At 39.9% G+C, this 144,179-nt stretch overlaps 3 protein-coding genes, 1 non-coding gene and 1 pseudogene across 7 annotated transcripts in view; 1 reads left to right on the top strand and 4 right to left on the bottom strand.

The window, feature by feature from the left end:
- Positions 1-8,199, bottom strand: part of PYDC5 (pyrin domain containing 5) — a 9,079-nt gene extending 880 nt beyond the window's left edge. Inside the window, 1 exon segment of the mRNA XM_032151533.1 lies at positions 8,117-8,199. Coding sequence (XP_032007424.1) covers positions 8,117-8,199 — 83 coding nt within the window.
- A 732-nt stretch (positions 8,200-8,931) lies between these two features.
- On the top strand, positions 8,932-49,928 carry LOC116469242 (gamma-interferon-inducible protein 16). 3 transcript variants are annotated; one of them, XM_032154052.2, is made up of 11 exons: positions 8,932-9,187; positions 13,970-14,254; positions 15,183-15,298; positions 15,849-16,016; positions 17,507-17,911; positions 19,613-19,801; positions 31,486-31,653; positions 44,255-44,422; positions 46,526-46,945; positions 48,344-48,535; positions 49,593-49,928. In XM_032154052.2, the coding sequence occupies exons 2-11, from the start codon at positions 13,978-13,980 to the stop codon at positions 49,671-49,673; spliced, it is 2,184 nt and encodes a 727-aa protein (XP_032009943.1). In that variant the 5' UTR covers positions 8,932-9,187; positions 13,970-13,977; the 3' UTR covers positions 49,674-49,928. The 3 variants fall into 3 exon arrangements, with proteins under 3 accessions (XP_032009943.1, XP_032009944.1, XP_032009945.1); XM_032154053.2 differs by lacking the exon at positions 44,255-44,422; XM_032154054.2 differs by lacking the exons at positions 44,255-44,422; positions 46,526-46,945; positions 48,344-48,535; positions 49,593-49,928 and adding an exon at positions 44,131-44,214 and having other exon boundaries at positions 8,951-9,187.
- Positions 49,929-57,859: 7,931 nt separating this feature from the next.
- On the bottom strand, positions 57,860-131,848 carry AIM2 (absent in melanoma 2). Of its 2 annotated transcripts, XM_032154049.2 has the most exons (9): positions 131,827-131,848; positions 120,321-120,382; positions 119,037-119,179; positions 72,178-72,669; positions 68,578-68,859; positions 63,922-64,055; positions 61,264-61,683; positions 58,861-59,049; positions 57,860-58,095 (listed from the first exon to the last, which is right to left on the bottom strand). In XM_032154049.2, the coding sequence occupies exons 5-9, from the start codon at positions 68,837-68,839 to the stop codon at positions 58,060-58,062; spliced, it is 1,041 nt and encodes a 346-aa protein (XP_032009940.1). In that variant the 5' UTR covers positions 68,840-68,859; positions 72,178-72,669; positions 119,037-119,179; positions 120,321-120,382; positions 131,827-131,848; the 3' UTR covers positions 57,860-58,059. The 2 variants fall into 2 exon arrangements, with proteins under 2 accessions (XP_032009940.1, XP_032009942.1); XM_032154051.2 differs by lacking the exons at positions 72,178-72,669; positions 119,037-119,179; positions 120,321-120,382; positions 131,827-131,848 and adding an exon at positions 69,997-70,106.
- Positions 77,243-77,875, bottom strand: LOC116469240 (cell cycle checkpoint protein RAD1-like; annotated as a pseudogene).
- A 6,858-nt stretch (positions 131,849-138,706) lies between the features above and the next one.
- TRNAR-UCU (transfer RNA arginine (anticodon UCU)) lies at positions 138,707-138,780 on the bottom strand. Its single transcript has one exon. It is a non-coding gene; the product is annotated as a tRNA-Arg (tRNA).
- Positions 138,781-144,179: the final 5,399 nt, after the last annotated feature.

Below are 144,179 nucleotides of genomic sequence, written 5' to 3'. Positions count from 1 at the left end.
GCTTGGCTCGTGGGGGTGGATCCCTCATGAATGGCTCAGTGCCATCCCCTGGTTGATGACTGAGTTCTCCTCTGAGTCACATAGATCTGATTATTTAAAGTGTGTAGCACATTGAAGACCTAATGTGACTAGTAACCCATTAGAAGAAAACAGGATAATGTCAATACGCTGAGGTAGGGGAAGGTGTCCTAAGCACAAAAGGTACAAGTCAGGAAGGAAAAGTTTATTAAATTTGATTGCATGTAAACTCTAAATTTCTTTATAAAAAAGAAAAAATAAACATAATACTTCCAAATCCTGAAAGAAAACATAGGGAATGTATATAATTCAGCATGTGTGTAGAACTACATATTGTCCCATTTGTACAGCCCATGTGAAAAATGGACAATAGATATGAATAACCACATTACTCAAATGCCCAACACAACAGGTGCTCAAAATTACCAGTATTTAGTAATTTTACTTTAAAAGTAGCAGCCAATATGGTAGAGAACTTGAGCCAAGAACAAGAAAGGATGTTTATGAGCTGAAGATAACCAACTGTGACTTTTAGGGGAGGCTCCCATTGATAGAGACAATGTTAATGAATTCTGAGTTATTACTTTTAATATGAACTTATTTTTTCCTATAGACAGATGATAGCTAGAGAAACTCTACTTATACATGTAGAATTCATAAGCGAAAATTGAAAGTATTTATAAAGTATTATAAGGAACATTTTCAAAATAAGGAACACATTTCAAATACTTAAAATGATTAAACCACCTGAACGCCCCTGTCTTCCCAGTGAAAGAAAAGAAGGAAACTTGCATTTCCTGAGCATCTATTATATGCTAAACACAGTCAACTCAGCATGTTTCCTACTTATCTATAAGAATGCAACCCTCCTACATCCCTATTACGTGCTAACATTCACATATCAATAACAATTTATATATAAGAAAATTAAGACAGCTTTTATCACATAAATATAAAATTTGCATTTTACTCCATGATCTGTTTACTTAAAACACATTTTAAAGTATTTGCTATAGGGTAAAAGGTATATGCAAAGAAAATGCAGACAATTGATTTGGTGGCTTCATGACCCAGGGGTGTACACACTGTAGCTGAGAAGTATGGTCCTGTACCATGCATAACAGCTGACACTGGATAGCACCTTACTGTGTACAAAGTGCTTTCACATGGATCCCGGAAGACAGAAAGAAAAGAAAATGTTGAGGGAGCATATAATCATCTCTGAATGGGGATGGTAATTCCTATCTCCGGGTTGTAAATACACAGTATGGTATGCCTGATACAAAACAGTCGGCATTTATTATAGTCTCCCATTGTTACATTTTAAATTAGGTGGCATGAGCTACCTGGAACCAAACAGCTAGTAAAAGACAGTACAAATTACTGAATTCAAGGCTTCTGAATCCAGGAGCTCTGCTTTTTCTTATGCCAACTTCCTGCTTATCATACAGAGTATGGAATGATTCCCTGTTTAAAAAAATTAACACTTTGGGAGGCCAAGGCGGGCGGATCACAAGGCCAGGAGATCGAGACTACGGTGAAACCCTGTCTCTACTAAAAATACAAAAAATTATCCGGGCCTGGTGGCGGGCGCCTGTAGTCCCAGCTACTCGGAGAGGCTGAGGCAGGAGAACGGCGTGAACCCGGGAGGCGGAGCTTGCAGTGAGCCGAGATTGCGCCACTGCACTCCAGCCTGGGCGACAGAGCAAGATTCCGTCTCAAAAAAAGAAAAAAGAAAAAAAAACTAGTGTTATTTGCTTCGAAAACACCAACCCTCAGATATATAGTAGTGTTATAATTGAAGCATTAGCAATTATTTTCTTTGTCAAATCATTTATTTCTTTTCAACTAGAATATTGGCAAAGCTTGCTCCTTCCCTGTTCAGATTTCTGCTTAATTGTTTTTTTCTAAGCTCATCCTTCAATGAACACATGCTGCAAAACAGCACCTGATACCATTACTATTACCTCATACCATTTATATTTCTTCATAGCACTTATCTGCTTGTGATATATAAGCATTATATTATATATGACATTATAGTATAAATGCTGTTGCTATTTGTTTATTCTTTAATGGCCAGCCTGCTGAAATAGAAGTGCCTTGTGGTCAAGGATTTGTGTGCTGTTTATTGCTGTACTTCTACCACCTAGAGTAGTAGGTCCTCAATAAACATTTGTTAAATAAACATATGTTGAATCAACTGTCTAGGCATCCCATCTAAGACTTCAGCCCTGGGAATCTCTACTTCCTAGGCTGTATTCATCCATATGGCTTGATTACTCAAGAGCCAGAGTTACCTGAGAATGCACAGAGCAAATGTCCTCACTGCACATTCTTGAAGAGGGATGTTCAAGCCAGAAATAGCATAGATAAAAAGCAGAATTGTAATCAAACCATATTTATCTACTTGTAGAATAATTTCAAAAGAGAGCAAAGTTAAGAAGGCTTTTAAAAATCCAAGGCATTATGCCAAATATATGACATATATATAATAAAAGTGGAAAATTTGGAAACTTCCATCTCTGGTGGGATTAATCCAACTTCCTATGGTTCCACTATGCAAGTTACCCTAGCTTCTAAGGAGGGAGTAAAACATGGTATATTGCAGGGAAACTTCGAGTAATTGAATTTGTGTGAACTTTCAGACTAAGCTGATAGAAAAACACATGGTTTATTTTAATGTTTCTGCTATTAGTTATTTTTTCACGATAATTTAAGTGGTGAATCCAATATCTATTTTGACAATAGATGTATTTTTATTCTGGCTATGTCATAATATTCTGCAATTACAAAATCACATAACACTTAAATTACTGCCGTAAAGCTAAGAAGAAATAACTTGCCATATTCCAAATTCCTAAAGGAGCTCGATCTCTGTTCCCTAAGTAATCCCTTCTCTGTTTTGCTCTTTTGTGATTCTTAGGCTGGAATCATGTTTTGGCTCTATCAGCCTAAGGAGCAGTTAGCCACCTGTCACTGAGTTAGGGAACAAAAAGACCAAGGCCATAGGTATTTGCACCATAAACTTCTCCTATCTTGTATGTCCATAATTCGGTATTATTATTATTATTATTTGAGACAGAGTCTCGCTCTGTTGCCCAGGCTGGAGTGCAGTGGCATGAGTTCGGCTCACCGCAAGCTCCGCCTCTCAGGTTCACGCCATTCTCCTGCCTCAGCCTCCCGAGTAGCTGGGACTACAGGCGCCCGCCACCACACCCGGCTAATTTTTTGTATTTTTAGTAGAAACAGGGTTTCACTGTGTTAGCCAGGATGGTCTCGATCTCCTGACCTTGTGATCCGCCCGCCTCAGCCTCCCAAAGTGCTGGGATTATAGGCGTGAGCCACCACGCTCGGCCAAATCTGTATTATTTTGCATCTCTGACACTCATGACTTGATACCTTAAACATTCAAACATATAGAAACACTTATTTGTGTGAACAGCAGTTTTTTTCCTTGAACCAAAGATTGTCAACCCTTAATCTAAAACATAAAAGGAAATAAAACTCAAACACCACTTCTCCATTACTTGTAAATTTTATTTCTCTCTTCTTAATATATTAATACCCAAGTTTGAGCCAAAATATTAAGGATGGATGTGGTGGCTTATGCCTGTAATCCCAGCACTTTGGGAGGCTGAGGTAGGTAGATTGTTTGAGCTCAGGAGTTCGAGATCAGCCTGGGCAACCTGGCAAGACCTTATCTCCAAATGAAAAAAAAAGGTTAAGAAATCTAAATTTCAATTAATTTTGCCCTTATTGCCAAGTAAATCTGAGTAAATTATAGATGTTAGTAATTTAGGGTTAAGAATTCCCAAAACCAGCCGGGCACCGTGGCTCATGCCTCTAATCCCAGCACTTTGGGAGGCCGAGGTGGGCGGATCACTTGAGGTCAGGAGTTTGAGACCAGCCTGGCCAACATGGTGAAACCTTGTCTCTACTGAAAATACAAAAATTAGCCAGACTTGATGGTGTATGCCTGTAATTCTGGCTACTTAGGAGGCTGAAGCAAGAGAATCACTTGAACCTGGGAGGCAGAGGTTGCAGCGAGCCGAGATCGTGCCATCGCAACAGAGCAAGACTCCGTCTCAAAAGAAAAAAAAATTCCCAAAACCAGATGTTTAGGGTGGGGAGTTCATCACTGACAACAGTAGAGAATCTCATCTTCAATTTTAGAGATAAATTATATCAAGGGAAATTTTGACAGCCAAAATGAAGTCCTGAAATTAAACAGAGTAAAGAAATTATCAATCTAGTAAAGATCCTCAAAGAATGCTTTCTGGAGAATAGTTTTAGATAAAATAAGCAAAGACTGAAGATAGCAGAGATAAAGCCAGAGAAGTAGAAACTATCAATGTTTTTACTCCCTTCAAAAATAATGTTGAAACTTAGTACCCAATGCAACAGTGTTGGGAGCTTGGGCCAAATGGGAGGTATTTAGATCATGAGAATTTCACTCACATAAATAGACTGATTAATGCCACTGTAACAGGGGGCTTGTAGGGGGTGAGTTCGCCCCATTTGTCATGTGAGGACACAGCAAGAAGGCCTCACCAGATACTGATGCCTTGACCTTGGACTTCCACCTGAAGTACTGTGAGAAATACATTTCTGTTCTGTATAAAATACCCAGTCTATAGTATTCCATTACAGCAGCACTAAATGGACTAAGACAGTGAGAAAGTATGCATGTCCATTACAAGGAGGGTCAGAGAACAGGAGTTTTCATGAACCAGAAACTTCTTTCACTCATATTTTCTCCATGAGACATGCAATAAACATGAGATGAATGATGCCAACTCTGGCTGTGTACAGTATATCATGACTGGTTCACATCACTCCCGAGGTTTCCATATGCATTCACTCTCCTCTCCTACCTCAACACTGAGTCTCTTTTATTCCACTCCAAAGTAAAGAGGTCGTCCCTAGAACTACAGAAGCTTTCTGCCAACAGAGTTGTCTGGAGTTTATGGCATTAGGTTTGGGCAACAGGAAAAGTAAAATACAAAACTGCAATATAGAAACTACAAAATTTCAAGGAAGGACTGGCTGAGAGAAGCATTCAGGTTGGAGGAGAAGGAATGGCATTGTTGTGAAAACGTGTTCTGGGAACTGACCTTAAAATGAATTGTAGGAGGCTGCAGTCCCACTGGAAAATGCATACTGGCGCCAAGACAACTGCTGCTTCCAGGAATGTCCTCCCCCTCCTTAGCAATGTGGAACAGATTGAAGGAAACTGAAACAATCCATTTAAGCAGGAAGTAAATAGTTTAAGAGAGCAACCAGATGGCCTAAGGCACTATCAGTATAGCTATCCCCACCCCTCAGCCGGCCACCAGCTTTTCCTTCCTCTTTTCTTCTCACTGTCTGAAAGACTAATCAGGCATACATTGCGGAGGTGGAGATCTGCCTTCTCTTGTTCCCGCTTAAGACTGCCTCCTATGTAAGTTTCTCCTGTCTAGATCTTTGACTACCAACCAGCCTGGAGTGGTCTGCCTCTTCTTTGGTCTGAGCTTGCCTTGTGCTTATATAGGGTGGTTCTTAGTCCAGCACGGTGTTTTCCCAATAGCCACCCTACTATTTAACTACATTCACCCTTGGTGCAAGTGCCAAAAAAAAAAAAAAAAGAAAGACCAAGGCGATAGGTATTTGCACCATAAACTTCTCCCATCTTTTATGTCCATAATTCTGTGTTATTCTGCATTTCTGACACTTATCTCAGTTTGTCTATAGAATTGAATTGGCCTTTAACCCTATCATATAATAATATACTTTAATTTTAATCACAAAATACATATGTTAAGTAGAACACAATCTAGGAAATACAAGATAATACAGAAAAAAAAAATGGATGCAGTGGGGAAAAGGAAACAGCACAAAACCAAGTGTGACGAAAGAGATAAACTTTGACTTCTAATTTCAACTGAGAATCAGTGGACAAAACATCAAAGCCAATATCTGAAATTCATGGTTTCATTCACGTGAGAGTTGGAGAGACAAATGTTAGTATTCCAAAAAAGAAAATAATTCGGTTTAGGCTTTGGGAAAATCAGATTCTGTGTTTTAACAGCAAACGTCCAGCCCCAGCAGGAAGCATGAGAACCCAAAGAATGCCCTTGTGTTAATATTGTTAAGTGGAGAATCTGTAAAGAGAAAATGAAGAAAATGACATTCGCACAAGCCTAAAAGGACATGGATGGTTTGCTAAAGAATAAAATATGTGTAGAAATTAGTAAATCAAGGAAGTAATTTTGCTTAGCAGTCAAGTGCATGGGCTTTGGAATAAGGTAGATCTGGTTTGAATCTGGCTCCAACACTAACTAGTCACCTAGTTTTTGGAAGATAGCTTCAATTATTGCTACACACTGGATTATGTTACCTAAATTCATATGATGAAGCCATAACCTCCCAATGTGATGATATTTGAAAACGAGACCTTTGGTGGGTAGTTTATGAGGGTGGGGTCCTCATAATGTGATTAGTACCCTTATAAGAAGAGGTATCAGAGAGTGCTCTCTCTCTCTCTCACCACTAGGTGAGGACCCCGCATAAATATGCCTATCTGCAAGCCAGGAAGAGGGCTCATACCAGGAACCAAATTGGCCATCCTTGATCTTGGAATCCTCAGCATCCAGAAGACCCAAGTCAACTAAGATAGTAGTCTTCTCTAAAAAGGGGAAACTTTGATGTATAGAGTTGATTTGAGAAACAAGTGAACAATGCATATGCCACAGTCTATTGCATCATGAAAAACCAGTATAGGTCTTTTTGTTCTTAGCAAGGTAAAGACATTTGCAATACTGACAGGAGAAATGTCACCTACAAATACGCCAAAGTGTGAAGTGACATAAATGTTTCTGCACAACTAAAACTTTGGTATATGTGGAACAGTATGGAAAATGAAGCCAGAAAGGTAAAATACTAAGCTGCTTTTTGTCATAAAGAGAGAAATGGAACCCTCATTGTTAAAAAATAGGTACATAAATAGTACATAATTTATACATGTGTATATATATTCACACATTTTTTGCTTTATCAGGAATCTTTTTTTTTTTTTTTTTTTTTTGAGCGGATCGTCAGTGGCGCGATCTCGGCTCACTGCAAGCTCCGCCTCCCGGGTTCACGCCATTCTCCTGCCTCAGCCTCTCGAGTAGCTGGGACTACAGGCGCCCGCCACCACGCCCGGCTAATTTTTTGTATTTTTAGTAGAGACGGGGTTTCACCGTGGTCTCGATCTCCTGACCTCGTGATCCGCCCGCCTCGGCCTCCCAAAGTGCTGGGATTACAAGCGTGAGCCACAGCGCCCGGCCTTTATCAGGAATTTTTGTATATTCTACTAATGACTTTTCTGTATGATAGCACAAATTACAATTGTTGGCCACTGCCACAAAGTGGGGGAAAATGCACATTTTTAAGCATTTCTTGGCTTCATCTGTGAAAATTTCATCTTTGCAGTATGAATTATGGAGCATTGCCCTGAATTGCCCTTATAGGTGACAGCAGTTTGTGTGTTGTATGCTGGAGTCCCAAATGAGGACATTACTGCATATAAAATGATTATAAGTAAAAGGCAGAAAATGTTTTGAATGGTCATAACTTCCAAGGGTCCTCTACCCTTTGACCTCTGGATTGGGGTTCCCAATGACTGCCCTAATATCCTTCTCTACCTACTGCCTTAAGGCCAACTCAATGTATCCACGTAAAGAGTACCCTAAAGCCAGTAAAAGATCATCACGAACATCCAGAGGTGTTTATGGCCATCATTCCAGATCCTCTTTGCTTTTTCTTGACTTACTCCTTCTTTGATAAAGTTATTCATATGGTTTCAAATCCAGAATTCGGCTATTCACTTCATGGCCCTAGTTTGGATTAAAACAATCAGCTTTCTTTTGCTCTGTAGATGGCCTTGGATAGTACATATTAACTGTCTATGGGGCCCCTTTTCCACTCATGACCACATCCTGCTTGCAGATCTGCTGCTGCGTTAACACCACATCATCTGCTAGTTGATACCATTTATTTGACATCCTGGGGTTACAGCACTCTAAAGAGAAAAATGCACTGCTGAACAAAGGATTAAACAGGCTCCTCACACTACCAGACTTTCAGTGCATTTTCCAGGATTTTCAAGGCTTCGATGCTGTCATGTTGAGAGTCCACTATCCACTTGTGTTTATCCATGAATAATGCAGAAAACGTGAGCAATCATGAATCTAATCATTGAGGTAAAGTAACCTAGTCATAGTCAAGAGGACAGCTAGTGTTAAACTCCTTCGTATAAATTTGAGGAAGGATTTACATATTCATAATGACTTTCTGATCTGGAAAGCCCAGGTTTGTCAGTTATTAATAATTGGATGAATAATTCAGGTAGTATTTAAACAAATAGCGATTTCATAGCAGACATTTCCCCATCCAGGTGATGCAGTAAAGTATTGGTAGCAATAGATGCTCCTACCAAGATCTCCTCCTGCCACTGCCACTCTGTGCACAGGAAAGGAGGGAGAAGAAGCCATGTGGCTTCTCTTATATTTGAGCATCATTTAAGGGAATATAAGTCTCTAATGACTCACATGTAAGTCTGCTGGCTAAGAAAGTTCTAATGTTGGAACTCCTTTCAGCTATTGAATTTTGTAAAAAAAAAAAACTTATTTATTTGTGTTTATATACATTTATGAGATAAAAGTGTAATTTCGTTACGTGGATATATGGCATATTGGTGAAGTCAGAGATTTCAGTGTACACATCACCCGAAAAATGTTCACTATACCCATTAAAGTAATTTCTCATCCCCCATTTCCCCTCACCACATGCTCCAGCCCTTGCCAGCAGGAAACTGTTCATTGTCTCTGACTAACAGAAACGAAACCTAAAAACACTGGTGGGAGGAGTCTCCACATTGCTTCCTACTCCATTTTCTCTGGGGCAATAGCAGAATAGGAGCAAGCCAGCACTAGTAAGCTAACTAAGTGACTCAACCGAGGCCTTTTTTCCTTGTTATCTTTGCAGACACTTCATTTTCTTAGCATTTCTGGAGATTACAACATACTGCGGTTCCGTTTCTGGGAACTTTACTGATTTATCTTCTCCCTCACACAAAATAAGCATTGATTCCTGCATTTCTGAAGATCTCAAGATCTGGACTACTGTTGAAAAGACTTCTAGTGAGGTGAGTACTGTTGCTGATTTTGTAAATATGATCTTGTTCCTTCCTGGAAGTCCCCAGAATCACAAGGGGACAATCAGTATTGGTTATTCAGGGTCGTGGGATGATGGGAGTAGAGCTGAGTATTCAAAAAAGTGAAAACTGTTGCTTGATATGAATCCTTCATTTACTTAGGAAGATAACAGGCATCTTCTATTCCATCACAACTGAGGACTGAGCAAGAGAAAATGCATTTTGACCGTTGCAGATTTTAAAATTAATTATCTGAGTGTGTATTGGCGTAAGTTGGTACTTAGAAGAGGGCTTCTGTTATTTTGGCTGGAAGAAGTGTTGGAAACTCGGTAGCTATGGTGGGTTCTCAAGATAGTGACATGAAGCCGGGCGCGGTGGCTCAAGCCTGTAATCCCAGCACTTTGGGAGGCAGAGGCGGGCGGATCACGAGGTCAGGAGATCGAGACCATCCTGGCTAACACGGTGAAACCCCGTCTCTACTAAAAACACAAAAAATTAGCCGGGCGTGTTGGCGGGCGCCTGTATTCCCAGCTACTCGGGAGGCTGAGGCAGGAGAATGGCGTGAACCCAGGTGGTGGAGGTTGCGGTGAGCCGAGATCGCGCCACTGCACTCCAGCCTGGGGGACAGAGAAAGACTCCGTCTCAAAAAAAAAAAAAAAAAAAGATAGTGACATGAAAAAAGTATCATGAAAGAATATTAAGTAAAAAACATATCTGAGCATAGAGACGTATTACATGGCATCGTCCCAATTTTACAAAACATAAGAACAAATGTACACATAGAGTAGAAAATTTTTTTCGGTTTCACAAACACAGTTATTCAAGTTCATGGTGTCTTAATATTTTCATAAGTATGTTGATCTTTTACTTTAGCTCCATTCTACACCGGGTGCTAGGGGCAGAATTTCAATCATTTTGGAATTACTCTCTGCCTTCCTGAAAGTTAATGATTTTTTTTTTCCTTGTGGCAAGGTACAGGGGAGTGGAGGGGAAGGCAATTAGGAAAAGGTTACTATTGTTTACTTTTCAAATTTTTAAAAGATGTTTTCTATAGCCTGGTACAATATTTCATGTGTGCTTAAATGGAATGTGAGATTCTTAAATGTTGATTTCAGAATTTTATTAGATAAATGTTGTTACTTACGTTGTTCAAATTTATTATATCATTACAGATTTTTTTACCTTGTTCATTTAGTAATTGAAACATAAACTGAAACATCCTATTGTAAAGTTTGATTTTTTGGCCAGGCACAGAGGTTCATGCCTGTAATCCTAGTACTTTGAGAGACCAAGGCGAGCCGATCACTTGAGGTCAGGAGTTCCAGACCAGCCTGGCCAGCATGACGAAACCCCGTTTCTATTAAAAATACAATAATTAGCCGGGTATGGTCGTGTGTGCCGGTAATCCCAGCTACTCAGGAGACTGAGGCAGGAGAATTGCTTGAACCGGGAGGCAGAGGTTGCAGTGAGCCGAGATTGTGCCACTACACTCCAGCCTGGGCGACAGAGCAAGACTCTGTCTCAAAAAAAAAAAAAAATTTTTTTTTCCTTGTAGTGCTCTCACAATCACATACATATTATGTGTATATATAATATACATTCACACACAAATATATGTATATATAATCATGTATACAAACAGGTACACACATAGAAATATATGTGTGTAGTGATGTCTGTGCATGTGTGTATATGAAGAGAAATATATACTAATTATAGTGCCATGAAGCACTATAAAATAATATCATTAGATAAATTCATAACTAAAACTGTTATAATTTTCTAGGAGTTGAACCTTTTATCATTATGTGGTATCTGAAGTTACTTTTGGGCTTAAGGTATATTTAAAGTTACACAAACATAGATAAACTGGCTTTCTTTAGTTATTCTTTGCAAGATAATTTTTAACAATTTTTTTCACCTTTTGTTAACAACATATACGTAGATTTCTTAAACGAAATTTGATGAAAGTTGTCACTTAACAGGTCAGACCTTTTAGGTATATGCTGGTAATTAACAATCTGCTGTCTTTACTTCAATTTATGACACTTCTATATCATCTCACTAAGACAATTGCTTTAGTGAATTGTCATGTTCTTTTTCTTCCCTCCCTTTACTACGCTGTTATAATTTCTGTTTCTCTTATCTTTGATCAGGGCTTTCTTTTTAAGGCATTAGGAACACCTAAAAAAGTTTATTTTTCACTCTTCTTATCTTTTGGCTGTCAGAATTTTTAATTTTATTCATTGTTTTCTTATTAAATATTATTTTCAATAGATGTTTTCTTGTGGTATGAGTCTTTTTGTCTTGCAAAAAGACTGAGGCCCTGAGTATCACAAAATAATTTTTGAGACTCTTCTATTTAAATATCATTTTGCCTAAATTAAAACTCTAAATGTAAAATTATATTTTCCCTTAAGACATGATGAAAGCACCTCTTCTGTGCTGTGGAGCTAGATATATTTTGAAGTTAAGAATCTGGAGGCTTCAGTAAGGCTATTTAGTGTATATATTCTAAATAGTGTCTTACTAGAAACTCCATTGGGATATAAATAATTACTCCAAAATCAAAAGCACTAATATTGCAAAACAAAACGTGAATGTTCACATTTCAGTGAAATAAAGATTATACATAGCCTACTGTCATCCCAAATCTGGTTTTATTTTGCAAATAAATTGTGCTGTCACACTTGTTGAAAACAAGTGCTCAGTGCCACAAAGAAAAACCAGCACTTAAACAGGAAATTTCTCAGCAAAGCATATTTGCTTCTACAGAAGGGTGCTGCCTGCGTCAGTCACAACGTACAGTCTAAGCTGACCGGATTGGCTACTGCTTTAAATTGTATAGGGCTAATTAGGCGGGAAGGAAGAGACTGTCCCTTACCAATTAGGCGGGAAAGCATGTCTGGGGCGGCAAAAGAGGGAAGGGTTGTTTACAGAACAGGAAAGTTTGAAGACGAACTTATTGTTTCTAGCACACTCACAAAATAAGTCAAAACTTTCCATTGAAAATTTTTTTTTGGTTTTGCAATTGATATGGAACTTTGGACCAGCATTATATAAAAATAACTCCATCGTCCTGCTTCAGGCAGTTTTGATATAGAGATTCACTTTCAGTTTGATTCTTGAATCTTTGTAGGTGATCTATTCCTCATTACCGAAGGCTTACAGAGTATTTTTGTTTATTATATTCTTAAGTTTCACTATAAAGTGTTTTTGTATAGATTTTCCCTTCATTCTCTGGACCTTTTCAATCCAAGAATGCTCATGTTCTCGTAAGAAGGCAGCAATTTTTTTTTTGACAGAGTCTCACTCTGTCCCCCAAGCTGGAGTGCAGTGGCACGATCTCCACTCACTGCAACCTCCATCTCCTGGGTTCAAGCGATTCTCCTGCCTCAGCCTCCCAAGTAGCTGGGACTGCAGGCGCTTCCCACCACACCTGGCTAATTTTTTGTATTTTTAGTGGAAACGAGGTCTCACCGTGTTAGCCGGGATGCTTTTGATCTCCGGACCTCGTGATCCGACCGCCTCGGCCTCCCAACATGCTGGGATTACAGGCGTGAGCCACCACGCCCGGCCCAATTCATAGCCCCTGAAATTTAGATATCTTGGGTATACACAAAGACGTCATTCCTAAAATTAAAAAATTCATTAAGTTAACATTTTTGTAATCCATACCTTGCACTGTCATCATCGAAGCGTACAGGTGTTAAGAGGTCAAGAGGAGTGACACTCTGTCCATAAGGGGACTCTGAAATCTACCAGGAGACAAAGCCTCAATTGAGTCTTAAGGTTGTATGGGAAGTAGTCAAAGAAAGAAATGTGGAAATGGCTTTCCAGGCAATAAGAAGGAACTAGCAAAGTCATGAGGCATGAAGACACAAGGTGTCTGGCATCTTTGTGAAGCATCGATACAAGGAATACAAAAGTACTAGAAGTAAAAAAGATGCAGCTTATTCAACACTTTCTGAGACAGTATAGGACGCAAGGAATTTTTGGAAAGGAAAAAGAGAAATATTGAAGGATTTCAGTGGAATATAAATGTGGCTTATTGAGAGAAAACTGGTTGTGTGAAAAGAAATAATTAGACAAATCAAGTCTGAAAGAAGAAAAATAAAACAACCAATAAAATCATTTCAGTGAATAAATACTGTGATGCAGCACTAGAAAGCATGCGGATATTCAGCAAAGTGATGGTTTTATGGGTACAGAGAACAGAAGCCATGGTCTAGCACCAAAGAAGGGAGGATGCTAATGAGAGCCAACCAGGGAAGAGTCAAGCAGAATAGGGTCGGTGCCCCAGCATGAAACTGTAGCACCGTAGCAGAAAGTTATTCATATAAGGTGGGAGGCTGCAGCCCATTTACACCTAGGCCACTCCAGTCATACTGAGTGTGGGAAGATTTAAGAAACAACAGGCAGGATTTGGGGGATAGGCTTCAGCCCCAGTAAAGGATAAGAAGAGGAACTCTAAGGGCTTTGACACTGCAGAGCTCATACTCTTAACACTGAGACAATTGCTTGCTCTCAGACTTCCCTCTAACAACTGGACCCAACTCAACTATTCTCATTCAATGGGAATAATTTCTTAAGACATTCCTAACACAGCAGTTCTTCACTCAATTTCTACAGTAACACATTTGGTCGTTAAGTCCTTCTTTATCACACATATTCATGAACAACTCTTTCATATGGGCCACTCACTCACACAGGCATACATCTTTTGAATTGTCTGTATACATGTGTAACACTGTATACCATTTTCTCTTGTAGGCTCACTTATGTCTGTAAAGATGGAAAAAAAATACAAGAACATCGTTCTACTAAAAGGATTAGAGGTCATCAATGATTATCATTTTAGAACGGTTAAGTCTTTGCTGAGCAAGGATTTAAAACTTAATCCAAAAATGAGGGAAGAGTATGACAAAATTCAGATTGCTGACTTGATGGAAGAAAAGTTCCAAGGTGATGCTGGTTTGGGCAAACTAATAGAAATTTTCAAAAATATACCAGCACTTGAAAACCTGGCTGAAACTCTTAAAAAAGAAAAGTTAAAAGGTAATTGGGAAGAGGGAACACCCACTCCCTGCAACCATCCCCAAACCCTCCCCAACATTGATTAGAGCCCCACCTCGGCCATACTTGAGTTGTGTTTTCCCCAGTTTGTGACTCAACAGCTGAGACAATGTTGGTACTTCAGAGGCCAACAAGTTGACAAGTTAGTGCATTCCATTACTAGTGTAGATTGATGTATTTCAGAGCGTATATTTGGGATCAGTGAAAGAACAAAAGTGAGAGGGAGTTGAAGGGGGACTGAGACTTCCAGTACATTAGAAAGATTATATAATAATAAAATCGTAAAAATTATTGCTTAAATTCAAGATATGTACATTTAACCAATTAATGTATCTCTTCTATTGAGACTATTTAACATATCACTACCCTTTATAATTTAAAAAAATGCAATATTTAAATGTGAGCCTGCCTCTCAGAAGTGTGATCTCCCCTGTTGTTATATCAAGTTAAAAAAAAGGATTTAAAAAAGTCTTAAGTCCAAAATCAGTATATCCTTCCTAATGGAAACCTTTGGCTGGTTTCTATAATTTGAATAGCTTACCTGGGGAATGTGACCTAGCAGTCTGCGTCATGAAAACATTAGTTTTTAAAACGAAATGATCAGAGAACCGCATTGGGAAAGGGTTAACTGAAGCACATAGAGTTCAGAGAACAGGAAGCATGTGCTCAGTGCACAGGGGAGGAGTGAGGAAAGCGCTGAGGAGCATGAGTCAGTTCTTGATCCTGTCTTGTGACTGCTGGTCTCTTGAGGCCAGGCTGGGCTAATGCAGTAGAGGTAGACTAAAGCACAGCTGAACCCTCAAGCAGGAACTGAGAGCAAATTGTATTGAAACTGCTTCAGTTGTCGGAGATCGTTTATATGTCTTCCTTTTTTCTGCATTGGTTGTGAATAAAATTGAATCTATTCCAGCAAAAGGATCAGCCTCATCAAGAAAGATGAAGAAGGCAGTGGATGCTGCTTCACCTGCACCCTCCACAAGCAGCACTGTCAAAACTGAAGGAGCAGAGGCAACTCCTGGAGCTCAGGTAAGCTTCAGGAAGAGGAGCAGGCTTCAAGTCTCACAGAGGAAGCTCTGCTACGGCTCTTCCACTCAATCTCTCCAGTAGGCAGTTATTTCTTCATGTTTCCCATCAAGTTTCAGATTTAGCAAATTGTATGATAATTGATCATCTTATTAATGATCAAAGCAATGCACCAATCACATGAGTAAACATAATGTAAATATATATAACATAAATGTGATACCTTCATTCTAGTAGAGTGGAGTGTCAACGTGAGAATCAGGTAAGTAAATACTTTGTCCATGTGTATAAAAACCTAGTTTTTCTAATCCCAAGTCAGCACGTCCCATAACAGAAATAATTAGAGAAATAATGTGTAGAACATTCTCGTCTTTCTTCGTTTAATGAAACCATCTATGCCCATCTCTTACAACTGGCCAGAGATGGGCAGCAACCTCTCAAGTTTCCAAGAAACATCTTCTTAGGACTAATAAAACTACTATCCAATAATGAAAATATGCTCTACTTCATTTGGCACTGAAAACGAATAACAGGAAAATCAAACCACTTGCAGAAAAGAAAAAAACCAACCAAAGAAAAGGCTGGACCCAAAAGGAGTAAAGTGTCCGAGGAGCAGACTCAGCCTCCCTGTCCTGCAGGAGCCGGCGTGTCCACAGCCATGGGCCGTTCCCCATCTCCCAGGACCTCATCGTCAGCTCCACCCAACACTTCCTCAACTGAGGTACACTCTTCCTGGTCCCATTTTGCTTTGTTTTTTTCAACCCAAAGTAAAGGACTGATTTCACCTGTTACTTAAAAATTGCATCGATAATTTGCTAGTTAATCAAATGTACGTATTGAGAAACCACTACATTTTGATCTTTTGCTTCCACAGGGATACCTGATGAACTTGACATTATCTCTGACTGCAGGAAGTTTTCTGTTCTGTGTTGTTTGGGGAAGGGAGAGAGAGCTATGGAGTACAGAACTGTCAGCTGTGGGCTCACTGTCTACTGCTACCATGTCCTTCATACCTCTTCCCTTGGTTCACTGTAGTATTCCATGTCAGACCTCTCCAGCACCTGCTAGTTTGTGAATGAGGTTATCCATAACCTCAGCTCTTTTTCTTATAGATTAAACAACCTCCCCTGCATTAAAAGTGTTCTATTGCAATTCAAGGAGACTGAGATGTTAAAGAGAAAAGATGTTAAAGAAAACCCACTCTGAGCCCCAGGTTTCTGTTAGCATGCTACCTGCTAGAGCCCTGACACTGAGAAAGGCTATGGTGGTGGGAATGACACTCTGTAGAGTGTCTCCAGCCTGAACCGACTGAGATGATGGCATTCTGAGGGGTTTATCCTGCATGTGTTCTCACCTGCTGTAAGCTAACTGAATCTTGGGTAGGAACACTATGAGATGTGCTCTTAAAATTGCCCTGTCTACACTGGTGATAACTGAACACTCTTTGTGTCTATAGATGGTGGTGGGCACCATTTTTCATTTTAAATGTCATTTAACTTTGTCTATTTTTAGGCTCTGGCACTTTAAGCTGCTAAGAGAAATAGTATAAGAAATTATTTCATTCTAAAATTTATTTATTTATTTATTTATTTATTGTTGTTGTTGTTGTTGAGACAGAGTCTCTCTCTGTCACCCAGGTTGAAGTGCCACGGCATAATCTTGGCTCACTGCAGCCTCCACCTCCCGGGTTCAAGTGATTCTCCTGCCTCAGCCTCCCAGGTAGCTGGGATTACAAGCGCCTGCCACTACACTCAGCTAATTTTTGTACTTTTAGTAGTGCCAGGGTTTCACCATGTTGGCCAGGCTGGTCTCGAACTCCTGACCTCAGGTGATCCACCCATCTCGGCCTTCCAAAGTGCTGAGATTACAGGTGCGAGCCACCGCGCCTGGCCCTAAAATTTATTGTTACTTCATGACACTGGCTTTCAGTATCCACTAGTCTTATGTTGCTCTTATGCTTTATTTCTTAAGGATGATTCTGTTTACAGAAAGGTCGTCTTTTCACTATATGGTCTCCTCTGTTACTTCATCTTGCTATTATACCAGTTTAAGATATCTTCTGCCCTGGCTAGCAATCCCTTTCTATCCTGACTCCAGCTCTAAACATCTGTGCAAGTTTTGGGGCCCTGTGTTATACTGAGGTCACTGAATAGCAGTTCTGTATTTCTCAATTAGACATTTTTCTCTGTTCTCCTGTGCTATCATACACAGAACCCGACAACAGTGGCCAGAAGAAGTGTTCTCCAAAAAGGTCCATTGATAGTGAAGGTACTGAGTACAACAAAGCCATTTGAATATGAGACCCCAGAAATGGAGAAAAAAATAATGTTTCATGCTACAGTGGCTACACAGACACAGTTCTTCCATGTGAAGGTTTTAAACACCAGCCTGAAGGAGAAATTCAATGGAAAGAAAATGATCATGATATCAGATTATTTGGAATATGATAGTCTCCTAGAGGTCAACGAAAAATCTACTGTATCTGAAGCTGGTCCTGACCAAACGTTTGAGGTTCCAAATAGAATCATCAGCAGAGCAAAGGAAACTCTGAGGATTGATATTCTTCACAAACAAGCTTCAGGAAATATTGTATATGGGGTATTTATGCTACATAAGGTAAGTCCTCAAAGTTGTTTTGTTTCATTTTTCCATCAGCACCTGAAATTAAAAGCCTTGATGTGTGAGATGAAGCTTTGCCTATAAACTGGATATTAGAATCCAGGACTCTGAAGACTAATGACAGGTGGATAAAGACTTCTCTGAAGATAAGACTGGGATTAGGGGACCTGTTAATGTTTCTTTCCCATGTTCTCCTTCCCAGAGCTTTAAACTTTAGTCTTTACAGTAATGTGCACTGAGAAACCTTAAGACTTTATCAGTTGTTATTATCTATGCTAAGCAGTCAAGGACAGTGTGAGGTCTACATCCATACACATATAATATTAGGTTTATCCCTTTGATTATTATCTCTACTGTCATAAAAATCACATTATTTTTATTTTGAATGAAGTATTGTCCTCTGAGGCTTGAGTTCTGGTAGTGACAGTCAGAATAAGAAATAAATTGACTACTCATGGCTGGAAAACAAATACATAAAGTAAGTAGGACAATGTTCTGACCAAATGAAACGAATTCATCATAAAGAAATGGAACAATTGGGAAATATGAATTTGGATGATACTTGGAAAATCAGGTAATCTAAATATGTCATTTATATATAAATAACCAAAACAAATAGAGCACAGAGTGCTTTTCCTGATATGTTCCTGTCCAAATTCATGAAACCAGTTAGCATGAGACATTCATCCTCCAAAAAAAGCATCTATCCTCTGCTATTGATTCAAGCAATTTCTTATCTGATCAGTAGTTCACTACCCATTATATTTGTTTCCTAGAACAACTAATTTAACCTGCGTTACTTTCTGTACACACTATTTTTTTTTTTTTTTGAGATGGAGTCTCACTCTGTCACCCAGGTTGGAGTGCAGTGGCATGATCTCGGCTCACTGCAACCTTCGCCTCCTGGGTTCAAGCAATTCTCCTGCCTCAGCCTCCTGAGTAGCTGGGACTACAGGTGTGTGCCACCACGCCTGGCTAATTTTTTGTATTTTTAGTAGAGACGGGGTTTCACTATGTTAGCCAGGCCAGGATGGTCTCGGTCTCCTGACCTCGTGATCTGCCCACCTTGGCCTCCTAAAGTGCTGGGATTACAGGCATGAGCCACTGCGCACGGCCTATATACACACTCTTAAAGAGATGATTCTTACAAACCCAATTCTAGGATGATGAGTAATGAGCAAAAAGCTGGAATGTTTGAGCTCAAGGACTTGGTTTCAGGAGGGGGTACAAATATTGGAAGAGAGTCAGTAAATGCAGAAGGTAGAAAAAGTAATTAGAGAGTTACTAGAAGCCTGCTTTTTCTTACAGATTCCTCATAATGCACTGAATAAATAGTCATAGCAGATATCCATTCTTTTTGCATAGGGCCAGAGACCCAGAAAGGCTATCAGAGATTTCAGCTTCCTCTGTATCAAGGTGCTTTGGGAAGCATAGCTGCCCTGGAGGTGAAAGCAGTAGAAATTTGGAAGAAAACTGATTGTTCTAGAACTGTCATAGAAATACCTCAGATATGAAAGACTTAAACAAAAAGGATATTGAGGGAGGGCTTTCTGCAAATATCTGGCCTAAGATATATGCATATCTGTACTAGGAGTTGCTGTCCTGCATCTTGTTTAACTTTCTTACAAGGGACTTTAGCCTATATGTGGTTCTTACTAATTACATTCTCAGGAACAGAATATTAATTTTCTGTTACAGAAAACAGTAAATCAGAAGACCACAATCTATGAAATTCAGGATGATAGAGGAACAATGGATGTAGTGGGGACAGGACAATGTCACAATATCCCCTGTGAAGAAGGAGATAAGCTCCAACTTTTCTGCTTTCGACTTAGAAAAAAGAACCAGATGTCAAAACTGATTTCAGAAATGCATAGTTTTATCCAGGTAAGAATTAAATAGGCAAATATTAGTTTTCCAAAGTGGAAATGATTTGCTTTAAGTTTTGGCAAAAACAAATGTGTAGGTTTTTTTTACAGAGTTCAGCAGGAAACATGAGAAAACAGATGTTCTCTTTGTACTCACATTTACTTTTTTTAATTATTTTTTTTCTGGATGGAATGATATGATACAATTTTAAAAAGAAAGAAATCTGAACTTTATTGAAAAAATTAAACTCTGAATTTTATATAAACTTCTAAGTGATTGTAGGGTTGGGATTTAAAATTACATGTTCTCCATTTGTGAATTAGAAAATGTCGTGTGTGTATGTGTGTGTGTGTGAGATACTTTCTAGTTTGTAACATTAAAATACACATATGTGTGTATTTAGTCATCCATAAAAATACCTAATTTGAAAATTAAAATTATTTGCAGTGATCAAAATTATGTCCCACTGACAAAGTTTTATACAAAGGAAGCTCTCCAATTTGTTAATTTGAATTCAAATATTCACCTGTTAAGTTTCCTTACAGTACATGATTTTACACTGTTGCCGTTTTGAATGTTTTTAATTATTTTTTATTTCAGTAGGTTTTTGGGAAACAGGTGGTGCTTCGTTACAGGAATAAGTTCTTTAGTGGTGATTTCTGACATTTTGATGCACTCATCGTCCAAGCAGTGTACACTGTACCCAGTGTGTAGTATTTTATCCCTCACCCCCCTCCCACTCTTTCCCCTGAGTCCCCAAAGTCCATTGTATCATTCTTATGCCTTTGTGTCTTCATAGCTTACCTCCCATTTATGAATGAGAACATACAATGTTTGTTTTTTCCATTCCTGAGTTACTTCACTTAGAATAATGCTCTCCAATTCCATCCAGGTTGCTGTGAATGCCATTATTTTGTTCCTTTTTATGGATGAGTAATAGTATTCCACGGTGTATACGTACCCCATTTCTTTATCCATTTGTTTACTGATGGGCTTTTGGGCTGGTTCCATATTTTTGCAATTGTGAATTGTGCTGCTGTAAACATGCATGTGCAATGATCTTTTTTGTATACTGACTACTTTTCGTCTTGGTAGATACCCAGTAGTGGGATTGCTGGATCAAATGGTAGATCTGCTTTTTAGTTCTTTAAGGAATCTATACACTGTTTACTATAGTGGTTCTACTAGTTTACATTCCCACCAGCGGTGTAGAAGTGTTCCTTTTTCACCACATCGATGCCAGTGTCTATTTTTTAAATTTTTTTGATTATGGCCATTCTTGCACGAGTAATGTGACATCATTTTGTGGTTTTGATTTGCAGTTCCCTGATCATTAGTGATGTTGAGCGTTTTTCCTTATGCTTGTTGGCCATTTACATATCTTCTTTTGAGAATTGTCTGTTCATGTCCTTAGCCCACTTTTTGATGGGATTATTTGTATTTGAAATGCTTGTTCCCGGTGCCGTAAAGAAATAGCATTTGAATATAAATTTAATTTTTTCAGCAAGGCCATTTTTATACTTTTTGTAGACAGGGCACACTTGCCAGCAGTTTTGCCACAAGAGTACACCGAACAAAGGAGACAGGCTCATTTATAATCTGACGCGTCCACCCTACTGCTGCATTCGGTTTCTGTTGGCTGGGACAGGACCTCACGTTCTGTATTTGTCCCTATTTGCTAGCAACTTAGAACTTTTTAAAAGAGGGAAAGGCAGAGGAGAACAAAGGAAGGAGGAGGTAACTTGTGGAATGTTGAGAAAGGTAAAAACACCTTTAAATAAGGAAGAGGAACAGGCTATGACCTCATGCTTGTTTGGATCAGTATAAGCATGTTAGGGCAAATATTTAGGCTAAATTGTGGGAGCTAAGAACATAAAGTATATTGATTTTTTATTATGGCTAGCAGATATTTAAGAATGTTTGTACAGGTCTTTGAATAAATTTTGCTTTTAAGAGAAGTTACTATTTCTGATTAGATGCGGAGGAAAGTTTTTGAAGAAGAACCTCCACTTTTTACAATTTCCCCTCTTATTTCATAATTCTTTAAACTTGTTTAATATGTTTTGACTTAATTTTTTTTGTCCTTTTAAGAGAAGTAATTTTTCAGAATTGGGTGGAGGAGAATTAGGAGTTAACTCTGCAAGAGTGGCAGAGATAAGTTTTTGTGTAAAATTTCAAAGGCAGGGAATAATATAACAGCCTACAAGAATAAGTACACCAATAACGAGCAAACGAGGTGAGAATTGAAGTTAAATTTTTTTTTATCCACTGAACCAATGTTTTATTATTTTAGAAAAAGAGTTATTTATTTTAGAATTTTTGGCAAGTTTATCTGATAGGGCTGTTAATCCTTGTAGCACTTTTGTTATAGTTCTATCAGGGGCAGTATTATTAGGAATAAAGGTATAACATCAAGTTTTAATTATGACACAAACATCTTCTTTTTTTGCTAATATTATATTTAAAGCTATTTTATTTTTCTAGACCATCTGGCTGGTAGGTCCTAATTGCTTAGCTTTCTCTTTAATGGCGTCCTCAGTGTAATTTATGACTCGTTGCTGATTATAGTAGATATAGTTTATTTAGTCTACTTAAAAAAAAATTTATAGTTACTTACCAGACCAACATGGATTTAAATTCTGCAGCTATTTGATTTTGTGCTTTAAACTTATTTGGCACTTCTCATAGGACCTTAATAGCATTTATGTAAACCTAAGGATTAAAGAACTCATGAGGAGTTTCCTTTGGCCTGCAGTGTCTTGTTTTTACCTTTTTTTTTTTTTTTCGGTTGGTGAAATGCCAGGGTGAAGGGGATAGCCAATTGGATTAGAGCATAAGTACTGCTCCAGTTATTTGGCAGAGTGTCTAATAAAAGTCCTCTACAGTATCACCATATGTTTGCTTGGGGATGGAATATAAATTTAATTTTTTCAGCAAGTCCATAAGCGTGGACTGATAGGCAAGCTCTTGGAAGGGCTTGAGCTCCTTGCATCCTTTTATGCTTCTAAGGAACACCAAATTTTCCTCTTGCCCTGACAGGCACAAAGTAAACTTGGCATTCAGAGGTGGAAGCCGGATTGCCCGCTGGGGCGGACCCCCAGAGTATTGAATTTCAGGAAATAGCAGATAGAGAGCTGGGCATGATGGATTATACTAAACCGTGGGATTTTGCAAGAGAGCCACCATACGTCCATTTCTAGTCAATGAGGAGACCATCCGAGTGGAAAGGGGATAATCTGGACCTCTGGCCTACCATGCATACAAGCATGATAATCATTTTTATTTAAAGTGCGAAGGGAATATTTAATTAATTAAATGAATATTTAATTCATTCCAGCCAGGCATTTGCATCTTGATATTTTGTCTTGATGGCTAAGGTCTGTCTTAGATCTCTTATTTGTACAATAAACAACCTAGTTTTATTATTAGATGTAGGAGCAACTGGTGTGGGATCTGGAACTGAGGCTACTGAAGAAGGGGAAGATGGGGGAATAATGCATATTTTAAAAACAACTAGGGGGTCTTTTTCATTATGTCAATCCCCATACCATCGAAGCGACTAAGGGCAGGTCTAGAGTTAGTTAAGGTGGAGGTGGTGATAAAGAGAAGGACAGGGTTACATTGATAAGGGCTGACAGTTAGAAGGGGTAGTCCTTTTAGTGAAATAGATGAAGGGTTTTAGATCTGCACAAACCTTTTTCGTGGAAGTCTAACTTTGCTCTTGAGTAGTTTAAAGGATGTAGTCCCATTTACTACAAGGTTGCCAGGTTGTAGGAGCAGAAAATCGATGCCTTGGCTGCAGGTGATCACAAAGATGAGTGCTATGGGTAACTGTCAATTAGAGGGCCGGGACACAAATATTTGTGTGAAAAGGCTAGCTGTCGTTAATCTTTTTTTATTTCCACAAAGTATGAGAAAACAAGCATTAAAGACAATGGTCTAAGGTGAGTTAGACTTAGTTATATTTATAACAAAGGAGCTAATAACAAAAGAAAAAATATATAAAAGATATATTAAAATGAAGCTTGCTTTAACTTCAACTTAGTAGGGCTTAATCTTAGTACAGTAACCCATAATTCTAACGAAGAAGATGTTTTCTTGACTCAAATATGATGTGTCCATTCTTTCTCGGCTGTGCGGAAGGCAGTCTTAGTGGTTAACATATAAAATAGGGTCCTTCCCAGGCTCGAGGGTTTTTTTTTTTTTTTATCTTTTAACAAGAACATGGTTTTCAGGCTGGTGCTGGTGTACTGGAAATTCTAGGGGTGGTAACTGTGCTAAGAGACTTTTAGTTCTGAGGGAAAAGAAAGTGGAAAATAAGTATATAATTTTTGTTGCATATCCTGGGGCTTGAGGCCCCACGGTGACGCCTCCCGCTCCGTTCCTGCTCAGCGCCGCCCAAGGGACGCTGCGGCCCTGCCCCCTCTTGAAGTCTTGGACTTCTTGTGGCCTTCACCGCCGCCCCTGCATGCTATGGCCTTGGGGATGAGGGGCGTTGTGACTTACCTGGCCATCCTTGGGACTTAAAAAAAATAAACACCATTTTATATTTGACTATTTTTTGTATAATTTTATACTAAATAAGTTAAATTTTACCTTTATATTAATGTGCTATTAATGTTAAATTTAATTTTAATAAAATATTGTAGACATCATTTATCCAATTTTAATGTCTGACCATAAAGTAAAACTTCTATAGACTCATTTTAACTTTTTATATATTTTTTTCTTGCTGATTTGTTTGAGTTCCTCATAGATTGTGGATACTAGTCCTTTGTCAGATGCATAGTCTGTGAATATTTTCTCCCACTCTGTGGGTTGTCTGTTTACTGATTGTTTCCCTTGTGGTGCAGAAGCTTTTTAGCTTAATTAAGTCCCATCTATTCATCTTTGTTTTTGTTGCATTTGCTTTTGGGTTCTTAGTCCTGAAGTCTTTGCCTAAGCCACTGTCTAGAAGGGTTTTTCCGATGTTATCTTCTAGAATCTTTATGGTTTCTGGTCTTAGATTTAAGTTCTTGATCCATCTTGAGTTGATTTTTGTATAAGGTGAGAGATGAGGATCCAGTTTCATTCTTCTACCTGTAGCTTGCCAATTATCCCAACACCATTTGTTGAATAGGGTGTCCTTTCCCCACTTTATGTTTTTGTTTGCTTTGTCAAAGATCAGCTGGCTGTAAGTATTTGGGTTTATTTTTGGTTCTCTATTCTGTTCCATTGGTCTATATGCCTATTTTTATACCCAGAACCATGCTATTTTGGTGACTATGGCCTTATAGTATAGTTTGAAGTCAGATAATATGATGCTTCCTGATTTCTTCCTTTTGTTCTTTTTCCTTAGTTTTGCTTTGTCTATGTGGACTATTTTTTGGTTCCATATGAATTTTAGGATTTTCTTTTTCTAGTTCTGTGAAGAATGATGGTGGTATTTGGATGGGAATTGCATTGAATTTGTAGATTGCTTTTGGCAGTATGGTCATTTTCTTTATTTCTTTTTTTTTTTTTTTTTTTTTTTTTAGACGAAGTCTCGCTCTTGTCCCCCAGGCTGGAGTGCAATGGCGTGATCTCGGCTCACTGCAACCTCCGTCTCCCGGGTTCAAGCGATTCTCCTGCCTCAGCCTCTCGAGTAGCTGGGATTACAGGCGCTTGCCACCATGCCTGGCTAATTTTTGTATCTTTAGTAGAGATGGGATTTCACCATGTTGGCCGGGCTGGTCTCAAACTCCTGACCTCAAGGAAGCCACCGCGCCCGGCCAATATGGTCATTTTCACAATATTGATTCTACCCATCCCCGAGCATAGGATGTGTTTCCATTTGTTTGCGTCATCTACGATTTCTTTCAGCAGTGTTTTTAGTTTTCCTCGAGAGGTCTTTCACCTCCTTGGTTAGGTATATTACTAAGTGTTTTATTTATTTTATTATTTGCAGCTATTGTGAAAGTGGTTGAGTCCTTGATTTCATTCTTAGCTTGGTTGCTGGTGGTGTATAGCAGAGCTACTGATTTTCATGCTTTAATTTTGTATCCTGAATCTTTGCTTGAAACTTTGCTGAATTCATTTACCAATCCTAGGAGCTTTTTGAATGAGTCTTCGGGGTTTTCTAGGTATACAATCATATCATCAGCAAACAGCGACAGTTTGACTTCCTCTTTACCGATTTGGATTTCCTTTGCTTCTTTTGTCTGATTGCTCTGGCTAGGACTTCAGTACTATGTTGAATAGAAGTGGTGAGAGTAGGCATCCTTGTCTTGTTCCAGTGCTTAGGGGGAATGCTTTCAATTTTTCCCTGTCCAGTATAATGTTGGCTGTGGGTTTGTCATAGATGGCTTTTATTACCTTAAGGTATATCACTTCTATGCCAATATTGCTGAGGGTTTTAATCATAAAGTGCTGCTGGATTTTGTCCAATGCTTTTTTTTTTCGCATCCACTTAGATGATCCGGTGATTTTTGTTTTTAATTTTATTCGTGTGGTATATCACATTTATTGACTTGTGTGTGTTAAACCATCCCTGCGTCCCTGGTATGAAACCAACTTGATCATGGTGCATTATCTTGACATGCTGTTGGATTCTGTTAGCTAGTATTTTGTTGAAGATTTTTGCATCTATGTTCATCAGGGATATTGGTCTGTAGTTATTTTGTTGTTGTTGTTATGTCCTTTCCTAGTTTTGGTATTAGGGTGATACTGGCTTCATAGAATGATTTAGGGAAGATTCTCTCTTTCTCTATCTTGTGAAATAATGTCAGTAGGATTGGTACCAACTCTTCTTTGAATGTCTGATAGAACTTAGCTGTGATTCCATCTGGTCCTGGGCTTTTCTTTATTGGAAATTATTTTTTATTACCATTTCAATATCACTGCTTATTATCACTGTGTTCAGAGTTTCTATATCTTCCTGGTTTTAACCCAGGAGGTTGTATATTTTCAGGTTTTCTACTTTATACGCATAAAGATGTTCATAGTTGCATTGAATGATCTTTTGTATTTGTGTGATATCACTTGTAATATTTATCATTTTGTTTTTAATTGAACTTATTTTGACCTTCTGTCTTCTTTTCTTTGTTAATTTCGCTAACGGTCTATCAATTTTATTTATTTTTTCAAAGAACCAGCTTTATGTTTCATTTATCTTTTGTGTTGTTCTTTGTCACAATTTCATTTAGTTCTGCTTTGATCTTTGTTATTTCTTTTCTTCTGCCGCATTCGTGTTTGGTTTGTTCTTGTTTCTCTGGTTCCTTGAGGTGTGACCCTAGATTATCTATTTGTACTCTTTCAGACATTTTGATGTAGGCATTTAATGCTATGAACTTTCTTCTTAGCATCACCTTTGTTGTATCTCAGAGGTTTTATAGGTTGTGTCTCTATTATCATTCATTTCAAAGAATTTTTTAGTTTCCATTTCGATTTCATTATTGACTCAATGATCATACGGGAGCAGATTATTTAATTTCCATGTATTTGCATGGTTTTAAGGTTCCTTACAGTTGAGTTCCAATTTTATTCCATTGTAGTCTGAGACAGTACTTGATATAATTTCATTTTTTTTTTAATTTTTGAGACTTGTTTTGTGGCCTATTATATGGCCTATCTTGGAGAATGTTCCATGTGGTGATGAAAAGAATGTATATTCTGCAGTTGTTGGGTAGAATGTTCTGTAAATATCTGTTAAGTCCATTTGTTGTAGGGTATAGTTTAATTCCAAAAATTTTTGTTTGTTGACTTTCTGTCTTGATGACCTGTCTAGTGCTTTCGGTGGAGTATTGAAGTCAACCAGTATTATTGTGTTGCCATCTGTCTTATTTCTTAGGTTCAGTAGTAATTGTTTTATAAATTTGGGAGCTCCAGTGTTAGGATTGTGACATTTTCCTATTGGACTAGTTCTTTTAGCATTATATAATGTCCCTTTTTGTCTTTTTAACTGCTGTTGCTTTAAAGTTTGTTTTGTCTGACGTAAGAATAGCTACTCCTGCTCCCTTTTGGTGTCCATTTGCATAGAATATCTTTTTCTACCCCTTTACCTTATGTTTATATGAAACCTTATGTTTATGTGAGGCCTTATGTGTTAGGTGAGTCTCTTAAAGACGGTAGACACTTGGTTGGTGAATTCTTATTCACTTTGTTGTTCTGTATGTTTTAAGTGGAGCATTTTGGCCATTTACATTCAATGTTAGTATTGAGATGTGAGGTACTGTTTTATTCATCATGCCATTTGCTGCCTAAATACCTTACTTTTTTTATTACTGTGTTATTGTTTTGTAAGTCCTATGAGATTTATACTTTAAATGTTTTATGTTCTATTTTGGTGTATTTCAAGGATTCATTTCAAGATTTAGAGCTCTTTTTAGCAGTTCTCGTAATGCTGGCTTGGTAGTGGCTAATTCTCTCAGCATTTGTTGTCTGAAAGAGACTTGATCTTTCATTTATGAAGCTTAGTTTCACTGGATACACATTCTTGGCTGATAATTGTTTTGTTTAAGGAGGCTAAAGATAGTACTCCAAACCTTTCTAACTTATAGGATTTCTGTTGAGAAAGCTGCTTTTAACCTGATAGGTTCCTTTATAAATTACCTGATACTTGGCTTCACAGCTCTTAAGATTCTTTTCTTTGTCTTGACTTTAGATAGCCTGGTGACTATGTGCCTAGGCAATGATCTTTTTGCAGTGTATTTCCCGGGTGTTCTTTGAGCTTCTTGTATTTGGATGTCTAGATCTCTAGGAAAGCCAGGGAAGTTTTCCTCAATTAATCCCTCAAATATGTTTTTCAAACCTTTAGATTTCTCTTCTTCCTCGGGAACACCAGTTATTCTTAGGTTTGGTTGTTTAACATAATCCCAAACTTCTTGGAGGCTTTGTTCATTTTTTGTTTTTTTTTTTTTTTTTGAGACGCACTTTAGCTCTTGTTGCCCAGGCTGGAGTGCAATGGGGCGATCTCGGAACACTGCAACCTCCACTTCCCAGGTTCAAGCAATTCTCCTGGCTTAGCCTCCCAAGTAGCTGGGATTACAGGTGCCTGCCACCACGCCCAGCTAATTTTTTGTATTTTTAGTAGAGACAGGGTTTCACTATGTTGGCGAGGCTGATCTCAAACTCCTGACCTCAGGTGATCCACCTGCCTCAGCCTCCCAGAGTGCTGGGATTACAGGCATTAGCCACCATGCCCGGCAGCTTTGTTCATTTTTAATTCATTTTTCTTCATCTTTGTCAGATTGAGTTAATTCACAAGGCTTGTCTTCAAGCTCTGAAGTTCTTTCTTCTTTACTTGTTTGATTCTAAGACTTTCCAGTGTGTTTTGCATTTCTCCAAGTGTGTCCTTCGTTTCCAGAAGTTGTGATTTTTTTTTTATGCTCTCTATTTTTTTGGAGATTTTTCCATCCATATCCTGTAACATTTTTAAAATTTCTTTAAATTGGTATTCACCTTTCTCTGGTGCCTCCTTGGGTAGTTTAATAATCCACCTTCTGAATTCTTTTCTGGCAATTCAGAGATTTCTTCTTGGGTTGAATCCATTGCTGGTAAGGTAGTTTGATATTTTGGGGGTGTTAAATCACCTTGTTTTGACATATTACCAAAATTGTTTTTCTTCTTCCTTCTCATTTGGGTATACTATGTCAGAGGAAACATCTGGGACTCAAGGGCTGCTGTTAGGATTTTTTTGTCCCACAGGGTGTTCCCTTGATGTGGTGCTCTCCCCATTCTCCAAAGAATGGGGCTTCCTGAGAGCTGAACTACAGTGATTGTCACCACCCAGCAGAGCTACTGTGCTCCAGGCTCCAGGCTGGTACTGGGTAGTGTCTGCAAAGAGTCCTGTGATGTGGTTCGTCTTCAGGTCTCTCATCCATGGATGTCAGTACCTGCTCCAGTGGAGGTGGCAGGGCAGTGAAATGGACTCCGTGAGGGTCCTTGGTTTTAATTTTGTTTACTGGGATAATTTTGTGTTGATTGTCCTCCAGCCAGGAGGTGGAGCTTTTAAGAGAGCATCAGCTGCAATAGTATAGGGAGGATACAAGCTTGCCCTAGGGTCACTTGAAATAAGATTTGAGTTTCTCAGGTGGTGGGTGGGGGCCACAGAGCTCCCAAGAGATTATGTCCTTTGTCTTCTGGCTACCAGGGCAGGTAGAGAAAGACCATCAGGTGCGGGCAGGGTTAGGTGTGTCTGGGCTCAGATTCCCTTTGGACAGGGAAAGCTGATGCTGCTGTGGGGGATGGGGTGTGATTCTCAGGCCAGTGGAGGTATATTCCCAAGGGAATTATGGCTGCCTCTGCTGTGTCATGCAGGTTGCCAGGCAAGTTGGGGAAAGCTGGCAGTTACAGGCCTCATCCAGTTCCCACACAGCCTGAAAGGCCAGTCTCACTCCCACCATGCGCCCACCAACAGCACTGAGTTTATTTCCAGGCAGCAAGTGGGCAGAGCTGAGAACTTGCTACCACCCTCCCTGCTGAGAAAGTAAGCAGGGCTTTCAGAGTTCAAGCCTCCCTGCTTGCTGTGGCTTCTGTGCTGGTGTCTGCACTCCCAGATCACCCCTTCCCCTGGGTTCTGTCCAGGAAATTTTGTGTTCAGTCGAAACTTCAGCTGGAAGTTTTCTTCTTCCTGTGGTGTTTCCCCAATTCCACTGGCAGCCCCCCTGAAGGACCTTTGTGAGACAAAGTCAGAAATGGCTTCCCTGGGGACTGAGAGAGCCCACAGGGCTCTTCCCGCTGCTTCCTCTGCCCCTGTATCTCGCTCAGCTCTCTAAATTCACCTCAGCTCCAGGTAAGGTCAAATCCTTCACTTGTGATCCAGACCTTCAGGTTCCCCAGTAAGGATGTATGTTCAGGGGTGGATGATCCCCTTTCACACTTTCACACTTTGGGCACTCAACAGATTTTCGGCTGTCTCCTGGAGCCTGCAGCAGCAATCCGCTTTTTTTCAAACTTGCCATTTTGAATATTCTACTCACATTTAAATAGAAAAGCCTATTAAGATATATTAGGAGAATGACATTCCCCATAGGCTTCAAAAGGATATAAAACTCGTGGTAAATAATAAAATATTTGAAGAAATTAGGAGGGTGGGGAACCAGTATAATGCAGTGGCCAAAAGCAAGGGCTATGGAGTAGGACAGACTTGGTCTACATCTGGCCCATTAGTTTCCTTATACTGGGAAAAATAGCTTAAATATATCTCATAAGATTGGTTTAAAAACTAAATGAGATAATGGAAAAACATTTCTTATTCCATTGCCTTGCACATTATGGGAAATCAATGTGCAGTAGGTCCTATCGCTCTTAGCAAGATAAAGACAAACATTGGAAAGATTTCTAGGGAGAGAAAATGTCACATGCAAATGATAAAGTGTGAAACAGCATAGTGAGTTCTGTATAACATTAGTATATGTAGAAAGGTATGGGAAAATGATGCAAGACAGGTAGAAAGCAGCCCTCCAACAAGCTGGCTTTTGTCATAAAGACAGAAATAGAGTCTCCAGTGTAAAAACATCAGTAAGTACATACTGAAAGATTTTAGAAAGAAGAGTACTTGATCATTTCACATTTTAGCAAAAAAATATTCTGACAATTGCCTGGAGGGATACAGTAGAGAGAGACCATGTTTGGAAGTAATGAGACCTATTAGAATCTAATAAGGGATGGTATTCTCACAAATGAAAAGATGTTGTGCTTCCTCTAATATTGAAAACCATTAAACAGAAAATGAATACTTTCAGATAAAGAAAAAAACAAACCCGAGAAACAATGACCCCAAGAGCATGAAGCAACCCCAGGAACAGAGTCAGCTTCCAAATCCTTCAGACGCCGGCACAACCTCCTCTGAGAGCCATCTTTGGACGCCTCAGATGCCACCAACAACTCCATCCAGCAGTTTCTTCACCAAGGTACAATTTCCTGGGTCCCGTGCCTCATGTCTCCCCACCATAATTTACAGGGATCATTAGACTGTCGAAAGAGCTACTGCTGTAATCTCTGTATGTACAATCTTGGTATGAAATTATGCCACTCAATCATTTATTGAGTTCATACAGTGAGATAGCACCACATCATAATCTTTACTATCTAAAAGGCATTCATTTATATAATGATTTCTAACTTTAAAAGGATTACTATCTTGTATTGCTCCATTTGCAGAGAGGGTAAGAGAGAGTGGCCAGACAAGCAGAGATGAAGACAAGAATGCGTTCAGATCCTACATTCCAGTTTCTTTTACCCCTTTCCCCTTTGCTTATTAGTAATATTTCTGATTTTATTTTCATAGTTCCAAGTTCCTACCCCCGTTACATATTTTGACACATGCTATTTTTTGATGGGTATCTGTTTCTCTTATATCATCACTGGTGAGAATCTCCTCAAATTTTACATGCCAACTTAAATTTTTTCCTCTGGCAAGTTCTCGCCGATACAAGATAGTGGAACTGATGAGTCCTCCCATTCTTTGCTTTCACAGGGTCTCCTGCCAATGAGATTAAATTACTAATATCATAGAAGTGAACAGAGAGACTTACTTTATAATGTGTTCCCCATACTTCCTTGATCTGAGATTATCCTTAACAGGGTCAGCATAGCTCAGGTTATATCTGTGGACAAGAACAAACCTACAAATTCAGGCTAAAACATGGAACAACAATGACAATAATTATATTTCTACTTTTTGAGCACTTAACTAGATGTTGGTTCTTATGTGTTGTTCCTGATGTACATTATTTAATTCTTTCTTCATAACCATTAGGAGGATGCTAATTCTGCTCCAATTCACAGAGAAGAAAATAGAGGTACACAAAGGTTAAAAATGTCCCTCAAGCTTTCAAAGAAAGTCAGAGTCATGATTCATTTTCAGTCTTATTTAAACCTAAAATGTGAAAAATTAATGATTATATATGGCTCTATATTAGGAGTTTACATATGCCATGTCAGTAATTTACTTATTAGTTGCATAACAGTTACATAGCCCACGCTTTGCAAACCTTCTGATAACAAATGTGGTGGCCAGTGGTGATCAGAAAACCACTCTCCAGAAGTAGAATCCTTTCAATCGCCTCTCTAACAGAGTGCATTTTCTATATTAAATATCTGAATGACAGAAGTGATAGAACTATGGAAATTAAACTAATATTAATAACAAAAAAAGTTAAAAAATAGTGAAAATGAAGTTATACTTCCTTGTATGGCTTTCCTTGGTAACGAGTATTTTAAAAAAATCACTTACTTGGTAATGCCAAGGTAAGTTCTTGAATATTTCTAAATACATTTGAGAACCTTGAAGGATTCTAGCTGGCTGATGTAGACTACAAAACAGCAGAATTCTGCATCTGGAATTGTGGATTTTAAAGAATCTTTCTAGCAAAGTGATGATCAAAACATCTAAAGCAACATAAGGCTGGGTTTCCCGGAGCCTGAAGAGCTCCAGGAAAGAGAAAGAGTCATTTAATCAAATAAAATTTATGTGATTAAATTTCTGACTATTAATTAAGTGAGAAATCATTCATTGAGACCCTACTAGTCTCTGTGTCTTTTGATATTTACAAGGTATGCATTCATGAAGTGCTTCCTGACTCCAGAGGATTACTGTCTTTTGTTGATCCAGGTGTGGAGAGAGATTGTGGAGAAGTAGCCAGATGGAGGAAGATGAATACAAGAATATGTTCATTATCTTTATCCAATTACCTTTCATCCTTTCACTTTGTTCATGATCACATTCCAGGTTTTATTTTAAACTATCCATGGTCTTTTCCAAATCAGAAGCTTTGACATATAGATTGCTTCCTTTGCTGGGACCACTTTCTCCAGTCTCTTCTCTAACCCAACTCTCCACAGGACCCGGCCTAAATCCCTTCCTAGGGCAAGTCCTCACTGGCATCCACGTTTCAGATTCGATGAGATCCTCCCGTAGTTGGTTCTCTCTGGTCCTCCCTTTGTGAGCTTTCCTAGCTCCCTTTACTTTTCCTAATAGCATTTAAACAACTGAAGTGTGGGAGTAATTTTCTCCTTTTCTATACCATAAGCTCAGGTGGTAGGTAGCATCTACCCCAGAGGAACAGAATACAAGAGGGGAAAAAGTCAGTTCATGCTATGTGCATCAATTCTCATTCCAGATTACCTTTTGCTCAGCAGTGATATGACCCTTGTAGTCACCTGCACTGAGAGTTCAGAAGCCTGTACCTGTGGTGAAGGGGCAGGAAACTTGGAGGAAAAGCAAAAGGATTAAATCATTATTTTTTACAGTTGTTTCTTACCCAAGCCCCAAGCTGTATTCTGACCCAGCGGCAGATGCCTCCAGCCACCATGTACACATCCTGGAAGAGAAGCTTCCTATATTTAAGGATTCTCTATTTTGATTTATTTTTTGGTTTGTTTTCATTGTTGTAATTTTTAGTTAGCTTCAAAAAGCTCTATTTCCCTCCATAGTTTATGCAGGTGTTATTTGAAGAACAGAACCTGTGCCTTTTTGCCATCTTGGCACAGGTGGCTATGGAAGGAGCCCTTGCTCAGTCATTGCAACCTAAGATCCATTTTCTTTGTGCCTTTTCAATAACTTAAGTGGCATCTCCAAACAACTATGTTTTTATCACTCATATTTCTTTGAAAGGATTATGTGAGAATTTCTAAGTCCCACCTGCTAAAATATGAATCACAACCCTTGCTACAGCTGTACAAATGATTATGCTGTATGTGAACTTCCATGGAGCACAGGAATCCCAGGAGGATTGTATGCCTTCATGGCCTCATGCCCCTAAACACACCATGCAGCCATTTATTCTTGAGTGTCCACCATCGTCTGTAAATACAGTGACTGTCTAACTGCTTTCCTGGTGACTCCCCAGATGAGCATAGTCTTGTTCCACTGATCATAGGGTTTCCCAAAGATTTTCTCTATGGTATTCGTTCTATATTCATTGAGATTTAAAACAAGCAGCCTATTCTTATCATTGATTTTTTTTTTCTGTTCTGTACCCCTAAAGCAAGAAACACAAATTGACATGAATCAGAAGCAGGGATGGGAGGGGAGATAATTACTCTGAGAAAAAAAATTACATAGTGATTTAAAATATTATTCAACCAAAGATTATATTTTTCTCATCTAAATTCTACTCTTGTTATGGGACTGTTTTACTTAAATGAATTTAAGAAGATAATACTCCAAGGTGTTCTTGTCAATAAGTGGCAGAAATGAATAGAGAAGTTTCTTTAATAAAAAGCTTCCCGTACCAACTCGATCTAGGGTTTCTGTCAACAAGGTAAACAGAATATGAGACAGCAGTTAATCAGAGCACACATACAAATCCCTGCAGAGACAGTGTAATAACAGTAACATAAATCGTATTTCTACTTTTTAAGCACTTACTAGGTGCTGGTTTTAAAACCTGTATTCTCTAGGTATATTATTGCATTCTTTCCTCATAACAGTCATGATTGATGCTATTCTCAGCCTCATTTTACATAAGAGACAACCAAGATAAATACAGTTTTAAAATATTCCTCAAAATTCACAAAGACAGTGAGTGTGCTAAATGTAAATTATGTGCACTTTATGTACTTTTTCTTATTCATTCTTCCTTACATCACCCAGATGATGTCATTGTTAGTCACATTTCACATTTCTAAACACCAGGGATCTTAGAGGTTAAAACTTTACTCAAGCTAATAATGATTTTTAGTGTTAGAGCCAAGATTCAAATCCAGCCTTAATGAACTCTAAAGCTTGAGCATTTAATGGTCACATATTGCTTCCAAAGTCAGAATATAGATGTTGAACTGTCTCATATGTTTACATATATTTAAAATTAGACATTGTTTTTGTTTGGGTTTGTTTTCATAATCTAGTTTCGGCAAGGCTCCTAATGAAAAATTAGGTGCTGTAAGTCTCTGTACCATCCTATGTTTTACATTGCCATGTTAAGACCCCTGTGTTCATCTGCACCCAATAATCAGTGCTTTATCTTCAGTGTAAGTCAAAAAAAAAACTAGATGACAATTTTCCAGGCTAGTGTCTCATCTAGGTGCCAACTGCACTGTGACCACACTGTTTTCTAATCACTCGTCCATGTGTACCAGTTGAAGACAGGCCTCCCACATACAGAGTTCTCAATTTTTCATGTTGTTTTGTTGTTGTTATTGTCTGTTTGACTGGTAAATTCCAAAATTTATATTCCCCTGTATACTTTCTAAGAGTTTTATATGTCATATAGAGCTACCTATCATGCCTGTTTGCCATCTTGCTTCAGGTGGATAGACAGAGGCTGTGCCTAGTAAAGTCATTTTCGGCTCTGATCTTCTCTGCTATTTCAAGGACAAAATTGGACATCTCAGGACAGTCAGTTCTCTGATGCATAATGACTTGAAAGAAAATTAGTGACAGTTTCAAAGTTCCCAATTGCCTAAATATGTGATACAGCAATTTCTGCAGCCATAGGAATAATTATGCTATGCCTAAAGACCCTAGGACAGGGATTCTAGAAAGAGGCACATGTCTCCATAGCCGCCGATGCTTAATAACACAATGCATTACTTCTGCTTTGGTGACCAGCCCAAAGGTTGTCTCACCACTCACTCCAAGATTCAGCAGCTGAGCAGGAAAGCCTTGTCCTTTCTCATCATGGTTTCTCCCAAAGATTTTGTGTATGATTCGGGTTCATTGTGCTTTTGGATTCAAAACCTGAAGAAGACAGAAGCATGACCTTTAGTCACGACTCCTCTAAAGCATAGATCACATAGTGGCCTGAATCATGATCGGGTATGGTAGCGGTGATTAATTACTATGAGAAAAACAATCAGCTACTATATTAAAATATTACTCAACCAAATCTATGATTTTAGGCATCCAAATTCTGCTGAAATAATGAGAATATTTGTTTCAACTTATTTTGAAAAGAAAATTACTCAAGACAGTTTTATCAATGATATTAGGCTGCCACATTATAGAAGAGAATAAAGGGGCTTTTTTGGTAATCTTCCTATACCTCCTCAATCAGGAGCTCTCTACAACTGGGTCAACATAAAGCATTTATCTTTAAATAGGGCAGACATTTAAAAAAAAAACCTGCACAGAACATAAAATAACAATGAAAATATTTTTCTGCTTACTGAGCATTTATTGGATGCTGGTCTGTAAAAATTGTGTTCATCACAAAAATATGTCATATATTCGTCATTGTATCTCCATAAAGATATAATTTTTATCTCATTTCACATATGAGAATCAGGAGTTACAAAGAGGTTAAAAATACCATTCAGGCTAATAAAAATAATTAGTGTTAGAGTAAGGATTCATATCAAGCTTTAGTCAACTAAAAATCTTTGGTAACTATGCAAATATGCTTCTTCCAATATGCGACAGTATATATTAAAATTTCTGCAATATATCCATAAATATTCATATACATAGTGTTGAATTTTGCATTTGTTTTCATAATCCAGATGCTACAAGCCAGAATAAGGTGCATAAGGGGCCTATAGGCTTGAGTGTTTGAAGCCATAATCAACAAGCAGGTTTTATAGCCCCTTTTTCAATCTATTTAAGGACCAGATAAATACATTTTATAGATGGATCTCTATATTAGAGATGGGTCTCACTCTGCCGCCCAGGTTGGAGTGCAGTGGTGCAGTCACAGCTCACTGCAGCCTCAAACACCTGAGATCAAGGGATCCTCCTGCCTCAGTCTCTCAAGTAGCTGGGACTCAAGGTACACACTACCAGGCCTGGCTAATTTTTAAAAATATTTTGTAGAGACGAGGTCTCGCTATATTGCCCAGGCTGATCTTGAACTCTTGGCCTCAAGTGATCCTCCTGCCTCAGCCTCCTGAGTTCCTGGGGTTACATGTGCATGCCACTGCACCCAGCTTAAATGTCTTAAAGTCTTTCATTATTGACATTAGAGGGAGTCACACATTGTTTTCCAGACACTCTCTATCCTTAATTTAACAAGATATAAAAAGGCAGGTGCTGGGAATGCCCTAGTGGAATTTGGACTGACCCTGATTACTGTTGGGAATCCTGAAGGATTCTGAATATCTGATGCCCACCACAAGACCAACAGAATCCTGCCCCTGGAACTGTGCTTTCAGGGAATGCTTCCAGCAAAGGGAGGATCAGTATGCCCAAACAACCAACACATGAGTTTCCTGGAACCTGAAGTGCAAATTACAGGAGTCAGTTTGTGTGTTTGCTTGATGAGAATAGCTTCTATCACTTTGGTTAATGTTGTTCTGAAATTTGCTGCCCTTATAAACTGGGAGGGTTATTTAACAAAAATAACCTCAATGGAGGGGCTTAACCAGGTTGGCCTAGATGGGTTTTCGCAGAAATAGAGCCAGGACCAAATCACACACCAATAAAATTTCAACTAATAGGATGAAGGCTGTAACACTGGTTTGTGGGTGTACAGTTGAAGGAGTTAGGATATCTAAATTTACACTCTTCTTCCATAGAATATACCAGAGAGATGATAGTGAGAACAGAATAAAAGGAAAAATAAGAAAACCAAACTTACATAGATATAGACATGGATATATTAGGTTTTTGTTTGTTTATTTGAGATGGAGTCTTGCTGTCACCCAAGATGGAGTGCAGTGGCATAATCTCGGCTCGCTGCAACCTGTGCCTCTCGGATTCAAGTGATTCTCCTGCCTCAGCCTCCCAAGTAGCTGGGACTACAGGTGTGCACCACCATGCCAGGCTAAGTTTTGTATTTTTAGCAGAGACAGGGTTTCACCATGTTGGCCAGGCTGGCCTTGAACTCCTCACCTCAGGCAATCCTCCTGCCTTGGCCTCCCAAAGTGTTGGGATTACAGGCGTGAGCCACTGCGCCTGGCCGGGTTGTATCTCATTCTGAAAACCACAATACAGAAAAAACTCAATCTTTTCCTGAGAACATGGAGGCCAGAATCACCCCAATTGATGACTTCAATAGAGTAAAGTCTTCTCAAGACTTGAAACTGCATCTGCAAACTTCTGGCTTCAGAAAACCTCCAGGAGTGAGCCATCCTCAGACTTCACAGAAAATTACATAAACCCCATCCAGCCATTTCTTAGCCAAATCACTAGCTTACTGTTATCATTCTTTGTGCCTCTTCAAAGGTGTATTTGCATTGTATAATGCAATGGGAATCATTGCTGAAGAGGTACAAATTAGTACAAACATTTTGAAAACCAATTTGATGCTATCTTAAAACTGAAAACACGCATACTTTACCAATGCTGCAGGTCCAACTGGGCATATGAATACATAAAACGTGTACAAATAGTCACAGCAGCATCACGTGAACTGGAAAAATCTTAGAAGAACCCATGACCTACCTCAAGAGAATGGGTAAATTAGGGAACATGATGTTGAATTGAAATTAAATAAGCTGCAGATGCATGCATCACAGATGCATATGAGGCATATAATAATTGGAAAAAGCAAATCACAGTAAATTTTAAATAGTATAATAACATTTTTGTAAGCTCCGAAACTAATAAAACTAAATATCATATTCCTTGAGAATAAATGCCTTGTGTGGCAAAAGTTATTTTTAGAACTATTCATCATGATTCAAGACTGTCCTTACCTCTGGGAGCTAAAGCTGGTAGAGGATGGGTTCAGAGAGAAGCATGTTGGTAACATTTTCTTTCTTAAATTGTTTGAATGTTTTCATAGCTACTCATGCTACCAAGTATGTAGTTTTAAACGCTGAATAAAAAAATTTATGTTCTAAATTTAGAAATATACTCCTTTCGATAAGATTCCATTACTACATGTGGCATACTTAAATAGAGAAACATTTTTAATAAAACGATTTTCATCTCACCTTGATCTGGGGTATCCATCAACAGAGTGAACATAAAGCATGGAAAATGTGTGCATCAGGCAGAAATTCAAATCCTGCACAGGCCATTATTAACAATGGCAATAATTATATTTTTGCTTGTTGGGCGTTTTCTAGGGTCTAGGCTGTAAACTTATTAGCTATGTATATTATGTAAGTTATTCTTCATTACAACCCCATAAATATGATATTGTTAGTCTCAATTCATACATGAGAACGCTAGCATTCATAGTTTTGGAATAATGTTTCTTCCAGTGTGAGAGACAACTTCTAAAAGTGTCTCTAGTGTATGTATATGTACACTAACATTTCAGAATAGACAGTGTCAGGCTTGGGTTTGTTTAACAGCCTGAACTCTGCAGCCTTTCAGTGATGGAGGTGGTGCACCAGAGTGGTCAGAGGCTGTTCTCATCAGACAGCCACAGCACCGCAGCAGGCTCCTGCAGCCCTCTCACCAACCACTTTTTCAGCAAATGGTGAAATAGAATTATATTAGTGAAAGCCAGAAGTGAGAAAACCAATGACAAATGGACATCACATGTAAATGGTTAGAAATGGGTTTTCACTATTATAATTAATGGTAGTCAAAGTATATGATTTTGCAGACACTCTCTGTCCTGACTTGAACAAAGTATAAGAAGCCAGCTACTGGGAATCCCCCAGATGGAACCTGGAACCTCTGTGATTACGATTGAGAATCTTGACGATCTCAGTTTGCCTCATATAGACCGCAAGGGCAACATAATCCTGCCTCTGGAACTGTAGCTTCGAGAGAATCCTTGCAGCAAAGATCAGTTTGCTGAATAAAAAGATGGAGAGGTTGGTGTACTAGAGCCTGAAGAGCAGATAACTGTTACCTGTATGTGTACTCATTTGATGAGACAGTGAGACAGGTTTACTTATAAATACTCCTCAGTTTGGCTGATTTTACTCTGAGTCATGCTCCCCTCATCACCAGGAAGGGTTATCTACCAAAAAATGACACTAAGAGGTGTGCTTTAACTAAGTGGTCTCACATCAGCATAGAACACAGATAGATCCAAGAATCTAAGACCAGTGAAAGAAACTTCAGTCATCTGAGTCTTGACCGTTTCAGACCGAAGACTATAATACTGGTCCTGTGTATGCTGAAATGTGGGCTGAGGAAACTAAAGTTATGTCAGTATCCAGAGACATTAGCAGAGGGAAGAGCCTATAAAAAGGGGGATTTTGAAAAAATCATATATGGAACCCGTACCTACTCGTTAATAGTTCAGACCCATTTTTTTGTCTTCTACTTCAAAGACATAAATGAATATCCCTGGAAAATTCTGATTTCTCATACATACTGGCTTAAAAGGGACATGTGACATTTTCTTAGGTCCAACCCTTCTAAATAAGCAACGTGTCCATTTCTGTAGCCATAGGAGTTATTCTGCTGCACCTAAACCTTCCTTAGCTTAGGAATCTCAGCCAGGATCATATGTCTTCTACCTCTGGTACAGCCATTTTCCCTCTGGTGTCCAGCCAGACCCATAGGAGGCAAAACCTGTCTGACTATCCTCTATATGATCCAGTAGCTCTGCAGGAAAGCTTTATTCTTACTGATGATAGGTTCTTTCACAAATTTTGTGTGTGATATGGATTATTCCTGGTTTTGATTGGAAACCCAAAGCATAACAATTTTATATTTGATATGTTCTGCCATGTCTCCCTTAAAGTAAACAACACAAAATGATGTGAAGTATGAATAGGAATAATTGCTATTTTTTCCTGAATAATAATCCCCCCAGCATTACTATACCAATGTGTTCATCCTCTACATTCCAGTTTCTTTGCAAGCCTTTCTCTTTTGCTCTCTTACCCTACATCAGAGTTTAGTTTCAGTATCCATGCTCTTAACCACATCAGGGGTTTGGATACTTCCTTTGATGTCAGATTTTTCCATCTCAGTTCTGTTCTCAAATATCTTCAACCACAAGGTACCAGTCTAATCTATTCCTTGAGCAAGTTCTCACTAATACCCTCCTCCCAGAATAGATCATATTTTCTCACTGTTTGCCTTCATAGGTACCTTTCTATTTCTTTAGAGCATTGATCATAGCTAAAATAAACCTATGACTTTCTTCCCTACTCAGCAATAAATGTAGGTTATAGATAACTTTTCCTAGGGGAAGACAACACAGGGGTGGGGAAGTGAGTTTACACTTGTGTGTATCAACTCTTATCCCAGCTTGCCTTTTGTTCTGCCCTGATATCACCCCCTGTATTACTTACAATCCAGTGCTATGGGCCTATACCCAAGGCAAATGGGCAGGAAAGGTATGGGCAGGGAAATACTGACCCATGGCAACTTGAGGGATAGGAAAAACTTAAGATTTACATTACTATTCTCCAGTGTCTTTTCTCGCCCAAGCCCCAAGCTGCCCCCGGCCCAGGTTGCAGACCCGAGCACCATCCACACATGTCAGTTGAGGACAGGCTTTCTACATGTGGGTTTTCTCAATTTTTTAGACAGTCATTTTTTGGGTTATTAATTTCAAGAATTCGTATTTCCCCCTATATAGTCTTTCCTGGTTCTTCTTGGGCAGAGCTAGCTGCTTGTAACTGTTGCCATCTTGGGATTTGCCATCAAGGCCACAGGTAAAGCCCATGTGTAGTCATGAAAATCTCAGGCCCACTGTGTCTCTGTTGCTGCAATGACATACATAGACATCATAAGACAACTACTCTGTCCATGCATACTAGCTTGGAAGTGACACTTTTTAAGACCTTGCCTGCCTAAATATGCAGCACAATCATTTCTACTTGCATAGGAATCATTCTGCTGCTCTGAAAGCACAAGATCCAAGGCAGACTCATCCACCTAAACACACCATGTAGTCATTTCTTCTCTGGGATCCAGCCATCTTCACAGAAGGCCTGCAAAAATGGTGTCTGACCAATCAGTCTGTGATTCACAATGCAAGCTGGGAATCCTTGCTCTTATACATCACAGCTTCTCCCAAGTAGTTTTTCTATAATAGAGTTTTTTTTTTTTTACTTGTTAATTCAAAGCCAGAAACAGACTATTACCTTTGATTTATGCTGCTACGTATCCTGAAGTAAACAGCACAGAAGGGCCTAATTTACGAACGGGGTAGGGTGGAGAAGGATTTCCTCTGAGGGAAAACAATGCTTGCACTTTAAAATATTCAAACAAAGATTATAATTTCATCATCCAAACTGGGCTATTGTGATGACAGTTTAAGATTTCACTTATTTTTAAAAGATAATACCTCAAGACAATCTTGTCAATAAAATTACATTGCTACACATGGCAGATCTGAATAGAGGGGCTTCTCTCATATTATGCTTCCTATATTACCTCCATACAAGGTTTCTATCAACAAGGGCATCATAAAGCATGAAATATCTGTTCACCAGAGCAGACATGCAAACCCCTAATAGATCGTGGAAAAATAATAGCAACGAAGATTTATTTATTGAGCATTTACTGAGCTCTGGACTCTAAAACCCATTCTTTGTGCACATTACCTAAATTATTCTTCATAACATCATACAAAAATGCTATGGCTAGTCCCATCTCACATGTGAGAAAACTGAGGTGCAAAGAAATCTTCCTCAGGGTCACACAGATAGTATTGGAGTCAGGATTCAAATGCAGCCTTATTGAACTTAAAATGTTAACATTTAAAATGTGAACAATTTAATGAGCATAGACTGAATCCACAGTAGGTGTGCAAATGTTAAAATGTCTGCAGTTTATTTTGAATCAATTTTGAATATACAGTGTTTTGCTTGGGGTTTATTTCCATAGCCCAGATGCTCAGTGGTGGTCAGAGACTGTTCTAATGAAGAAGCTGTTCTCCGTGTGAGCTCACTACAAGCAATTCTTTTGTGTACATCTCTGTCAACAATTGCCACTTAAAAATTAGGTTACTGAATGGCAAAAGTGCTAAAATTATGTGCCAAATTGGCCAAATAGGGTGAATATTTTTTGGACTTCCATTGGTTTAATTAAAGGTAGTCAAAGTATGTGATTTTAGAGATATTCTCCAATCTTACTTGAAAAATGTATAAAAATGTAGCTAATGGGAATGCTTTAGGTGGAATATTAAATTGTTCTGAATACAGCTAAAAACCCGAAAGATTATGATTGCCTGATCCACACTGTAGTGATCATAGAACCTTGCCTGAGGAATTGTGAATTTGAGAGAATCTTCTTATTATGGCTATGATCAGAGCTCCCTAAAGGATGGAGATCTGGGTTTCTTGTATGCTGAAGAGCACTTGAGAGAGACTGGTTTGTGTATCTAATTGATGAGAAAGGCCTAGTTAATAAATGTCCATAAATGTAGCCAACTTTATTTAAGCCATGCTGCCCCCAAAATAGCCCTAAGAGTTGTACCTGACCAAATAACTTAGTCCAGTTTTACAGGACGTGAAGACTGAGTATTCCATCCCCAAACAATGCAATTTCAGTTATCTGAGTTTTTAATCCTGACTGGGATGAGAGAAGGCTGAGTGATAGAAGTATCTGAATATGTGCTATTATTTCTCCTGCAACTCAGGGAAAAAAAGAGAAACTGGCAAAGTGAACATCCTATTTAAAAAAGAAAAAAGGAAAAGATGTGTTTCATCTGATCTTGAAAAACATTAACTAGAAAAAAAGAACAAACATCTATTTTCCTTTAGAAAAGTGAAGACACAATCACCAAAATGAATGATGTCATGAGGATGCAGATACTGAAGGAAGAGAGTCATTTTCCAGGATCGTTCAGGACCAGCATAGGCCCAGCTGAGAGCTATCCCCACACTCCTCAGATGCCTCCATCAACACCAAGCAGCAGTTTGTTAACCACGGTACAAGTTTCCTCTTCCCAATACATTCCGCTCTCTACAATATAATGACAGGGATTAACACAACCTTGAAAGCACTTCTCACCAATCTCCTACTACATACAATGCTTTAATTTAACCAAATCAGTCATTTATTTATCAAGTGTATATTTTAAGGTCCTATCCAAAATTAAAATTCTGTTATTATCATCTCTATTCCATAGCAGGTATAATTAGATGTTTGTTTAATTTTATTTTTCTTTTGGCTTACATTTTTGTTTTCCCCTCAATACACCATGAAAATCATACTTTAAAGTAGAACAAGGTGGGAAAAAACAGAGCCGCCCGTAACACTGTCACTCATTTTTTCTCTTTCATTTATTATAACTCACAATATCTTTAAAAATTTATGAAAAGAAGGTACATAAGCAAAAATAATTAACTTTTAACTATCAGAAATCTGTATCTAATGCCACATTTCAGTATATGGTCTTTCTGATTTTATACCTTTCATTATGTATATACAAAGAGTCTTATTTTCTCTCAGAGTAAATCACATTCACATATTTTTCCATAACCCATGTTTTTTATTAATATATCTTGAACTGCCATTCAATCATACAATATAGATTTAAATTATTTTATTGTACTAGAAAAATTGCACAGTTATTCCATACATTATAAAAATGATCATTTTTTATTTGGCTTTATGTTGTTTCCAGTATTCTGTGTATTTACAACGAACATAATAAGATCACGTGTCTCTCAGATCTTCTTTCATTGCCCTCACAGTAGCTTTATAATTATTTCATTACGTTCTGTGCACCTTGTGTAAGGGTACTGATGTCATGGCTATTGTGAGGTGATTTGATACTGATTAACTTCATTGGGAATGGGTTTCCTAATGTTATGGAAAATTGGCCACATTGATGAGTTCATTAGAGTTAAGTCCATCGGAGTTAAAGCCATCACTCACAGGTGGCCGATATCATCTTCCAGGTCGGGTCACATTGCTGGCTGTGGAGGCAGCCGTCCTGCCTCCATGTTCTGGTCTCTAAGACTCCCTTGATCCCTTCTTGCCTCCATACTTCCTCTTCCAGATCAGCAGCCCCTCCAATTCAAAGTGCTCTCCTACAACTCAGAAAAAGTGCAGGCCAGTGCGGAGACAGGAGGTTAAAGAAAAGTCCCCTCCCGCCTAATTTTCCAAGTCCATGACTCTTTTTAGTTCCTGCCATTATTCAGATTGGAGAGCCTCTAACCTGGGCCCCTTCAGATTAGGGAAGTTTGTGGAGTCTTCCAGTGGCTGCCTTAATGATGTTTTTGCAACATAGTGCTGCTTCATTAGAAAGGGCTTTGCGATTTGGTTCTTTAAAATGCCCCTATCTACTAGAATGAATTCCAACTGAAATCTCGTGAAATCTGAGGTTTGTGGTTGAGACTATTCCTTACTCTGAATGCTAGTAATATAATTTTTTTCTCTATTTTTATTTTACTTGGTCACTGTCATATTAGGCAGGAGGGAGCTTTTCTTTAACCTCCTGTCTCCACAGTGGCCTGCACTATTTCTGAGTTGTAGGAGGGCACTTTGAATTGGAGGGGCTGCTGATCTGGAAGAGGAAGTATGGAGGCAAGAAGGGATCAAGGGAGTCCTAGAGACCAGAACATGGAGGCAGGACAGCTGCCTCCACGGACCAGCAGTGCTCAATATGACCTGACCTGGGTAGAAAGGAGTAAAATTGAGATTCTTTTAAAATCTCATCTCTTTGGGGAGTCACTTCGTGGCAGCTTTGCCTTTACCCTCTGCTTCCCCATACCTTGATAGAAAGAAAAGGCATACCTTGATAGGGGATATGCCTTTTCTTTATGGGTTAATTCTGATTAAAAAAGAAATATTCTTCCTTCCACTCTCATAAAACAATGAAGATAATAAAATTACTCCTTACATCTTTTTCATTCCTTCCGTTACCTAAATCATACTATCTCAGTGATCTTTGACTAGTTTTCCCTACTTTACCCAGTTAAGGTGATACTTGAGGACCAACACTAAGACTGAGATGACTCTCACTAGAGAGTGACCCTGTATTTCCTGTTTTAATTGTGCCTATGTTTTGGTCTCTACCTTCTAAGTTGAAACCAAGACTGAAGACTGAACCTGAAGAAGTTTCCATAGAAGACAGTGCCCAGAGTGACTTCAAAAAAGTGATGGTGCTGAACGTAACAGAATCATTTGTATATAAGCCCGAAGAGCAGAAGAAAATGTTTCATGCCACAGTGGCAACTGAGAATGAAGTCTTCCGAGTGAAGGTTTTTAATACTGACCTAAAGGAGAAGTTCACCCCAAAGAAGATCATTGCCATATCAAATTATGTTTGCCGCGATGGGTTCCTGGAGGTATATCCTTCCACACTTGTGGCTGATGTGAATGCTGACCGAAAGATGGAGATCCCACAAAGATTGATTAGAAGTGCCAATACAACTCCTAAAATCAATCAGCTTTGCTCACAAACTAAAGGAAGTTTTGTGAATGGGGTGTTTGAGGTACATAAGGTAAGCCCACACCATTGTTTTATAAAATTTCTCCTGCAACTGGAGTTTGGTCAACTTACTGGACACAGAAAATCAACCCCTTCACCCCCGCCCCCAGCACTAGAGATAATTGAATAGAGTTCATTTCAGGATATGGGGTACGTTATATCGTAACATTCCTCTTCTTAAGGTATCACCATGCAAGTTATTCAGACAGTCACCAGGAAACTTGGCATTTTATTAGCTATGATGATCTATTCAGAGCCACCCTTGTCCAGGACAGTGCAGAGTTTATATCAACACACATGTCCTTAGAATTTTGTTTCTTTGAGTTCTTCTCCATCTGTATCAATGACAACTTAATTTAATTGTGAATAAAATAGTTGCCCTCCCAAGCCTGAATCCTGATTGTGACAACCAGAGTAAGAAATAAAATAGACTACTCTGCTTTAGAATGCAGCTATGTCTAACAATTAGCTAGAATTCTGATCATTTCGACTCCAAAGTTTCTTGCCTCTTCTCCTTCATTAATTCATCAGGAGATTGTAGAGCAACTGACTTCTGCATTAAATAATAAGAGAAATATGAAAGCAAAAAGACTAGAAAAGTCACATAGCTTAACTGCTCAATTTATAAATGGGGCAATAAAACGAAAAAAAAAGTTTGGTGAATTCTTAGGCTTACAGTGTGCCTTTCAGTCTCAACACATCACGTAAATATTATGCTTAGCTGATTTAACTTCTTGTTTGAAGTACTGTTTCATACTCCATTATATATGTCTTCTCGGGTGGCTTACTTTTAATTGTGCCGTTTTCTGTAGACTCTGTTTAAATGACTGTACATATATATGTGGTTGTAAAATTAATGAATAAAGTAATGAGTTACAAACCAGAACAATGTGACCAGATGGATGATCTAGATTTGCGATCTGGGCAGTTTGGGGAAGAGTGACTATATGGAGAAGAAAGAAGTAGTTACATATTGAAATAACAGTCTACTTAATGAGGACTCGGAACATTCTTTCTCAGACTTATAAAGTGCCATAAAAAGCCTCTATTATCTGCTCTTGGGCAGGTGTGAAAGAAACCTACCAAATTAATCAGATTTTTCTGTATCCAGGCTCCTTAAAAAATCCCAGCTATGCTGATGTGGAAACAGGAAGAATTAGGAAAGTAATCAATTTTTTTTCCTAGAAAAAAATCCGGCAGATAAAGAACTTCAACAAAAGAGGCTCATGGGAGGATCTGAAAGGCAGGATTCAAAGACCAAGTATCTTAAGCTATTTGGTACCTGTATTCAGGACCTACAGCTCTATTTACTGTATCAAAGACAAAAGTTTCCAGAAACACCCTGTATTTCTCATAGATTTGAAAATTATTGATCCAGTTTCAGAAGATAAGTGTTAATTTTCTTTTGCAGAAAAATGTAAGGGGTGAATTCACTTATTATGAAATACAAGATAATACAGGGAAGATGGAAGTGGTGGTGTATGGACGACTGACCACAATCAACTGTGAGGAAGGAGATAAATTGAAACTCACCTGCTTTGAATTGGCACCGAAGAGTGGGAATACCGGGGAGTTAAGATCTGTAACTCATAGTCACATCAAGGTTGGAACTTTATGGGAATATCATTTTTCCAAAGTGGCAAATCGTTTTGTTTATACTTTAAGACGACTAGACTGCTACTATTACAGAGAGTCTAGCAAGTGGAAAAGGAACAAAGCCTTGCACTTTACTGGGTGTAAACTTCCCATCATTGTTTTTAAAGAGGGATACTTGTATTCATAATAAAAAACATTAGAGACTTTCAAAGGCTATGATACCTAAGTTAAATAAGAAAGAATTGGTTGCTTTTACCACAGTGTGGAGATAATTTAATAAGAATTTGGGTTTGGTTAAGGCACATTTGTTTCAGCTGCTGGCTCTGTGATTTTCTAGTTGATTAAAGACTTACACTAGGAAACTCAGGTTCATCATTTGTGAAATGGGAGAAATATTGTCTACTATAGAGGGTCATCAACTTAGCTCACAGCAGCCCTAAATTACCAAGAATGCATCTGAGCAAATCAGATCACAAAGGTACCTGCCTTTAGTGAGATGCATACACTGGTTTACATCAGACGGAGGTAGCTGGGTCTACAGAACAAAGTCCATGCTTTTTGGAACACTAACAAAGGCTAATATTGGAAGGCAAACAGTTCAAAACAAAGGCTGACATATTCAGGCACACACATGCTCTCAGATTGCTCCAGTTCTTGGGACCATCAGTCAAACATTCCAAGCCTTCTTTGATAGCAGTTGCACCAGGAATACCTTTTGTACTCTCCTCCTTCCTTTCTGCCCAATGAAAACCTTCTCCTCAACTCTTGTCATTGGGTGCACCAGCTCCTTTCTCTCTCCTGTTGTTCCCTGACATCTCCTGCTCTTTCACTTGCACTCATGCTAAGTAGGAGTGAATATCTCACTTCACGGTCCAAATTAAACAGAGAGGCATGACTCAAAGGTCAAGAATTTATTAAAGGAGATAGATGAGAGTGAGAAAAGAATCATTTAGAAAGGAATAGGGGAAGAGATACGGTGCATGGGGAGGAGATACAGTGTGATTGAAGGGAGAAATGTGGGATCACCAGCATCTCAACTGGTCTTTCTCTCTTTCTCCTTCAAGGTCATCAAGACCAGGAAAAACAAGAAAGACACACTCAATCCTGATTCAAGTATGGAAACTTCAGCAGACTTTTTCTTCTAAAATCTGGATGTCATTGACGATAATGTTTATGGAGATAAGGTCTAAGTGCCTAAAAAATGTACATATACCTGGTTGAAATACAACACTATACATACACACCACCATATATACCAGCTGTTAATCCTATGGAATGGGGTATTGGGAGTGCTTTTTTAATTCTTTATTGTTTTTTTTTTTATAAAATGGCATATTTTGCATCTATAACTTCTATAATTTGAAAAAAATAAATAAACATTATCTTTTTTGTGAAAGGAATTCTTTCCTGGCAGTCACTTTAATCCATCCATGAGTTGCATAAAAGCAAATAGTTTGTGGTCTGCAAATCAGGGTGGGGCACACAGGCCTCAAGCAATATTTGGATTTATACTTTGGGTGTGATCTTTACTGGGTAAAGCCCTGGTCAAGAATGAACAGGCTGTGTTCTGCTGAAAGAAACCAGGCTGAAGGGGTAGGTAAGCGTGAAATCCAGTTTGTGGTTCAGTTGCCAAGTGCTGTGTTAGTGTTTTAGCCCACAGCAGTAGGTATCTTTTCAGAATTGGTCTCCTGGAGGGGGCATAATTGGGTAATTTTTCTGCCAAATGGGGCACCTTCTGGTGATGTGCATGAAGGCACTTGTCTGTGTTAGAGGAATATCTGGGCCTGCCTGATGTGAAATAACTGGTTTTATGCATTTCCTCAAACACCAACTGCTCTTCAGGCACTTTCAAACCATATTTCCTGTTCTCGCAATCCACTATAGTGATCTGATCCATTAGAAAGCTGCCCTAGGAAAAGCTACATTAGGCAAACACTGAAGATAATTAATTTTATTTAGAATAGAATAGCAGAAAGTATCTAAAACTAAAATTTAGCTAACTTTATTATATATTTGGTACCTGGTACTTTGCAATTATTTTGTGACAATCTTCATATTAGTTCTAGAAGGTTGATTGTTTTCTCCTCTTTACTCACCCTATAATATGTGACAAACACGGAATAGAAAGGCAAAGTCACTTTCTTAATGACCCTTAGGTGGTAAATTAGAGAGCTTGATTTAGAACCCAGGCTGTTGTTCTCGTTTGGGGTGTGTACCTTAGGAGAGGGTTGTGGGGATGTGGTGGAAGCTGTGCAGGATGGAATGGGGAAGTCTACTGTTGCAGGAATTTTCCTTTGTTCGGCTAAACATGGGAGTCCTTATCATGGGGCCATGAAAAGTTAGGTTCGCAGACAATTTGAAGCGTGAGGAGGGCACAGTTTATTGGGTGAAAAGGAAAAGAGGGAACCGGTCCTTCTGCAAAGCCAGACTCCCTGCTGTTGTGCTTCCCACCTCACAGTTTGAATTTCAGGTTCCACCCAGGAAGAGGAGGGGCCGGGCTCTTCCCCACTGCAAATGGCGCAAACTTCTGTGGCTTCACCCCAGTGCACACTCCTCCCAGTGTGCAGGCTGGAGTTTCTCTGGGGACCCCTTCCCACCTGGCTGTCTCATTGCCCCCTCTAAAGAAATGCATCTAACTGCCATTAGAATAAGGACAAGGACAAAGACCGATCTTAATTGCTACCTGCTGACAGGGGGTGCTGTTTTGGCAAAACAGCAGTCAAAGTCCCTCAGAGGCCTATTTAAGGGTTCCCAGCAGAATGGGCCATTGTCTGCCTCTCCAGCTGCATGACTGTTTGGAGTTTGATGGCCTGAAGGCAAGAAGAGACAAATTGTGTTATTAGAAAACATGTATCTAAACAGGGGGAGGGGTAAGGACAGCTCAAAAATCCTGAGGCCTTTTATCAGTTTGCACAAGGAGAGGGAGGCCAAAAGCCCACCTGGTAAAAAAAAAAAAAAAAAAAAAAAAAAGGCCGGGCGCGGTGGCTCACGCTTGTAATCCCCAGCATTTTGGGAGGCCGAGGCGGGCGGATCACAAGGTCAGGAGATCGAGACCATCCTGGCTAACATGGTGAAACCCCATCTCTACTAAAAATACAAAAAATTAGCCGGGCGTGGTGGCAGGCGCCTGTAGTCCCAGCTACTCGGAGAGGCTGAGGCAGGAGAATGGCGTGAACCCGGGAGGCGGAGCTTGCAGTGAGCCGAGATTGCGCCACTGCACTCCAGCCTGGGTGACAGAGTGAGACTCCGTCTGAAAAAAAAAAAAAAAAAAAAAAAACTTTACCCTTTAGTCGGCATGTTGGGCTTCTGGGTTCCCTTCCCCTGAGCCCAATCCTAAGCTGACCAGTTTCAGGTTGGGGAAATTAACTCTTCCCAGTTTGAAGGATGCATCTGACGGGAGTGTCCCGTAGTACGGAGACACAATTGCCTATCAGTGAAGAGAGAACTGAGAGGGAGAAAGGAAAATGAAAGATGTTTTTTCAAAGGAGTCCCAAAGGTTCAGGATGCTTTCGAAAGGGGTACAGATTGAAAATGAATGGTTGCTCATCTAGAAAGGGGAGCAGGCATCCCTGGTTCCCATCTCTTCCTAGCAGATACCTGGGGTAAGTGAGGGAGAGAAGGAAGAGCATCCTCTTTCCCTCTTCCATCCTCGCATCCCCAAGTCCCAGCAACCTTGGCAGGCACCACCATGGGTGGTAAAGCGGCTTGTACTCATGAAGCAGGGGGGCCTAGGGGACAGGAATTATCTGCTCTACTCATGTACGCCCTATCTCCCCTGCTGTCAATAGCCTTGATTCCCTAGACCTCATTTATGAATTGAGTTTGGGACAAAATGTGTCTTGAAGGATGTTGCATGGACTCCTTATCATAAGCCAAATGCTAAACTGAAGCTGTGAAATTGAGTCCTCCTCCAACAAGGAAGAGAGAAAGATGTCTTGTGACACACCTAGATAACTGGTGGCTATAGTTATGCTTGCTAGGATTTGGGTGCATGGTGCTTGGCTTTGGTTAGCTCCCTTGGTGTTACCTTCCCAAAGAGGAAACCTTCGAGTGATGGTCATCCTATTTATTCCCATCACCTGGCAGGATTTTGCAGGATTATTGCTCAGAACTAGGATGCTGATGGAGATTTTTACATTACCCATACCTTTTGTTCTTTCTGAGCTGTAGCTGGAGCTTGCTGGTTGGTTCACAGGAACAAGCAAGGTTCCATCTAAACTGTAGGCAAAAACTTAAAAACAACTAATGAGTTTAGAATTTAATGGCAAATGTATGATAAGTTTTGAAACACAATTTCTTTCTCTCCAGTCCTCATTTTTGGAAAAAATAAACAAAAACATAAATCATGATAGGACTGAGTTGTTTGCAAAATAGATTGTAGTCTTACACTTGGTCTGATTATTTGCATAAAGTGCAAGAAGAATAATTATTTCTACATAGGCCTTTTGGATCAGTTTTGATGGAACTCTGTTTCACAAGGAGTCTCAGATAAGACCTTTTAAAACCAAGCCCAGTCATGGGTTTGTATCCTCAAATGCCTGTGAGTGGAGTGATTCTCTTTTCTTAAGGTCCCAAGATAAACTTGGAGTTCTTGGACCTGTTAGAAAGTGACATTCTTAGGCTGGGCACAGTGGCTCATGCCTCTAGACCCGCATTTTGGGAGGCCAAGGCCGGCAGATCACATGAGGTAAGGAGTTCGAGACCAGCCTGGCCAACATGGTGAAACTCCATCTCTACTAAACATACAAAAACTAGCCAGGCATGGTGGTGCATGCCTGTAGTCCCAGCTACTTGGGAGGCTAAGGCAGGAGAATTGCTTGAACCTGGGAGGCGGAGGTTGCAGCGAGCCAAGATCATGCCACTGCACTCCAGCCTAGGTGACACAGCAAGATTCTGTCTCAAAAAAAAAAAAAAAAAACAAAAAGGAGTGTGGGATGAAGCTGGCCTCCTTGACCTGGGGAGAGACTCCATGGGCCCATGGCAGTAAACACAGCCAGCCACCTGGGGCGCCTTGGGCTGTATATCCCAGCCCCAGCAGGGAGGGGAGGGTGGTGAGGAGCCACTGCTCACCGGTTCATCTGGAAAAAGGAAGTAAAAGGCCATGGACACTGAGGTCGACCGTCCCAACCCCTGGAAGCGACGGGGGTAGGGGCACAATTTCCCCTACCCTCAGAAGTCTGAGGATGAAAAGCTCAGAAAGGAGAGGGAAAAAGATTCCTTGGTTTGCATCTCACTCACCAATTCTCAAGCCCCACTTTGGGCATCAAAAATGTTGTGGGACTTTTCCTTAGTTCAGCTGAAGACAGGGGTCCTTATCACATGGCCATGAAAAATTAGGCTCACAGACAACATGAAGTATGAGGAGGGCAGGGTTTTTTGGGTGAAAAGGAAAAGAGGGAAAGAGGGATGGTCCACAAAGCCAGAGTCCCTGCTAGTGCACTTCCCGCCTCACAGTTTGAATTCCAAGTTCCATCCAGGAAGAGGAGGGGCCAGGCTTCTGTCCACTGCAAATGTCGCAAACTTCTGTGGCTCCACTCCAGTGCACACTCTGCCCAGTGTGCAAGCTGGAGTTTCTCTGGGGACCCCTTCCCATCTGGCTCTCTCACTACTATGAAGGTCCAAAGCTATCTATGCCCAATAAGGAAAAGAGACGTTAAAGTTTACCATCGTGGTCTGCCGTCAAAGAGTGAAATAATAAAAACGTACTGTTTTGCACTACCTTTCTGCTTATGTGTCTTTCATTATCGTAGGCTTAGATGCCAATTAGACATTTTTATATTTTTTTGCCCAATGCTATTCTAGTATGTATACACACACACACACCAAACACACACATATATATATCTGTGTATGTATATGTGTTTAAGATTATTTTGCTCATTTTGGGAAACCAGATTCTGAAGAAACTTCAGATGCTACAGAAGCCAGTTTTCTCATCTGTGAGAATACTGAAGTTCAGAGAGATTGAGTGAAGTGGTCAAAATCACAGTATCACTCAGCTGGTTAGGAACAGATGCCATCCTAAGATGTTATAGACTGCTAAAACTGCCTCTAAATTCAAATTTGACTTAATGAACACTAAGAAAAAGGACTGTTTTATACACAGATGATGTTTGTATTCTCAGCTAGTCTAATATTTCATATTCATATCACTTGATGTAAGCTTTCTGTAATTGCCTATTCTTGAGTATCCTGGATGATGGTGGTTTGGAGTTAGTGTCATTCAGGTGGGCTGCTACATCTCTGCCTTTGCTTGCTTTCCTTAACATCATGCTGATTCCCCTTTGAACTGTACTTCCTAAGGACAATCTATCTTTAAATGAAATAAGAAAAAAATTACTCTCTGCTCAAAAGAATTTGCCTCTTCAATTTTATTTTCACTTCAATAGCTTCATCCTCTAATGCCTTGACCGCACTGTGTCTTATATTTTTCCACCTTACCACATATCAGAGCTTCTCCATGGGACTCAAATCAAGTAGATGAGAAGCTGGAGCTTCCCCTAGATCTGTAGTGTGTAGACCAGAGAGGACAGAACAGCTCACAGAGATGCTAATCTGTCCTCATAAACATTTTACAGACCAGTTTGTATCAAGTGGTTTTAAGGTATGCAATAGCACCAAAGCCAACATTTTAGGTTAAATACCTACATGTGGAATTACTGGGTCAAATAATATGAACATAATTACTAGTAATGTTGCCAAACTGATGTTTCAACTAACACTTCTGAGGACATTTTCCTTAATCATATCATCATCACATTCACAAATCCTGGACATTATTAACCTAACAGATAAGGAATATTCATTGTTTTAAAGTCCCTGTTTTCTTTCCTGTGGGTCTCCTTAAAAAGTTTCATCTGGCCGGGCACGGTGGCTCATGCCTGTAATCCCAGCACTTTGGGAGGCCGAGGTGGGTGGATCACGAGGTCAGGAGATCGAGACCAGCCTGACCAACATGGTGAAACCCCGTCTCTACTAAAAATAGAAAAATTAGCTGGGCATGGTGGCACACGCCTGTAATCCCAGCTACTCGGGAGGCTGAGGCAGGAGAATTGCTTGAACCTGGGAAGCAGAGGTTGCAGTGAGCCGAGATCACACCACTGCACTCCAGCCTGGTGACGGAATGAGACTCCATCTCAAAAAAAAAAAAAAAGTTTCATCTTTCTTATTTATTATAAAAGCAATAAGTATTTATTCCAGAGAAATAAAAAGACAACAGAATATCAAAAACATCCATAATTCTATCTTCCAACCTGATGCATGTTTTCCATGTTTATCATGGCATAATCTACAAACAAACACACTTATTTCTGTGAATTTTTACAAATGCATGTAGTTATGAAACTACCACAAAAGTTAAGATAGAGAATAGTTTCATCATAACAAAAATTTCTTGCCTGCTGCTTTGTTGCTGGCCTTCCTCTCAACTCCAAGCTCCTAGAAACCACTGATCTAGTCTTTACTATACTTTTGCCCTTTATGGAATGTCATAAAATGAAATTAAAATGTATGTAGAATTTTGAGTCTGGCTTCTTTCACTTAGAGTAAAGATCTATCCATGTAGATGTGGGTGTCAGTAGTTATTCCTTTTTATTGCTGAGTACAATTCAGTTATGTGGATCTACCAAAGTTTGTTTATTCATTTTTCAGGGGAGGGATAATCGAGTTTTTTACACTTTTGCATAATTACAAATAAACTTTCATGAATATTTACATGCAGATTTTTGTGTGAACATACATAATTATTTCAAGTGGATAAAAAAACTTAGAGCAAGCTTGCTGTGTCATGTGGTAAGCATATGTTTAAATTTATAAGAAATTTCCAAACTCTTTTCTAATGTGACTTTTCATTCCCACCAGCAATAAGTAAGAGTTTCAATTGCTCTGTATCCTTCTAAGACCTTAGCATTGTAGGTGCATATTAAGTTTTTAAAAATGGACAAACTCTTTTGCATAAAGGTTATACCATTTGACATTCCCACCAGCAGTGCACGACAGTTTCAGTTTTTCCAAATCTTTGTCAGCACTTGGTATGGGTAATCTATTTTAATTTTAGCTGTTCTAATAAATGTATAATGGTATCTCACTGCAGTTTTAGTTTCCATTTCCTTAAAGATGAATTATGTTGAGTGTATTTTTATGTGCTTATTTGACATCCATGTATCATCTTTTTCCCATTTTAAACATTTAATTGGTTGTTCTGCAATTATTGAATTTTGAGTGTTCTTTATAAATTCTGAATACAGGATCTTTTTGTTTTTTGGGACAGAGTCTTACTCTGTCACCCAGGCTGGAGTGCAATGGCGTGATCTCAGCTCACTGCAACCTCCGCCTCCCAGGTTCAAGTGATTCTCCTGCCTCAGCCTCCCCAGTAGCTGGGATTACAGGCGCCCACCACTACACCTGGCTACTTTATTTTTTTTTTTTTATTTTAGTAGAGACGGGGTTTCACCATGTTGGCCAGGCTGGTCTCAAACTCCTGACCTCAGGTGATCCACCCACCTCGGCCTCCCAAAGTGTTGGGATTATAGGCGTGAGCCACCATGCCTGGCCTGGATACAGGGTCTTCAGCAGCTGTGTGACTAACAAATATTAAGCCCCAATCTATGGTTTGCCTTTCAATGCTCTTAATGGTACCTTTTGAAGAACAGAAGTTCTTCATTTTGATGAAGTTCAAATTATTAAGCATTTATGTTATGTAGATTGTGCTTTTGGTGTGATATCTAAATCTTTAATCTTTACCTAGACCAAGATCACACAGATTTTCTCCCATGTTTTCTTCTAGAAGTTTTATGGTTTTTAGATGTTTATGAAAAGCCAATGATCTGTTTGGAGTTTATTTTTGTACAAAGAGTGAGGAATGGCTCAGATTCATTTTTTAAGTATGGATATCTAATTGTTGTTGTAGTTTTATTTTTAGTCTTTTCTCCATTGAACTGTGTTTGTACTTTTGTAGAAAATCAATAGACTGTAAATGTGCAAGCCTTGTTTTGGCTCTCTAGTTTTCCATTGGGCTTTATGCTTATTCTTTCTCCAATAACACAAAATTGTGTTATTATTTCTATACTTTTTAAAATATTTCTAAATCATCGCCCTATGGGACAAAATATACATCTTTAATTATTCAGTATCTACTTTCAAATAATACTGCGCTGCTTCACATGTTGTACAGGATCTTCTAACAGTGTACTCCTAATTCTTCCCTCTTGTATTTTGTGCAAGTGTTGTAATATAGTTTACTTTCAAATTTGTATAAACATATAATACATTGATAAAGTATTTTTGCTTGAGACAAGGGATTGACAAACTAAATGAGATAGTGGGACTGTAATGAATGAGAAACAGATGTTTATTGTGATCATCTGTTGATATTCTGAATTTGTTTATCCAGCAATTATCCTATCCTAATTTGGTGGAGAGAGGAGCCTGTGAACTGCAGCTCTCAGGTAACTTACAATCTGATTGAAGAGGCTGTATCACGTATTCTTCAATTAAATACTGCTTAGACCAGCTGGCTTGAATTGGTCCTTTTTATTTCTCTATGTTTTTTTTTTTGGCCTTAATAACCTGGATGGAGGAAAAAAACATGCAATGTAAGATGCAGTCGATGAGTAGCCCCTCCTCTGTTTGCAGTCACTATGGCCTTCTGAAGTGTATATCATCTTCTCATAAAATTATTTTGTTCCCATCCTTCTAATACATTGGTCTGTCTTGGATCATACTCCTGAAGCGAATATCTGACCTGAGAAATACACTCCCACTTAGCAAGGTCACATATGCATATTTCTCAAATCTTGGCCTCCACTCTTACAGAGACAGCAGGCAGTGCAACCGACACTGAGACCTGGGGAAGAGCACCAAGTAGGGGCAGAACATGGGTAGGAGGGTTTGGTGGAAGGTCAAGAGTAGGGGTTTACATGGACTCAACTGCACTGGACTATGGTAGGTGCAGGCGTGGTGGGACTGGCTAGGGAAATGTGTCCTCAAAGTATTTATTGTCTGTCTACTTTCAAAGACACTAGTGAGAATGAATTTTCCAACTCTGGGCAAGCTTTCTGCTTTAGACTTGTCGTATAAACGAGGAGCTCTTTGTTGGGCTCTGTGTGCACAACAGTATGCGCCTCTGCCTTGAAAAGCCCATGTTCTCTTAACTGTGTATCTAGAATACATGTTTTCTAAGAGGGAGGTTCCTCAGTTCTGTGAGATGAACATGTACTAAATATCAATGTCTTCCATTCCTTATCCTGTTCAATGGCTCCAGTCCAGCCTTCTGATAGAAAACAAAAAATACCACCCCCTTGGAGAGTTGACTTTGTTCCATGCAGTTCCCACCTTTATGGTGCTATGAACTCCAGATGTCAGCTGTAGTTTTTCTCCATTTTTTGACAGTGTGAAGAATGTAAGTCGAACCTTATCTCCTTCCTTACATTTCATTGCGTCCTCGTTTCTAACCACCAGTACTTCCATTTTCCCAGTGTTGTCACTTAGGTCAAATAATACGTTTTTCTTCTTTTCTGTTACCTGTAAAAGAAAGTCAACACCCAGCCTCTGATAATCTGATTAAGGAATGCCACATCAGTCACACATCAGACATGCCAGAAGAAGGCTCTAAAAAGAAATACAGTTGATTCTTGAACAACACAGATTTTACCTGTGCAGGTCCATTTATACGGGAATTTTCCTTTGTCTCTGCCACCCCAAGATGGCAAGACCAACCCTCCTCTTCTTCCTTCCTCCTCAGTCTACTTAACATCAAGACAATTAGGATGAAGAACTTTATGATGATCTACTTCCACTTAATGAATAGTCAGTATTTTTTTTTATAATTTTATTAATAACATTTTTCTCTAGCTTACTTTTTAATAATATAGTATATAATATGTATAACACAAAAATATGTGTTAAGTGACTTTTTATGTTGTCTGTAAGGCTTCTGGTCAAGAGTAGGCTATTAAGTAGTTAAGTTTTTGGGGAGTCAAAAATTATTTGCAGATTTTCAACTGCTCGGGGTCAGCAGCCCTAATCCCTACATTGTTCAAGGGACAACTTGAAAAAAAGTTTCTGCTTTGAAACTAGCAGGTATATATCTAATAGATGTTAGCAAGTTCACACAGAGGAGGCAGACGTGTCTTACTTAGAACATGTTGTCTCCTATGCCCATCTTTCCAGTCCCAAACTCCCTTCCTTTAGGAGGAGGCCAGGGTGGTCCACAGAAGCAACAACTGCTGGATAGAGAAGATGGAACTTCTCCAGGGCCAGTAGCCAGATTAGTCAGGGGAAAAAAGAAGACCCTGGGGTTGGAAGAGAGCTATTTATTTTATTTTTTTATTTTTTGAAACGGAGTTTCACTTTTTCACCCAGGCTGGAGTGCGATGGCACAATCTTGGCTCACTGCAACCTCCACCCCCCTGGGTTTCTCCTGCCTCAGCCTCCCGAATAGCTGGGATTATAGGTGCCCGCCAATACACCCGGCTAATTTTTGTATTTTTACTAGAGGTAGGTTTTGCCATGTTGGCCAGGATGATCTGGAACTCCTCAATTCAGGTGATCCATGCGCCTTGGCCTCCCAAAGTGCTAGGATTACAGGCATGAGCTGCCGCGCCCAGCCTGAAGAGAGCTATTTAAAACAACAAGTCCAGGAGAGACATGAGGTAATGATGCAAGACCCAGTCTGGTAAGTAATCAAAGACAAGAAATAATTCACAATCAAGTCTAGATCAAAAGGGAACAGGAGGTTGGTCAGTTATCTAGGAGACTGATCGTATTTAAGGTTTAATTTTATGTACTAAATCAATATATATTAGTGGATAGCTGGCCAGATTGAAAGCTGAAAACCGGGATGAAGAACATGACCTTCCTATCCAAGGTCATTTTACGCTTGAGTTTTCCAGGAGGACTGGAGAGTCTTCCTATCAATTCCTTCTGAAACTAACCCACGGCAGCAGAGGTTATTCTGAGGCTCTGAATGCAGGGGCAGCAGGTTCCCTCTCTATGGTTCTTTAGGTGCTGCCCTAGACCAGAAAAAGTCATCCTACAAGGCTAGTTCCCTGAGGCTCAGAATTATAATACTTTATTATTCCTCACTTCTAATAAGTCTCCTCGAGGAGCGCCTCTGCCCCGCGGCCCCATCTGGGAAGCGAGGAGCGCCTCTGCCCGGCCTCTGTGCAACCTTCCAAGTGTGAAGTGACAGCCTTGTGTGTGATCTTTTCTGTCTTCCCCAAGTTTGCATTTTCGACATTAAAGTTTACTTTTTAATTAAAAAAAAAAAAGTCTCCTCAAGCTAACTCTTTTTTCTGTTCATTTAATCACAGTTTTTTAATCCTGCCTTGCATATTGGTTTTTCAGGTCAATTAATCTGGTTTTTACTCAACTACACTTATTTTGCATTCACAACAATAGTCACTTAATCACAATAGTCGCTTAAAATAAAGATAATATGTACAAAGTACAAAAATAATGCAGAGATAAAAATTATGTGAATGAACTAATTCCTTTTTCAGAGGCTACTGGGATAAGAATAAGTTGAAATAGGATAGTGACATTTTTGACAATAAAAACAATTTTTGAGTTTTTGTAGGAATTTTGGCATGTTAACTCTGCAGCTCTTTAGAACTTTGTATTTTTTAATTTTGTCTGTATAGAAAGACATTAAAACCATTTCTAAAGTCTCTTTAAGATCAGATGGGAAATACATTATTCTTACTAATCAATATGAAATTAGATATGAAAACTTACCTTCTGGACTACAAACAAACCATTCACAACTGTTCCGAGGGGCTGAGTTTGAAGCGTGTTGATCTTCGGGGTTTCACCAGCTTTTCTGATAATGTTCAGCGGGACATTAACCTTTTGGTCAGATTCAGCATCTAACACACGTGAGGTGCTATTTACCTCTAAGAAACCACTGTGCCGATAATATCTTGATATTATAATTATTCTCTTTGGAATGAATTTATCTTTTAGCAGTGTATTAAAAACTTTTACAAAGAAGAATTCTTTTTCTGTAGCCACTGTAGCATGAAACATCTCTTGCTTGCCTTCTTGGGTCTCAAACGTGAAGGGCTTCATTGCTTTCAGTACCATAACTGGCAAACAGCCTTTCTGAAACCCTTCTCTGATAGATTCCTGCTGGGCCACCATCTGTTTCTGTTCAGGCTGAAGACAAGAGAAGAAAGATATCAGCTGTGAGTCAAAAAGGTACTACTGAGAGGACCTTACTTCGCCCACAGTGCTAAACCTCAGAAAGCCAGCAGAAGATAGGTGGAATCAAGGGAAGAGATATAGAGGGGATAAGAAGAGTGTTGAGGCCTAGAATGGTCTAGATAGAACAGAGAGTGCAGAAGGAAGATTTCAACTCCTGTATTCAGATAAGATGGTGTAACACGTTTTGGAGGTAGGATCCCTGAAACCAAATCCTTGCTTTGCCATGTGCTATATATAAGGACTTCCTCAGATTTCTGAAATACTGCTAAGCCTTGGGGTAAGTCTGATAAATCTGATTCCATCTTCTATCGATTCCATTCGGGCATAATGTGTCCTTGTTTCTCTATCCAATACTGTCCTAAACGTTCATTTTACTCTGGTATAAAAGTGAGGGAGCTCAGTGACCAGCACAGGGCTCCCCAAATTCCTAGGGAGGCACGTACATAACAAAATGCAGATTATGTTTAATGTGAGTTAAGGGGGAGACCTAGGTCAGAGATCTTACGAGTGAGTTAAAGGAGAAATTTAAAAGCAGAATTAATACTACATTTATGGATTTACCCTTAAATAATGAATTATGCACTAAGGTTTATATTTAAAAAGTACATCTTATTATTTGAAATTATAAAAAAAGAAATAATTTAAATACCTAAAAAATAGATTTGGTTAAATAAAATATGGTATAGTCACAAAAAGATTACTATGCAAATATTAAAAATGCTTTAGAGAAATATGATAAACTGTCATAACTGATTCAATAAAGGGAAACGTCCTAAACAGATAAAGAATCTGTTCCTTATTGCATAAATAAGCAGTTAAAGCACACACACAAACACACTAGAGAGATATTTACCAGCATCAATATATTTTTTTCCTAGACGATACAATTATAGGTAATTTTATTCTCTTCTCTGTGTTTTTTATTTTTCTGAATTAACAGAGATAAGATACCTTTTTTTTGTTTGTTTTGGGAGAAAATACTACTTTTTAAAAGCAACTTGCCATCTAGAACCAAAGGGAAATACAGGGCAAAACAAACAGAGGCATAAAAAGCCAAGTGTAGGAGTCTCCGAAGAGTGTCTCTGATGTGACCTGAAGCTTGGGCCCGTGGAGCTTGGGCCAGTAAGGGGCCCTGATGGGCAGTATAACTGACTGCATTTGGATCAATGCAGGAAAGATCAGCTACACTGAGGTCCACTATAAAAGTCCTTCTCTTTGGTCCATGTATCTTTAGTTGGGTCTTCCAGACTGAGTAATGCATATTTTCATTACTGATGATGGAATCACACCATTTATACTTGAACCTTGTTTTCCTGAAAAATCCAGAAGTTTCTGGGCCAAACCCAGAGGAAATGGTTCCTCTAAACACAGAGAATGAACTATATATCATCAGTTTCTAGAGCTCACACAGTTATAAAATAATGTAATACCTGCTTCATAAGAAATGAAATTGCATGTGTGGCGGATTCTCTGCTGGGCCTTTCTAATGTTGCCTGCCGCTCCCTCAGAACTAAAGTAATCATTCTCACCGATGAGACTCTCCAGGCACTACTCTCTCAGCTAAATGGGGCCACCGCACCTTGTCCATGCAGGTGTATGAAGGGCTTTTTTATATTACTTTTAAAAAGCAATTTGCTGTCAAGAACCAAGCAGAAAACAAACAGAGGCATGCCAGGCCAAGTGTAAGAGTCTCTGAATTGGATCTCTGATGTGACCCAGAGCCTGGGCCCATACAAACCAGACTCCCTCACAAATCTTGGGAGCCCTGAAAGGCATTCTCAACTCCCGAGCTCCCTGTAGGGTAGGCCAAGGCCTCTATTGCAACTACATTGGACTTGACATTCTTCCTCTTCTTCTCCTTTCACTTCCTCACAGATATTAATTCTGAAAGTGCTCTAAAACAGACTTCCTGTAAACAACTCTCTATCTCAGAGTTTTATTCTTATAGAATCCAAACCATAACGAAGTGTTAATGTGTCCAGAACCTGGCAGAGATTAAAAGCTCAACAGGTGTTTAATCTGATGAATCAGAGGTAGTTCCTGTTTTTGTGACTCAGAATGCTTTTCATACTGGGGCCTTGCTTCCCTTATTTGCATGCTGTGAGATAAAGAACAGAGAACAATGTGGGAAATGACAGTGACGGTGATGCTCTTACAAGGACAAAGACCACTCCACTCTCCTCATCCTACCTTAACATGAGGAGAGACTTTTGGTGCAGCACGTTGCTTTGCGACATCATTGCTGATGGCTGCAGATGCAGCAGGACTCATTTCAGCTTGACTTAGTGGCTTTGGTTTTGTTACCGATTTGTATTTCTTATCAACTGATTAAAAAATGAAAGACATGGCCAATAAGCATATAAACATATGGGCAGTGCACATTTTCAAATGTCACCAGAAATAAATACTAAAGCCATATTAAGATATCTTCAAGAACAGCTAATTTTTCTAAAAAAAAAAAAATCTTATTTTAAAATGAAAGGAACTGGACCTGGCACAGACACCTGTAATCCCAGCACTTTGGGAGGCCAAGGCTGGAGGACTGCTTGAGGCCAGGAGTTTGAGACCAGCTTAGTCAACATAGGGAGACCCTATCTTTACAAAAAATATTTTCAAAATTAGCCAGGTGTAATGGCACATGTTTTTAGTCCCAGCTACTTGGGAGGCTGAGGCAGGATGATAACTTAAGCCCAAGAGTTCAAAGCTGCAGTGAGTCATGATTGCACCACTATACTCCAGCTTGGATGACACAGGGAGACGCTGTCTGTCTTAAAAGAAAAAAAAAAAAAGACAAGAAACAAAAACTATGAAGTAGTAGTTGTCTTAAATTGGTATAACACGTTGGAAAATGGTTTGGGACACTATTAAAATTCAATATCTACTTACCTTAACATTCAGTAATTCCATTCACAGGTGTACAGTCAAGAGAAACACACATACAAATACAAACATACAAAGATAAGTACATAAGGCTTATAATGTACATAAATATTCATAGCAGCATTATTCATAATGGCCTCAAATGACTAAAATAACAAAAAATATACCAATTCTCTCTATATATATATGTATATGAGTTTATGTGTATATGTAATTATCAATTAAATGGAATCTTATGTAGTAGTGAAAATGAATAAACTGCTGCTATGAAACAAGGGCTGATTTCTTTTCTTTTTTTTTTGAGACGGAGTCTTTCTTTGTCACCCAAGCTGCAGTGCAGTGGTGCAATCTCGGCTCACTGCAACCTCCACCTCCCAGGTTCAAGTGATTCTCCTGCCTCAGCCTCCTGAGTAGCTGGGATTACAGGCTCATGCCACCATGCCTGACTAATTTTTGTATTTTTTTGGTAAAGACGAGGTTTCACCATGTTGATAAGGCTGGTCTCGAACACCTCACCTCATGATGTGCCCACCTTGGCCTCCCAAAGTGTTGGTATTACAGGCGTGAGCCACCGCGCCTGGCTACAGATTTCTAATTATGTTCTACAAGGCCTTGCATTGTCCTTCTATCAAGGGACCCCATCCTGCCCTCAAGATTCTCTGTACTCCAGCCATACTGGCCTTCTTTCAGTCCTCAAGCAAGTCAACACCTGCCGTCATAGGGATTTTCACACAGGGTTCCCTCTGACTGAAGGTACTTTTAACTCCTATGCATTTTTCACAGCTTAGTGCAAGGGTCACTTCCCCATGGAACCCGCTTTGACCAACACCAACTCTAACTCCTGGCTTATGTTAATGCTCCTTTGACACATGCTGCGAAGAACCATCTTCCTTTCCATCAGAGCATTTGTCTCAGTTAATTACATTCATTAATTTGCCTGTAAGAAAAATATCTACTTTCCCTTTAGAGTATAAGCTGTACAAAATTTGGATTTGTTTTTAGCACCTTGTTTTATCATAAGAACCCAAAAGCTTTCTTTGTACCTATTAGCAATTCAATGGATATTTACTGAATGGATGAAGAAATGGATGGATGGGTGGCATGTTGGCTCTTCACTAATGCCTACAAAATGCAGTTGAATACTATGGCTGGGCTCCTCCATGTCTATGGTCAGGTTATATGTCATTGTGAAAAGCCAACTCCTAGTCCTGATTTTTAAAAAGGCCATGTAACAAGATGGCCATGTTTGATGACTTAAGGCACTCTCAGGCAGAAGAGGGCCTGAGAAATTATTAGATGTCTCTTCTGATAGAATTTGAACAATTGTGGGCTGAAATAACAAGGCAATCACTTTGATTTTACTAAAAAGAGAAACGATTTAATTATTAGAGCTAAGAGTAGAATGAACTGTCTTATGAGGTAGCAGGTACTCTGTTATTACCTTTCAAAGACCAGAAAGTGGTTGACTGTCTGACAGAGATATTGTAGCAGGATCTCTGCTCTAGGAAGAAGTTAAACTAACCTTCCAATGGTAAGTTAGTTCCATGAAACTGGTTTCAGAAAGGTATGCAGATAAAGTCTCTCTTCTATGTTCACAGCATCAGAGAGAAAACAGCATTAAGGGAGGCCAAAGGAATCAACCTACCATTCTACCACATCACATCAGCCATATTTCATCTCACACACAGTGGTACCAATGCAATATTTGTGGACAAGCTTGTCTGCTCACTATAAACCTCTCATTTGCCTTAATAATCAGGTGCACATTGTTACTGATTATTTCATTTATCATTTTCAGCATTTTATTTTAATCTTGCAGGACTTTTGTGGACTTTGATCACATTTTCTCTTAGCTTCCTTTTTCTATGCTTATGTGTCCTTATATTTTCTCATCTTGCTTCATACAAAAGCTTCTCTTATCTACTAATTATTGCCTCTGTCTTCATTAAAGATTCTCTAGGTGTCTTCTACCTTCCATGAGGTGAGTTCGTGAGTAGAATAGCATATAGCACTCTGCATGCAGACATGCAATGGCAATGGAGAAGGATCACTTAACCAAGAATGACAGATTAACTGCTCAAAAAATAAAACGAAAACTGTTTTCCTAAAATAATAAGAAATAGCATGGACACATAAAAATTTCCTACATTCAAAAGAGGCCTAAGTATGCCCGTGGATAGATTTTTGGAGCTATGAAGGAACTTAATTGCCTTCTTGTATAGCATGCAAGAAGCATACTTTGTGTTTTGTTGTTGTGGTTGTTTGAGACAGAGTCTCACTGTTGTTGCCCAGGCAGGAGTGCAGAGGTGTGATCTCAGCTCACTGCAACCTCTGCCTCCCGGGTTCAAGTGATTCTCGTGCCTCAGCCTACCAAGTAGCTGGTATTACAGATGCCCGCCACCATGCCTGGCTAATTTTTATATTTTTAGTAGAAACAAAGTTTCACCATTTTGGCCAGGCTGATCTCGAACTCCTGACCTTAAGTGATCCGCCCGCCTTGGCCTCCCAAAGTGCTAGGATTAAAGGCGTGAGCCACTGCGCCTGGCCCAAAAGCATACTTTGAATCTTACAACTGTTACATTTGGAGACTCTCATTTGGGAGAGTCCTTGGAGGATCTACTCCTGAGTTTCCAAGCTAGTCCCAAACTGGATCTTTTTTAGCTAAGCAGAATAACAAAATCCCAGAATCATTAGAACAGCAAAATGGAGAGAAGATTGTAGAAGGGGAAATTTTGTGCTATCCTGGACAAAGAGAAGAATTAATTCTTGATTTATTGCCAAAATAAAAGATATTTCTTAATATCTCAGCCTATGTTTGCCAATATGCCTAGATTCCTGTCTCATCCCAGATAAGAAAAACACAGGGCAGTTGGTTACTTGGAAGTAACATGTGTAGTTACTGCCATCTAAAGGCCATCTCTAAGAACTACACCTTCTGACTTAAAGCCTGGGAAAACAACCACTCCTTTCTCTTTAGTGCCTTAGAAACTACGTAACAGTTTATATTTGTATAGAATTATGAATGTACATAGTATCATTTATGTGGCTTCATTTAGCCTTCCTATAACTCATGTGTGAGAAGCCATGTCATCCGTGTTGTACACCCACAAATGCTTTTAAAAGCTGTTGTAATTTTTGCTGTTACGGTTGTACTTTGAATCCTAAAACTGTTGGCATTTGGAGACTTTCATTTGGGAGAGTCCTTGAGTAATATGCTCCTCTGTTAGCTCTTTTTTGTTCTTCAGACATAAAGCTGGGACATATCAATTGTTCTTAATAAACAAAATCAGAAATTTAAACTAAATGTAGATAACTCAGACGGAGATGAGTGATTTATTGAATAATGTAAAAAAAATCTTTGTGTTGTGGGTAATTTATACTGTCACCTGTGCTGGAGATAGAGAGGAAAGAAAATCCCTGAAGGAAGATTCTCCCTCCCTGAAGAAGGAGGAGATCATCGCCTAAAGAAAGGATAGTCTGGGACCACGAAAGCTGGGGACAAGGAGAGGAATAGACAGACTGTGTGAAGGAAAAAAGGTGCTCAATATCCTGGTTTACAGTTTTCCCATGCAATAATTTGTATTTTCAATACTTCAGTAGAATGTGAGAGCATTACATACTGTGTAAATGGAGTTGGGAGAAGTTAACTTTGGAATTCTACGTCCATATTCACTGCAATTGAACTGGAGACAAAGATGGGCAAGGAGAAAAGATGATAAATGGAAGTGGTAACCCTAAGGGCTGGAACAAGAGATGCAAACAAAGGCTGGAATGGATTTGTGGAATTTGTAACAAACACTTCCTAGAAGTGATTCTCAGTAAAAGGGGGCAAAGAGAAAGGTGCACTAAGTTAGAAAACAAATTCCAACAATGTGCACTGGGGGTCATATCCCAGGGACGCCATGAAAGGAAAGGCCCAGGCTTGGCAGAAAAAGGGACTGGGCGGGGGCGGGACTCCCACATTACCTTTTTCCTTCTCTTCCTGAAGACGGTTTGCCAAAAGCATATAATTCAACTTCTGAAAAATATGAATGGTCTTCATCACTGCAGACACCGCACCAGCATTTTGAATCATCAAGTTAGCTACTTGTATTCTGTTTGCAGTATGTAGTTTGCCTGTGGCGATATTAAACTCATCTGAAAGAAAGAACTTAAACCTATCCAGTTCCTCATCGGTGATGTTATCCAGGCCCGTTAGCAAGAGTATCTCCTTGTATTTACTCTCCATCTGACAACTTTGGGATCAGCCTATAAGGAATCCAAAACACGTAAGATTACACCACCAAAAGTGATTCTACATTCAAAATAAAGCAAGGTGAGCTATTAATATTTTTTAAAGAAAAATAAAATATTTGCAATAGGAAAAAAGATTTGAGTGGCACCTAGGTAAGAACTTCTTTTTTTTTATTTTATTATTTTTTTTTTATTATACTTTAGGTTTTAGGGTACATGTGCACAATGTGCAGGTTTGTTACATATGTATCCATGTGCCATGTTGATTTCCTGCACCCATTAGCTCGTCATTTAGCATTAGGTATATCTCCTAATGCTGTCCCCGCCCCCCCCACCCCCCCACCCCACAACGGTAAGAACTTCTTAAGCAAGGTGATCACTATTCCTGGGAAAGACATCTTCAGAAAGTATACAACACCTCTGGAATTCTCAGAAAACAAGATACATCAGTTGGGCGCGGTAGCTCACACCTGTAATCCCAGCACTTTGGAAGGCTAAGGCGGGCAGATCACCTGAGGTCAGGAGTTTGAGACCAGCCTGGCCAATATGGCAAAACCCCATCTCTACTGAAAGTACAAAAATTAGCCAGGCGTGGTGGTGGGCGCCTGTAATCCCAACTACTCGGGAGGCTGAGGCAGGAGAATCGCTTGAACCTGGGAGGTGGAGGTTGCAGTGAGCCAAGATCATGCCATTGCACTCCAGCCTGGGCAACAAGAGCGAAACTTAGTCTCAAAACAACAACAACAACAACAACAACAAAGAAACAGGATACATTTTCCTGTTATTTTTAAAATAGATTTATCAAGGCATAACTGGCATACAACACAGTGCATACATTGAAAATATACAATCTGATAAATTTTGGCATATATATATACCTGATGAAGTGCAATTAATCAATTTGTTCTTTCATGGATCATGCTTTCAGTGTCTTATTTAAGAAATCTTTTCCAATCTCAAGATTAGAAGATTTTATGTTTTCCTCTAAGAATTTTACGGTTTGATCATTTTACATTTGGGTGTATGTACTGTTTTGAGTTAATTTGTATATGATATAAGCGATGATTCAAAGTTCATTTATTTTTCATACGAATATGAATTTTCCCAGAATCATATGTTAAAAAGACTATCCTTTTTAATGATTTTTTTTACCTTTGCAAAAATTAGTTGTCCAAAAATGAGTGAGTCTATTTCTGGATTCTTTATTCTCTCCATCAATCTATTTTTGTATCTCGTTGCCAAAATCACGTTGTAGTAATATAGTTGCTTATGTATAGTATCCAAAATAATACACAAAACATTATAAATAATAATTCAACAGATTATAACTATAAGATTAATATACAGAAATGCATTCCTTTATTCTAGCACCATTCCAAGAGAGAAAAAAATTACATTAAAAAAGTAATTTCCAATAGCAACGAAACTACAAAGTACATAAGAACATCTAATACAATATATTTAAGAGTTTTAAAGGGAACCTTATAAAACTTTATTGGGAGATTTAAAAGACCTACTTAAGTGGGTGTATGTGTGATATTTTAAATGGGAAGATTTGATAAAATGAAGACAGCAATGTTGTCAAATTAATCTATAAACTCCCATCCCAAATCTCAAAGGGTTTTTCATAGAACTTATCAGAATGATCCTAAAACCTAAATGAAAAAAATAAAGACAAAAACCTGCAAAACAAGTTGAATATGTTTATTAGGATATACTATCCGTACTACTAGGTATACTTACTACAAATGTATAATAATTAAATCAGTATGGCAGTGGCATAGAGAAAAATGAATTAATAAATAGAGTGTGGAAACAGGACCACATGTAAATTAAAGCCTGGTATATAATCAAAGTGGCATTAAAAACCACAAGGAAAGAATGGCCAACTATAAAAAGTGCTCAGACAAATGACAATATACGGGGAATGATATATTCGGCCTTTCTCTTATATCATACACAAAATATATATCTGGCTGGATTAATTATCTAAATAGAATAGTAATGATGTTGAGTAAAACACATACTTTCTCAATACATTGAAGTAGAAGGAGGTTTCTTAAATAAGGCACAAAAAGGACAAGCCAGAAAAAAAAAAAAAACTTTGTCAAATGTGATTGCATGCATATTCTCAATTTCTTTGTAGAAAACACACACATGCGTGCACAGACACACACTAAACAAAGTGATTATACAAGGCAAAAACTGGGCAGATACCTGCCATATATATATATATATATATACACACACACATATATATATATGTATATACAGCTATACATATATATATATATACACAGCTATACCTGCAATATACATATATATATATAGCTAATAGAGGTTTTGCTTTTGGAATACATGGAGAATCATGTATCAATAAGAAAACAATAAACAGCCTATTTGAAAAGTGTGCAAAAGATGTGAATGAGCAATTTGCTCAAATTTCCAATAAACATAAAAAAGATGTTTGACATTATTGGCAATTAATGATTTCCAGAGCAGCAACATATAAAGTGGAAGAAATAAGCCAAAGAACAGGAAAAGATGTTTATGAGCTGAAAATAACTGATTGTGAATTTTAGGGAAGCTTGAATACCCCCGTCAGTAGAGTCAATGTTAATAAATTCTAAACTATCACTGTTAATGGCCTTATAATGTTTTTTCCTATATGTTGGTAAGGGCTGGAGAAACTCTACTTAGACGTGTAGAGTTCACGAGTGAAAATTAAAACTATTATCAGGACCATTTTCAAAATAAGGAATACATTAAAAATATTTGTAATGATAAAGCCATCCAAATGCCCCCATCCTACTGATGAAAGCAAGGAAGGACACTACCTTTGTTGAATATCTACTGTGACAATCAGCTTGGCATGATTCCTACTTTTCTACTGGTCCATAAGAAACTAATCTTCCTATAACCCTCTTATATAATAACAATCACATTTTAATCACATTTTATATGATTGACTCAGCTTTTTCTCTGAAGTTATGTTGCCTTATAAATGAAAAACTTGCATTTTACTTCATGATATCTGTTAACTTAAAAAATGCTTGTATTTGCTATTGGCATAAAAGCCAGCCTTGCAAATAGGCTGACAGACAAACCCCAAAGGAAGGCAAAGCTTAAGGAACACCAGCTCAGAGACACCAGAGGACATGGCTAAAGTGAATACAAGAGAAATGAACCCATCCTTTCAGAGCTGATGTCCATGTCTGCAGGTTCAAGTTCTCAGAGGTGTGCATAGCATGGCTGGCCTTTCCTCAGTTGTCTTTTTCGGCAGAGAAACAGTTAAGTCTCTCATCTCTAACCCAGCTCCTCTATGGTGCTTACCTCCTGATCCCTGGGGCGATCAGCAAACCGGGTCTGCCACCTTCTCTTCAGAGAGCTTGACTAGCAGAGGACTCAGGAGAGCGTGCCCAAATAACCTAGGTGGCTTTCAAAGCTACAAAGACTCTGACACTTCTGGACAGCTTCACACGTACCCCTAATAAACACTTCCCTTCACCCCCAGGCCCAGTGTGGGTAGGAGTGACAACTGGAGCTCTAATTGGCTGAGCTGGTTTGGGTTCTCACTAGCAGCCACAGAAGAAAATGTCTGTAGAAACTTGTATCTGAGTCATGCCACACCATACACGGATTGGAAACAGAAAGTGGCCTGGAAACTGTAAAAAATGACCGCAGATAACTTACTGACACAGTTTGTGACTAAGGGGCCTGGTGATGACATTTTTCTGGTGTAAACAAGCACACTGATCTCAGAGGGTATCTAAAAGTGTTGCCAGTAGGACAGTGCAGGTTCTTGTCTTCAAAGCATAAGAGAATCTGAAAATGAGACCAAAGCGAAAGTATAGACATTTTATTGTGGAGCAAAAGCAAGGATGTCCTCAAGGGAGGAGTGCAGGCACTCAAAGATTGAGTCACAGGCAATGTGGTTCACGTACGATATGAATAAACACAATGAAGGTATGGAGTACTCTATAATAAAGGGGAGGGGTTTTCTGGGAAATGGGTGGGCAATTCCCGGAATCGGGGTGCCACTCTTTTCTTGACTAAAGATGGTTAATCCGGAACTGTCATGGCGTCAGGTGCATGATGGGAGTGGGAATTTCCCCATGCAAGTTTTATGATATTAAGGGCATAATGAAGCTAAGGGTCAGCAGTCAGCCAAGTTTTCGACCATCTTGGCTTTAACCAGTTGCGGCCAGTTTCTTCTGTGTTACAGTCTCATCTGTGCCTAAGTAGGAAGTCTGCAATCTGTCTTCATTGTCACAGCCTGTTGTAACAGTTCCTGTCTACCAGTGGGGCAATCCCTCTGCTAACCTTTTTGACCCCATTTTTATTGCTTGTAGCCACCTGCAAGTAATCATGCCTCATTCCCTCACTGACTGCTTGCCTCAAAAGCATATATACAGTCTTTCTTCCTAACCCAGGCTCCTAACCCTAAATTCAGAGCTTGAGGGTTTGATTCTAGTCAGCAATTTACTTGAGGTTTTCCTTTCTTATTCATTGAATTAACAATTATGCACTGAACATCTAATATGATGTATTAGATTCTGAGAATATAAAAGTTAATAAGACAAAGTTCCAGACGTTGAGCGGCTCTGCCGAGACATGTAATTTAATAATCACAGTAGGACATGATGGTAAGTGTTATAATTAAAGCATGCTCAAGATGCTCAAGGAGAAGAGGAAGAGCACCTAACCATGCCCAGGTAATCAGCCCAGAGCTGCAGGACCTCCTTCACTTTCTACTGCAAGGCTTGTTTCTACACTTTTGCCAGCCGTCAGCTCAAATAGCACCTTATCTGTGGGGCTTCTCTGACCAGCATGTTCTCTACCTCTTTCCCACATTATCTTTTCCCACACGTGTTACTGACCACCATCTGATACACTGTATATGTCATTCGTTTGTTTTCTGCCTCATGCTCCTAAAATGTAAGGCACATGAAGGAAGAGATTTCTGCCCACTGGCTCACTGCATCCACTTCACCTGACACAGTGCCAGGCATAGAGAAGGTGTTCGGAAAATATTTGTTGAATGAGTGAATGCATGAATGAGTGGATCACACAAGGTAAAAGAACACCAAAGAGAACAATATGTAAGAATCAAAAAGATGTGAAGTCTATGAATTTGGTAACCTACTGAGTAAACGAGAGAAAGCTCCCTGTTGAGGGAGAACCCAACAAGCACCAACCCCAGAAAGGTGTACTGTTTTGAGGCTTCAGGTCCTGTAAAGGTGCGTTAAGTGATTAAGCTGGCAAGTGGTCTCAATGAGGAGCAGGTACACTGCTGCACCCGGGGCAGAGAGACAAGTACTCATCCTCCAGCTTTGTTTTGCCAAGAAATTTAATCAGAGAGAGATACCCTACTCGGTGACACAAGACACAGAAGGGAAAGGAGGCAACTGTGCTGAAAAAGGAGGTTTGTTAACAGTCTCACAGAGAAAAGTGGGATCCCCAAGCCCTTTCTTCCCTGACTCCTAGAGTACTGACAGCAAGCTTTATGCCATAAGCAGAAGACTGGAGGCTCCTACTGTAGCGACTGGCCCAAGAGGGGAAAAACTCCCACCGTTACTGACATTTTGAGTTTTCCAATAAAAAGACTCAGGCCCTTTCATGCTAATCCTATAATTAAACTAACTCATAAATAAACCAGGCCAACACAAAAAGAATTCAAGTCAGTTTTGTGTGTATATATGTATGGACATTTCTTTCTTAAATATGAGTAAACAGATATAAATAACATTCAGTAAAGCCTCCAACTTAAAAACAAACAGAAAACAAATCAGAAGGAGGAACTTAAGGACAAAGCAGAGGGTAGAAGAAGAAATAAATATGGTCATCAGAGAAATAAGAAAAGACATTGCATCCATGAAACAAAAAGACAGCGCTAATACTTGTAAAAAATGAACAAATTAACAGAAGAGATTTTATAAATATATTTTCTAAATGTGATAGCAGAAAAGTTTTAAAGCTAATAGAGTGATAAAGCTGAAGAGCTCTTTCTAAAAGTATACGTAGAAATGAATAAAATGGAAAAACAGGAGAGAAAAGATAAGAAATATACAGGTTTATGCCCCGATGAATAATAACCAGCTAATAAGCATTTAAACAAGAGCGAATGGAGAAAAAAGAAAGTTATCAAATAAATACCGAATTTGATGAATGAGAAAGAACACACACAAAAGCATGTCATTTTGCATTCTTTTCCAGTTTTTTTCTTTTTAGTAGACTTTATTTTTTAAAGCAGTTTTAGGCTCACAGTAAAACTGAGCTGAAGGTACAGGTTTCCATATACCCCTTTCCCTCACACATGCACAGTCTCCCCATTATCAACATTCCCACCAGGGTGGACCCTGCATGGACACATCATTATCACCCAGACTCCAGAGTTGCCACTAGGGTACACTTGGTGTTGTACATCCTGTGGGTTTGGACAAACGTATAATAAGTATCCACCCTTATAGTATCATACAGGGTGGTTTCAATGCCCTAAAATCCTCTGTGCTCTGTCTAGTCATCTCTCTCTCCCCACAAATCCTGGCAACCACTGATCTTTTTACTGTCTCCATAGTTTTGCTGTTTCCGGAATTTCATATAGTTGAAGTCATACAGTATATAGCCTTTTCAGATTGTCTTCTTTCACTTAGTAATCTGCATTTAAGATTCCTCCATGGCTTTTCGTGGCTTGATGGCTCATTTCTTTTTAGCACTAAAAAATATTCCATTGTCTCCATTTATCTCAGTTTATCCATTCACCTACTGAAGAACATGTTGGTTGCTTCCAAGTTTTGTCAATTATGAATAAACCTTGTATAAATATCTGTGAGCATGTTTTTATGTGGGCTTAATTTTTCAACTTTGGATAAACATCAAGGAATGCAATTGCTGTATTGTATAATAAGATATAATAAAAGTATGTTTAGTCTTGTAAGAAACCACTAACTGGTTTTTTTTTTTTTTTTTTTTTGAGACGGAGTCTCGCTCTTTCACCCAGGCTGGAGTGCAGTGGCGCAATCTCGGCTCACTGCAGGCTCCGCCCCGCGGGGTTCACGCCATTCTCCTGCCTCAGCCTCCCGTGTAGCTGGGACTACAGGCACCCGCCACCTCGCCGGGCTAATTTTTTTTTGTATTTTTAGTAGAAATGGGGTTTCACCGTGTTAGCCAGGGTGGTCTCGATCTCCTGACCTCGTGATCCACCCGCCTCGGCCTCCCAAAGTGCTGGGATTACAGGCGTGACCCACCGCGCCCGGCCAGAAACCACTAACTGGTTTTTAATACAATGATTTAGTCAAGAAATGTTTATGAGCAAACAAAAGGTATCTCATAAGTACTGCATTGAACAGTTTTAAGAATAAGGAGAGTATCTATGACTCTGAAGACTTTTGTATCTTGTCCATAGATTTCTTAAAATGGTATACTTTAGAAATACTGATATCATATAAAGAATTGTTCAGACTTGTTTAGTGATGCCTCAATTTCAGAACTTTTGTAAAGAAATCACAAGTAAAAGCAAACACCTCAGTGCAATTAAATGCTAATTTTAAAAAATGTATCCTGGCCGGGCGCAGTGGCTCACGCTTGTAATCCCAGCACTTTGGGAGGCCGAGGCGGGCGGATCACGAGGTCGGGAGATCGAGACCACGGTGAAACCCCGTCTCTACTAAAAATACACAAAAATTAGCCGGGCGTGGTGGCGGGCGCCTGTAGTCCCAGCTACTCGGAGAGGCTGAGGCAGGAGAATGGCGTGAACCCGGGAGGCGGAGCTTGCAGTGAGCCGAGATTGCGCCACTGCACTCCAGCCTGGGCGATAGAAAAAAAAAAAAAAAAAAAAAAAAAATGTATCCTTTAAAGTGGTTTCAAATTTACATCATTAGAAAAATACAGATTTTAGGCCTCACCCCCAGCATTTCTGACAAGTTCCTGGGTGATTCTGATGCTATTGGTCTTGGCACAACACTTAGAGAACCACTGCTTTAATATCTAATCTCTGGCATTTAAACTAATAAGCAATGTCCATATGCCTTTGCATTTTCTAATAGTAAATAAACAAAAGAACAGTTCTGATATGCCTTCAACAAACTTTAAATCTTCAGACTCTTGAAATATTTTATTTAAGTGGAATAGAACCTATAACTTATTCATCTTGGCTCACAGTGATTCCCATGAGTTCAAAAGACAGAGCCACAGGACAGTCTAATACTACATAATCTATGACTTCATGAAAGCATTTGTTCACAAAATACGTACCTATTAGGGTACAGGGACCTTGCTTTTATCTTCTCCATACATCTTCTCTACAGAAAATTCAATAAGAAATTATGAAGATTTTTATACTCAGAATAACTCAACTTATCATGAATGTACACATAAATATCACAATGAATCATCATACTCAAGACTCAGATTCGGGAACTTCTTCATCAAGGCAATAGTAATATTCCACAAAACATATTTGCCCCCCTTCATTCTAATAATATACTATAATGAAAGAAATCCTGTTATTTGTATGAATAAAATACCTTACAAGATAGGACTAATGCCTTTGTAAAGGGTATTAGCAAAGAAATAAAATCTGTTGACCTGGGTCTGATTGCAATGAAATGCTTGCATCAAATAAAAATCTCTGGAAGTCAAATTGCAAACTTTCTAAATTTTCAAAAGTAGATAACCTGAAATAATTCTTGTCAGGAGACATGATAATCTGTAGGACCTCAGTCATCACATCCGATTTGGGAAATGCTTCAGAGCCCCTCTGACTGCAGAATAATTTTATTAATAACATTGGTGCTGCAGAAGTCAAAATCCAGAGGCTCCTCAGGCTCTTGAGTATTGATTTTGCAGACTGTCACCATTCCTCTTTCTTCCAAAAATAGCATCCAAGGGTCACCATAACCTTGGTAACACATTCAAAGTGCAGTTAAAATCCCTGGCATAGGACTTGATCCAAAAATAAACAGTCTAAAAGGACAATTAAGTTAACTTTAAAAGTAACAGACTCTTCCTGACATGTAAACTCTTAAAATACTCCAGCCTTTGCAGTGTGGCCCAGATGCTAGAAAGCCCTTCCCAGCCAAGTCCCGGGGAAGTAAGCTCCAGCTCCCTGAAAACAGGAGGCAATGAAGCAGCTCCAACCACTCTTAATTTTTGTTTTCAATTTCATTGATTTAGGCTCTAATTTTTTAAAACTGTATTTTCTTATGCTTACTTTGCAGTTAATTTACTCTTATTTTTCTAGTTTCCTAATGTAGGAGCTTAGATGATTGATTTTTAGGTCTTTCTTTTTGTCTAGCCACATGCTTTTAAAATTACAAAATACCAAGGAGAGAGAAGATCCTAAAAGCTTCCTGAGAAAGAATAGATCGTATCTGAGGATTAAGAATAAGAATAGAATTGGCATTCTTGACAACAACACTAGAAGCTAGAAGAGAGTGGAGCAATTCCTTTAACATTTGAGGAAAACAATTTTCAGCCTAGTCTTCTATACCTAGCTGATAATTATAATAATTACATGTATATGTACAGGAGTCTCCATGTCTCAGTTTGTTTGGCCCTCTATAACAAAAATACTATAGACTAAGTGGCTTATAAACAACAATTTATATACACATTTATTTCTCACAATTCTGGACGCTGGGAAGTCCAAGATCAAGGTACCAGCACATTCAGTATCTGGTGAAGACTTGCTTCCTGGTTCACAGACAGCCATCTTTTTTCTTTTCTTTCTCTCTTTCTTTTTTTTAGAGGCAAGGTCTTGCCATGTTGCCAAAGCTGGGCTCTAAGTCCTGGACAGTAGGTATGCACCACCACACCTAGCAAGATGATGGCTTTTTGCTGTGTCCTCACATGGCAGAAGAGATGAAAGTGCTCCCTGGGCACTATCCCACGTAGTATAAGAGCACTAATCCTATTCACGAAGCCCATACCCTCAAGATCTAATCACCTCCCCAAAGCTCCACCTCCTAATATCATCACATTAGGGGTTAGGATTTTAACATATGAATTTTGGGGGTAACACAAACATCCACAAGGATGATGTCACCCCAGGATAATGGTGACCAGAAGCCCTTGAACCTTGACTTGTACACAGCTGGACTGAAACTTGTTCAAAGCAGGGGGACAGAAAGCTCAAAAGAGAATATTTCCTAAGGAAAGAGTGTGTGAGATATATATGTAAGTTTTGCAGGTAGTGGGTGGTTGCAGAGAAATTACGTGAATTTATTTTGAGAGAAATTTTACTATTTTGGATCTTTTAAAAGAATTAGCGATAAGCACATCAAGATGGAACAAATTATTAAAGATGTGTCACTGACTTTAGAAAAAAATAAAGATGCATAAAGAAGGAATCTAAACATACTACATGGCTTAACTATTAGTTTTATTTAGATAGTTATGGTAATGTAAAACACCAAACAGTGATTTAATCAGCAATTGTGGAATGACCATATTGGGAAAGTGGGAAGAGAGACGATGTACGTGTATTTGTAAGATGTAGGGTTCCAACAATGTAAGAAAAGAGGTGTAAGAAAACTAAATTTGTATCTTCTATTGCAGCAAATCAATAGATAATGGAGTGGCTAAAATTGAAAACTAGGAATATAACAATATTATGAAAGGTTAAAAAATGTTGCCTTGAGTGAGTGGGAATTGGGAGTGGTAAGGTACGAGGCAGGGGACTACCCTTTATTATCATCCTTGTAATATTATTGAATTTCCATCAATAGTTAATATATTAATTCAATGAAAATAAATTTAAAACATAAATAGCTCTACTAAATGCTCATTGAAGCATCTTCCTATTCTAAGGATTTATATTCTATACCATTTAGCTCTACTAAATTTTAGCTCTACTAAATACTCACCAAAGTATCTTCCTATTCTAAGGATCTATATTCTACACCATTAATCCAAATATGACCTATGATAAAATATAATAATATTACAGAAATAGAATTCATTACTTCCAGCTAAGTGAATTTGGAAAGGTCCAATTAGAGAAAAACAATAGCACTTGGACTAGTCCTATTAGAAGGAATAAGAGTTTTAACATGTGGAAATACAAAAAGTGGAATTCTAGGCCAATGGAATTGAATAGTCAATACTTATGGACCACCTATATATAACCAATTATTGATGCACTCTCTAGAGTCCCTAATTGCCTCTGGCACAGAGCTAACCTTTACCACTCAGCCAGTAAGCCAATGAGTGAGAGATCTTTTACACAGGCTATCTCATGTAACCCTACCATTCTATGTGGTAAATATATTAACTGAAACCCATAAGTGAGGGAACAGAATTTAAAGAAGTTAAGTCATTTGCTCAAGGGTACCCTGCTAGTATGTGGTAGAGTCAGAATTTAAACCTGGTTATTTTCTAAAATTCCAGTTCTCTTTCCATCACTCTGCCCTGCTTTTTGGCATATTTGTACATAATTTATATATTCTATATAATGTGATCAAATGAAAAAACCCTGGAAAGGCAGGGCCTTCCCTCCTCCAAGCCCACTTATTTCTGGTTCTCACTCACCACATCCTTCCCTTCTCCTTTCACACAGCGCAAAACACAGCTAGACTTCCTACTGGAGAGAAAGCAACAATCTTGAACTGCTCAAGATTCCTACTGCAAACAACATAAGCTACCCTTGATAGTTTAAGGAGACGGAAACTTTATTAAAAATATTAAACCCAGGCCAGGCACGGTGGCTCATGCCTGTAATCCCAGCACTTTGGGAGGCCAAGGCGGGGGAATCGCTTGAAGCCAGGAGTTCAAGTCCAGCCTGAGCAAAAAACGGTGACCTTATCTCTCCAAAGAATTTTAAAAATTAGCAGGGCTTGGTGACACATGCCTGTAGTCCCAATTACTTGGGAGGTTGAGGCAGGAGGATCACTTGATTGTTTAGGAGTTTGAGGCTGCAGTGAGCGGTGATCAAACCACTGCACTCCAGCCCGAGTGACAGAGCAAAACACACACACACAAACACACACACACATACACACCCCTCAGAGACCACTGGAGAGTCTGAAGGACTGAAGGAACAAAGTCAAGACTAAACTCACAGAAAAAATAAAAATGTGTTTCCCACACCTTCTCCCTCCACCCACATACACACACACCAAACCAGGCAACAAAACTATTGTGAGTAAGTTCACTGTTTCTGCTCCTTAAACATATAATGCCAAGACCTGACTACACTGCAATTGCTAAATCTGCAGTACAAATGCCACTTCCGTATGTACTTTGCAATTGCTGCTATTGCCTAAAACCCAGATGTCTGAAGCCAGCCACATCAGCAAGATGAAAACTCCACGGAGAGCCAGGTTCTCATGTTGATGACTTCTAAATCAAGCCTCCCTAGGAAGCATCCGACGGGGCAAGCCTAGGTCACCTGTGTCCATCTGGGCTGCAAGAAAAAAAAAAAACTGAGAATTTGACTCCTGTCTTCAGAGTTGAGGACGTGAGAATTATTACATGTGAATAATTAAAAGATTCTGGGAAGGCACAAATATGACACGTGGCCACTAAAAACTCATTTAAGAGAGATAAGGATTCCAGAATTACTCCCAGATTTCTGGCTCAGGAAAGTAGGTGAATGATAGTGTCATTACAGAGACAGGGAGCACCCAAGGAGGAGTAGGTCAAAGTAAGTGAGGAAAATGTGGGTTTAGCGCTGGAGGTGTTGCGTCTGAGGTGCCCGTGAGATATGTAAATGGAGATGTTTAATTGAATATATGAGCCTGGAGCTTAGACGAAAGGTCAGAACTCCAGACAGTAACGTGGGCAGCATCCAAATACAGAAGGCAGCCGATGCTGCAGAACAGGATGAGACTGTCAGGAGAGGCCATCATGAATGAGAAGGGGGCAGGCCTCCAAGCCACATAGAGCTCAGACAGCAAGTGGTTGGGCTAAAGAGGAACAGTCAACACGGAAGACTTACAAAGAAAGGTCAGAGCAGTAGAGAAAAGAAACCAGACCTGGTGGAGTGCTGGAAGGCAAGGCAAAGAGTATTTCAAGGAAGATGGCACTCAGTGACGTAGTGTGTACTTGAGTATTGCTAAGAGAGTAGATCTTAAATGTTCTAACACACACACACACTATGTGAGGTGACAGACATGTTTATTAGCTTGATCACTTCAAAATGTACACAAATGTCAAAACATCACACTGTATACTATAAATATACAATTTTTATTTGTTGATTATACCTCAATAAAGGTGGTGGTGGAGTGTGAGGGGAAAGAAGGAAAGGGCTCAGATCTAGCAAATCCTGTTTCAGATCTAGAAAACATCCAACGGATAATTATTTGCTTCCACCAGATTTTACCCATCATTCTATGATGTTTAATTTGGTTTGCTCTACTTATATTTGATATCAATGTACTGAAACAAGGAGCAGGTAAAAAGGCAACAAAGGTGAGGCAAAAATATTAATAAAAGCCAGAGAATAGATTCTAAAGCTCTTCCAGCTTCTGAACCACCTATCTTTGTCCTCATTATCAGTGTCTCTCCTCTTTCCACCTCGTAAACATGGATGCTTTGTTTGTGACATGAGGCTGTCTCTGTTTTCCTATTGGCCAGCTCATCAGACAGTTCTGGGGCCAGGCCTTTCCTGGCCTCCCTCTGCCCACATACACTAGGCTCCAGGCAAATTTGCACATACTTCGCCCTCTACTTCATCCTCCTCCCCCATCTGGCTAATTCCTACTCACCCCCAGGTCCTTCTTTATGTCTCACTTTCTCCAAAATTATTTTCAAATCCTGCAAGCCCAAGTCTGAGTTAAGTGCTCCTGTTGTTTATTTTTCCATCATCTCCAGGACTTTCCATCACAGCAATAAAGTGGAAAGAAGTAAACTCACCGGCTTGGGCACCATACCCTGCGCCACCAACTTGTGTGGCCTTGAGCAAATCTCTTAATCTATTGAAGGCTGTCAGTCCCTAATCCTAGAAGGTGTTGTGAAAATTATGACTTTACACATTTAAAACACTAAGCAAAGTAACTGAAAGATAGAACTCAGTAAACTCTATCCATTATCATTATGACTATCAGTATATTGTTTTATGAGGTCTAATGTCTTGTCTGCCTTTTTCAGTGAAGTGTAAACTCCTTAGGGGCAGAAACTGAATCTGTGTAAAATAATTGCAAACTCAAATCACCAAGACTCACCACATTAAAACTCCAAGTGTACATTTGAAACTTCGTGCTACGCATTTTTATTTAAATACAAAATGAAAAATTCAACCTATACATATCCTAAATCATTGATTGTCTTAGGACTCTAAGTACTTTCTCATTCTTACTTCCCTTTTACTGTTAATGGAACCACAACTCTCCCACTGACCTAGGCTCCCAACCCAACAGTCTCTACTTCTTCCCTCTTCCTTGACCCCTACACTACTCAGTGTCCTTTACATTGACAATACTAGTGATAGGGCTGAGTCAGGGGTGATGGTAAGGATGATGGCAGTCAGGTGAGGTTGCGATAAAAAAATAAAAATGAGTCGGGCGCGGTGGCTCACGCCTGTAATCCCAGCACTTTGGGAGGCCGAGGTGGGTGGATCACGAGGTCAGGAGATCGAGACCATCCTGGCTAACAGGTGAAACCCCGTCTCTACTAAAAATACAGAAAAATTAGCCGGGCGTAGTGGCGGGAGCCTGTAGTCCCAGCTACTTGGGAGGCTGAGGCAGGAGAATGGCGTGAACCCGGGAGGCGGAGCTTGCAGTGAGCCGAGATTGCGCCACTGCACTCCAGCCTGGGCGACAGAGCGAGACTCCGTCTCAAAAAAAATAAATAAATAAAAAAATAAAAATGATCACCGTGGCTGAGACTAAGTTAACCTTTAAATGTCAGTGGAAGGAACCATACTTGTGCTGAACTGTGGAAGTATACCTGAAGACAAGGATGGGGGGATCAGGAGGATGATTCTGGTATTTATAGCCCAACATTTATATTAATCAATTATTAATAAATTCTTAATAACCTATGATGCCATCTGTGTGTTATAAAAAGCAATGCCAGGCTTTTCCTTTATTCTGGAAAGTCTTTTTTTTTTTTTTGAGATGGAGTCTTGCTCTGTCACCCAGGCTGGAGTGCAGTGGCGCGATCTCGGCTCACTGCAACTTCCGCCTCCTGGTTAAGCACTTCTCATGCCTCAGCCTCCCAAGTAGCTTGGATTACAAGTGTCCACCACCAAGCCCAGCTAATTTTTGTATTTTTAGTAGAGACGGGGTTTCACCATGTTGGCCAGGCTAGTCTTGAGCTCCTGACCTCAAGTGATCCGCCTGCCTCGGCCTCGCAAAGTGCTGGGATTAGTCGTGAGCCACCGTGCCCAGCCAAGTCTATTTTTTTAAATGTAATAATGGTAAGTGGCAGAGTTTGGTAGATTTCTGCATTGCCAGAGTGATCCTTTGATCCCTAAGTTTTTTTGCATAATTAAAAATTTTTCAGTTTATTCTTGCTTCTTTCCTGTTTCTCATTTAACAAAGTAGATGAAGGGAAATTACAAAATAGTGGAAAGATTTAATACAACTGGTGATAAGCTGGATCTCTAGGTGGAACATGAGGTGGACAGAAAAAGAGGAAGAGGCATAGATGAGGCACGGGATGCTTTTGATGTTATCAGGCCTGCTTGAGATCTGGGGATGACTGAACTGCCTCTGGAAAATGGCTTTGAGGTATGTGACTGTGAGATGTGAGACACAAAAGTTATGTCTCTGACACTTGGATCCTACATCTTCCTGAACATGTGGCCAAGAAGTTTTTTCAATAAAAGAACATGCCTTAGAAGCATGAGAGGAAGGAATACCAGGATTCAAGAGCTGCATGAGTCAGCTGGGCCTGAAGTTTGCTGCTTCATAATGCCAAGGGCATGACTTACAGCTTCAGTCTGGTTTTCCCCAATTCAGTATCAAAACATATACCTCCATGGATGCAAATGATGTTCCTCCACCAAGCCCCAGCTTCAATGAAACTGCAGTGTCTAAATAACTGCAGCTTTTTCTTTCTATGTATTGATGTCTGATATGATTTAAATATTTGTCTCCTTCAAAACTTGTGTAGAAATTTAATCCCTGATGTGGTAATATTGAGAGGTGGGGTCTTTAAGAGGTGATGGGTCATGAGGGCTCTGCTCTCATGAATGGATTAATGGCTTAATGGACTAATAGCTTATGATGGGAGTGGGACTTGTGGCTTTAAAAGAAGAGGAACAGAGGCCTGAGCTAGCTCACTAAGCTGCCTCTCCATGTGATGCTCTGTGCTACCCGGGGACTCTGCAGAGTCCCCACAAGCAAGAAGGCCCTCACCAGATGGGCTCCTCAACCTTGGACTTCTCGGCCTCAAGAACTGTAAAAAATAAATTTTGTTTCTTTTTTTTTTTTTTTTTTTTTTTGAGACGGAGTCTCGCTCTGTCACCCAGGCTGGAGTGCAGTGGCGCAATCTCGGCTCACTGCAAGCTCCGCCTCCCGGGTTCACACCATTCTCCTGCCTCAGCCTCTCCGAGTAGCTGGGACTACAGGCGCCCGCCACCACGCCCGGCTAATTTTTTTGTATTTTTAGTAGAGACGGGGTTTCACCGTGGTCTCGATCTCCTGACCTCGTGATCCGCCCGCCTCGGCCTCCCAAAGTGCTGGGATTACAAGCGTGAGCCACCGCGCCCGGCCTGTTTCTTTATAAATTACCCAGTTTCAGGTATTCTGTTATAAGCAACACAAAACGGACTGAAACAATGATTAAGAGCAGCTGTGTTCACAGGTATCTCCATTTTCACACTTTAACTTAGTTCATCACCGAACCCATTACATCTTACTTCCCTCCTTCATCCTTTATTCAAAGAAAATGCTGACTAATTTCTTAAGAAAACTTGGTTAAGGACTGTCATTTGTGTGAGATGGAAAAAGTGTTCGTAGCCTGGGAGACCATTTCTGGCAAGAGAGACCAGCTGTGAGCTTCTGACCTAGGTGCTTACAAGCATTATTTCAATTTAATATTCCTAACAATCCTGCAAAGTGAGTACCGTCAATTATTCTTATTTTATAGATGAGAAAATAGAGGCTTAGCAGTATTGTGTGAATGGACCAAGGTCATACAATTAGTGAATGGTAGAAATAGGATTTGAACTTCATCTGGTGTAGCCGAAGTACATCCTCCTAAGCACTAAAAAACACTGCCTCCTGGTGGCAAGATGAAGAAGTTTAACTCCATAACCAAAAGGATAAAAACCAAGGTAGATCAGGATAGAAGCACAGAAGGTAGACATAAAGCATGTCACTTGCTTAAAGAAGCCCCTGTGTTGGATTGTTTGTTCAACCCCCTTACCTACAGGCTCCCCTGCTTAGTTTCACTATCTGGTTCTTCCTTAAGAAGCTTCTTTCCTAGTTTCACTCCTTTATTCTCAGGATAGCTGAATGCAAAACCGAACAAACAAACAAACACAGGATCACTCTGCTTAGTTGTTTAAATTATGTACCAGTCAAAACAAAAATGGCCACTCAAAACATGTACCCTGAGTCCCAGAATCACACAATCATAAGAATATACACATGGTTTCCTATGACGAAGTTATTCTTCTAAGCTTTCCATAAATCACTGCTCTTTCATCTCTGCCCTACCTATTCTATTGGTTTTTAGTTCAGTAACTATTTGTTTTCAGTAACTGGACTCTAGACTCCTCAACCAGACAACCAAAGTGCCTATTCTCCCAGCTGCTAGAAGTGTTACGGCTGACACCTGAGTCTGTGTTCCAGGACTGCCCTATGCTGAAGGGAATTGCCTTCCCCAAGGTTGCATCCTTCCATGGAGAAAGCCTGAAGCCAAGGATTGGTCTATGAGGAGGTTGAAGGTCACAGCCTTCTTGCCTCATTTAGGCATAACTAGAGGCCATCCCAGCTCTAGGGTTCCCAGGCGGATTGGCTGCAGCCCTCATTACAATTTAACTTCTCCCTCTGCCCAACCTAGTTTCCCTCTCTCCTTTATAGGTGTTCCCAAGAGCACCCTCTAATAAACTTCTTGCAGGCAAATCTAACAGTCTGTTTCTTGGGGACCCAACATAAGACAACATTCAACTCTTAACTTCAGTCATATCCACAAATGCTGTCACTTTAAATAAAGTGCAGGAATGCAGTGTAAAGATACATACACCAGAAAAAGATGTGAGTATAAAGTGCAAAAATATACCAGAATGTAAAAATAATACATGAATTTAAAGTCCATGAATCAGTCTCTCTCACATGCTGCTAGAAAGTGTGTGATTGCTTCACATTTCATAATTTTGTCATTGTAATTGTCATCACACCACTAAAATTCCATGCCTTTCAATTTTGTTTTTGTTTTTATCTCTAAATAAAAATGTTTAATTAAATGCCTTCTATGGACACTTCAGACCAAGTCCAAAGCTTTACCTTAAGGTGAAAACTCTTACTATTTTTCCTACAAGGCTGTGTTTGGGAGGTTATTCGTTTGTCTTTTACTTTTTACCGTGAGCTGTTTGTCTAGTCTCCTGACATGGTAACTGGAGACAAAGATCCATCTGTCAGAGTCAGCATCAAACATGCGTAAGGCAAGTTTTGACTCTAGGAAGCCTTCAGGGAAATAATTTTTGATCGTTCTTTGAGTTAAAATTGCCTTTTACATTGATGCTAAAGACTTTCCCTAAGCAACCTCTACCACATTAGCATAAAGTGTCTGAGTTTCAAAGATTCCACCTCAAATGGCTCCCTTGTGTTCAACACCGTCACTCCCTCCTGGTATTCTTCTTCCTGAGTAACTTCCTATTGACCTCCTTTCCCTTTCAGTCTCTTGCTGAAATGGAAACATCAGAATGAAGGGGCAGGCTGTATGTGGGAAAGATGAATCACCATTAAATGAGAAACCTCAATCCTAACGCTAGACTTGTAGAAATTGGCTTGTATGGTCCTGAGAATGGTAAAAATAACTAATACAAATAACTTTAAACATTACTTAATAAAGTAACAAATAGTACAGCTAGAAAAGAGAATGATGGGATAAAGATTACTTTTTTATATTTAGCCATTCTTGGTCTTGTAAGTGTAGAAGACAGAAAAGCTTGTCTCCAATCCTATTAATACCTTAAAGCCATGTGTGACATTACAACCACTGAAAAAATACTGGGTAGAGTCAGTCCACAATGACATACTTGTCACGACATGCTTTGGCAGGCTCTGCCTTTCCCTTTACTTATTCTAGGCTGGGTCCCTTTTGACTACTGTCATCAGTGAAGAGGAGGAGAAGCTCCTCTGATTCCTGAAGATTCACAAGTTACAAGACTATCTTATATGCTTGAGGATGGCCAGCATGTAACTGGTGACAACGAATAAAATTGTATACTTATAAAGTGCAATCGTTACATTATCCTGATCATCTCTGTGTTGAGAGCAATCTGTAGGATGGGATGAATCAAGGCAGCCAGCTGAAGTCCTGCCCTCTGGATGCCTTTGGGGGAAGGTATTTGGAGAGTAACTCAGGGGGTGATGTGTAAAGGATGTGGTAACAAATGATATGAGTGTGTGTGTATTCACTGACACACCAGCAATTGCCAAAGCAAAAACAGTGGCTTCGTCACTCTCTATTGAAAAGGGCCTGCTTAGAATGTGGATGCTTAAACTGCTGTCACCTGTAAAAATATTCTAGCATGAAAGGGACCTCAAGGACACACAGAACAGAAAGTAAATGGTATCCTCTGAAGTCAGCAATATAGCAGGGCCAGAGGAAAGAGAGGGTGATTGCCCAAGGGCACACACACCCTAAACATAGCCCTGTTTCTAATGTTCAAATTAAGGAAAAAAACAATTTAAGTGAAATCCTTAGGTGAGTCATCTTATCATGAATTAAAAATTATTGAAAAAAGAGGGCAATTCTAACCTAACAATTCTAATTTCTGATATTTACTGTAGGAAACAAATATATAAACTCATTTAAATAAATGACTATTCACAATTTTAGCAATAAAACATGAAAATATTATCTGAACATGCAAAACTAAGAGACTAACCACCAGTGACTCAGGAAATGATTCACCATGTTGCATAAGCTGAAAACAATTAAGTTACTACATAATATGTAGAAGATGGCCTAAATGTTATAAATATATATGCAGCAGGAGTTTGTAATAGCAGATAACAATTTTAGCCCTAACTATGAATAAGTTAAACTCCAAAAACATACTCCGCAATTACACAGATTAGAGACTGGCCCCTCTTCTGGACCCAGGTCCACATTATCAGACTGAAGGAGATTAAAGCTTATTTTCTGAGGACAAGGAAGAACATGGTGAAGGGTAAGGTGGGAGAGGTGGGGAAGCATAGGCAACATCATGTCAGGAAGTGGAGAAAGAGGTGAATCCTCATGTCCTAAGTATTCTCTAGGCCCAGCCACAACTCTAGGAATAGGAACAATGGTACCCGCGTTCAGACAGAGAAACCAAGATGCAGAGGAAAGAGGATAGGTTACTTGCCTGAGGTTACAAAGGTGTAAGTAGGGGAGTCAAAATTTGATCCCAGGGGCTGGACGCACCGGCTCAGGCCTATAATCCTAGAACTTTGGGAGGCCTAGGTGGGTGGATCAATTGAGGTCAGGAGTTCGAAACCACCCTGGTCAACATGGTGAAACCCCATCTCCATTAAAAATACAAAAAAATTAGCTGAGTATGGCGGTGGGCATTTGTAATCCCAGCTACTTGGGAGGCTGAGGCAGGAAAATTGCTTGAACCCAGGAGGCAGAGTTTGCAGTGAGCCAAGACTGCGCCACTGCACTCCAGCCTCGGCGACAGAGTGATGCTCCGTCTCAAAATAAATAAATAAATAAATAAATAAATAAATAAATAAATAAATAAATAAATAAATAATTTGATCCCAGAACTTTTTATTTCCAGAGGCTGAAATCTTAACCCCATACCAATCTGATTCCGCATAAATAAAATACTGAAAGCACATTAACCCATACAAATACACAAACACACGAAACTTCATGACACTAATGGAAAAGAAGTACTAACGTCAGCATATATATAATTCTACAAGATCTAGCATGGTACTTCAATTCCCCTTCCCAGCTATATAATATTAAAAGGCATCTAAATTTCCTGAGGGTCAGTGCAGTGACGTAGCCAGAACACATTGAATTCTGGGAGAAAAATTGGATTTAATATCTCCTACAGATTAACAAATCTTATTCACTGCTGGTAGCATAGGGAGATACAACTTGTTTGGAACATAATGCTGTATTATCTATTAATTTTGAAGACACATACATCTTATGACACAGCACTCCCAGTCCCAGCGAAACTTTTAGCAGCACTGTTAAAGCCAAAAAACAGGGAAACCTGTCAAAGGGACAAATAAATTGTGGCATATTCATGGATACTTATGTGCTGGACTACATTACAGCTGTGAAAATGAGCTGCAGTTATGACATAATGAAGATCAGCAGGTTACAGAAGAATGTATATAACATTTCATTTATTTAGAAAATATATATACATATATATACACACAGAGAGAGAGAGAGATGGAGTCTTGTTCTGTCGCCAGGCTGGAGTGCAGTGGCACAATCTCGGCTCACTGCAACCTCCACCTCCCAGGTTCAAGTGATTCCCCTGCCTCAGCCTCCCGAGTAGCTGGGATTACAGGTGCCCACCACCATGCCTGGCTATTTTTTTTTTTTTTTTTTTGTATTTTAGTAGAGATGGGGTTTCACCATGTTGGCCAAGATGGTCTCGATCTCCTGACCTCATGATCCACCTGCCTCGGCCTCCCAAAGTGCTGGGATTACAGGCGTGAGCCACTGCGCCTGGCATATATAAATTATAAAACTGTGTAAAAACTTAACATATTGTTCATTGTTATAAAACTTAAACGAAAAGCAGAGAGATAATAAGACACAAAATTTAGTGGTAACTTCAGGGAACTGGAAAGTGGCTAGAACCAGAGGACAGACAGGAGCTTCAGAAATAATGATAACACTCTATTAGGTTGATGCAAACGTAATTGCAGTTTTTGCCATTTAAAAGTAATGGCAAATGCCACAACTACTTGTGCACCAACCTAATACTAATATTTCATAAACTGGGTGGTAGGTACATAGCTATTCATTGAGCTGGTGTACTTTTACACCTTAAACATGTGCTTAAAAGTATTCTGTATGCAGTATTCAACAATTTTAAGAAATCGAAGCCAGGTGCGGTGGCTCATGCCTGTAATCCCAGCACTTTGGGAGGCTGAGGTGGGTGGATCACTTGAGGTCAGGAGTTCGAGACCAGCCTGGCCAACATGGTGAAATCTCGTCTCTACTAAAAATATAAAAACTTAGCTGAGCTTGGTGGTGTGCACCAGTAATCCCTGCTACTCGGGAGGCTGAAGCTGGAGAATCGCTTGAAACTAGGAGGCAAAGGATGCAGTGAGCCAAGACTGCACAACTGTACTCCATCCAGCCTGGGCGACAGAGCGAGACTCTGTCTCCAAAGAAAAAAAAAAAAAAGAAAAGAAATCAAATGTTCTCACTGAATTTTTTTAAGTATTGGTAACTTGACATACCATACAAATTTTTTGCAATGATTTATGAAGATTTACATTTTAAAAATCAGCTTTCCAAAATTGAGAATGTCATTTTACCTTTTTGCTTTGTATGTCTAATTTATTTGGGGCCAATTATTCTTAGTCTAGGCTGCTTATGCGAAAAAGGTGAAAAAAAAACCCTGAATATCAAAACAATTATTATTTCTTTTATTAAGCCCATTTCTTTTTGTCTCTGTTACAAAAGCAATTTAAATCATTACTGAAAAAAATCCAGAAAATGTAGCCAAACAAAAGCAGACAAAGAACAACACTCATAATCCCATCATCCAGAGAGAGAAGCACTACAGGTATTAACTCTTCTGCAGAAATCCCTTCAGATCATTTTCATTGCTATCCGTAAATTAATATAATTATGGAAAGTGCTTATTTTTGTTGTACATGCTCTGTCATCAAGCATTATAGTCAGTCTAAATCAAAAGGAAGAAAACGTTTAAATCTATCCCTCCTCTCTGTCTCTGTATCCTAAGGGATTTGTGAAATGATTCAGCCATTTCCCCAAGGCAAGAAAAAAAATACAGCATGGATAGAGAATAGTTTTTGTTATAAATGTCAACTCGAATCAATGTGGTAGTGGTTGCATGTACTTGAGCTATGAATTCTCAGTACTGAGGGCTCAGGAAGAGAAAGGTGAAGTAAGAGCACTGGGACCTTGTATCTGCCAGCCCAGCCTACAGGCCCTCTGCTTATGTGACAGCTTCCTCTGTTACCTCTGTTTCCCCAGCTACGTGCTCAAGAATGCTCTCTGCTATGTTCTGCACTTTTTTCTTGGCCTTCCTCCTTTGCTGAAAGATACCTAGTTTACTCTGTCTGGTATAGAAAATGTATGTAAATTAAGAATTTTAAGGTACCACGCTTGCCCTGAAGTGAAAAAAAAATACTCTTAAAATATTATAACGGATACTTGGAAATCTGTAGTGGTTAGAAGTATTTAACATTTTAGTCTCTTAATTGGCAATATCATACATTGTATATTATCAAGAGTTCCCTAAGAAGGTAAGACCACTGAAAAGGACAGCCTCAAAATTTTCAATTCAGTGCTTTATACTGGTGACTATGGATGTTCATTTTCATGTCAGGGATATTATAGTGAAAAGAGGGACCAAACTGAGAAGAAATTGCAAAAAGTATGGAATTAGACTAGGGTCTCATAGATTAAATCTCAATAAAATTTGAGACATCACATAATACAGGTCCATTTTCACAAAATCTCACGTTACCACAAGCCAGAGCATAAGCTGTCTTGGTAGAGTACGTCTGGGCTTTGGGATGACTCCACTACCAGAGACAAGGGTGCTGGTTCCTGATTCAACATAAACACAATGCTACTGTATGCTGAAAAGATCCTTCTTTAGTTAGGTGTCCCAGCCTTCTCTTTTGTGCTTCAAGACAGGCAACTTTGTGTAGTAGAAAGAGCAGACACTTAAAACATTTTTTAATACATCTTCAAATCCTACTTCTTCATTCACTAGCTAGTTGGCCTTGGGAGGGTTACTTAGCCTGTCTCTCTCTCTGATTCTTGTCAGTAAAATAAAAATATAATGCCTATCTTGCAGTAATGTTGTGAAAAGAAACAGGATAATGTGTGAATCACCTAGCACAATGAATAGCTCATAGTCTGAGCTTAATCAATGTTGGTTGTGTCATGTATACTAGGGGAATAATAATATAATATTTAATAAATAAATTGCTATTTATTTTCACTTACAAAATTGTATGGATTTTGGTGCTGTATATATCCACGGGCTCCTTTTCTAGCTTTAAGAGACAATTGAAATTTATTTCTTTGTAAGACTGCCTCTCTAAACTTTTCATAATTTCTGTGGCTTGCCATTTCTTTCCTGAGGTATGATCATAGACAGAATTGCAAAAGGCACTCTCAGGGCAGACACATCATGGCTCAGTAGACTCAGAGCTGGGACCAACCAAGAAGAAGAATGCCTGTAACTATTTGTAGGTACCAGCAGGTTGGAGAGCACAGGTATGACATGGGTTGCTTCAAGAGTTAGAGGTAAATTTCATTCCCTGAGGGTGAAGGATGATGGGGGGAACGGGGGGTATACAGAGACTAAACTGGCCTTTAGTGACAAAAACAAACAACAAGTATTCCCTTCATCCTTCAATATTGTCACCTGCTTGTGATCTAGGTGATTTCCTACTCATTAGGTTGCTCTGAGATTTAGGCAGCTCCAAGGCACAGAAAATCTGGGAGTGTAAAAAAGAAAATAAAGTCGGGGAGTAGGCAGATCCCTACCTCTCTTTCACCCCTACAAGGGCATGAATTCTTGAACTGCAGGAGACAGAAAAGTCTGAATTCTGCCCCAGTCTCAGGCAAACCACTAAGTCTTATAACTGTGTAGTCTCTGAGACCTGACATTCCTTACTAGCCACTGTGCCAATACATCAGATTCTCAGCCCCTGCTCAGGATGAAGCCCTTTCACGTACAAATTTTATGTCATTTTAATAATAAAATTAGGTAATATCTCCCCAAATTTCATAACAGAATAAATTAGAAAAAGTTAGAAGCAGAGGCTTCTAACTCCAAGGTGAGTTATTGTCCCCTGGGCCATAGCTACATCCTCCCACTCTTTATTCCTTCCAGTCCCCTCACCTCCCAGCCTGCAACCCAAAATATTATCTTTAGGAAACTCTCACCACATGGGGACACACACAGTTTCACAGCCATAATGGGGAGCAGAATTATGCTAGGAACAGAGAGATAGTACAAGATAGTACAAGTAATTATACAGTAGGCAATCCAAGTGAGAATGGATTTTGGAACCAGAATTTCTGGGCTCACATCCTCACTTCTCCACTTAACTGAGTTATCTGAGTAATCTTGGTCAAGTCCCTTCCCCTTCTATGTTTAAATTTCCTTATCTGTCAAATGGAGATATTAGTAGTACCTATTTAATGAAGTTGTTGTGAGGATCACATAAGTTAATGTACATGAAACACTTAGACGAATGCTTGTTATATGACAAAAACTGTAAGTATTAATTCACATTACCAAATCGGCAAATCAATTTTCTAACTCAAGAATTGCAGGCAGTGAAACCACTCAGCCACAAAGGAGAAATAAAGTGAAAACGCCATTCTGAGACAGTGTTACATTTCCAGGAAAGGTCTTCTTCGTTTTTCTCATTTTGTACATCTCCAGACAATTTATGAAAACACATTTTTAAAAATATCTATGGTACAGTTCAGAGTTGGGTCAGAATAAGCAATTTCTACCATGAATTCAGATATCTTAAGCCTACCAGCTAATGCTAGCTCATAGCTGAAGACCTTTCACATGCCCAATAATGATCATTTAAATATCTTAAATCCATCAGTGTAGATATCCAAATCCTTTTGAGACAGAATTTCTTCACATTGAACTTTCATCTCACCATGGAAAAGAAATAACCACTAAGAGACACACATCTACAGACTGTGCGCCCAACTTTCTTCATATTGGCAGCACAAGCCAGGCACTGTGCTGGCCCTAAGAAATACAACAGAGAGCTATACAGACAGCCCTTTACCTCACAGAGCTGAAAATCGAAAGTCATGTGTGCTCTCCAACAGTTGCCTAACTGTATATGACTATTTCAGTTCAAAATTAATTAAAATTAAATATTAATAAAAGTAAAAATGTATTTCTTCAGTCATGCTAGCCACATTCCAAGTGTTTCATAGTCATATGTGCTTAGTGGCTACTGTACTGGACAACAGAGATATAGAATATTTCCAGCATTATGAAAAGTTCTATTGTGTATTGCTGACCTAGAGAAATATAAAAATAAGTACACAGGCAATGAGAATACAGTGTGAAAATGCTATGATGGAAAAACACGGGATGCTGAAGGAAATATCTATAAAGTCAGACTTGGTAAGAGATAGGGATTAGAGAAAAATTCCTAGAGTTAGTGACATCTAAGCTGAGACTGTTTGTTTAACAAACATCTTCTAAGCATGTGCCATACTCCATATGTACCATGTGCTGGAGATACAGGAAAGAATAAACAAAGGCTCTTTCTCATGGAGCTTTAGTGGAGGAAGATAATAAACAAACACACTCCTGAGATAATTTCTGGTTATGATGAGTGCTATGGAGAAAAAAAACCGGATGACAAAAAGAGGCTACTTCAATCCACTGAAAAGGTAGGACTCGGTTGAGTTTGAGAGTCTTAAAAACATAGTGGCACAAGCTTCATGGTTGTGTGATTTTTTTTTTTTTCCATGAGTGCTCAGTCACCCTGGAGAAAGTTGAAGAAAGTCAGACCGTTGGGGTCTTGTAACAGTAGAATGGTCGGTCCATAGCATTAAGAATATGGCAAGGGTTATTAATGCTCAGGACCATGAAATCCAACTTTAACAGAAAAGGCAGTGAAGACAGGTGGACTAATACACACTGAGAAAATAGGTCGAAAATTGCAGCTCTGAATGGGGCAAGAGGAGACAAAGGGCAGGGACAACTGGCCACAGGATTGAAAGAGCCAGGTAGGCAATAGTTAGAGAGCAAAGTGTTCAAGCTTTATTGTTCAGAGAAGAAAAGTTCCAGGGAGTGGCCATAGAACTGGGTGGACAAAAGAGACTAGAGGTGAAAGCAATGCAGGTGAAAATGCATAGATGTGAGATTCTGACTTGCCCCTTAAGGTACAACTCAGGATTCATTCCACAAGGTCACCATAGACCTACTTTATTTATCTTCCCTCCCGAAGACTACTAGACCTATCACATGACTTTGTGCCCATTTCAGGGAACAACTTTTCTTTTTTCAAGTCACCTACTTGGATTGAAAGCAGGAACATAACTACATCTGCTAATGGGCTGGTGTCTGCTCAGATCAGCAACGAAGTACCCAAATTCCCCAGCTGGAATTGATCCTCCTTGATAGAGAATGCCCTACAGCTCTAGGATCCTCCCACGTTCCCAGCAAAAGCCAGAGGATCACTTAATCTTGGCTTTCAGGCCTAACCTTGCCTCTAAAAACAAGATCAGTCTAAGACAAGAGACTGATCAGTCTGAGACTCATTTAAAGAGCAGCAAGAAAATCCCCTAGCTTCAAATAAATCCCCCAACTGGGTTTACATTTGCACATTGGCTTTAATAATTGCCTTCTCTGGCCTTAAAAAAAATGAGAGCAAAATGTCATTCTTACTCCCAGCCTTTCCTCAATTTAGCTTCTACCACGAGAATCGTTTGTGCTTCAGCCAAGGCTCCATGGTCTGCAATCAAATTAGGAAGCCTGACACCATGCCCACAATAAGTGAACTGGCTGATAAAACCTGGCAAAATCATCATGCAAAGTAAACTTTCCAGAAACATGGTCTGCCCTTTACCTTATAATGCCTAGGGTATTCCTACTTACCCTTCCAGACCTTGCTCTTTTGACTCGCCATGTTAATGAAGACTTAACCAACCCTTAGCCACCTTCACCTATAAAACACTCTCTCCTATATGACACTACTATTTCTCTACTGCAACTTAAAAAAAATCTACCTGGTCACCTTATAAAACCATTTGTGTTGGGAAATGATTTTTTTACGTTCATCTTTATTTTTCTGGTACTCCTGTAATATCTAACACATCAAATGCATGTAATGAATATTTTTGGTAGAAAAGAAGAAAAAGCAGGACCAAGGGAAAGAGGGAGGAAGGAAAGAAGGAGTGCATGAAATCAGGAAGGAGAGGAACAATGGGTCAGTTGGAGAGAAATGATGAAATTCTAGATGTTCCTGTTACAAAAGCTGGAGGCAGGAATAAGTAGAGAAGTGGCTATGAGACCCATTCTGAACCTAAGCCTGCATTAGTCTCTAGGGTCTAGAAAGTCTATAATGTTCCTTTACAACAATTGAATCTGCATTCCTGTGTTCTTTGTCTTACATTTTACCTGTAGAGGAAAGCAAAGCTTAGTGAAGAGGAAGCTAAAGTCAAAGACCTGGTTCTTGGTTGTGTGGCTAGTTGGTCCTGTGACCCCAAATGAACCACTTAAACCCCCTGAATCTCAGTGTCAGCAGGCTAGTCATATCTGCTCTATGTCCTTTAGGGGAAGTTCAAGTGAGATAACGGAAGTGAAAAGTCTTTGTAAAATCTAAAGGGCACCGAGGATGGATGAAACTTCTGTCACTGGATCTACATCTACATGGCTCCCAGATCTACCATCCCCCAGGCTGAAGTGTAGATTCAGTTGACCCAGGCTGTCTCATCTACATACATAACAAGAATTACACCTCACTTTCACCATAGATAAGTTAGAAAAAATCACATATACTCATATGATATGGTTTGGCTCTGTGTCCCCACCCGACTCACCTTGAATTGTAATAAGCCCCACGTGTTGTAGGAGGGACCTGGTGGGAGGTAATTGGATCATGGGGCGGGGGTGGAGGCAGGGGTGGAGGCGGAGGCGGTTTCTCCATGCTGTTCCCATGATAGCGAGTGGGTTCTCATGAGATCTGATGGTTTTATGCGTCTGGCATTTCCCCTTCTGGCACTCATTCTCTCTCCTGCTGCCCTGTGAAGGGGTGCCTTCTGCCTAGATTGTAAAATTCCTGAGGCCTCCCCAGCCATGCAGAACTGTGAGTCAATTAAACCTCTTTTCTTCATAAATTACCCAGTTTCGAGTATTTCTTCATAGCAGCGTGAGTATGGACTAATACGGTAAATTGGTACTGAGATAGTGGGGCACTGCTGTAAAGATACCCGCAAATGTAGAAGCGACTTTGGAACTGGGTAACAGGCAGAGGTTAGAGTAGTTTGGAAAGCTCAGGAGAAGACAAGAAGATGTGGAAAATTTGGAACTTGCTAGAGACTTGTTGAATGGTTTTGACCAAAATGCTGATAGTGATATGGACAATGAAGTCCAGGCTGAGGCGGTCTCAGATGGAGATGAAGAACTTCTTGGGAGCTGGAGCAAACATCACTCTTGCTATGCTTCAGCAAAGAAACTGGCAGCATTTTGTCCCTGCCATAGAGATCTGTGGAACTTTGAACTTAAGAGAGATGATTTAGGGTACCTGGTGGAAGAAATTTCTAAGTGGCAAAGTGTTCAAGAGGAAGCAGAGCATAAGAATTTGGAAAATTTGCAGCCTGACCATGTAGTAGAAAAGAAAAACCCATTTTCTGGGAAGAAATTCAAGCCAGCTGCAGAAATTTGCATAAGTAAATTTAAAAAATCTACCTGGTCACCTTATAAAACCATTTGTGTTGGGAAATGTAAATCACCAAGTAAATGGGGAAAATGTCTCCACGGCATGTCAGAGACCTATACAGCAGCCCCTCCCATCACAGCCTCGGTGGCCTAGGAGGGAAAAATCACTTCCTGGGCTGGGACCAGGTGCCCCCTGCTCTATGCAGCCTTGGGAAATGCTGCACTGCATCCCAGCTGCTTCAGCTCCTGCTGTGGCTAAAAGGGGCCAATGTACTGCTCAATCCAGTGCTTCAGAGGGTGCAAGCTGCAAGCCTTGGTAGCTTCCACGTGGTGTTGGGCCTGCAGGTATGCAGAAGACAAGAATTGAGGTTTGGGAACCTCTGCCTAGATTTCAGAGGATGTATGGAGATGACTGCATGTCTAGGCAGAGGTGTGCTGCAGGGGCAAAGCCCTCATGGAGAACCTCTGCTAGGGCAGTGTGGAAGGGAAATATGAGATAGGAGCCCCCACACAGAGTCTCCATTGGGGCACTGCCTAGTGGAGCTGTGAGAAGAGGGCCACCGTCCTCCAGACCCCACAAAGTAGATCCACAAACAGCTTGCCCCATGTGCCTGGAAAAGCAGCAGACACTCAACACCAGCCCGTGAAAGCACCCAGCGGGGGAGCTGTACCCTGCAAAGCCACAGGGGCAAAGCTGCCCAAAGCCACGGGAGCACACCTCTTGCATCAGCGTGCCCTGGATGTGAGACACAGAGTCAAAGGAGATCATTTTGGAGCTTTAAGATTTGACTGCCCCGCTGGATTTTGGCCTTGCATGGGGCCTGTAGCCCCCTTCTTTTTGGCCAATTTCTCCCGTTTGGAATGAGTGTATTTACTCAATGCCTGTACCCCCATTGAATCTAAGAAGTAACTAACTTGTTTTTTTGATTTTACAGGCTCATAAGGAGAAGGGACTTGCCTTGTCTCAAATGAGACTTTGGACTTGAACTTTTGGGTTAATGCTGAAATGAGTTAAGACTTTGGGGGACTGTTGGAAGGGCATGATTGTGTTTTCATATATGAGGACATGAGATTTGGTAGGGGCCAGGGGTGGGAAGTTATAGTTTGCCTCTGGGTCCCCACCCAAATCTCATCTTAAATTGTAATAATTCCCACATGTTGTGGGAGGCACCCAGTGGGAGGTAATTGGATCATGGGAGTGGTTTCCCCCATGCTGTTCTCATGATAATGAGTGAGTTCTCATGAGATGTGGTAGTTTTATGTTCTTCTGGCATTTTCCCTGCTGGCACTCATTCTGTCTCCTGACACCCTGTGAAGAAATGCCTCCACCATGATTATAAGTTTTCTGAGGCTTCCCCAGCCATAAAGAACTGTGAGTCAATTAAACCTCTTTCCTTTATAAATTACCCAATCTTGGATATTTCTTCATAGCAGTGTGAGAACAGGCTAATACATCATAGTTTTCACAATTCCCACTTTTTTTTTTTTTCTGCATCTACTATGTTGGTATGGGTTCACAATATTCCTGAGCTTAGTGTTCATCTCAGAAAGACAGTCAGTCACAGCAGCAAAACCTGCTCCAGGTCAATCTGGAGAGACAGCCATCTACTCTTTCCACCTCACCAAGAGAGGAATTAAAACAAGGGTAGGTGGAGGAAGCTTTTCATAGTCCTCAACCCATTGCTTTTGGATCTAGGCCTGGCATACATGAGCAAGGTGACTGAAATAATCATTTTCCTTATTTTTAAGGTGGTGCTTACCATTAACTAGAATACAAGAGAGATACACTCACTCTTGAGTCTTCCCTTTTTCCACTGCTTTGCACACCTCTCCTTTCTTCTCACTTTCACTTCCATAGCCTTCCCGAATAACAAATCTGCAGTAGCAAACGAAATTCTAGGAGGAGTTTCCTCCTTTCTGTTTCTGACGAGTCACTTTTCTCTCCCAAATTCACCCATGCCAGCCATGGGAGGATGTAAGGAGATTTAAAAAGTAATTGCAGGAGCTATTTTGGAACCTCATTAAGTAATGGGTACCATTCCTTCTGAAACTATTCCAATCGATAGAAAAAGAGGGAATCCTCCCTAACACATTTTATGAGGCCAGCATCATCCTGATACCAAAGCCTGGCAGAGACACAACCAAAAAAGAGAATTTCAGACCAATATCCTTGATGAACATTGATGCAAAAATCCTCAGTAAAATACTGGCAAACCGAATCCAGCAGCACATCAAAAAGCTTATACACCATGATCAAGTGGGCTTCATCCCTGGGATGCAATGCTGGTTCAACATACGCAAATCAATAAATGTAATCCAGCATATAAACAGAACCAAAGACAAAAACCACATGATTATCTCAATAGACGCAGAAAAGGCCTTTGACAAAATTCAACAACCCTTCATGCTAAAAACTCTCAATAAATTAGGTATTGATGAGTCGTATCTCAAAATAATAAGAGCTATCTATGACAAACCCACAGCCAATATCATACTGAATGGGCAAAAACTGGAAGCATTCCCTTTGAAAACTGGCACAAGACAGGGATGCCCTCTCTCACCACTCCTATTCAACATAGTGCTGGAAGTTGTGGCAAGGGCAATCAGGCAGGAGAAGGAAATAAAGGGTATTCAATTAGGAAAAGAGGAAGTCAAATTGTCCCTGTGTGCGGATGATATGACTGTATATCTAGAAAACCCCATTGTCTCAGCCCAAAATCTCCTTAAGCTGATAAGCAACTTCAGCAAAGTCTCAGGATACAAAATCAATGTACAAAAATCACAAGCATTCTTGTACACCAATCACAAACAAACAGAGAGCCAAATCATGAGTGAACTCCCATTCAGAATTGCTTCAAAGAGAATCAAATACCAAGGAATCCAACTTACAAGGGATGTGAAGGACCTCTTCAAGAACTACAAACCACTGCTCAATGAAATAAAAGAGGATACAAACAAATGGAAGAACATTCTATGCTCATGGGTTGGAAGAATCAATATGGTGAAAATGGCCATACTGCCCAAGGTAATTTATAGATTCAATGCCATCCCCATCAAGCTACCAACGACTTTCTTCACAGAACTGGAAAAACTACTTTAAAGTTCATATGGAACCAAAAAAGAGCCCGCATTGCCAAGTCAATCCTAAGCCAAAAGAACAAAGCTGGAGGCATCACGCTACCTGACTTCAAACTATACTACAAGGCTACAGTAACCAAAACAGCATGGTACTGGTACCACAACAGAGACATAGATCAATGGATCAGAACAGAGCCCTCAGAAATAATGCCGCATATCTACAGCTATCTGATCTTTGACAAACCTGACAAAAACAAGCAATGGGAAAAGGATTCCCTATTTAATAAATGGTGCTGGGAAAACTGGCTAGCCATATGTAGAAAGCTGAAACTGGATCCCTTCCTTACACCTTATACAAAAATTAATTCAAGATGGATTAAAGACTTACATGTTAGACCTAAAACCATAAAAACCCCAGAAGAAAACCTAGGCAATACCATTCAGGACATAGGCATGGGCAAGGACTTCATGTCTAAAACACCAAAAGCAATGGCAACAAAAGCCAAAATTGACAAATGGGATCTAATTAAACCAAAGAGCTTCTGCACAGCAAAAGAAACTACCATCCGAATGAACAGGTAGCCTACAGAATGGGGAAAATTTTTGCAACCTACTCATCTGACAAAGGGCTAATATCCAGAATCTACAATGAACTCAAACAAGTTTACAAGAAAACACAAACAACCCCATCAAAAAGTGGGCAAAGGATATGAACACACTTCTCAAAAGAAGACATTTATGCAGCCAAAAAACACATGAAAAAACGCTCATCATCACTGGCCATCAGAGAAATGCAAATCAAAACCACAGTGAGATACCATCTCACACCAGTTAGAACGGCGATCATTAAAAAGTCAGGAAACAACAGGTGCTGGAGAGGATGTGGAGAAATAGGAACACTTTTACACTGTTGGTGGGACTGTAAACTAGTTCATCCATTGTGGAAGTCAGTGTGGCGATTCCTCAGGGATCTCGAACTAGAAATACCATTTGACCCAGCCATCCCATTGCTGGGCATATACCCAAAGGACTATAAATCATGCTGCTATAAAGACACATGCACATGTATGTTTATTGCGGCACTATTCACAATAGCAAAGACTTGGAACCAACCCAAATGTCCAACAATGATAGACTGGATTAAGAAAATGTGGCACATATACACCATGGAGTACTATGCAGCCATAAAAAATGATGAGTTCATGTCCTTTGTAGGGACATGGATGAAACTGGAAACCATCATTCTCAGTAAACTATCGCAAGGACAAAAAACCAAACACCACACGTTCTCACTCATAGGTGGGAACTGAACAATGAGAACACATGGACACAGGAAGGGGAACATCACACTCTGGGGACTGTTGTGGGGTGGGGGGCGGGGGGAGGGACAGCATTAGGAGATATACCTAATGCTAAATGACGAGTTAATGGGTGCAGCACACCAACGTGGCACATGGATACATATGTAACAAACCTGCACATTGTGCATATGTACCCTAAAACTTAAAGTATAATAATAATAATAAGAAGAAGAAGAAGAAAAAAAAAGTAATGGGGTTTGGCATAAATCTCTCTGGCTATTACTTTCCCCCAGGATGGGTCATCCCAAATTTTCTGATCTAGGAAGCAGAAATAACAGGAAAAACCTACACTTTTTTTTTATTTTATAAAGTTTCACTTTCCCCAAGTAGGTGGTACGGTCTGTGTAAACTGGGGTATTTGAATACTAATGCCCAATATAAGGATGCCAATATTAGGGGCTAAATGTCAGAAGATCTGAAAATTCCATTAGAAGAAGATGGAAAGAGACTATTCCAGGGTAGGGGAAATGGGGGCAGAGCCACAGTGACAAGAGGGCTTCTCCCCTGATATTGAAGCAATATGGCATCATGGCTGCACGCATGGACTCTGAACCCACACGGCCCACAGCAGCAGCCATAAGCTACACATGGCTCTCAAACATCCTAAACGTGCAACTGAGGAACTAAATTTATATTGTATTTAGTTTTAATTTAAAACTCATATTCAATTCAGTTATTGAAAATAAGTATGATTGAAATAAGTTAAACACATAAACCTTCATTTTCAACTAAATTCTATGAAATCTAAATACTAATGAAATATTTCTGATTAAAATTTATCATTCAAATTGAGATGTGCTGTAAGATTAAAATACACACCAGACTTCAAAGACTTAATACAAAAAATGTAAAATGTCTTATTAGTGATTTTTATAGTGATTACGTGTTGAAGTGATAATATTTTGGATATATTGGGTTTAATCAGACATATTAAATTGACTTCATTTGTCTCTTTTTACTTTTTTGAGGTAGCTACTGGAAAATTTTAAATTATACATGTGCTTGCTTTATATTTTTATTGGACAATGCTTTTCTGGAGCATGGACTACATGAGTTCAAATTCCATTTCTACCACTTTCTAGCTAGGAGATGTGCTCAAATGTGTTTTCTGGGCCTTTTGTGAAAAGTGGACCAATAATAGTACCTACGACATTGAGTTGGTGTGAAATATAAGGGAATTATATGTGTCACAGGATGTTTCAGGGGTTGTTTCACCAGCCAGAAACCCCTGTGGCTAGTGGCACCTTTGCCTGAGTTTTGCTTGGGCCTGCTGGGCTCATTCCACCCACTCAGTGCTTGGCCTGCGCTACCAGCCCAGATGCCATGCCTCCCAAGGGTGAGCCATGCACAGAGCATCAAGGGGTATGTGAGTGAGCAAGTGTGGGGTCCAGCCACTGCACACAGCCAGGCACTCCAGCTGCTGTGGCAGGGCAGGCAGCTCCAGGCACCAGCATAGGCACTGGCTCCATGTGAGGCTATGGCTGGACCAGACGTACTGCAAGCAGCTTCTGCTGCAGGCACTGACGTCTGGACAGGGGGAATGCAGTAGCATCCAAAAGCTTGCAGATGCCAGAAACCACAGACCTCCAAAAAGGGTGTTAAAGCCCTTGCCCGTGGAGCCCTTTGGTCTGGGCCACAGCTCCTCTTTCTCATAGCCTGCAACATAGTGAGTGGGGGGGCATGTTTCTGCCCTGTTTGTGTTACAGCTCTTTCAGTACCACCATTCAGTGGTCCTGAGTTCTTGCCCCATGTCCAGGAAGAATGAAGTAAGTGGACAACTGGAGGGTGAGCAAGGTGGAGACGAGCTTTATTGCATGATGGAACATCTTTTGGGAGACTCAAAGTGGGCAGCTCCTATACACAGGCAGGTCGTCCTGATGAGTGTCCAGCTCTTAGCAGAGAGGAGACCTGGAGTGAGTAGTTCCTATCTGCAGGCATGTCGTCCTGATGAGTTGAGGAGACCTGAATTGGGTAGCTCCTTCTGCAGCTAGTAGTCCCGATGTCTATGTGAGTCTAGCTGAATCTGTGGTTTTTATGGGCTCAGAAGAGAGAAAGGGTGTGGCTATTGGTCCATGGGTAGTCATAGGTGAGCTTGGAAAAAGCACCATAAGTTCTCACTCCAGGCTGCAGACTCCACCCAACACTGACAGCCTGGCCCCCATGCTTCGGGCTATCCTTGGTTTGAAGGTGAGGCTTCACTGGGGACCCACCCCTTTCTGCCTGGGATCCTGTCTTCCTCCTGTCTCCATTAATTGTGTTGTCCACAGGCACCCAGGCTGTTCACAGCAAGGTCATGACAGTGCCTGGGCTCAGCTACAACTTTGCTCCACACTGGAGCAGATGCCAGGTGCAGGAAGAGGCCAGGGAGTGAGAGCAGGCACTTCTGAGACTGCAGGGGAAGTGGGGGCTTCCAAACCCCCAAGAGCACAGCAACGCTGGGTCCAGAGCTGCAGCTGGGTGGCTGCAGCCATGCCCAGGGAGCGCCGGTCTCCCGCTCCGCCAACTCAGAAGCAGGCAGGGCTTCCATCTGTTCCTGGCTCCCACAGGCTCTGTGGAGCACATAGGTCCAGCCACACCTCCCCTGCTACAGCCAGCATCTTCACAGTGGCTGCTCTAGACAGGCTTCCGCTGCCAACACATGTAAGTGTGTAATTCATGAATAGTTCATGTCACACGGTGTGTTCAATATATGTTACCTATCACTATGCTTATAGCTGTCATGGTTGTGGGAACAGCAAGAAACCGGAAAAGGACTGTGAAATGTGAGAAAGAAAAAAATTTTCTCTTTCTTCTGAAAGCCTTGTAGAAAATATCCATTCAGATCTGGGTGGAAAATGCCTGAGGCCTTGCTCCCAGGGCGTGCAGCTGCACACTAGGACACCACTGACATCCCCTCACGGGTTGTGGATCAGAACATTCTCTGCCTCCTGCATACTTTCCTACAAAATCCCAAAAGGCACAACTAATGAAAGGTTGCCCTGATATAATTTAGAAAGTGATATTAGTAAAAATGTGGCACTGAACCACAAGTGTAAAGGCTCTCTGCCACAACTAGCCTTATACCTTTCAGAAAGTCCTTAGTTTCTCTGGGCTCTGTTTCTTCATCAACTAAATAGAGATAATAGGAAGTGCTATTATGAGGATTAAATAAAATGGCAGGTTAGAGAGAGGTCTGTAAACTACACAGTACTGTGCCAGTGCCAATACCTTTTACTTTTAGAACCATTACTGCAGGACTAGCTTTCCTCCTGGACAAAACACATAGATGCTGCTATAGGATTATTTCCAGAGATCATGAAGACCTACCAGTCTTCCAAACTTTCTCTAAACTGGTCTATGGTAAAGTAGTCAAATCCTATGCTGTATAAAGTTCCAATAATCCTTTGGGAAAAAAAAATGCAAAAGACATCCAATTTAGGGATAAACTAGTAAATCGCCATCATCTATTAACATCTTGTCTCTTTAGAGCTTGCAGTGACCTGATAAGTCTTTGAGGAAATGAGCCACGGTTTAGGTAGGTTTTCATTTATTCTTTTACTCTTTAAATCAACAGATGTACACGTGTGTGTGTGTATGTGTGTGTGTGTGTGCTACAGCATGTTACTGAAATAAGAATTACTAAAGCAGGATAAGAAAAATGGATCAGGATTGCAAGGGGGAGTGGATGATGTGATTTCAATTGGGTAGTCAGACTATGCCTCACTGAGAAGGTACCATTTAAGCAAAGACTTGAAGGAGTTGATTATGCAGCCACCTGGGGAAGAGTGTTGCAGAAAGACGAAAAAGCTCTTGTGAAAACTCTAGGACAGGAGCATATCCATGACTAAATGAAATTGAAACAAAAAAATATGAAATATAAATGAAACAAAAAGCTGGTTCTTTGAAAAGATAAATAAAATTGATAGACCATTAGCAAGATTAACCAAGGAAAGAAGAAAATCCAAATAAGCTCAAAAAGAAATGAAATGGGAGATATTACAACTGACACCACAGAAATACAAAAGATCATTCAAGGCTACTATGGACACCTTTACGTGAATAAACTAGAAAAACAAGACAAAATGGATAAATTCCTGGAAAGATGCAACTCTCCTAGCTTAAATCAGGAACAATTAGATACCCTGAACAGACCAATAAGAAGCACCAAGATTGAAATGGTAATTTAAAAATTACCAACAAAAAAAGTCCAGGACCAGACAGACTCACAGCAGAATTCTACCAGACATTCAAAGAAAATTTGGTACCAATCCTATTGACACTATTCCACATCATAGATAAAGAGGGAACCCTCCCTAATTAATTCTATGAAGCCAGTATCACCCTAATGTCAAAACCAGGAAAGGACATAACAAGAAAAGAAAACTACAGATCCAATATCCCCAATGAAATAGATCCTAAAATCCTTAACAAAATACTAGCTAACCAAATCCAACAACATATCAAAAAAGTAGTCCACCATGATCAAGTGGGTTTCATACAAGGGATGGAGGGAGGGAGGGATGGTTTAACATACACAAGTCAAGAAATGTGATAAAAAACAAAAATCACATGATTATCTCAATAGATGTGGAAAAAGCATTCAACAAAATCCAGCATCCCTTTATAATTAGAACTTAGCAAAATTGGCTTACAATGGACATACCTCAATATAATAAAAGCCATCTATGACAAACCCACAGCCAACACAATACTGAATGGGGAAAAGTTGAAAGCATTCCCTCTGAGAACTGGAACAAGAAAAGGAGGCCCACTCTCACCACTCCTCTTCAACATAGTACTGGAAGTCCTAGGCAGAGCAATCAGACAAGAGAAAGAAATAAAGGGCATCTAAATCAGAAAAGAGGAAGTCAAACTGTTGCTGTTTGTGGCGATACAATAATTTAACTAGAAAACCCTAAAGACTCCTCCAGAAAGCTTCTAGAACTGATGAAATAATTCAGCAAAGTTTTGGGATACAAAATTAATGTACACAAATCAGTAGCTTTTCTATACATCAACAGCGACTGAGCTGAGAATCAAATCAAGAATGCAACCCCCTTTACAATAGCTGCAAAATAAAATAAAATAAAGTACTTAGGAATATACCTAACCAAGGAGGTGAAAGACTTCCACCAGGAAAACTACAAAACACTGCTGAAAGAAATCATAGACGATACACACACATGGAAACACATCCCATGCTCAGGGATGGGTAGAATTAAAATTGTGAAAATGACCATGCTGCCAAAAGCAACCTACAGATTCAATCAATTCCCATCAAAATACAACGACCATTCTTCACAGAATTAGAAAAAACAATTCTAAAATTCATATGGAACCAAAAAACAGCTCACATAGCCAAAGCAAGACTTAAGCAAAAAGAACAAATATGAAGGCATCATATTACCTGATTTCAAACTATACTATAAGGCCATAGTCACCAAAACAGCATACCAGTACAGCATACTCTACTGGTATAAAAATAGGCACATAGACCAGTGGAACAGAATAGAGAACCCAGAAATAAACTCAAATACTTACAGCCAACTGATCTTTGACAAAGCAAACAAAAACATAAAGTGGGGAGAGGACACCCTGTTCAACAAACGGTACTGGGCTAATTGGCTAGCCACACGTAAGAGAATGAAACTGGATCCTCACCTCCCACCTTATACAAAAATCAACTCAAGATGGATTAAGGACTGAAATCTAAGACCTGAAACTATAAAAATTCTAGAAGATAACATTGGAAAAAACCCTTCTAGACATTGCCTTAGGCAAGAATTTCATGATTAAGAACCTAAAAGCAAATGCAATAAAAACAAAGATCAATAGGTGGGATTTAATTAAACTAAAGGGCTTTTGCACAGCAGAAGGAACAGTCAGCAGAGTAAACAGACAACCCACAGAGCGGGAAAATAATCTTTACAATCTATAAACTGACAAAGTACTAATATCCAGAATCTACAATGAACTCAAACAAATCAACAAGAAAAAAAAATTCCATCAAAAAGTGGGATAAGGATACGAATAGACAATTCTCAAAAGAAAATAAACAAATGGCCAACAAACATATGAAAAAATGCTCAACATCACTAATGATCAGGGAAATGCAAATCAAAACCACAATGTGAAATCACCTTACTCCTGAAAGAATGGCCATAATCAAAAAATAAAAAAATAGTAGATGTTGGCACGGAAGCGGTGAACCGGGAACACTTCTACACTGCTGGTGGGAATGTAAACTAGTACAACCACTATGGAAAACAGCATGGAGATTCCTTAAAGAACTAAAAGTAGAACTATCATTTGATCCAGCAATCCCACTACTGGGTTATCTCCCCAGAAGAAAACAAGTCATTACATGAAAAAGATATTTGCACACGCGTGTTTATAGCAGCACAATTTGCAATTGCAAAAACATGGAACCAACCCAAATGCCCATCAACCAATGAGTGGATAAACAAACTGTAGCATATATACACAATGGAATACTACTCAGCCATAAAAAGGAATGAATTAATGGCATTCACAGCAACCTGGATGAGATTGGAGACTATTATTCTAAGTGAAGACCAAGACCATGGTCCACAAAAAATCTCTCTCAGGAGCCATCCTATGGCATCTCATTTTGAGAAAAAAAATCTGAGCTATCACCAAACTTTTGGGTGTGCAGGTTATCTGACCATAGTCAGACTGATGTTTTTAAAAAAATTCTTTTTTATTAGAAGCACCACTAGGTACAAGAAGCCCAAATTCTATGTTCCTTTAGACCCTCTAGCTGTGCCATTGGCATACCAGGGTCTATGGACCTCAAAGTGCCATTAAAAATATTAAGCAGATTTTAAAGAAAAAAAAAACTGACACTGTCAGCCAACCTATTGCCAGAGTGTGAGAAGCTGATGGAAATGACTTGATAAGAGCAATCAGTACTTTAATAAACTGTGCTACCCAAAATCTGTTTGCCTAAAATCATAGTTAGGAAAATATGTGTTCCTTCTCTACTTCCTGCCCCTCTAGATTACAGAAATGGTATCTGCACCAAGCAGACAACTGAGATCAGACCCTTCACTGCACACATATTAATTTTTTTAGTGGCTAAAGTGTCATCTGTTCACATTCCTCTCTTTTGTACGTAGGTTCAGAAGTTAGAATGTCTAGAGCACATCAGAGAAGGGTTTGGGGTAGGGTGAGAGTGTGGGACTCTTGCAACGTCACATTCCATTTACCATCTAGGGAATTATACGTACTTACACTAATGTGCTCTAGGTGAGAGTAAAGGCAGGTAGAGCTCTAATAACAACGCTTATTGGGGATGGCTTTCTTCTAATCTGGTATTTAGCATCTACAATGAAAAGTAAGTAGGACAAGAATCATCTTCGTTAGACAAAACCGCCCTAGTTAAATGCCAGCTCACAAAAACAACCACAGCAAGAACAGGTAGGACTGGGTAAAGAAATCTGCTCTTTGACCTCAAATTAGACCAATAGTTATTCCAATAGCAAAGTGAATAGGAATTAGGCCAAGGACAGTCCACATCTCCTTTGGAAAGTGCTGGGTATGAATAGCCTTGTTCAAGAAGGCTAAAACAACCTGGCGTAGGGTCTATTAAAATGCATCACAAAGCAAAGCAAAATAGACGTTGTTGTTATTTAAAACTAGTTAGGTGGTAGTTGCACAACATTGTGAATGTATTAAATGCCACAGAACTGCTCACTTTAAAATGGTTACTTTTACATTACGTGGGTTTCACCTCACTTAAAAAGAGAGAAAGAGAACTTGCTACTAAACAGTTACACAAAAAAACTACATCTGGAAGCAATTTACTTGTACTTTAAGAAAATGACTTGCCCCCACAGAGTTTATGACAGGATTTATGAAACAAAAATCAAAGAAAATATATATAAAGATTAGTCCTAAAAAAGATTTTTAAAAGATGAAAGCAAACATAGAAAAAAGAAGTATAATATGAAATAAGCAAGATGGGGCCAGGTGCAGTGCCTCACTTTTGGAGGCTGAAGCGGGTAGATCACTTCAGGACAGGAGTTCGAGGCCTGGCCAACATGTTGAAACCCATCTCTACAAAAAGAAAATATATATATATATATAAATAATGTATTATATATATTATATATATAATGTATAATATATATAATATATATATAATATATATATAATATATACATATATTAGCCGAGCATGGTGGTGGGCACCTGTAAACCCAGCCACTTAGGAGTTTGAGACTCAAGAAGCACTTGAACCTAGGAGGTGGAGGTTGCAGTGAGCCAAGATTGCCCCACTGCACTCCAGCCTGTGTGACAGAGTGAGACTCTGACTCAAAAAATAAAGAAAGAAAAATAAATAAATAAACAAGATGGTAACACCAAATCTAAATATATCAATTACCCTGATATGTATAAATTAAACTTGCCAGTTAAAACACAATGTCAGACTGGAATAAGACACACTCTAGTTCCTGTGCTATTTAAAAAAGACTTTCCTAAAGCATGAAAATACTGAAGGGTTGAAAAGAAAAGAATGAGAAAAGATACATTAGCCAAATACTAACCAAAAGACAGCTAGTATAGCTATATTAATAATAATCAAAGAAGACTTTAAGACAAATAGCTTCATTAAAGACAGTGTTTCTATGCAATGATTAAACATTAGTCACTAAAGCAATATAACAATTCTAAACTTGCATGCACCTCATTAAATAGACTTAACAGATATAAACAAAAATTGAGAGACCTCAAGGAATAAACTGACAAATCCACCATGAGAATGGGAGACTACAACACTCTTATTTCAATAAGTTATAATTCAAGTAGCCAAAAAGGCAAAAATATGGGAGTCGAAGAATACAATTAACAACTTTGATCTGATGGAATACTTAGAAATATTTATTATATACTCAACAGGTCTATAAAAGATGTCACAACAAATTTCAAAGAATAGTTATATGAATCTAATTTGTTCCCTAAACCCTAGGAATTTATCCATGGCTATGGGAAAAGTGGGGTCCAATCTTAAATGAAATGAAATAAATTTTTTGACACCTAATGGACTAAAGGAAATAGAAGTTAAAATATGTAACAGAAAAACGTTTAAAGCCACATTTCTTGAATATGGAGTTTATGGTATAAGAGTTTATCTACTAGACTTTTTTTTAACTGCAAGAATACTGTTTTCAGAATACAGTTTTACATTCTGATGTTTCAAACCTAATATATATATATATATTTTTGTTTTGTTTTGTTTTGTTTTTGAGACAGAGTCTCACTCTGTCGCCCAGACTGAAGTGCAGTGGCGCGATCTTGGCTCACTGCAAGCTCCACCTCCCGGGTTCACGCCATTCTCCTGCCTCAGCCTCCCAAGTAGCTGGGACTACAGGCACCCAACACCAAGCCCGGCTAATTTTTTGTATTTTTAGTAAAGACAGGGTTTCACCGTGTTAGCCCAGATGGTCTCGATCTCCTTACCTCATGATCCACCCGCCTCAGCCTCCCAAAGTGCTGGGATTACAGGCGTGAGCCACTGCGACCGGCCCAAACCTAATATTACATGATAGGCATTTTGTCATATCATTGTTATCTTTTATTTAGGAACTCCTCCCCAGGCCCTACATTTCTCTTTCCTTCAGCCAGAAATCAAAAGATCTCTTCTAAATATAAATTTACGTCAATTAAGATACTTGGAGACCAACACACCCAGAAAGTTATAATTCCTTTTAGACTTCATCTGGGTCAACCCATTCAACAATCTATTCTAATTCCTGATGCAGCCAAATGTACTTTCTTTTGTTAAGGCCTCAGTTGTAGTGAAATAAAAGATGACTTCTATACTTTCAGTTAACGGAGGTTTCAAATCGGACTACCCACAGCTTTTTCTTTTCTGGAATATAGTCAATACCAGCCCTTCTTTCCATCACAGAAACCCATAATTACTATTTCCTCCTAATTTTCTGATTAGAAACTGGTTCTCCGAGCTTTTTCTAGAAAACTTCCCACAGGCCTTACCTCACTGGAATCTCCTTCCACAGCAGCTTAGTCCTTAAGTCAGAGCTTCAGGGATGACCATGTATTTTGATAGGGTAAGAACATATATCAGATAGAGTTCTTTATTGAATAATGGTGGGACATGATAGGAAGTTTTGAAAGTTAGCCAGGAAGAAGTGCTATTGGCTATTTTCACTTAGAAACTTGACTAGCTCTTACTGTTTAACTGTGTGCTAATCCCCGGGAAAGAGAAGGCACAAGTGTTACAGGATTTTAAGGCTCCTCCCATTAAAATTCTTAGCTTTCTGTTTCCTGTTTCTGACAAGCCTGAACAGTTTTTCTCCTATTAGCTTGAGAGTTCAGCCAAAGATTATTTTAGGTGTAGAGAAATGAAAGCAAACAGCTCTTTCTTTGTTTCCCAGATTTCAAGGGAGTTCACAACTTAGAGTAGTGGACAAGAGACAGGGTAATGGAAAGAACTCAAGTCAAAGCAAAGGAAACACCCCAAACAGATGGTCAGTATGAGGGACTATGCTGAGGAGTCATGAGGTACAAGCCAACAGAATGGAAGTAAGGGGAAAACACATGAGCACAAAGGGTTTCAAATGGAAGAGGAAAACTGAACCTGGGAGAAGGCAGCAGTTTGAGCTAATTAGAACAACTGTGGCCTTGGGTTTAGTGGGAAAGGGTCCAATAAAGTGACCAGTCCTGCTTGGAAAACGCCAGTGTAACTGCAGTCTTCTAAAGTCACTTGGGGACGGGCATGGTGGCTCACGCCTGTGATCCCAACACTTTGGGAGGCCAAGGCGAATCACTTGAGGCCAGGAGTTTGAGACCAGCCTGGCCACTATGGCAAAACCCTGTCTCTACAAAAAAATTAGACAGACATGATGGCTCATGCTTGTAATCTCAGCTACTCAGAAGGCTGAGGCACAAGAATCACTTGAACCTGGGAGGTGGATGTTTCAATGAGCCGAGATTGTGCTACTGCACTACAGCCTGGGTGACACAGGGAGACCCTCTCAAATTAAAAAAAAAAAAGTAAAGTCACCTGGCATTAGAAATTCTGCTGAAACTGTATTAAGGTCTCCTGAATGCTACAGGGAGAAAATTCAAGAAGGAAAAGGTACTGATTTTTTTTTTTAAGTTGCAGAAAGAGAAAGATATGTAAGTACAGAAAAAAAAATTGGATTTGACTATCAAGTTATTTTTTGTGTGATTTTAGTGAGAGTTGTTTCAGAAATGAATGAGAAAAATGAGTAAGTGGCCAGAAAATGGCAATAGCTTGTATAGACTGTAGTTAGCAGAAATTTAGCTGTCAAGGGAAGAACACAGATAGGGCAAAACATCTTGGAAGGCTGTGTAGTAGCAGAAAAAAGTTATTTTAAAAATGGAGGAGACAGGTGCATTTGTGTGCACACAAGAGAGAGAAAGACAGAGAGAGAGGCTGAAGGCCAAGAATCAACAAAAAGTTCACAAAGAATGAGGCTTAAAAAAGATCAGATTAGGATTCTAGAGGCATTAGGAAAACATATGCTCTGGAGAAAAGGTAAAGTTAACCTTAAGGAACAAAAACACCTTAGGAAAAATAATAATATATCAAGTATAACAAATAAAATTTTTATCCAAGATTTTTTTATAAAACAGAGAAGCACCAGGCTATCCAGTAATATATGGTTTCTCCAGGAGGCTCTGAGTCAAGTAAAGTATAATTATTGACTCTTTCTCCTAAATTAGTGAATTATTCTTTGGACAAGGAAAAAATATCAAGGACACAGAAGTTCAAGAGCAATCATTCAGGCTCAGAGCCTTTAAAATAAAATGGTTAAAAATACAAAAGAAAAGGAAAACAGCTGAGGCCATGTTGACCTTACTAGACTTCTAGATCAGGATGACATTTTAGACACAGCTTTGAATTTCACTCACACACACACACAAGGGCACACACACACACACCTTTCCCTGTGCAGTGTCTTGCTTCATTTTGTTTCCTGCTTTATTACAAAAAAAAATCAAATTTAAATTTGACAGAGTAAGATAAGTTATATACCCATCATTTAGGTGCAATAAATGTTAACATTTTGCCTTAACTGCAAAATTGTATGTATGTTTGTGTCCCTGTATAAATTTATTGATGAAGCATTTGAAACCGGGTTAGATATCATGATATTTAACCACTAACTACATCAGCATACATCTCCTAAACTAAGAAAAATCTCTTATACAGCCTCAATACCTTTATCACACCCAGAAACATTATCCAAAATACCTTGACATCCCCCAACATCCAGGCCATACTCAAATTTCCCAAACTGAACAACAAATACATTAGTAGTTAGCTTTTTCAAACTAGAATCCAATCAAGGCTTATGCACTGCATTTAGTTGTTCTATATATTTTGCTAATTTTAAACCAGAATAAAACAAAGCACAGACTGTGTTTTTGTATCCCCATGACATGAGCATGTTAAAGAGTCTCAAACAACAGCTTTATAAAATTACCACATTCCTGATTTGTTGTATCTCATAGCATTGTTTAACACATACCTGTGTCTCCTGTACTCCTTATGTATTAGGAATCTGAACAAATGCCTTGATTACACACAGATAAAACATTAGAGGTAAGGGTACTTCAAAGGCAGTGATGTTACTTCATAATGCATTACCTCAGGAGGCACACAATGTCAAGCTGTCCATTGTCAGTGAGGCGTAGTTTCATGACGACAGTTTTATTTTAAAGGGTACTTCACCCATTATAAAGAGCAAATATCTGTAGGGTGGTACTTAGGCCTCATCCAAATATTCTATTTCCTAAAAAACTTTTACCTAACGGTTCCAAAATTCATTGATAATTCTTTCCTGAACCAATTATTTCAGGATATCAAAATGGTGACTTTTACTGGTATTATTCTTTCTACACTTATTTGCTGGGAATCTTCTGCAATACTCACAGAGCTCGTCCTTTAAAACGCCATACGGTTGTCATTTGGGCTATTCACCAATATTCTGGTGTTTGGGTTTTTTTTTTTCCCTTCTGCATACATAACGGGTGTATTAATCAGTTTTTGCATCAGTAACAAACAATCCGGAATCTTAGTTGCATATAATGACACAGATTTCTTGCTCACAGGTCTGTGATTTGGCTGAGGCCCAGCTGTGGCTCTGGTGTGCTTTGCTCCAGTCCCTAGTTTGGCATTACATATCTCTCACACCAGAACTCCGAATAAAGAAGCAATGGCTCCTTGGGATCTGCTCCTCTTTTACTGGATGGTATGAGTGCCAAAGAGTGAAAGCATGAGACGCCTCCCTAAGTGAGGATGACATGAATCAGAACGCTTGTAACCCCAGGAGAGACATGCAGTGAAAGTGAAAAATACACTTTTTAGTTTTGAGCCACTGTGATTTTAAGGTTGTTTGTTACTGCAGCATAACCTATCTATCCTGACAAATACAAAGAGGGTGCAGCTTAATTATTTCCTTTTAATTACTAATTTTCAGCGTAAGGAGTTGGTGTACTAATAACCTCTACTCTGGCAAATAATCTTATATTTTATCTTTCCCTTTTTTCTTTTTTTGAATGTCATTTTGGACTTGGACATTTTTATTAATATGATCAATCACAAACATTATTTTTTAATGTTCATATTGTCCCAAACTCAGTCAGTGACAGCCCCTTCAAGCTGTATCCTTTTGTCAAGACCCCAGTTGTTCTCTAGAAACTCCTGATACATTAAGAGATCTTAAAATCACTGTAAATATTCCCTGTCTGAAACCTAGAATCAGCCAGTTCCATAAGGAGCCCTTGCTCTTTTTAGAGAGAATAGTATTTTAGAAAACAACACCTGAATGTCAGGTGTGCTCAATACTACTGGATCATAATGGTTTCCAAGTTCTTTCATTGGACAGAGTGGATAAAGCATGTATTTTCGTTCTCTCCCCCACCCTATGTGTGTGTGTGTGCATGTGTGTGTGTGTGTGTGTGTGCCACTCTCTGTCTCTCTTTCTCTGTTTCCCTATCCCTCTCTCTGGGTTAAGTTTAAGATTTCCTTGAGTACTTTTCATCCTGAAAAATTGTGCCACCAAAAGACATATAGTAAAAGGTCCTGTGTGCAAAAGACACGTAATATAATTCCTTTTATTGTACAGTCATGTTATCTATTAGATATGCAATTCAGTCAATTTTTTAGCTTTTAATTAGGAAGACAAGACGTGTAATTTTTCTTACACAGGCATCCTAGGACAGCTTGTTCTCTTGCCCTTCTGTGATTGCCTGTGTCATTATCACAGCTATTGTTCTGTCTTTTGCTCCTAAACTGTCCTCTCTTGCCACAGAGCTGGCTGTCAAAAATGTTAAGGATTAAGTATTCTTATTCCAATTGATGAAAATCCTTCATCATTACAACCCTTGAACCAGATCTAGAAGATTGGATTAGCATGTGTAAAACTGCCATTGAGGGGAAAGCACTCAATTGCAAGGAAGATAAGAATCAATGGAGAAATGGAGAAGGAGAAGGAATTACAGCTCCACAGAAAAGGCTAGAGCCCAGCTGTGACTTTTGGAAGGAACGGCTGGTTATGGACATCCAGTGCTGTAAATACATTCTAGAGAAGGCTGAAGGAGTCAGAAGGCATGATCAACTGTGTTCCAGTCAAACAGAAGCTCAAACAGAAGGAAATGCATTTACCCCACAACAGAAAAACAACACTAGCAACAACTGATTCTTATTTAGCAGTTACTATTCCAATAACTTACTTCTATTAGGTCATTTAATCCCTTTGATGAATGTATGTGGTAAGTCCTTTGATTGTTTCTATTTTATCAATGAAGAAACTGAGGTAGAGAGAAATATTGTAACTTAACCAACCTCCTAAAGATTGTAAGTGGCAGAGCCAAGATTCAAACCCAGAGATTCTCAGCCAGAATCCAGCACATCATAGCAAGCTCTTTCCCCAAGAGCAAGATATTCAGCTGTGGAAAGCTAAAGAATTATTCAAGACAAATGAGTTCTCTATTGCCTGTATAAACTGGTGGTGGGAAGCATTGAGGGAGCCCTCAAAAACCATGTTTTCAATTCCAGTTAAGCCACTTAATCCCTAGGTAACTGTAGAGTAATTCTTATTTAGAAGCCATCATCTTACCCAATACTACTGCTCAAATAACACACTGTGACAATTGCTTTAGGTACAAACACTACTTGATCATATTGTGAGTGTACCTGTGAACACAATTTATATAAATGTGTAAGTGGGAAAATTATAAGATCTCAGAGACCAGTTTGACGTGCTTTTGTAAGCATGTTTTTTTCTAAATTTTTATTTCTTTGTTTACTTATTTTGTGTGTGTAATTTGATCTCCTTCAACACCTGCGCTCTCAGTTTTCTCTCCTATCCAAGTATCTATACCTAGGCTCCCAGCACATAGCTTGGTTTTAGGTAGAAACCACTCTCTGAGCATCCTGTGCCAATGTTATAGACCAGGTAATGACTGCAGGGTGCTCCACTGACAAAGCTGACATTTCAAGGGCACTCTGCCAATTGGAAAGTCAGAAATAATCAAGAAAGTGATCCTATGGATGCAAAGTGTGAGAAAGTATCCTTTCTCTTGGCTCTCAATTTAAAATCATGTCACTGAAACTTAAAGCCTTTACTGTTTATACCTTTTCCACTTCCAGCACAGGAGTTTAAGCCTGCAAACATCTGTCCTTGATTTCTACTCAGCTTCTTGGTTATTCCCATGCAGTCAAATCAAACAGAAAAATAAAACAAATTAATAAAATAATCATTACTCCTCTGTTCTCTTGCTCTTTGTTGATTTCATTATTCATTTGAAGATATGATTGCAGAGAAAGCAGAAAGAATCTGGGGAGAGAAGGTAAAGAGTGAAGGGTACAGATCAAGAAAAAAGGCCAGCAGATCTCAATTTGCAGAACACAGAGTCATCTCAGGAGAAAGTTTAGTAATATCAGTAGTTGCATTAATCTCAGTGACACTAGTTGCTATATCAACCAAAAATCTCAATGGCTTAACACCAAAAAAAGAATGTTTTGCTCACATTCCAGTCGGATGTAAGCGCTCCTGGTTTGGTGGCTCTCTTCCAAGAAGTGACTCAGACACAGTTTCCTTCCATCATTTCTCTGGCCGTCTATCTTCAAGATTTGTTTGCCAATATTGCCACTGGCATCAATATCCAGTAAGCTGACAAGAAAAAGAGAGTGGAGAAAGAGCATCTGCTTTTTAACCACGCTGGCCTATAAAAGATTTGTCATATCCATGCCCATGCCATTGGCTTCCATTCCCAACTGCAAGCAAGGGAGTCTGAAAGCAGTGGCCCCTGGATGGGAAGCATGACTTGCTGGTGTAAAGTTAGCTGTCCAGACCATGATTGCTCTAGGAGGATTACTCGGGACACAGTCCTGGGATCCATTTGTTCAGAAAAACAATGGCATTGAGAAGGAATGCAAAGGAACAAAGATCAAAGGCTGCCATCTCTCAAAGACCTTGGTTCTCGGCAGAACAAACCAGCCTGAGTCAAAATTGTGAAGTCACTTGCCGAAGGCCTTTCCTCTCTTCTTTATGCCTTGCTCCTCTCATGTGTTCTCTTGATAGGCATTTACTATTTTCATGGTGACCCCAAGTTCTTTGGGCCATCCTATTTAGTGTCAGTTCTGACCCATTCACTCCAGACATTGCTAGGTGACCAGTTAGTCAAGAGCTTAGATGTCTACAGTTGTGTTGAGCCCTGTCTTTGATAACATTTGCATCTTAATGTTCCTAAATCAATTAACCTGAGGCTATAAAAACTTTGGTCTCCATGAAAATGATTTAGTCATTTCATCATAGTTTAATTTAGGAGAAATCTGACAGGCAGAGAATCCTTTGGAAACCCCTCAAGTCACTGTACACAAGTGGCTTCCTATTATGCAGGAGTAAAAACCCACAAATGAAATACTAAGACTAATAAAATCTCTGTCATTATCATAGTTATTTATAGCTTACAAGCCCTTTAATATTTACATACAAATAAAAACACCATTATAAAAAAAATACTCTGCATTTCCCTGATGAGAAAACTGAGACTTGGATAATCTAAATTGCTTTCCTAAAGTCACAAGACTTGCAAGGAGTAGGCTAAAGGCTGAAGCCAAGACACCTTAACTCATAATTCAGTGCTTTGTCATAATTCTGAGGGAAGTTGGCCCTTTCTTGTGATATCCAATATTTCTAAGGTATTTAGCAGTCTCTGTCTTTCAAATTACTACAAGCTAAAAGTATCCTGTTGTTCTGTTTTCCAACTTCGTCGTATATTTGAGATTCATTTCCTTGTTTTCTCTATTACCTCAGTCTGTGTTCAGATGTTCTTCTTTCTTCATCTGTAAATGTTTCCTGATAGTTAAGTATCTGGGAAAAAAAGATTCATACTTTGGCAAAAGTTAGATGGCTGATATTAGTGCATTTGCTTCACAATCCATAGAAAGCTGCCCAGATTCATTGCTGTGCATCCTTCCCACCCATTCACGAATCCTCGCCAACCTGCAACAAGCGGGTGTTTCACGCTTTCCATTCTTTTTAAATCACAACAGCTAACTGAACAAGTGCTAAACCACAGTGTTGGAAGGTAGCAGGAAAGCAGGTAAAGACCTACAACCTGCCACATATAGTCAAAAGAAGACTGTAGTTATAAACAAGATAAGAGTAGATTTTTTCTCAAATACCCATGCAAATTCCTCTATTACACAGCAGGGCTGGGGTATATTTGCCACTATCTACGCTAAGGAGAAAATTTACCTCATTTACTCCATTTTCCCAAATTCTCTATTTTGCTCAAGACACTGTTCCATTCTCATTCCATATCTGTCTCTTTCTCACACCCCTAACTCCTTTCAATTACTGCCTCACAATCCCTGTCCTCCCTTTCATTTTTGTCTTCTAGAAATTCTTACCTAATTATTAATGCTCGTTCCTAATATTTCTGCTCATTGCTTCCTCTCAAAATGTGCCATATTACATCTCTCTTTTTTTAAAATGATATTTTGTGGTAGTAAAACTGAGAATGAGCTTCTAGAGTTTGCCTTGGCAAACTACAAGCAAAATTCAGCCTGCAATGCAGTTCGATATGGACTCCAAGCTGAAAATGTTTTTTGCATTCTCGAAGAATTGTAAATAAAAACAAATAGTAATATTCGACAGAGACGGAAGGACCCAGAAAACCTAAAATATTGCTCTCTGGCCCTTTCTGGAAAAAGCATCCTAGCCCCTGTTATAGGCTATATAAAACCTCTGGTCTCTCGTCTATTGCCGTCCTCTGTAATCTTTACTATTCTTCGGAATCCTCTCCCCAGTTTATTTACTAAAGTAGAGGATACAGTGTTATAGGGCAACCAGATGCAAACAGGAACTGAAATGTAACGCTCCTAAAATTTTTCTTCACGTGGCATGACAATTATTAGAAGAGTTAAAAATCTTTTATTTCATTTTTCTGTTTGGAGAGTAACATATTTTTGGTTACAGACAACAACCCCTCAGATCACAGCCTTGACCTTCCCAATGTTTCAGAGGTCCACTGGAGAACCACCAGCGCACCTCTCTCCCCAGCCCAGGAGAGCAGGAGGAAAACAGGTGAGATGGTGATGACATGGGAAGCAACAAGAAGGTTGTGCAGGAGAAAAGTCTGAATAATTTATCTTCCAGGTGCATCTTAGGTGGTGGCAACAGATCTTTCCAAACCACATTAAGCTAGAAACTGATTTTATTATTTTTCCTACCTTCGAGTGATGCCTCCTCTCTGCTTTTGACTCCCCTGTTAGCAGGCTGAGGTGCAACTGGAGAGGTAAAGTGTCTGGGAGGCAGCGATAGCAGTGTCCCCAGGGAACAGGCTATTGGCATGCTGGTTGTGCTGCCAAGCCTGACTGCTTCTCTGAGACAAGTATCAGAGCCAGAGTATGTCGTGAGTTGGTAACAGCATATCCCGGGAAAGCCTCCACTAAAAATCGTGACCATTATGAGAGGAAATATGCTCCCAGTCAGCAAAATGGTATGAAAGCAAAATAATAGATAAGCAACAATACACTGGAACATGCTTTATAGCAAAGACCTACCTAATAGTAGGCACATATTAGCAGTAGAACAAGCTAAATTCACATGCTTAGCCAGAGGCTGTGAGCTTAGATTTAGGAGACAAATATAAAAGCAGTAATAGCGTCAAGGCAAAGACCCTTGCAGACCCATAACATTTCTCCTACTAGAATGTAAGTCCATATAGTGATTTTCATTTTTAAATAAACATTTATTGAGCCTATGTGAACTATTATATTTTAATCTAAAGCTGAGACAGGGTAAGTCACTTGTTAAGGGCCACATGGTTATAAATGACAATACAAAGAATTAGAGGGCCAGGGAAAGCCAGAGAGAGAAAGAGAACAGGTGAATTTAGACAGATGTGGCTTTGACTGTCAAATCTGCTACTTAGAAGCTATGAAATTTTGTGCAAGTTACTCACTTCTCTCAGCCTCAGTTTTCCCATTTCTAATGTGGGAATAATATCTACTTTTCATAGATTTTGTGAGGATTAGAGGCTGTTTTTCTAATGTGAATGGTTCATGGCTGACCCTTTAGAGAAAAAGAGGACAGAGAGAGGAAGGTGTGTAAGTAAAAAGTGCTTACACCAGGAAATGCAGGGGCAAGGTTGGCCTGTGTGTCAAGGCATCAGAATTTCAGGTAGAGTTACGTCCAGATTTCCATGACCTTTGTGGACAAGAGATTAGAAAACATGCAGTTCTTACAGTCAGTCCTACTGTGACTATAAGAATTCATGGCTACAAAAAACACTTCCATTCTAGGGCCAGGAATTCTGAGCAAAACATTTGCAAGTCAGTCCACTCCAATCTATTGCTTGATGGCCATTCTAGACCCTCAAAAACTGTGTGCAAAGGAATGTTCCTTCATTTCTGCCTCTAACTTGAATCTCTTGTTTCCTGACATTCTCAGCTTTTCAAAAGCCTCTGAACACATTCGTGTGATGAGAGCTATTTCCTATCTGAGAATGGAAGTCAGGGAAGGAAGAAGGAAAATGCAAGACTAAACTGCCATTGGCCTGGGAGTCTCCACTCATTTCCTTCACTGTGGCCACTGCTATGGGTAGTCACCAGGGAATATCTCTTCCTCCAGTTTGCAAAGTCTCTGGTATTATCAGTTATTAAAATGTAATTTAAAATTGATAGAATAGGCCGGGCGCGTGGCTCACGCCTATAATCCCAGCACTTTGGGAGGCTGAGGCAGGCGGATCACAAGGTCAGGAGATCGAGACCATCCTGGCTAACATGGTGAAACCCTGTCTCTACTAAAAACACAAAAAATTAGCCGGATGTGGTGGCGGGTGCCTGTAGTCCCAGCTACTCGGGAGGTTGAGGCAGGAGAATGGCGTGAACCTGGGAGGCGGAGCTTGCAGTGAGCCAAGATGGCGCCACTGCACTCCAGCCTGGGTGACAGAGTGAGACTCCATCTCAAAAAAAAAAAAAAAAAACTGATAGAATTACTTTGGAAAGCAACAAAGCATACCCTGGTGAAACTGAACAGGAATATAAACTATGACTCAGCAATCCAATTCCCAAGTGTATAATCTGAAATTGCTTGCTCTAGGAGATATAAGATTATTCCAACAGCATTGTTTATAATAGACAAAAAACCTGGAAAAAAACTGCATGTCCATCAAAGGCAGAATGCATTAATAAATTGTGTTATATTCACACCATGGAGCATTATCCATTAATGAACATAAACTGTTGTATATTTAAGAACACGGATAAACCTCAAAACACAATGGTAAAGGGGCCAAAAACAACTCATATAAGAATATGTTTCCACTTATATAAAGTTTAAAAAGCAAAACAAAGTAATATATTATTTGGGGATAGCTATATGTGAAATAAAACTATAAACAAGCCAGGGGATGATTGGTTACCTACCCCTAGGGACTGAGAAAGAATGCAATTGATGAGGTTCACCCGAGAGTCTTCAAAGAACTAGTGATGTTTTCATTTTAAGCTGACTGGTAGGATCCTGAGTGCTTATTTTATTATTGTAATTATACTTTCTTTTTTTTTTTTTTTTTTTAGACGGAGTCTCGCTCTGTCGCCCAGGCTGGAGTGCAGTGGCGCAATCTCAGCTCACTGCAAGCTCTGCCTCCTGGGTTCACGCCATTCTCCTGCCTCAGCCTCCTGAGCAGCTGGGACTACAGGCGTCTGCCACCGCGCCTGGCTAATTTTTTGTATTTTTAGTAGAGACGGGGTTTCACCGTGGTCTCTATCTCCTGACCTCATGATCCGCCCACCTTGGCCTCCCAAAGTGCTGGGATTACAGGCGTGAGCCACCACGCCCGGCCTATTGTAATTATACTTTCTAAATGGTTCATATACATTCCATATACCCTAGGGTATGTATAATTTATTTCACAATGAAAAAATTAACGTAACCCAAATGTGCATGGGGCCCTTAGGGTCGCCTCTGCTCTCACACCACACTATCTTGAGTCAAGTAACAGATCAGTGTCAGCCCTGACTAGTGTTATGGTCTGAATGTCTGTGTCCCCCCAAAATTCCTATGTTGAAATCCTAATCCCAGTGTGATGGGGTGGGGCCATTGGGAGGCAAAGTCTCTGGTATTATCAGTAATGAAAATGTAATCTAAAATGGATAGTATCACTTTGGGAAGCAAGAAAAAATACCTCGGTGAAGCTGATCAGAAATGTAATCTACGACGCAGCAAAACTATTCCCTGTTGGGATCCCTAATGGGATTTCCTAAGTGCTCTTATGAAAGAGGCACAAGAAAGTTTGTTCCTTGTTTCCACCACATGAGGACATAGCCATCTATGAGTCAGCAAGTGGGCCCTCACCACACACTGTATCTGCCTTGACCTTCGATTTCCCAAGGCTGGATTTCTCATAGCCCCCAGAACTGTGAGAAATAAATTTATGTTGTTTGTAAACCACCGGGTCTGTAGCACTTTGTTGTAGCACTTTGCCTGGAGTATTCATCTCCCTGTTTCTCATGTCACCAACTGAAAGTGGCTTCTTTTTCATCTTAACCAAAGTTAGTCTGCCCATCAGTCTCTGCTGCAATCTCTTAATCTGTTCCCTTCATAACAAACTCATTACAAACTGCAACAACTTTGTTTACTTGTTTCTGTTTCTTTTCTTTTTGTCAGTCTCTCCTACTAGAACACACGCCTCTGGAGAGTCAAGACTTTGTATGTCTTGTTTATTGCAACCTCCCCATCTCTCAGCACAGTGCCTAGTATAAAATAGTTGCCAGATATGGTGATAGGAGTGTGATAATAAAAAATGTATCATAAACCCACAATAAAATAATGACTTTGTTATAAATTGTCATCTTATGTGCCAAGGCTTACACACACACACACACACACACACACACACACGCTCGTCACCCCAAGCCCTGCCATGTTTCTGCATGACTGTGGGTCCACATGGGTGGCCTGTCCAGAATCCTGTCTTCTCCTTCCTTTGAGTTTTCTATCTCCATTAAACTTCTATTTGCCTTTACTGCAACCACTAATCCAGATTATTTTTTGTGTTTAAAGTAACAAATATTCTATACTTGGAGAAGAGCCTAGTATCGTTACAGCGAATTCACTCAATTACTCCCACTCTTTTGGCTGCTTTTGACCAACCCAGTAGTCCTCTATCCGACTTCTTCACCTCTATGGCCTTCCATTGAAAGCCACTTGCCAGTATCCTAACCCCCTCTGCCTTTGTCCTTCCTTCCCTCCCACACTCCCTCTTCCCAGGATCTAGATACTTTAACTCTCAGCTTCCTCAGTGTTTGCACCCGGGCTGCTAATCACTGCTAGAGAAAATCACACAACTATAAATTCATGATAATAAACTTCATCTGGTTCTCCACACTGCTCCACAAACTACATTTCCTAGTCAGCTCACTCTTCATATTTTAATAATGATACTTCAAGATTTCTTCATTCCCCTTATATGTTTGATCTCTCTACATTGGGACACATTCTCAGCAAATAACCCACATTTGTACCTCCCAGAAAGTATCGAGTCCACTTGTCAGAAACTCATCCAATCTCCTAACTGCAGTGGGTTGAATAGTGGACCCCAAAAAGACATGCTCAGGTTTTAACATTTAAAACCTGTGAATGTGACCTCATTTGTAAAAAGCATCTTGCAGATGTAATTAATGTAAGGATATTGAGATGAGATCATTGTAGATTTAGGGCGGGCCTGGAATCCAACGGCAGGCATCCTTACAGAGAAATGCAGCGAGAGATCTGAGACACAGAAAAGATGGCCAGGTAAAGACAGAGGCAGAGTTTGGAAGTATGCAGCCCCAAGCTGAGAAGCTTGTTCGGAGGAGTGAAAATCTGCTCACACCTTGACCTTGATTTTGGACTTCTGGGCTCCAAAACTGACAGAATAAATCTCTGTAATTTCTGAGGCACTCAGTCTGGGGAAATTTGTTATGGCATCTCTAGGAAATTCATGATGCTAACTAAGCTGACACCTGCATTTGTACCTGCTCTATCCGCCTTCTCTTCAGTTACAGTAGCAAGGGTGGATAGTTCCTATTGAAGTTTACAGCTAGGTTGTGGACCCAACAATAAGACACTGTGGTTAATGGTGCCAATCTCAAGCTAGATTGCCCGGGTATCAATCCTGTCTCCCCCACTTACTATGTGATGTTGGTTACTCACAGTACCATTCTATGCCTGTTTCCTTATCTCAAAAAAACAGGATAACAATAAAAAGTACCTCCTAGGAGAGGCTGTGTAGGAATTAAATGGAATCAGGCCCTCAGAACAGTTATTGAATAAGAAGGGAACAACTTTCATTACTACTATTATCATCTCTGGCCGCCTCCTCGAAGACTAAACTATCTATTGATTACTTCTCTCTCTTGTTCCTTCAATGTTTTTCTTTATGAGATAACTTCCATGAGCATTTAAACATTCATGATCATTCCCTATCAAACAAACCAGTCCCTAAACCACACACTCCTCCCTCCAGCTCCCATCCCATCCACTAACTCCATTTCACAACAAATGTTTTAATTGCATACACTCCTTGCTTCTCCTTCCTCACTTCTCACTCACTTGGGAACTCACTAATATCTACTTCTGTCACTCCACTGAAGCTTCCCTTGACAACCCATGTATTACCAAATCCTAAAGGAAATGTCAGCCCTTATCAGCAACATTTGACACTGTGGCTCGTGCACGCTTCTTTAAAAGCATCTTTTCATTGACTCTGGCCCCAGCCCTCCTAGTTTTCTTCCTGCCTATCTGGCCAGTCTCATTTGCTCGCTTCTGCCTCCTCTGATGATTCCTTAAATGATGGGTTCCTCTGGGCTCCTTCTTAGCCATTCTTCTTTTCTTATTTTACCTTCTATGAGATCTATGAGATACTGACCACTCCCAAGACATCGATTTACTCACAACAGACTGATCATTCCTAACTTGTATTTCTGGCTTAGATTTCTCTTCACAGTTCCAGGCTCATATATCTAGCTGCCCACTAGACATATCTACTGGTACATATTTGACACCTCAAATTCAACATGTCTAAAGTGGAACTACTCATCTTCCCTGGCCTTTTTGAGAATCTACTTCCTCTACCTATCCCCTTTCTCATTAAAAGGCACTTCCATTCACTCATTTGCTCAAGCCAGAAAGCCAGGAATCATCCTGGACTCTCCTTTTCCCTTTGCCTCTTACAGCTGATTTCCACCAAGTCTTATCCATTTGATATATTAAATGACCCTCAGATTCATCCTCTTCTCTCTCTTTCTCTCCACTTCTCTAACACAAGCCAACACCACATCACATATGCCCTCAAACTGTCTCCAACCTAGCTTCCCTTCAGTCTTTTTCCAAATTCTTCTGGAATAATCTTTTCAAACTGTATTCCAAACTATAAATCTAAGCCTGGTCACCACACACACACACACATATACACATACACACTCTTCAAATCTGTCATTGGCTGGTATTTTCTCTTAGGATAAAATCCAAACTCCTTAAGAAGGTTTATCAGTTCCTCCACAATCTGGCTCTCGGCATTAGATGGCAGTCTCACAGACTGCCTGGAGTGCTTTTGTTCTCTCCTTCCTTCACAGCTTAATGCCACTTCTTCCAGGAAGCCCTGATGACCCTCCAGCTTCCGGATATTCCATGGTGTTCTCTGTACTTCCCCTAAGAGTGAACCCTCCATAATGTGTTGGGATGACCTGATCAATGTCTGTCTTCCACACTCCAGAGCAAGCAGTGTAAGACCCAGAACCATGCCTGTCTCATTCCCAATGCATCTCCAGTGCCTCTCAAATTTCCGGACCCACAGCAGGCACTTCATAAAGACTGGATGAGTAGATGAACCAATGCTATTTTCCTTGGGGAATGATTCAGTACACTTTATACTGTGTTTCTCTAAATTCTGTGTGTATCATGACTGAATTTGTGTGTATATATACGTATACGTATACATATGTGTGTGTATACATATATAATGATCATAAAAGTTTTTGACTGAATTACAGGAGAAGTAATTAGAATAATTTATCTCTGAACTTTGTCATACAGTACATTTGAAGGAAAGAAATTATTTAATGAAAATCTAGAAATTGGGAGCAGTTTAGTAGTGTGATGCAAGGATCTTGGAGGAAAAGTTTTAAAGGACACTATACTCAGGTTAAGACAAGACTATTTAAAAAAATAATTTGTAGCAGACTAGTTTCCTTAGAGATCAGCTTGGAAACTATGAAGAAATATTCATTTCAGTTAGAGAACCTAGAGGAAAATAATTTGGGATAGAAAGTGGGCGGACAACAAAATCCAAATTTTAGGGATTGTTCAATAATACTGCTCAATCTACACAGTTGAATCATCTATACTTTAAACATCTTTAACAGATAATCTATTTCTTATTAATGGGATTTCAGATAAAAGTCTGAAATTTTATTTCTCTTCTTGAATATATAGATCATGGATGAGATTTACAGACAACACACGCATTTAAACAGGCAAGACGTAGTATTTCACCAAAAGACCAAAATCAAGTCGGGAAAGAACACATTTTAATGCTCCTGCTTTAACCCCAAAATACAGAAAGTAAAATAGCATCTGAAAAAAATGAAACTCAAACTTCATGGGGGCAAATGCTGTGTGTGCAAAATCACTGACTTGCCAGGCGTGGTGGCTCACACCTGTAATCCCAGCACTTTGGGAGGCTGAGGCAGGTGGATCAACTGAAGTCAGGAGTTCAAGACCAGCCTGGCCAACATAGTGAAACCCCGTCTCTACTAAAAATACAAAAAAAAAAAAAAATAGCTGGGAGTGGTGGCGGGTACCTGTAATCCCAGCTACTCAGGAGGCTGAGGCAGGATAATCACTTGAACCCGGGAGGCGGAGGTTGTAGTCAGCGGAGATTGCAGTGAGCGGAGATTACGCCATTGTACTCCAGCCTGGACAACAAGAGCAAAACTCTGTCTCAAAGAAAAAAAATGACTTTACTAAGAAAAAAGATTTTATTTAGAGTTTGCATTGGAAAAGCTGGCTGGTGACATTGCGCAAGCTTCCCAGCAGGTGGCGCCCTGAACCAATGAATGTGAAAAAGAACGGACTCAGACACACCTACATTTTAAGAATTAAAATCGTCTCTTTTGCGATATATATATTCTGACCATACATTCAGTAGATTGTGGAATCCATATACCCTTGCCCTCTGTACAACACACAAATACACATGCGTGTGGACACATTCCTCCACCAGAGAATAGAGTAACACCCTGTATTATGAAGGCAAACATTAGTGAGCTGGACATACAAATTAAATAAACAGCTATTAAGATATGTATGTGAATTGCATCTGTTTATGAGGCAGTCCAGTACCTCCAAATGGGTCCTTAACACCGCCTACTAAATATTCTGCATTTCTCTGCTATATTATTATCATCCTCTCACTCTCCACAGTAACTAATCCAAATTTCTGTGCTGTTTTCAAACATCCAACACCTTCTCTTTTTCTCAGTTATTCTCTGTTCAAGACACGGCTACTTACTTTAAAAGAAGAAGGATAGCCACTGCCATCAGATGTAATTTCCTCATCTTCCAGATATCAACATGCAAATCTTCATCTAAACATCTACCCTCTTTCCTTCCAATGGTCATGGAGGAGCTGGCCCTCCAGCTACCCACTGCTAATGCCTTCTCTGGCACTCTGATCCCCTATCACATTCCCAGAAACCTTGGCTTCTATTTATGTACTTGCTCTTGTTCTCTCTCTCTTTCCCTCTCTCTTAATGATTTCCTTCCCAGTAGCTTTCACAGAAACTCAAGTCTCTCCCACTAAAAAAACAATTAAGATGTGTGGAACTACAGATACAAGTTTGGCCACGAGTTGATCACTGTTGAAACTGAGTGGTGGGTAAATGAGGATTCATAATGCTATTCTCTCTAATTTTATTTATGTTGGAGAGTTACCATAATGAAAAGTTTTAAAGTAAGGGAAAAAAAGATATTTTTGTTTGACTCCTCATAGCTTCCTCACCACCCTCTCTTCATGTCTTCATGCCCACACTTCTAAAAGTTGCCTATATGCATTCGTTGTTTCCTTACCTCCCACTCCCTCTGCAACTCCCTCCATCTGCTTTTTTTACCTGACACTCCAGAGAAACTAAAACAGCTATCACCCTTGACTTCCATGTCACATAATCTAGTGGATACATTTTAGTTATCATCACTATTGACTTCTCAGCAGCATAGGATACTCAAACAAGTTTCTTCTTATATACTTCCTTCCCTGGGCTTCAGAAATTATAATATTCTGCTTTTTCTTCTACCTCTCCCCACTACTTCTTGGACTCCTCCTACTCTGTTATTAAATGTTGAAGTTCCTCTTAGCTCCTTCTTAGGCCCTTTCTCTTCTCACCCTGTACTTTTTCGTGTGTGATCTTATTCATACTCTTGGCATGAAATTCCACCAACATGCATATGACTTTCAAAATTAAATCAGCAGTTCAGACCTGACCTGACTCTCACCTTCATACGTGTGTGACATCTCCTCTACTATATCTCAAAAGACCTCAAAATTAGAAGCTCCAAACTGAACTCACCATTTTCTCCCCCAAACTTGGCCTTCTTCAAGTGTTTCTGATCTTAGCGAATGGTGTGCAAACCAGAAATCTTAGAGCCTTTCTTATCAACTCTTTCCCCTTTGTACCATTTCTAATCCATCAACAAATCCTGCATGTTTTAGCTCATAAATACTTCTAAAACCCTTTTTCTTCTATATCTACCATTACCACCACCAGCACCATTATCACCCCCTTAATCCTGGCTAATATTGCTTTTCACAACAACCTCTGGTGGTAACTTCTAATTTAGCTCCAGCATCTATCCTGGCAGCCTTCCACTCTGTCCTCTGAGCAGCAGCTAGAGTAATCTTTCCAAAATGCAAATCCAATCATGTTATTCTTTGGCTTAAAATCTTTCAGTGGTTTTCCATTGTTTTTAGGATAAGGAGAAAAAAAGCTTACAGGGAATACAAGGCCCTATGGGGCCTTGTCTCTCCAATTTCACTTCATGCGGCCTTCTCCCTTACTCTCCATTGTCAAACCAAACTCGCTTTACAGTCCTTCATCCGGCGGAGCGCAGTGGCTCACACCTGTAATCTCATCACTTTGGGAGGCGGAGGCAGGTGGATTACCTGAGGTCAGGAGTTCAAGACCAGCCTGGCCAACACAGTGAAACTGCGTATCTACTAAAAATACAAAAATTAGCTGGGCATGGTGGCAGATGCCTGTAATCCCACTTACTCGAGAGGCTGAGGCAGGAGAATCGCTTGAGCCCGAGAGGCGGAGGTTGCAGTGAGCTGAGATCGTGCCATTGCACTCCAGCCTGGACAACAGGGCAAGACTCTGTTAAAAAAAGAAAGAAAAAAAAAAAGCCCTTCATGCATGGCATTCTCCCTCCCTCTACAAAAACTTCACTTATGCTGTCTCTGTATAGAAAGCCCTTTTCTTCATTCTTTGCCTAGTTATTTCCTTATCTTTCAGATTCAAGTCAAGAGACATTTCCTGGGGGAAGCTGTCCTTCATCTTCCCGAAGAGGTCAACTCTCCCGGCCACAGACCTTCTTTGCTCCATGGGTCTCTCCTTCATTTACCATTGCAGCTTTACATGTATTTCTGTGATCACATCTGTCTCGTTTGTTCATCATTGTACCTTGTTCAGTTCTTAGCACACAGCAGGTACTATAAGCATTTGTTGAATGAGTAAATGAATTAATGATTATTATTCATTCAACTCTGTCAGTTCTCCCTCTACTTAACCTGTCTCTAGATTACTTACACCTTCATCTCTGAGTGGATAATCAGGGACTACCCCTCATTTTTAATATTAATATAGTTCTGTGCTTTTATAACTTATGCATGCCAGGATCCCAAATGTGGGGCATGCCAGGCATCACTTTTACTCTAATATTTGGAGGCAGATTATTATTTTTGTATTTTAAAAATGCAGATATAATGAAATAGAACCCCAAATCTAGAATGTAGCATAAAGTCTATGACTTCAGAGAAATGCTGTGCTAAGTACAGGCCACTTGAGGCCCGGCTTCCTGAACCTGGAAGTAAGCCCTCACTCTCCTCAGCCATTAGAGACATGCTTAAGCACAAAACTAAAAAAGCACCATTAGAAGTTTATACATAATAGAAAATATTTTAAGTTTCATGCTCCCTCAAAATAATATAACTTGTTCTAAGCTGTCAGATATTTTGGATGGTACCATTTCCTTCTTTAAAAGTGGTCTATAGATGTAGCAAAGGAAGACAAGTGATTGCCAGAAGGTGCTCCCTTCAGATTCAGGACTGCGCTGGGTCCACAGCAAGGAATTCACCCAGAAAGAGATTTGGCCTGGAATACAACAGCCAAGCCCTGGTGTCCTGTCTCTTCCCAGCTCCCCAGGCGTTTGTTTTTAATCTAATTCCATCTCTGTAGACACCAACCTGCCTTCTCAAAATAGACACACTCGCCCTCATCCCAGGTTTTAAAGCTCAGCACTGCCCCACACAGAGAAGTCCTAACATGACCCTTTCCACAGGGACTAGAATCTGAGGACTGTTGTAGGACTTCTCTGCTCGTAGCCCTAGAGAAAAATCTAGGGCTTTTACAGTGATCCCTATGGGGAGAACGTACTCTTGGAGGGTAACTACTATTTAAAATACATTATGCATGTCTTGACTTCCACTAGGACTCCCCCTGAAGAAGAAGATGGTGAGAAACACAGGCCACAGCTAAAATCTCTCAAGTCCTCATGCACAGCCTCCAAGAAACTAGCCTGATCCATACAATCTGAAGGTTTAGAAAGAATAACTACAAACAAGGAGGCTAACTACAAACATGTATGTTTGCACCTCTTATGTATCTACCTCGACAATTTTACAGCTTACCCTATTTAATTCTAGGTATTAGTTAGATCATTTACTAAATGAGAAAATCAAGAGACTTAGACTTAGTGCATGTCTACGTTCATACAAGTAAATAGCGAGACCTCAGATTCAGACTCAGATCTGTGTCATTACCATGAAGTTGCTGCTTCTACTATGCTCATGGTTATCAACTTCCCTTATCATAATACGCCATTTCTCACCATTCATTCTCTCAAAAGAATCATCACTGAACAATATTACCACCATGGAAGCAAAGAGATCCAACTAACTTCCAAGGAGCACATAGTTTAAAGATATTCTATTCCATTATAATTTATAGCAAGTACTAAGGACATAAACACTGCAATCATGTTTGCTGGGATAAGGTCTATTTGCTACAGCTTTAAATATAAGCAAAATGAACATTTTTACCATTAGGTAATAACTATTGTAATGACAATAAATAAAAATAACTAGTTTAAAAATAAGTGATCTGTGCCAGGTAAGCTCTCCAGAGATGATACATCACTTTTGTAGGTGGACTGTTACAAAACCCTCCACCTCTGGTGGTACAGCACCACTGCTTGGGAATCACAGTGCCACAGGTGGCTGCTTCTAAAGGCTTTGGGCCCAGGAGATCTCTAAACCTGCCTACATATCTGACTCTATTCTCTACCTATCTATTCTATCTCTGTCTATTCTCTACCAACAGATAAAAGTTGCCTTTTAACATAGAAACCAGAACCTCCACTCAAACTCATCAGTGGTGCTCACTAACATTTAGAAAAGCCTCACCTCCAAGCCTTATGTCAGTGATTGCCAGTGGCACTGGAATTGCCCCTCAGAAGTGGTTTGAAAATTTGATGGAATAGTTTTTGTTGTTATAATGATTGGGGGCCACGGTTAGCTGTAGAGAGGAAGAGCATGCTGGACTTATGAGTCACAGAATGTGTAAGGGCATCTCTCACAAAGAATTGACCCATGATGTATACTCCTGAATGACCTATTAAAACCCATGTGCTGGGGCCGGGCATGGTGGCTCACGCCTGTAATCCCAGAACTTTGGGAGGCCAAGGCGGGTGGATCACTTGATCTCAGGAGTTCAAGACCAGCCTGGCCAACATGGTGAAACCCCATCTCTACTAAAAATACAAAAATTAGCTGGGCGTGTTGGTGCGCGTCTGTACTCCCAGCTACTCAGGAGGCTGAGGCAAGAGAATCGCTTGAACCCAGGAAGTGGAGGTTGCAGTGAGCTGAGATCACACCACTGCACTCCAGCCTGGGTGACAGAGCGAGACTCCATCTCAAACAAACAAGCAAACAAAAATAAAATCTATAAAACCTATGGTGTTGGTATCTGAGCTTAGAGTCTAACTTGGTTTTATATGTTAGAGAGTTTTCTGCATGATTTAAAACTTCCTAAATTTTCCAGGAATGCAAAGTACTGCGCATTTTGCAAGAAGACTTACTTTGTTTTGATCAAAAATGTATCCAAAAGGGTTCACCAGTCTGGAAAACCACGACACTGCTGGTGAACGACATCCCTCATGAGATTTAAGTCAGCAGTGCAGCATGCCCGCACTGGTCTGCACATGTATCTGTTGCGTTCAGGGTGGTTCTTCATATAAGTGCAAGGGTGCTGGTATGGCATTTACGTACTAAAATGTATACTATTTATTATAAGTTTATTTCCTTTTATTCCTCTCTTACATTACAATTAGGGTATTATATTGATTTGTTTTCATTACGGGCATGGGAAAGTTATGTTATCTATGAATTTCACTGCAGGTTAGTAGAGAAGAATTGAAAAAATAATGGACCTAACAAGGCAGAGTTGGATGTGATAGGGTTGAGAACATTGTCCTAGATGACATGCCCTGTTTCAAACTCTAATCCCAACTCTTCCCATCACTCCCTCCCACTCCACCACATTGACCTTTCAGCTTTCCAATCAGGCTGGTGCCCACATCAGAGTCTCTGCTCTTGCTGTTTCTCTGTTTTAAACGCCCATCCCCTAAATCTCATTGTCCTCCCTCACTTCACTCAGGTCTTCACTTAAAAGCTACCTCCTCTGAGAGGTCTTCCACAACCATCATTCATCACATCACTCTCCATCCCCAAGCATCCTTTAAATTCCTCCATAGCACATATCACTACCTAAAATGCTATTAGCTATTATAATATTTATTTACCTGTCTGTCATTTGTCTCCATCATGGGAATATGTACTCCATGAAGAAGGTGGAATCTACTATTTTGGTGCCTGGAATAATGGGAAGTGGCACGAAGTGGGTGCTTGACGAATATTTGTTAAATAAGTGAATTAATGCCTGAAGATACTGTCTGTGCTCCTGCTCCCTGGATGCTAGGAGTAATCTCTTTCTCTTTCCTATCTATATAATTTATAGTCAATCGAAGTCCGCATTAATTCTTTCAAATATATCCATCAAATGCCTACCATATTTCAGGCACTGAGAATACAATAATAAATAACACATATCCCGCCCGCATACTTTTCAATTAATGATCAGCTCCAGCATCTCTGAAGTATTTGAATCCCACAGTGAAGTGACTTTATAAAAAACACACCCATTTCTATTTTATATTCTGAGTATCTTTAAAATACAGTAATTACGATATTCATAAATTAGGAGATATCCCTTATGTATTCAGAAGAAAATTGTTATCACACACAGAAGAATTTTTACTCATGTGGAAAATCTTTTCCCCAGTCCTGGTGATATCCTTCAAGTCTCCAAAACACCAACCCTCAGGATGAAGAGAGTTGAAGGCCAGGCAATAGTTAAATAAGCAGAAGCTTCTCGTTCCCTTGAGTGGGGTAGCCAGGAGGACCCTCTACCTACTTGGCTGAGATAAAGTCTCCTATCTAAGGCACAGAGGGACCACATGCTCTCTGAAGGATCCTGCCAGCTAGAAAAGTCCAATCAGTCCTCTTAGGGTAGCACAGGGCGGCACCTGCCCCTGCTGATGACACACAGCCATCTTGGATGTTCCAGGCAGGGGCCGAGCATTCAGACCCTTTCCTTTCCCCACTTTGTGTCCAGGTACCCTCCCCATACGCTTGGAAGAAAGACAAAAGCAACTTGAAAACTAACATAGCCTCTGTATTTGCACAGCGCTGTACAACAAACTTTTCATCCATTTTTTACACTTAACGATAATATACTCTTTTTTTAATACATAAGCAAATTAAAGTGCAGATGTTCAGCAATTTGGCAAAGCTGCTTCTTATACCAAGGTCTTCTGACTCCAAGATAGGGAATAGAAATGACAAGACAAAATCAGGCTTGGGGAATTATCTGTGGATTTTAATTCCCACAGGTATAGAACTTCACATAAAGAGCTGGCTCTATCAGATTCTGATCAAACATTTAAACAAATCCCAATACATTGTCTATTTGGGCACACATACCCGCCCTGTTTCCACCTCATCCCCAGCCCTCACATTCCATGAAGTCTGATCATTATTTCCAGAAAGACTAGAAATGAGCAAACCATAGAGTGGGCCCTTGCCCCGAATTTTAACAGTGATACAGAAATAATATCCTTACCCTCTCGGAATTTTCATGGTTAAGCTCCTCCATTACCATGCTATGATAGAGGGAGAATCAGGAAGATGTATGTAGTATTCTAGATTATGGTGGAAAAATGTGACATACCCCTTTCCTGAACTCCCTTCCCCTTCCCCTTCCCCCACCACTACCACACACTAATTTTTCCTTTCAGGCCAGGGCTTAAAGCAAAAATATCTAGGATAGGCTGAATTAACAATAAACAAAAGGCTCCAGGAAAGAATGCCCAGGAACTTCTGGTCCACACCATGTCCTCCAAAGGGCATATCTATGGGACCAGTGGGAGATAGATAACATCTGAATTGGCCTTCCACCAAGGTAACCCAGAATGTAAAGCCATGTTAGCTCTACTAGAAGAATTTTAAGTCTTTAAAGTACCATACTACTTCCAGAGAATTTCAAAAGTTTCCATTTGCTATAAACATGCACACATGGAAGCAGCAAACATCAGTCTCCCTCCAGGGTCCTCCTGTCTACCCTGTCAATTCCCCTTATCTTTTGGCATGGCTGCTTTAAACTCCTCTGTGGACTTTCCCGCCTCCCCCACCTCAGCTTCCTTAGAGTGCAAGTGCACAGCTGTGTCCTCTGGTCGCCCGTCTAGAGTCCCACATGGGAGAGATGCTGAGTCTCCCCAGCAGTCCTGGGAAACGTATCTTCTCAGGTTTCCTGGGTTCACCCGAGGTGGAGGTCAGTTCCTGGCAGCGGCAGCTCCCTCTAGCTAGTAAGCTAGAGGTAGCAATATGCAAGGGAGAGAGCCAGACCAGCCCAAAATAGAAATCCAAGCTACATCACACAATCTGACCAAGCTCCCAATCTGGCTAAATGTGGCCCATTAGACAAGACAAGGAGACAGCAAAAATGAACGCGGGAGGAGAGAGGTGGTGAGAACATGGCTTTTTGAAAATCAGGAATTATGGAAATAACATTCAGATACAACACTTGAAGTTTGTCCTACAAACAGAAAGGGGTACAAACTTTTCACAGTAAACAGCATTTAAGTATAAAACCTTTGAGTTTCTGGGGACAAGCTCATCCAGCTCGCTGCTGGTAATTAGTGTGTTGCTCTGTGGTTTATTCCACTGAGACAAACAGCAATGATTACATTTCACCTGATAGATCAGAAAGTGAGTGATGAGCTTGAGCACAAAAAGCCTCAGGAATGAAAAAGTATAGCTGACAGACAGGGCAAGAAACTATCCTCTGCATGACACCATCATGCAGAGACATCCTGACATCCGCCAAATGATAACCCTGGTCAAGGAAGGTATTACCTCAGAGGACAGTTGGACATTTCCTCATTGGCATATGGGACAATCTGCCCTTTTGTGGTCTCAGAGGTCAAAGGAGGGAATCATAGTAGTTTCAAAACTTGTGACTTTGCGTCTTGGTCACTATGTGCCAATTATCTAACTGTGAAGTAAAGGATTCAAATGCTGTGTCAGTCGGGCTGAACAGAGAGATGCAGCAGACATCTGAGCCTCTACTAGACAATGAAAATCTGTAAGAGAGGAATATAGAAAGAATGAAGAGGGAGGGGACACAAAAGGAGAGAAGGTCCAGGATTCTCAAGGAAAAGGGTTTCCTTTCTCTTCCCTATAGCCTCCAGTGAGGAATAAATATAATTATCAACCTAGCATGACAGTAGTCAAAATAAAAGAGGCACCTGCCAGGTGACCATCTCTGCCGGGACTCGAACCCGGAACCTCTGGATTAGAAGTCCAGCGCGCTCGTCCATTGCGCCACAGAGACCTCACCACACACACAGCATCAGCACCAGAACTGAAAAAGCACATACCTTCTGCATCACCGAGCCATCTCAGCATCCTGCTCTCTGAGCGGTGGGGGGGGACAGGGACAGCTGGAAAATCTGGAGTGGAGATCCACCAGCCGGCTTCATCAAAGGTTTTCTCAATACTCTGGGTCCCATGGTCCCCAGAGGATTGGAGGAATGTGACAGCCGTCAGTTTCCCAGACTCAAAATCCCTGATGGAACAGGACAGAACTAGAGCCTTTGCTCTCGTTCCCTCTCCATCCCTTAGGGATGATACGAAAATCTCTCGATTCTCATGCTAATTAAGCAGAGTGCACCCAACCCTGCAGAAAACGCAGAAGCCATCTCTACCTCCACCCCCACTCCCTCACTGCGGTTTCATCCCAGTCCAGCTATTCTCAGACAGGGGCTGGGCAACGCTTGGGGATTCAGGAAAACCCTCGATCCCAGAGACAAAGGAGCTGCTTCCGTAAAGGAACACTGTGAACAACGGCAGCAGAGAATGGCAGCTGAGTTCTAAGAGACTGGTCTGGTTCTCAGCAATAAGAACTGTATCCGTCAAGCCCAGGCAAGAGCTACAGGGAGTCTGATGTGATGTTCCTTCAGCATCTTCACTAGAATTAAGCATGGGAGTGAAGAAAAAACAGTGTTCAGTGTGTAAGTATGTGTGAATGTATATGTGTGAGAGAGTGTGTGCATGAGAGAGAGAGGGAGGAAGAGTGGATGCGTACACATAGGGTTGGAGGGTGAGTGGCAGATCTTTGATGAAGTAGATGTCCTCACACAGCCCTCCTGTATCTCTTTCCCCCACCTTCCTCAGCCCCGAGTCCCTGACAGCCTTTTTCCCCAGGGCTACCTACTTTGAAGAACAAGGATTTCTCAGCTGCCTGTGCTTTTTACAAGTATCCTAGTACAATCAAAGTGACCAACCATCCATAACCATATATAAAGACCTCTACACCCAGCTCAGATCCAAGAAAATGATTTCTATTTTTAGAAGCCTCTCAGAGAAGACAATTCCATAATCACTGTTGTTTATAATTTCCACTGAGCCATTCTTCTGAATGTCTAATCTAAATCCTTCTTAGCTCAACTTTCAGCTCATTTTCTCCTATTTGGTTCCCAGACACATGGGAATAATTGGATTCTATGCTCCCAATGACAATGCATTGATTTAAAGACTGATTATGTTCACCACCCCACTCCCCATCAAAAGGTTACAATAAAAGCAGGGAGCCAACTCAGATATCCCTTCTTCTCCCTCACTGTGTGTCTCCAGAGCCCCCCACTGCCAGCCAACTCCAATCATACAAGATAGTTATTTCTAACCTGTGAGGCCAGGTGATGGCCAAGCAAAGAAACAATATGACTAAATGAAATGATTAGATTAGAAAACCCTTAAGGGCTTTCTGACTCTAAGACTACAATTACAACATCTCCCACTTCCCTACCCATTCGTATAGCCCCAGGAATGAGACATGGTAGAGAACATAACCAAGGCAATTCAGTCGGATCAGGAATATAAGCAAAAGGCTCTTTCTAACACATGGCGGAAAGCAGGTACTCCAACCAGGATTGCCTTCCATCTACGACCTAGAGATGGGAGCTCAGAAAAGTGAGACTTGATTGTGTCTATTATAGACTTGAAACAAGAAGGCACAGAATAGACCTTTCTATCCAGAGACTGTATTACTCTGAGTGGCTAGTAACAAGGTGCTGATGAAAGAGTTAGTCAAGGGGACTATATGGTTGTAAAGGGAAGGTTAACAGCGCAGGCTAGCAAGGAACCATTCCAATGTAAAGGAAAGGAAAAGCTAGACTCAAGATACTTCCTGCCAGGCTCAGTGTACACACACACACACACACACACACTGCTCTTCATAAAGATATTGTCCTATATCCAAGAAATCTATCAGCCCCCTCAGTGACATCCAAAGTATCACTGCTTCTTATAAGATCATGCGTGGTCTATAACCTGAATAAAGAGTCCCAGCTCTCCAACTCCCTCCAGGAGCTTCATTTATTATCTGTAATGTTCCCACTTGCTGCTGGGAATACAATGATGGAGAGATATATCATGGCATGGTTCTACTCTCGAAAATCCCATAGGCAAATTCCAACGTAGGAATGACCCTGAAACATGTATGGGAGAAGAAGGAATCAATCTTATTACTCACCAAATAAAATAACAATTTGCAAGTCCACACAAAGGCTATAACCCTGGGAGCAGAAAGATCCGTCTTCATAGGAAGTTGTATAACTTACTTGGTTTGAGACTCTGAGAAAATTCCTTAACTCTGATCTTCCATTTTCTCATTATAAACTAGGGGCACTAACATATATGCTACTGATAAAAGATCAGCTGAGATTTCATGAGGCAGAGTGTTTGTCCCCTTTCTTCCTCTATTCCATGAGTTAATTCTCAACTCTATTGACTGGGTTGCTTCTTTCCCTTTGAATACCCTTCCTCCATCTTCCTCTCACCACTCCACAGAAATCTCTTCATTCCAGCAAAAATGCCCCCCACCAACAAGTCTCTCCTTATAATGTATATCAACAAAAGTACTCTGGACTTTGTCTGAGGACTTTTTTCAAATAAGAGATGTCTCTCTGACATCTCATTTTGCTTTATCATCCATAAAACAGACAAAGCCTCTTGATAGTGTCAATAATGTCTTTAAACTAGGTTTTAATTTAAAATAAGAAGAGAAACAATCAAATAAATCTACCGTTTTAAAGGGCAGGAAATGTGAAGTCAAGTCACTCAAAATGATTGAAGCCAGTACATCTTTTTCTTCTTTTAAACTGGCTGTATGTCATTCATGTTTACGTAAACTCTCTGGAAGAAAAGTACATTCACCTTCCAAAAAAAAATCTGTACTGATTTAATTCTCCAAAGATCTGTGACTCAAACATTACTCATACCTCTAATTGAATACCGCTTTGTGACCCTACAGACAAACTAGTGATGCTCATACACTATTTCATTCACAAGGTGTTGCTGGGATACATATGATAAATGCCCTTCAAATTTTCCCTTTGGTCCAGTTAATCCTACATCCTACTGTGGTCTTACTTACAGCTTCTCTAAAGGTTCCTATACCAACTGCTCCATATTTTAAATTCTAAGGGCTACTACATGGAGTAAGACAGTGAATTTGTCATTTAGATAGCACAGCCCTTACATACTATACTTTCATCTCCCAGGTCCTATGATGCCGTAAACCTTATTAATCCACATCTATTGTGAGCACAACTTCTAGAAGTGTTAACCATATACCATCTTCTCATGTTCCTACCTGCTATCAGCTCCCTCTTACTATCTCACCCCTAAGGAGTTAGCCCAGGTCTTTCCTCCTGTGAGTACCTCCCAAAAGGTGCTTTGCTATGTCAGGCCTATAGAGTGAGACCTACTGTGCAGATATTCAGGTCATAACTCCAACCCCTTAAGGAAGGGTAAAATGGACATATATACCCACAATGCAAAAGCCCTTCAGTCCTTTTCCAGACACTTCATCTTCAGGAGGTCTTGCGCCATATTCATTTCTCCATTCCTATTATGCATTTCCTGACACATCATAATAAAGCATTTATGTTCCCAAGTCTATCTTTCCTCCCTCCTAGCCTGTGAGCCTGACTGCAGATTGTTCCTTTCCTCCTCAGTCCCCTTTCTCATACTTGAAGAGGGAAGAAATGAGATAATCCAGGTAACAATTGAGCATGAGAATCAAGCCAAAGAAAGACAAATATGGAGCAAATTATCCTTTCATCATCCCATCCAACTTTCCGAAATCATTCCAGGTGTAGCCCAGTCAAACTGAGCTATTGAGGCCTCTCAAGCCTTTCCAAAAGTATACCCAGAACCAATCTATCTTAACAAAGGGCTGGATCTCCAGGGCTAGTCAAGGTCACAAGAGAGTCCATACAGAGGTCAACTCCCTAAGGGAGTCTGAGAAATGCAGAAAAATCTGGAGATAGAATTTCCCTTTCCTTATTGCCTCCCACCCACCTCTGACAGATTCTCCAGGAAGCCATTTAAAGAGTTCTAGAGGCCAGGCATGGTGGCTCATGCCTGTAATCCCAGCACTTTGGGAGGACAAGACAGGCGGATCACGAGGTCAAGAGATCAAGGCCATCCTGGCCAATATGGTGAAACCCTGTCTCTACTAAAAATATAAATATTAGCTGGGCATGGTGGTACATGCCTGTAGTCCCAGCTACTCGGGATGCTGAGGCAGGAGAATCGCTTGAACCTGGGAGGCGGAGGTTACAGTGAGCCAACATCATGCCACTGCACTCCAGCCTGGTGACAGAGTGAGACACTGCCCCCCCCACCCCGCAAAAAAAAAAAAAAAGAATTCTAGAGAGTGTGTCTCTAAGGACATGAAGTATCTCTTTGGTCAAGAAGGATGAGGAAACTAGTAGTGTTCAACAAATGGGAGAGCAGTAGGTTGTCATGTCCCATCAGATCTTTCTGGGAAGTTTGGGGGAAAACTTTCTGCTTCACCCAAACCCAACAAATAAGGTGATTCCTGGTGCTAACTTTCTAGTTCACTCTCCCTTATCCTCCTTAGAATCAGGACCTTCCATCCTGCTGTTTCTAACCCCAAGCCATCACCTGCTTGTGTAGATCCCCAGTCCTGTCTTCTTATATTTTCTTCTTGCCATCCCCATCAATGTCTCCTTCTTCCTTGGGGTATATAACCCTTAGTCATTTCCTGCTTTAAAATGTTCTTCTCACCTCTGTCCACACCTTTCCTCATTTCTGTCCATTTCACTTTCCCCACTTTCTGCAACTGGCATTCCCTAATACTTTACTGTGTAATCTCTATAATGCTCGATTTATTGGCCATGTCACCATCTGTTCTCATCTGCCCTAGGATCCATCTACACCAAACACATTGGCCAAACTCATTGTTCCCAGTCTTCCCTAGATTCAGCCCACTGCTCTTCTCTGTCTCTGCCCCCCTTAGCCATCATCCTCAAGGCACTCTGAGTTTCCCAGGCCTCCAAACTCTCTATCGTTAAAATCTACTGCTTGGACCTAGAGTCTTTGTTATTGTCAGCCCTTCATCCTCAGGCCTTCTTTTTCTTTCCTCCAGATTTCATTCTTTAGATCACTTTACTTGCCCACCATCCTTTTAGTCTTTATCTCATCTCCTTAAAACTTCAACTTGTAGTACCCATCCTTCTAAATCTCCTTCCATCCCATCCATACAGTACCAGATTCCTGAGGCTTCCAGAAGAACTTGCTGGTCCTTACATTCTTCTTCCCTACATTCATCTCCAGACGTTCTGGGTTCTGCCTGACTCTACAACACACCTATATTTGTTTTACTTCTTTGCCTGGGACTGTGTGCGCCACCGGCTTTAAAAC

The sequence above is a fragment of the Hylobates moloch genome, unplaced genomic scaffold (genome assembly GCF_009828535.3).
Source record: "Hylobates moloch isolate HMO894 unplaced genomic scaffold, HMol_V3 SCAFFOLD_5, whole genome shotgun sequence".
NCBI lineage: Eukaryota > Metazoa > Chordata > Mammalia > Primates > Hylobatidae > Hylobates > Hylobates moloch.
Note: the sequence above shows the minus strand (reverse complement) of the source record. Positions and strands in the feature narration are given on the sequence as shown.

What these genes read in the sequence shown, in the direction of transcription:
- LOC116469242 (XM_032154052.2), top strand. Translation starts at nt 13,978, where the DNA reads ATGTCTGTAAAGATGGAAAAAAAATACAAGAACATCGTTCTACTAAAA. An exon ending in CCAGCAGTTTCTTCACCAAG is followed by an intron (nt 31,654 to 44,254) that starts GTACAATTTCCT and finishes ATTTTCCTTTAG; the next exon opens with AAAAGTGAAGACACAATCAC. An exon ending in GGGTGTTTGAGGTACATAAG is followed by an intron (nt 46,946 to 48,343) that starts GTAAGCCCACAC and finishes TTTCTTTTGCAG; the next exon opens with AAAAATGTAAGGGGTGAATT.
- AIM2 (XM_032154049.2), bottom strand. Translation starts at nt 68,839, where the DNA reads ATGGAGAGTAAATACAAGGAGATACTCTTGCTAACGGGCCTGGATAAC. An exon ending in TCAGGAAGAGAAGGAAAAAG is followed by an intron (nt 64,056 to 68,577) that starts GTAATGTGGGAG and finishes TTTTTTAATCAG; the next exon opens with TTGATAAGAAATACAAATCG. An exon ending in GTTTGTTTGTAGTCCAGAAG is followed by an intron (nt 59,050 to 61,263) that starts GTAAGTTTTCAT and finishes TTTCTTTTACAG; the next exon opens with GTAACAGAAAAGAAGAAAAA.